Source organism: Taudactylus pleione, unplaced genomic scaffold, assembly GCF_031769625.1.
Source record: "Taudactylus pleione unplaced genomic scaffold, aTauple2 ptg000274l, whole genome shotgun sequence".
Taxonomy (NCBI): domain Eukaryota; kingdom Metazoa; phylum Chordata; class Amphibia; order Anura; family Myobatrachidae; genus Taudactylus; species Taudactylus pleione.
Window position 1 is genome coordinate 1,972,710 of NW_028284676.1, and position 144,179 is coordinate 2,116,888.

Consider the following 144,179-nt stretch of genomic DNA (forward strand, 5'->3'; position numbering starts at 1 on the left):
GACCAGGGTTGGCTACTCCTGCCTTAAATCATAGATCTTACGCTTGTCCACATATCTGTGCTGGCTAAGTGGCACTTTGAGGCCACTAACTAACTATGTTTTTTTTATGTCCCTGTACAGGTAATGCCTTTAGAAGGTTTGCAAAGGATTATTTAAGTCAATTGTTTATTTGTTTTTGGAAAGCACTCTTCCTGGTCCCCTTCTGGGATGAGAAAATCAACTCCCAGCAGCAGCAGCAGCCATGCTCAAGGATTCTTCTGTGGCAAGGCTGCTGCCCAAAAAATAAATAAATAAAAAAAAAACATTTTTTTGTGTGTGTGTTAGCCACACCTGTCACTGTCATCGGCACACCTGTCATGACATCTTGCCTCTGTAGATCTAGTTTGTGCAGGGACAGATTAATTGCTTGTTTTGTGGGGGCCCAAACGAACCAATCATTTCAGCCACAGTCGTGTGGCAGACCCTGGCGCTGAAATGATTGGTTTGTTAAAGTGTGCATGTCCTGTTTATACAACATAAGGGTGGGTGGGAGGGCCCAAGGACAATTCAATATTGCACCCCTTTTTTTTCTTTGCATTGTGTACTCTTTGGGGCCTAGTTTTTGAAACTGCCATCCTGTCTGCCACTGCAGTGCCACTCCTAGATGGGCCACGTGTTTGTGCCGCCCACTTGTGTCGCTTAGCATAGTCATCCAGCTACCTCGGTACAACCTTTTGGCCTAAAAACAATATTGTGAGGTGTTCAGAATAGAATGGAAATGAGTGGAAATGAATGTTATTGAGGTTAAGAATAGTGTAGGAACAAAACAAAAAAAATGTCTGTGATTTTAGCTGTTTTTATGCTTTTTTCCAAAAAAATACAGATCCGAAACTCAACACAAAACACAAAACCCGGAAGGGTGGTTTTGGCAAAACCAATCCAAATTCCAAAACACGAAGAAAGATCCAGATCCAAAACCAAAGCACGAAAAGTGGCCGATGCACACCCCTACTACATACTCTGTGACTTCATGCAAATGCCACTACATACTCTGTGACTTTATGTAAATGTGGCTACATACTCTGTGACTTCATGCAAATGCCGCTACATACTTTGTGACTTCATGCAAATGCCGCTACATACTCTGTGACTTTATGCAAATGTGGCTACATACTCTGTGACTTCATGCAAATGCCGCTACATACTCTGTGACTTTATGCAAATGTGGCTACATACTCTGTGACTTTATGCAAATGCCGCTACATACTCTGTAACTTTATGCAAATGTGGCTACATACTCTGTGACTTTATGCAAATCCCGCTACATACTCTTCTGATGTGCATCCATGCGGCTGAATGTGCCAGGACTGAGACGCCCACTTTCAGCCTCCGTTAACGCAGTAATACCGATTGATATTAGGGCGCACCTTTGAAGATATATATATATATTAGGGGTGAGCGGGTTCGGATTTCTGAAATCCGAACCCCCCCGAGCCCCCCGATCCGAGTCCGATCCGAGTCAGGCTCGACTTTTCCCGCCTGACTCGGATTCTGAAACCGAGGCAAAACGTCATCATCCCGCCTTCCGAGTCTCGCGGATTTTGGACCCTATATAAGGTACCCGCGTCGGCGCCATTTTCTCACTCGGCTGTGGACAGTAAAGAGGGAGGGTGGGAGTTAGGGCTGGCTGGGCTATGCTGTAACCCCCAAAGTACACTCCAAACCAAATAAAATTTTTTTTTCTGTGTTTGTGAATTGTGTGCGCAGTAGCCGCACGTGCATCAACAAAGTAGTGCCAAGCATGCGCCTGTGTCATAAGTAAAGGGCCGCCTGGCTTGACCGTTAAAGGGTGCTGTAACCCCCAAAGTACACTCCAGTCCAAACCAAATAAATAAATATTTTCTGTGTTTGTGAATTGTGTGCGCAGTAGCCGCACGTGCATCAGCAAAGTAGTGCCAAGCGTGCGCCTGTGTCATAAGTAAAGGGCCGGCTGGCTTGACCGTTAAAGGGTGCTGTAACCCCCAAAGTACACTCCAAACCAAATAAAAAATGTTTTTCTGTGTTTGTGAATTGTGTGCGCAGTAGCCACACGTGCATCATCAAAGTAGTGCCAAGCGTGCACCTGTGTCATAAGTAAAGGGCCGCCTGGCTTGACCGTTAAAGTGTGCTGTAACCCCCAAAGTACACTCCAAACCAAATAATTTTTTTTTCCTGTGTTTGTGAATTGTGTGCGCAGTAGCCGCACGTGCATCATCAAAGTAGTGCCAAGCGTGCGCCTGTGTCATAAGTAAAGGGCCGGCTGTCTTGACCGTTAAAGGGTGCTGTAACCCCCAAAGTACACTCCAAACCAAATAAAAAAATATTTTCTGTATTTGTGAATTGTGTGCGCAGTAGCCGCACGTGCATCAGCAAAGTAGTGCCAAGCGTGCGCCTGTGTCATAAGTAAAGGGCCGGCTGACTTGACCGTTAAAGGGTGCTGTAACCCCCAAAGTACACTCCAAACCAAATAAAAAATTTTTTCTGTGTTTGTGAATTGTGTGCGCAGTAGCCGCACGTGCATCAACAAAGTAGTGCCAAGCGTGCGCCTGTGTCATAAGTAAAGGGCCGGCTGGCTTGACCGTTAAAGGGTGCTGTAACCCCCAAAGTACACTCCAAACCAAATAAAAATTTTTTTCTGTGTTTGTGAATTGTGTGCGCAGTAGCCGCACGTGCATCAACAAAGTAGTGCCAAGCGTGCGCCTGTGTCATAAGTAAAGGGCCGCCTGGCTTGACCGTTAAAGGGTGCTGTAACCCCCAAAGTACACTCCAGTTCAAACCAAATAAAAAAATATTTTCTGTGTTTGTGAATTGTGTGCGCAGTAGCCGCACGTGCATCAACAAAGTAGTGCCAAGCGTGCGCCTGTGTCCCATAAGTAAAGGGCCGGCTGGCTCATTTCTTAAAGGGTGGTGTAACCCACAAAGTGCACTAGTCTCCAACAAAAATAAAAAATTATTTTCTGTGTTTGTGTGCGCCTTAGCCGCACGTATATATCAATATAACATAAATGGAGGACCAAACTTTCTCCGATAAAAATAAAATAGGGAAAGATCAAGAACCACTTCCTCCTAGTGCTGAAGCTGCTGCCACTAGTCATGACATAGACGATAACATGCCATCAACGTCGTCTGCCAAGGCCGATGCCCAATGTCATAGTAGAGGGCACATACAATCCCAAATGGCAAAGTTCAGGAAAATGACCTTGAAAAAAACATTTAAATCAGCTGAAGAGAAACGTAAACTTGCCAATAAGCCATTTACGACACGGAGTGGCAAGGAATGGCTAAGGTCTTTCCCTATGTTCATGACTAGTGGTTCAGCTTCACATAACGATGGAAGCCCTCCTCCCACTAAAAAAATCAAACGAGTTAAGCTGGTAAAAGCACAGCGAAGAACTGTGCGTTCTAAGAAGATATCACAAATCCCCAAGGAGAGTCCAAGTGTGGTGGTGGTTGCGATGCCTGACCTTCCCAGCACTGGACGGGAAGAGGTGGCTCTTTCCACCATTTGCACGCCCCCTGCAAGTGCTGAAAGGAGCACCCACTTGCTGTTGTGCAAATTGAAGATGTCACTGTTGAAGTACAACAGGATGAGGATACTGGTGTAGCTGGCACTGAGGAGGAAGTTGGCGAGGAGGATTCTGATGGTGATGTGGTTTGTTTAAATCAGGCTCCGGGGGAGACAGTTGTTGTCCGTGGGATGAAAAAGCCCATCACGGTCATGCCTGGGCAGAAGACCAAACATTCCACCTCTTTGGTCTGGCAATATTTATATCCAAATCCGGACAACAACTGTCTTGCCATATGTACCATATGTAAAGGTGAAATAAGTAGGGGTAGGGACGTTAACCACCTAGGAACATCCTCCCTTATACGGCACCTGCAGCGCGTTCATAAAAAGTTACTGTCAAGTTCAGAAACTTTGGCTCAGACCGTAAGCAGTCCAGGGTCACCTAAATCCCTTTTTCCTGTTTTATCCAAGGAATCGGTGGATGAGGAGGATGAGGACGACATCTTGCCTCCGTAGAACCAGTTTGTGCAGGGACACATTAATTGCCAGCTTGTTTTGTGGGGGCCCAAACGAACCAATCATTTCAGCCACAGTCATGTGGCAGACCCTGGCGCTGAAATGATTGGTTTGTTAAGTGTGCATGTCCTATTTATACAACATAAGGGTGGGTGGGAGGGCCCAAGGACAATTCCATCTTGCACCTCTTTTTTTTCTTTGCAGTATGTACTGTTTGGGGCCTAGTTTTTGAAACTGCCATCCTGTCTGCCACTGCAGTGTCACTCCTAGATGGGCCACGTGTTTGTGCCGCCCACTCGTGTCGCTTAGCATAGTCATCCAGCTACCTCGGTGCAACCTTTTGGCCTAAAAACAATATTGTGAGGTGTTCAGAATAGAATGGAAATTATGGTTATTGAGGTTAATAATAGCATAGGAGCAGAAAAACCCACAAATTCTGTGATTTTAGCTGTTTTTATGCTTTTTTAAAAAAAAATACAGATCCAAAACACAAAACCCAGAACCCAAAACACGGAAGGGTGGTTTTGGCAAAACCAATCCAGATCCAAAACACGAAGAAAGATCCAGATCCAAAACCAAAACACAAAACACGAAAAGTGGCCGGTGCACACCCCTAATATATATATATATATATATATATATACATATATATATATATATATATATATATATACAGGGCTATTTTTCTGGAAAATAGGTTCAAGAACTGTGGGATGAGCTACTGGGGTGCAGCTATAGAAAAACTATATATATATTATATATACTCATATATCTATTATATATACATATTTATAGTATTTAGAAAAGAAGGCACTCAAAAAAGTTATGATAAAATAAATTTTGGTCCTTCATAGTTAATGAGAGGTTCAAGTTCCTGCTGAATAATAGCACCATATATATATATACACATATATAAAAGGAAATAGTAGGTGGCACTGAAGGTCTTGAAATGCAAAAAAAAAAAGTTTATTCCGACGTTTCAGGGCATATACAGCCCTTGAAAAAAGGGCTGTATATGCCCTGAAACGTCAGAATAAACATTTTTTTTTTTGCATTTCAAGACCTTCAGTGCCACCTACTATTTCCTTTTGCATACCACATAAGGAAGGCACGGAGGCTGCATCAGCATTGGATATATGAGTGCCGGTCCTATTTGGAAACTATATACATATATACATATATATACAGTATATAGTTTATTTCCTATATATACACACTATATTTATACCTATGTTCCATTTTTGTCTCCACATTTATCCCCTTACAGTAGGTGTGATATTACATTAATGTTTTGCAGATCTCCAGCGATTCGCCTCTGACACCAGGAACCCTGCATCCGATTTAATTGAAGATCAGAAATGTTGGAGCCTTTCACTGTTATTCTGTCACCGTCAGTGATGACATTAGCGAGGCCTCCACTGCATTCAGGTGAGCAGGAGGAACCACTGCAATGGGCCCATTTATTTATAATGACCTGTCTGGGGCCCGTTCTCAGTCCTGCACAGCTCCCTTTAGTGCCGAGGAAAGCGGCGGAACCCTCTGCCCCCGTCTGTACCCAATGTCCATCTTTCCCATCACATTCCTCTGGCTCTTTGTCCCTCTACCACCGCCCCCATGTTTCTGGTACTCCACCTACATCCCTTCTCCACTTACTGCATCACTTACAGTGACACCTCCTGTGCCACCCCATGTAGGATACAGATGGGCCCCGGTGAGACACGGGTAAAGAAGGTGGAGATCCAGGTTCCTGATCACACTGAGAACAATATGATGATCGCGGTTCTGGTAAAGGCTGAAGACTGTGACAATAATGTTCCTCCATGTCCCAGCCACCTCTCACTAGTGGTTATTGGAAGCAGAGAGGTAAGTAATGGCTGCTCTATGTGATTAGTCATTTAAAAAAAAATAAAAAATTATTGACAGGTATATATAATAAAGCCATTATTCCACAACCGAAACACAGTGACCTAACAATCACTTTACAACAGCATATAAAACATATAAGAATATCAGACCAATACAAAATAAAATATACAAAGATCAATAGATTATATCACAAAGCACACAAATTGACAGTATAATCATTACAAAAAAGAAATAAAAATAAGGCAACCTGACAAACGCCTCAAAACAGAACTCCAGAACAAAGTGCTTCCATATTGTACCATGAAGTGAGATGAAAGCACTTTCTCAGGGCCTCCCTTACAGTGATTGATAAAGTGTGGACATACGGTAGCCATTTTTTGTAGTGTGGTGTTAGTCCAGGCCAGGGTTGGATTGGCCCACAGGGGAACAGGGGAAATCCCCGGTGGGCCCCACTGCCTGAGGGCCCACCTCCCTCCTTTAGGTGTCAGGTTCCAGACATCCAATCATACATTGTTACTCTAATAGATGGTCAGTAACCTGGTGGAGTAGTACCACCGATCAACATGGGTGCTTGGTTCCTTTCTATAGGAACTACACCAAGATTTGCCTATTGGTTAGCCAATCATCTGTGGTGGCTGGCCACACCTCTTAAGCATGGGCCCCTACCACTGCATTCCCCCAGTGGGCCCTTCATGCCCCAGTTCGACACTGGTCCAGTCCATTGAGAACAGGAATGAAAGTCTGGGATACAGTAGAGAAATAGGGACAGGATTTGGGGTTATCCACTGGGAAAGTATTGTTTTCTTGGTGGCCGCAGCTAGTTTAATAAGCAACATACGGTTACCCTTGGACAATTTGTATGAGTGTGTTTTGGGATAAATGCCTCAGAAAGCCCAAGTTTTATCAATAGTAAACTGAATCTTTAACTCAGTGTAAATGTAAGTTTAAAGTGACCCCCTTAGCACCTGTACTTTTGAGCAAGACCACAAGCAATGCACAATATCCGAAAATGGCATTTGGTATAAGGTGCGAAAAACATGTATAAATTCAGGGCCAAATTCCTGAAACTGGGGGATTCTAATCAAATGAGACTAAACAAACTGGAATATGCTGTCATGACCTCACGTGGGGCATGAGATAATCTGTGTTGCTTCTTTTTGAAGCCACGTAGAACAACAAATGTCCTCTTAAAACCAGCTTGGAGGCCTGCCAAACAGATTAATGTCATCACCATGAGCATTGTTATCTTGTACATAATTGTGAAAGGATTGGAGAAGATGATTTTTAAAATCTCCTGAGGAAGCCAGATAATCTGGAAATCTCCAATTATAAGAACAATAATGTGGTGAAACTAAGTGAATTGTGAGATGAACGATAACGATTGTAATAATCGTTTAATCGTTCATATCTTTGACATGTAGGGCATACATCGACAAACGATACGAGATAACGATCTCTGACATCGACTGTGTTTGCAGTCAGATTTAGACGATTTAATTAATTTTAATACTGTCAGAAATCGTTCATCATTCATGAAAACGTTCAAATCGTTCAATTGTTCATCAAATCTGACCTTGTGTATGCACCATAATGGGGGTGTGATCAGAGAGGATAATTTCAGCTATAGGCCCGTATTCAATTTGGAGCGAAAAGCCGTTTTCGCGTGTTTTGGGCGAAAACTTTTCGCCAATGACGTCATTTCGCCAGGCGGAAAAGTATCGCCGTGTTCAATTTGAAAGACTTTCCGCCTAGGCGGAAAGTCAATGAAATATAATAGGCGAAAAAGATTCGCCTATGATAGAAGGCGGAAAAAAGTGCAAAATTGGGGTTTTGGGGTGCAACGTTGCGGGAACCCCCGTGAAGCCTTCAGACAGTCCCCCAAAGGTAAACTGTGTAAACATTTTTTTTTAAAAAGGCTTAAGGACACCCCAAAAAAAATCACTTTGAATTTGGGGGCGAAAAAAAAAGTTGGGGGACAAAGATAAAAACTAGCGAACTTGACACTGGGGGGGTCCCCAAGTATGCCCCATGTGTTTTTATAATTGCAGGTGCTTGCGGCAGGTGGATTTTTCACGATTTTTCCAACTTTAGCAACTTTTAAATATGCTGACCCCATTTTCAAGTACCCCAAATTTGCTGGGATAAGTTATTTTCTTCAAAAAAATCTCCAAAATACTATTCTGCACCACGTATAGAAAAACGCTATTTAGCAGCTATTGAGCCCGTTTAAAAACACCAAATACCTCCAGCAAGCCAAATCGGGGGGTACCATAGCTAACCCCCATGTCAGAGCATCTTTTGGGGGGTCTCAGGCTGATTTTCACAAATCTGACAGTACTTTCCGCTTGTTTAAGTTTCGCCGAGTCCCGTTTTCGCCTACTTTCAAATCGAATATGGCGATACGCGGGGACGCGCGTGATACTTTTCCACCTGCAAAACAGGCGAAGTAGGTGAAAAGTCCGGGAGGCAAAAAAGTATCGCGGATCGGCTCAAATTGAATACGGGCCATAATCGAATCCTCAACCCTGTGTAGTAAAGAACCAGATATTGGCTGGTAATCTAGTCGGGAGAAAGACTTATGTGGGTGTGAGAAAAAGGAGTACTCCCTAGAAACTGGGAGTAAAAATCACCATGGGTCCAATAATTGTAATGAGTTGATCATTAAAGGTAACGTGTGTACAGCATTACGGGTAAGACCCATTTGTTTAGGGCCACCTGAGACATCTAAGGAAGAGTCAAGAACTGTATTTAGATCACCACCAATAATGAAAGAGCCCTCCATCCAACCCTGTAAATTAACAAATATATCCGAGAAAAAAGTGGCATTTGGGCCCGTAGGGGCATAAATACAGGCTAAAGTGAATGTTTCGTGTTCAATATCATCTTTCAGAAATATAAATCTCCCCTCAGGGTCTAACCACTCATCCCTAATCTCATTGTGCAAGGATTTACCGAACAGGATCAGCACGCCACAGGATTTTGTGACAGAGAACGCACATTTATAATCGCGGCTCCAGGTGTCTTTTAACGTGTTAGGGTCGTTTGCCCTCCAATGTGTCTTAATATGAAGGAAATAAGTATTAGTTTAGGAAAAAAAAAAGAAGGTAAGAAAAGAGGTGAGCAAATGCGCCCACTCCACCTCAGTTAGACGCTTAGGGCAGAATTTACCAAGCAGCGGATTCTATAAGACGCTGCTTCCCGGCGGGTTGCAGGTAAATATTTTAAACGGCACTCGGAGTCAGTGTATAACATGCCAGGCTTTACACTGACTCCGGGTGCCGTTTTAAATATGTACCTACAACCCGCTGGAAAGTAGCGGCTTACAGAGGCCGCTGCTTCATAAATTTTGCCCAAAGGGCCTGATTCAGAGATATACGCTAACCTGATGGTTAGCGCACATCTCCGATGTTTGGATGACTGCGCATGCGTAGCAGGTGTACTGCGCATGTGCAGCCCTCCGACTGCGAGACCACCCGCAGTGTGTCCCAGCCGCAGCCTGATTGACAGGCTGCGGCATTCGGGAGGTGGAGCCAAGCTTCCAGGACCTGATGGGTGTTTGTGATTTAATCATGTAATAACAGCAATGCTCTTAGGGCCTGATTCACTATGGATTGCAATACTGCGTACGCACGCAGTTCAACTGCGACAGCAAGTCATCCCTCTGTGATCGCAATGCAAACTTAGCACTACATAAGGACGCCCACTTTACCATATGCACATCCGTAATACTAGCAGAATAGCGAAATCATCTGTAATATCGGACCCATACGCACACTTGCACAAGCCCTGGCCTCACTCAGAGCATTCAAGGCTTAGTAAATAGACCTCTAAAAATCAATCTGATTGACTGTTTTCATGTATAGTTTAATGGGTAAAACCACATGTTCTGAACAGTCACCTGTAGGATTGTCTCCATGTATGGCCCCCAGTATATTCCTACATGAGAGTGACGGTTGTAACATTGACCCAAACACTTGAGAGTAAATAACCCCCCACCCCATGCTGCCTTATAATAAAATGAGTGAAAAGAATACATAATATAACTTGATCAGAAGACATACATTAGCACTAATAATACATTAAGCAGCACAGACTGAGCCTCTCGGCTCCTGACACAGAGGGCCTGATTCAGAGACATACGCTAACCTGATGGTTAGCGCACATCTCTGATGTTTGGATGACTGCGCATGTGTAGCAGGTGTACTGCGCATGTGCAGCCCTCCGACTGCGAGACCGCCCGCAGTGTGTCCCAGCTGCAGCCTGATTGACAGGCTGCGGCATTCGAGAGGTGGAGCCAAGCTTCCAGGACCTGGCCAGGCCGCGGGAAGCTTTAGCAGTGCAGACCACCCAGGGAGACAGAAGGGAGCAGTGTAACACGTGTTAGCGTCAGCAGCCTGAAAGTGGGGTAGATGGTAATAACCACAGGGCGGGGGGGACAGGATTTAAACAGGGGGAAAGGGAGGTATTATACCCTCTTACACCTGAGTAGGGCACCTCTGAACTGCGAGCAGCTGCCAGTGCAGTGTTTGCAGGGCTGTAGTGTCCGTCTGCCTTCCTTCAGTCTTTTCAACTGCAAGCAAAGGATCCGGTGGAGAGAGAGAGTCTGGGAGCCGGCGCTGATGGTCACACCTTGCCAGGACTTATCCCCAGGTAAATCACCGATTCTGGGGCAAGGTGGGTACCACAGTATAGAGTTATCGGTGGGGGAGCAGGGAGCAAGCTTAAAATGCGGCCACTTGACTTGGTCTGCCTACTGGAAGTCACAACAATACTTGTATAATTTAACCATCCCTCACTAATTGCCATTTAATCTAAGAACAAATACAGTTGACTTCAACTCTATTCTCCCAATTTTCAGTTTTTGGGCCTTATGGACTAGCCTACAAGATGCAGACATGGGTAGGGATGGCCATCGTGGGCTGCTCACCAATGGTCACCATGGATGGTTCCATCTGTGATTATCGTTGATGGCACACAACCATCTATGGTGAATCATCAATAGTTTGCACCACTTAGAAAAGGAGGCTAAACTCCATGTCATCGGAAAACTAAAATCAACTATTGGGTCCTAGTCTGCCATTGATGGTGCAGAACCATTAGATCTCTGTTATCAATGGTAAAACCATCGGTAACCATTGATGGATGCTAAGTAATTGATGGTCAATCGCTGTCCCTAGGCATGGGCACTATTTTGGTCGCTTTTGCCATTTAAATTATTGCCACTTTAAAAATATGAGCTTACTCACAGGAATTGCACCTGTGCCTTCATCTCACAGGCTATATGGCCTCCATCTTAATGACTTAGAAGAAAATGGAGGGGTCAGCTGTTACACAATGATGCAGTCCTGAGGCCCATTACAAATTGGGTCTGCATCAACTTTTCCATATCGGCCAGGAAAGTCAGTTCTTGGGGGGGGTTATGGTTGCTACATAACGCCTGCAAAGCTGTAGCAAACTGTTGGAAGGTTCCCACCTCCTGCTAACTCCTGGTACATAGCATACCATAGTGTAGCATCCAAAGATGATCTTTCTTTCCACTATGGGTAATAGGACAGCTTTCCTGGTACCCCCTTCCCAATGGCATGTATTGCCTGGGAAACATGATGGGTGTTTGTGATTTAATCATGTAATAACAGCAATGCTCTTAGGCCTGATTAACTATGGATTGCAATACTGCGTACGCACACAGTTCAACTGCGACAGCAAGTCATCCCTCTGTGATCGCAATGCAAACTTAGCACTACATAAGGACGCCCACTTTACCATATGCACATCCGTAATACTAGCAGAATAGCGAAATCATCGGTAATATCGGACCCATACGTACACTTGCACAAGCCCTGGCCTCACTCAGAGCATTCAAGACTTAGTAAATAGACCTCTAAAAACAAATCTGACTGACTGTTTTCATGTATAGTTTAATGGGCAAAACCACATATTCTGAACAGTCACCTGTAGGATTGTCTCCATGTATGTCCCCCAGTGTATTCTTGCATGAGAGTGACGGTTGGTTGTAACATTGACCCAAACACTTGAGAGTAAATAACCCCCCACCCCATGCTGCCTTATAATAAAATGAGTGAAAAGAATACATAATATAACTTGATCAGAAGACATACATTAGCACTAATAATACATTAATCAGCACAGACTGAGCCTCTCGGCTCCTGACACAGAGGGCCTGATTCAGAGCCGCTCGCTCTGAATCAGGGCCAGGCTATTTTTTTTTGGAGCGGCCTCCTGGACGCCCGCATAGCTGTGGGTGAACACCCATAGCTATAGCGAGTGGCCATGATGATGGTCAAGACCATCGCGACCATCGGGCTTGTGACGAGACCCTTGTGGTAGGGTCTCGTGGCCACAAGCCCCAGAGAGATTTCGGCTCTAACAGAGCCGGAAGCTCTCCACTGACATCACTTGTGATGTCAGTGGGGCCGCCCCCAAACGGCAGGCGTTCTCATGGGAACGCCTCAGTTTGGGCAGCCACCCCCCCTGGCCCGCCCACCAAAGGGGGCGAGCTGTCACTCAACATCGACAGCTTGCCCCCTTTGGTGCGAGAACCGGAGCAACGGAGTGCCCATCGCTAGCTGGGTCTCGCGCGGAGCCGGCTCCGTTGTGCACATGCGCTGTGGGCCACCATCGACCCGGTTGCGAGTGCTCAGCGCTTGTGACTGGGTCTGAATCAGGCCCAGAATGAGCTAAGGGCCTGGCTCAGAGACGGACGGTAATGCAAACGCAACTGCGCACTCTCACAGATCGCAGGTGCTAAAATATGCTAATGCCGTCCAAAGCATACAGAGCATAGGGACGCCCACTGCTGCCTTCTCATATCCATCTGATGACGTGCAACAGCGTAAACATCGGTAACATTAACACACATCGGGCAGTCACGCAGCGTGTAATTCAAGTCTGACCAGCCGCAAACACTGCAGCTTTCCTGACACGCAGAGATCTCTCATGGCTAATTCATGCACGGCCATAAAACAGCATTTATACAGTGAGACACGTCTGCGTTATTCTAACCAACCCCCAATTACCACCTGCAGACACTGACTACCTGTCACTCACTTTGCAAGTGGGTTCTCTGTGTGTGATCACAATACAATCAATTAATACACAGGGCGTGTGATTGGCTGGCCATGGATAACAGAGGCTAGCACTGGGAATGTCACCCATTCTGTGTCAGGGAGCCGAGTTTCTCAATAAGAAACTTTTGGCCTAGGGGTGCTCTGGATAAAATGCTGATACTGTAGGGCGCTGTTATTCAGGAAAGTTTGGGAATCACTGAACTACAGCTGATGGCTAAAAAAGTTTCTATGTAGCCTATTACATCAATTCTATAAATATTTTGACCCACACATATTAAATTTTTTTTTATTATTATATGTGAATAAAGAAAATACTTACACTATCAGCTTCATCTTCTAAAGGAAATTGTCAATTTAGCCGAGGAAGATTTGCAAGGACTGTAAATACAAAGACAGAATGTTACACCCCGTACCTGGGTCATTCACAGGCGGAAGTACATGTAATAATTAAGCCAAGAGTTAAAACGTAATTGAGGTTAGATTCCTTTAGGCGCAGTCCATCTGTTTGATGTGATAAGATTTCCAGTTATCACTGTCACCGGGAAGTGAAAGACTTGCTCACTTTTCCTGGATTCAGGATTGGGAGATTCCTCAGATCTGCAGGCTGCGCCCGGAGACCCAGCATCGGATCCCCTGCGTTAGGATTGGGCCAGCACCGGGCATCTGAGTAACCCTCAGGTTACCCAATAGCAAAAACATTTAGCAGTGGATAAAGAAGAAGAAATTCCTTTATTGGGGCAACTCATTTACATAAATACAATAAAAAATACTAAGAGAGAATATGGGATATAGTAACCGTATACTGGCTGATAATAAGCATAAAACATGAAAAATAGGAAATAATAAGATAATAGTTGTCTAGCGGTGAAAAATATTATTTTCCAATCATAAACTGAGAATAAAATGTGTCTCTGCAATATATGATAATTATGACCTAGGCCAATTATAAAGGCAATTCAATGTAATATTTGGATGGATTTTTAGGCAGAGAGAACATCAAAAAATAATATATATTTGGTACTAAGTGATTTAGAATCCCGCAATAAGTGCTTACAGATGCAGGGAGACATATTAATATTACTTCTAGTAATAAGCATGAAGTCTATTTGCATTTATCGCCCTTGTTTTCTGTCTCATTTGAGAGTTGATTGGAAAAGAATATTTTTTACCGCTAGGCAACTTTTATCTTGTTTTTTTCATATTTTTAATGTTTTAATTATACTTATAATAAGCCAGTATACTCCTAAATACTAATTGTAATTACTTTCTTAGGGGCAGACTCGCTATGTACATGTGTTACCCCATTATTTTAAGGAAAGAAATAAAAAGTATATTTTAATATAACCTATATTCTCTCACATTATATATATTTATGTAAATTAGTGTCCCCCAAATAAGGAATTTCTTCGTCTTTAGCCACTGCTAAATGTTTTTGCTATGTGAGTACTGTGTATTATACTGATCTTAGTCTGGTGCAGGATCACCGCACCCCCCTACCCATCCCGAAACACCTGCAGACTGTCACTCACCCGACGTCTGCAGCCGCACTGTGTATGTGCAGGTCTGGTCCTGTGATGTAAAAACTGTGGAGACCTGTGAAATTAAATGAAATCAAAATCACATTGAGACTGCGCATCACGCTAGAGAATAGTCACTTACATTGACTGCTATGCTCAAACCGCTATGTTGAAAAGACTTAATAATGTAAAGCATAAAAGTCTGTTAAACTCCAGATTACAAGATAAAGGACCTTAACATCAGCAGAATACAAACAGTGATTTCCTCAGGAGACTACGCTTCACATTTATCACAATGGTACAGTGTATCATTCAATGGAAAAACAACTAAATGTTACAATGTAAGGGGTTCTAATTGTCACCAGTGTAACAAAAACACAGATCATGAGTATTGTTCTAAAATTAATAGCATGAGCCTGAACTGAAGTTAAATATTTGTAAATAGACATTGAAGATGTAACAAAATAATGCTGCGTACACACGGAGCGATAATACTGGCCGATTTGAATGATAACGATATCGTTCATATAGTTATCGTTCAAATAGTTCAGTAATCGTTCAGGTTTTGGCACGTATGTACGTGAGCGATATGGAGCAGGTGGTTACTACAGGGAGCGGGTCGCTATAGTTGTTGGGCAGTTGGTGGTAGGTTGGATGATTTATATAGATCACCCAACACACCAAGCACAGTGCAGGACGATCAGCCAGCGATATCGCATTGCTGGCTGATCGCTCCGTGTGTACGGGGAATAAGATAAGAAGCCAAATAAAATAAAAAAGAAACAACTACCCACAGAAAAAATCCATTGTCAGGCAATCGTTCTATCACAACATTCACTAGAATGGTGAGAGAAACAGTACAGGAAGAGTTTAGAGACACATCACAGGGACACTTCAATTTGGATATAGAAGAACGTAAAGCGCTATATAATCTTATACGCTATGATGACATAGTGATATGTCCGTCGGACAAAGGCGGCTCAATCACCATACAGAACTTGTCTGACTATAAAGAGGAAATTTACCATCAATTAAGTGACACCTCTACTTACCAAAACTTACTAGGGGACCCTACAACATCCTTTAAGAAAGAATTGGATGGGGTAGTGCAACACACATTGGACTAAGGACTTATTTCTTCGGAAATCAAGAAAATGTTAACGATAGAGCATCCTATTACACCGTTACTCTACACAGTCCCGAAGGTCCATAAATCTCTGTCCAAGCCCCCTGGCTGACCAATAATTTCTGCCAGGGGATCATCATTCCAACCTGTGTCTGTTTATTTGGACAGTTTCCTGCAGCCCTGTGTACAAAATTCCTTTTCATATCTCAAGGACATCACTTCATTATTACAGAAATGAGAAGATTTGATTGAGATTCTGGAAAATCTTTTGTTATGCACAGTAGATGTTAGGAACTTATATACCTGTATTCCCCACCAGGCTGGTCTGTTAGCAGTACTCCAACTTATAACTGACAACTCTGCATACAAAGGCGGTAGCCCCATCACTAGCAAACAGCTTTACGATTGCCGTGGAACAGTGTTTGTTCCTGTCTAACAAGACAATTTCACAATACTTGTTTCTTTTTCTCAGGTATATAGACGACCTCCTAATCTTGTGGTCAGGCCCAGAATCAATCATTGAGAATATTTTGAATGTACAAGACAACTCTTCTCACCCAATGAAGTTTACTTTTGATATGAGCAAAACACAGATATATTATCTAGACCTCACAATAACCAAAACAAATTCCTGTTTAAAAACCACCATCTTTTTCTAAACCCACGGACCGTAACAATTTGTTACATTACAGGAGTTATCACCCTCCGAGTTTAAAGTCCAGCCTTCCATACTCACAATTCCTTCGGGTATGTAGGATCAATAACGACACTAACAACATTAAGGAACAGTTAGATGAAACGATTGTCAAATTTCAACAGAGAGGCTATAAGTATAGCACTTTAATCAAACAACGTCATAAGGCACTAGCTGTCCCAAGGGCATCGTTGTTAACTTCCATTGTGAAGAAACGCAAAACCAATAGGATCCCTTGGGTGAATCAGTTTAACTTGGGCAGTGACACCATAAAACATGCAGTAAAATACTGGCCACTCATTAAAAGTGATACAGACCTTTCTACACGATCAAACTAAAATGCATTGTTACACCAAGGGAAGGAATTTAAAGGACCTACTGATGAAACAGATGTTACATGTCAGGGAGAACACGCTAAGGGTCATTTTTTAAGACACAAAAAGGTAAGGTGCTTTAAATGCACCAATTGCACTACTTGCCGGCATATGTTCACTGGAGACAAATTCTCTCACCCCCTACTCAGGGAAACAATATAAGATGAAACACCATGTTACACGCACTATAAAATGTGTAGTTTATTTAATCTCTTGTCCCAGCAGCAAATTTTATGTGGGAAAAATAGACAGTATGTTTAAGGAACAGATGGCTTTACACAGAAGCGCCATCCGGGCAGCGCTAGAGACAGGCCATGGTGATCAGCCGGTGGCAAAACATTTTCTCATAGCAAAGCATAACTTATCCTCTCTACGATACAGAATTATAGATCATGTTCCCCCACTGGTGAGAGGAGACCAATCACAATGGTTGTTACAACTGGAATCTCACTGGATTCAGAAGCTCAACACTATTGCTCCTAAAGGTCTCAACGAGCACCTAGGTTTACAGAATTTTCTATAACATTAGCTAGAGTTATGAAACTCGATAGAGAGACCTTATTAACAAGTAAACAGAAAAGTAAGAAGGATAAGTCACTCCCTTGGGTCACACACTTTAATCCTGCTAGCCCTTATATCAACAAGATATCTAAAAAAAACTTTGGCCCAATCAGACCCTGATTTAAAACTACAAGAAACCGAACTTATGGCTAGTTACCAACGTGGCCGTAATCTTATAGACTATCTAGTGGAGACAGATGTTTCCAGTTATCTAAAACCCCTACCAGTCATTTTTTAACAAGTAAAAAAGGATGTGTTAGGTGTACATGTACTACGTGTAATTGTATGATCCCAGGTGATACATTTTATCACCACCCACACTCGGGGAAAAGATATACTATCAACTTTAAACTAACGTGTAATTCACAGTGTACCAAATTATTTGTCCATGTGGACTTTCCTATATAGGTGAAACCGAACGTGCCTTTAAAGAACGAATGGCGGTCCATAGACTGTCGACTAGAATAGCCCTGGCAAGTGGTCACAGTGACCAACCAGTGACACAGCACTTTTGTTCGGTTCCGCATCCTTTGTCCACATTGCGATATCGTATGATTGATCACGTTCCCCTGTCTGTCAGGGGTGGTGATCATGGGTTAAAATTAAAACAGCTGGAAAGTAGGTGGATTTTTCGTTTAGGAACCCTTGTGCCCAAGGATCTCAATAAATCACCTTGGTTTACACAATGTTTTGTAAGATTACCTAGCCACTTAGTAGTTAATTGTGTTGATAGATGTAAATATGACTGGGTATAATATTTCTTTTTATATATCCATCCTTGAGGATATCAATAGGATCCTCCAGTTATGTTCTATCCGTACAGTGGGGTATATGTTGCGCTTCAACGTTGTTGCATTTGTTATCGATTATAACTTTGGTGTGCTTTAGGGTCCTAGGGACCTCATTCAGAGCCGTACGCTCTGAGCAGAGCGCACGCTCTGCATGAGGGCCGGGCTCCTTTTTCATGGAGCGTCCTCCTGGACGCTCGTATAGCTGTGGGTCACCACCCACAGGCTATACGAGCGTGCATTTTGATGGCCGCGATGGTCGTGACCATCGCGACCATCGAAATTGCGAGCCGGAGCCTGCGGTTGAGGTTTTCAACCGCAAGCTCCGGAGTGATTTTGGCTCTATCAGAGCCAAAATCACTCCCACTGACATCACTAGTGATGTCAGTGGGCCGGCTTCTGACGGGAGGCGTTCCCGTGGGAACGCCCCCGTCAGGGAGGCACGCCCCCGGCACGCCCACCAAAGGGGGCGTGCTGTCAATCAACATTGACAGCACGCCCCCTTTGATCGGACACAACGAGCGAAGGAAAGTCCTTCGCTCGTCGTGTCTGGCGCATGCGCACGACGGAGCTCCCTCCGTCGTGCGCATGCTCAGTGCAGACCATCGACCCACTTGCGAGCGTACAGCCGCTCGCGAGTGGGTCTGAATCAGGCCCCTAGTTAGGTATATATTTAGTGCAGTATAGTATATAACTGATAGTACTTAGATGTACAATATTGTGAACATTATATATATATATATATATATATATATATATATGTCCTTTATGTATATACTTTATTGCTGGATTCTTTTTAGCTGTCATGTACTGCATAATGAATATATCTATTTCCTTAAGCAAATATTTTGAGTACTGTGCCTCGTAACGTTCAATGCAATTTGCATTTATCCTAGTGCAATATTAGTTTTAATTAGAGATGTGCACTGACCCCCATGTTTTGGTTTTGGTTTTGGATCTGGATCTCCCCTGGTTTTGGATCTGGATTGGTTTTGCCAAAACCTCACCTCCGTGTTTTGTTTTTCGGTTTTGGTTTTGGATCTGGATTTTTTCTTAAAATATCTTAAAAACAGCTAAAATCACATCAAATGTGTCTTTTTTTGTTCCTACAGTATTATTAACCTCAATAACATTTATTTCCAATCAATTTTGACCACCTCACAATATTGATTTTTGTCATCTAGCTAAGGGCCAAAAGGTTGCATCCAGCTAGCTGGCTTAAAACTGAGTGATAAATAGAGTTGAGGACTGTGCAAAGATGATGGTTGGGGTACCCCTTGAGCATTGAAGAATTGATAGTTGATAATTGATACAATCACTGGCTGAAGTAATAATAGTTGATACTTGATAATTGGTGCAGCCACTGGCTGAAGAATTGATAGTTGATAATTGATAATTGGTGCAGTCCCTGGCTGAATAATTGATAATTGGTGCAGCCCCTGGCTGAAGAATTGATAATTGGTGCAGCCCCTGGCTGAAGAATGGACAAATTAATTGGTGCAGCCCCTGGCTGAAGAATTGATAGTTGGTGCAGCCCCTGGCTGAAAAATGTATAATTGGTGCAGCCACTGGCTGATTAATTGATACTAGTTGATAGTTAATTGTTGATGCAGCCTCCGAGCTGAGTAGTAGTGGAATATAGAGCTATGATTAGTCCTGCAACAGCCTTGAGACCTGGAACTCTTGGCAAGTTGCGGCCATTACAGCCTTGAGGGCTGGTAAAGAGTGACAACAGGTGGCCTTTGGGCCATGTTGCAGCCTTAAAGGCTGAGAACCCTTGGCTGAATGTCACTGTTGTGCGACTTGTGCCTTCGGGTTGACACAACAAGCAGCAATTGGTTCAGAATTTTCTTTAAAAAGAAATGAAAGGGACATGCAGGAGATGCTGTCTGTGGCCATTACAATTTCTGGACATTTATAAACCATAACATTAAAAATGTCAGACAGCAATGCCCCAACCAGCACATAATGGAAAGGAAAAAGGTGCAAGATGGAATTGTTCTTGGGCCCTCAAACCCACCCTTATGTTGTATTTATGAAACAGGACATTCACAGTTTAACAAACCAATCACTTCAGCGACAGGGACTGCCACTTGTGGCTGAAATTATTAGTTTGTTTGGACCCCCCACAAAACAAGCTGCCAATGCGCAGTGGACATTGGTGGCAATGATCCCAAACACAAACTGGCTTTACAATACAATAGATGTCGTCATCGTCATCCCCATCAGTGTGTGCATTCTCCTCTTCTTCACACAATATGAATTCGTCCCCGCTGGAATCCTCCTTTACAGAGTCAGAGGCTTCTGTATGTTTTGGACTTAAGTGCTGGTAAAGGTCTTCCTCGTGGAATTTGTAATTCATTTTGATGAACATCCATCTTTCCACATTTTGGGGAAGTAACCTCCTACGACGATCACTGACAAGGTTCCTGGCTGCGCTGAAAACTCTTTCAGAGTACACACTGTAGGGTGGGCAACTTAAGTACAGCAAAGCCAGCTTGTGTAAGGGACTCCAAATTGCCTCTTTTTCCTGCCAGTAGTGAAACGGACTGTATGCCTATTTGGATGCTATCCCTAAAATAGTCATCCACCATTCTCTGAATGGTGACCATATCAGACAAAGTCACAGTAGGCATGTCACTCATTGTAGGCAGTTCTTTCAGACCCAACCAGATGTCATTAGATTTTGCTGACTGATCTGCATCACCACCAGCAGTGGGTCTCTTAGGAAAATTTAGCTTATTCCTGGCAGCTGTAGAAACTGAAGGAGGAGATGCTGCCATGTCACGTTCCGCTTGAGCTGACAATTTTTTCACGACCTGCTCTTTGCATCTTTTCAGATTTATGTCCGTCGGAAAGAAAGACACAAGGTATGACTTAAACCTAGGATCAAGTATGGTCATCAAAATATAGTGATCTGATTTCAAGAGATTGATGACCCTTGGATCCTATCAAAGCAAATGAAGGGCTTGATCTACAAGTCCCACATACTTAGCAGAATCACTCCATTTCAGCTCCTCCTTCAGTTTTTCCAGCTGCTTTTGCAAAAGTCTGATTAGGGGAATGACCTGACTCAAGCTGGCAGTGTCTGAACTAACTTCACGTGTGGCAAGTTCAAAGGGTTTGAGAACATTGCACAATACGGAAATTATTCTCCACTGTGCTTGACTAAGGTGCATTCCCCTTCTTCTCCCTATGTCATAGGCCGTAGTGTAACCTTGGATGGCCTTTTTCTGCTCCTCCATCTGCTGAAGCATTTAGAGGGTAGAATTCCACCTACAGTAGTTACTATCTCTTGCTTCAGCTGATGGCAGGGCAAATTCAACAGTTCTTGTTGGTGCTGCAATCTTCGACATGCAGTAGCTGAATGTGGAAAATGTCCAGAAATCTTTTGGGCAACCGAAAGCATCTCCTGCATGCCCCTGTCATTTTTTTTTTAAATGTTGCACCACCAGATTAATTGTGTGAGAAAAAAATGGGATGTGATCACATTCACCCACATGTAATGCTCGCATGATATTGCTGGCATTGTCAGAAATCACAAATCCTGAGGAGAGTCCAAGTGGGGTAAGCCATTTTGCAATGATTTCCCTGAGTTTCTCTAAGAGGTTCTCAGTGGTATGCCTCTTACTGAAACCAATGACACACAGAGTAGCCTGCCTCTGAATGAGCTGGCTTTTGTTAGCTGCTGCTGTTTGCACTGTTGGAGGCAACACACCTACTCAGTGGGCTGTCACAGTTATGTAATCTTTAGTTTGCCCTGTCCCACTTGTCCACATATCTGTGGTTAAGTGGACAGTGGGCACAACGGAAATTTGGAGAACATTAATACGTTTTTTTTTAATGCCCTTGTACAGTGTCACACTCTGCTCAAATTGTGTGACTTACATTACCTTTTGATGCAGGTCAGGATTTCTGCCTGACCTTGTTCAAGAACCATGCACTGACATCACCATCATGCACTATGTCAGCTAATAGCATTCTTCCAGTGAGAGTGCTCCTGCCTCAGCTGACCTCAGCAGCCTATCAGGGACTGGCAGTAAACTCTCATCCCCTGTGAGAACTCCCACTGGGGCCAGAGCAAAGAGTTGCTTCCTAGTGTTAAGTTCTATCCTGTGGCTCCTCTGTGCAGAATGCCATCACTGCCATCTGGCTCTATATCTACAGTTTTTGTGTCCTGATTTGTGTGCTGCTGTATTCCAGTTTAGGAATCACAAGCTGTTCCAGTGAACTTACTCAGCAAACATCAGTTGCAGTCTATTATCCAGCTCAGTGAAATCACCAGCTGCACTGATTAGAGGATTCCTGCAATCAGCCTCTGCAAGTCTGTTCCTGACCCTGGCTTTGTTTCTGACCTGCTTCTGTCTAATCCCTGGTACTGCATTTTGGTTATCTGGCTCTGACCTTGGCTAACCTCTGTGACCTGCATACATCTGCTCCCTGGTACCTTGTTGTCTGTTTGGTTCTGACCCAGCCTGTTCACTATGCTGAAAGTCTTCTCCGCTCCATCCAGAGGTCACCAGCACCTGTATAGGGGAACCTATTCTGAGGGCTGTGACCTATGTGTCAGACGCAGCCAAGCCCATACCCTCTTGCGAGGGTCCCTGGTGAACACTGCCGGCACAGACTCCACGGCTCAGAAATAGGTTACGTCAATCCACAAATACGGGTTGCGTCCATTTGCCATCTGAGAGTTGTGACATACAGATTGGGAATTGCTATTCTAGAGAAGTGTAATCTAGAAGGCACATTGTAGCGGGGACACAGGACCTCCATTAACTGGGTAAAACTCACTGCATTAATGGCGGACACTGGACGCACATCTAAAACCAGCATAGCTGTTATGGCGTCAGTAATCCGCTGTGCAGCTGAGTGTTTGCTGTCATACTTGTTTGCCAATGCAAAGGACTGTGTGACAGTCAATTGTTTGGTTGAACTTCCTGAACTACTAAAAGTAGACTTCTTCCTGGTCCCCTTCTGGGATGAAGATCCACTTATAGCAACAGCAGCAGCAGCAGGCATAATGCTCAAGGATCCTTCTGAGGAACAACGGATAGGAGTGGAGTCAGTCCTTATGATATTGGATGCAGGACTACTTCCGATTATGAATGAGGATGTTGATGATGATGCAGGTGTTGGTGGTTGATATTGCAGGCGCTTGGATCCAGATAGAAGGGAGCAGCTTGGTGACACTGGACTAATTGTTGTTTGCTTTTTTGTCCCCAAAGTTTCAATACCCTTGCCAATTTGATGAATGCTCTGCAAGTGACGTTACAAGGAGGAGGTTCCAAGATGGTTAAGGTCTTTACCTCTACTCACTGTCAATTGGCAACGGTCACAAATGGCTTGGCAAAGGTTGTCTGGATTTGGGTGGAAATGATACCACACGAGAAGTGGATTTGTTGGTCCTTTGCCCAGGCATGGCAACAATGGGATTTTTCCCACCATGATCAACAACTGTTGCCTGATTTACAGTTTTTACACAAACATCCTCGCCATCAACATCCTCATCATCATCAACATCCTCATCATCCTTGTTGTTAACACCAACTAGATAAATATTCTGGTCATACTCTCGTGCAATTCCACAGAAGAATCCTCGAATTCTACGTCAGACTCAGAAGGCACACAAATGGTGGAAGGAGGACCCTCTTCAAGTACATTATTAGAAAGGTCAGGCTCACACATGACAACTGTGGACACACTTGGACTCTGGGCCTGATTCAGACTCGGTTGCAAGCGCTGAGCACTCACAACCGGGTCGATGGTGGCCCACAGCGCATGCGCATGACAGAGCCGGCTCCGTCGTGAGCATGCGCGAGACCCGGCTAGCGACGGGCACTCCGTCACTCCAGGTCTCACACCAAAGGGGGCGAGCTGTCGATGTTGAGTGACAGCTCGCCCCTTTTGGTGGGCGGGCCGGTGGGGTGGCTGCCCAAATGGAGGCGTTCCCATGAGAACGCCTACCATTTGGGGGCGGCCCCACTGACATCACCAGTGATGTCAGTGGGAGAGCTTCCGGCTCAATTTGAGCTGGAAGCTCTCTGGGCCTTGCGGCCACAAGACCTTACCACAAGGGTCTCGTCGCAAGCCCGATGGTTGCGAGGCCGCTCCAAAAATAAAAAAAATGCCCTGATTCAGAACGAGCGCTCTTTCAGAGCGTCCGGCTCTGAATCAGGCCCTCTGCTCGGGGATTTGTGATTTTTCGGAGCACACAGTTGGTTCCGGTGTCTTAGTCGTCTTAACATTTTTAATTTTTTTTGTACCTCTTCTACAAGCAGAGGGGCTTAAATTATCATTAGAACCATCAGTCATAAATACAGGCCAATGCCTTATCCTTTCCTTGCCACTTCGTGTAGTGAATGGCATATTGCCAATTTTTTGTTTCTCTAAAGCTGACTTAGCTTTAATTATTTTTTGCTTTAACAGGTTAAAATTTGATTTTTTTTATCCTGACTTTTTGGTCTGACTTAAGCCCTGGTACATCGGCCTTCATAGATGACGTTGATGGCCTTGCATCATCATCATCAAGACTACTGCCAGCAGCTATAAGACTGGTATGTGGATACTGCTCTCCGGTCATGTGGCTGTCCTCCATACTCACTACACACACATCCACACACAAAAAAAATTGTTTATATTTTTTAGACAGCAGCCCCTTGACAGACAGCAGCACAGCACCCCTGCTCACCTACGCTGATGTCAGGTGTGGCTAAAACACACACAAAAAATATTGTTTATTTTTTTGGGCAGCAGCCCCTTGACAGACAGCAGCACAGCACCCCTGCGCACCTACGCTGATGACAGGTGTGGCTAACATGCACACAAAAGATATTGTTTATTTTTTTTGGCAGCAGCCCCTTGACAGACAGCAGCACAGCACCCCTGCACACCTACGCCGATGACAGGTGTGGCTAACACACACACAAAAAAAATTGTTGTTTTTGTTTTGGGAAGCAGCCCCATAACAGACAGCAGCACAGCGCCCCTGCGCACCTACGCTGATGACAAGTGTGGCTAACACGCACACACAAAATTTATTTTTTATTTTTTTCACACTGGGGGTGGGTGAAGATCACCCCTGAAGGACAGAGCACCCCCTGGACAACACAGCACTACAGCCAACCCGCCAGCCCCTATGGACAGGACAACAGCCAGCCCCTATGGACAGGACAACAGCCAGCCAGCCAGCCAGTCCCTATGGACAGGACAACAGCCAGCCCCTCTATAGACAACAGCTAACCCTTATGGACAGGACAACAGCCAGCCCCTATATGGACAACAGTAGCCAGCCCCTATGCACAGCATCAGCGTTAGCAACAGCACAGATCCCAGCTCCCTCCCTCTCCACAGCCGGAATGAAAAATGGCGGTGATCACGGGACCTTTATAGAATCCAAAACCCGTGAGAATCCCACAGCGGGATGATGACGTTTTGCCTCGTTTTCAGATCCGAGTCAGGCTGGAAAACCCGAGCCGGCTCGGATCTGACTCGTAGTTCAGGCGGGTTCCGATCTCTGAGGTCCATACTCACTCATCCCTAATAATAAGTTTGATACTGTATTGATTTTGAGAGCTGTTATTTTGGGGTAGTTGGGAGTTGAGGGTGAGTATGTGGGTTGTGGGGCTATAGGGTTCATTGGATTGTTAAGAGAAGGGACATTTATCCTCTTAGGCTCTCACATCTGCATTATGCTAACAACTTATAGCAAGAGGCAATATACTGTAACAGTGATGTGAGCTTATCTATGTTAGCAATTAAAAAGATATTGTAGGCGAGAGGGCCAGAGTAACATTGAGTGACAGTGTCATTGTGATTAATTAAAATGTAATCAGACTCCAGCCTCCCTACCCCCATTTAGGGATGCTTCATAAATTTCCCGGGCTGGTTCTGCATCCCAATCTGCCCCTGTATACAATGTACTTGGGCAACTTATTCACTCTTTAGAAAGCTTAATAAATCTCTCCCTAAGTTCAGAGATCTCTCCAGTGATAGCCATTATCTCCAGAATTTTGGCTGACCACTTTTTAATATTAAACTCTTATATCATCAAAAGGGTGAGACTAATATCGCGACAAGCAGTGACATAACAACGTCCCCCAAAGACCCCGCAGTGGCTCAGTGGGGGGGGGGGGGGTGGTGCTGGGGCAGCAGCATAAGTAAGACACTAATCCAGGCTTACCACTGGACAAGGGATGCTGGCACAGAAATCTTTCTACATGCTCGGCATGGTGGATCGGGGCACACAGCTCCCAGAGGTCAGCACTGCCTCCATCTCTCCCTGATCCAGAAACGAAGGGCTGCAGCCCCGCAGGGGATTGGATGGGGGACATGGAGGAGGGCTGAGGGATGTGAGGGCGAGCAATGCCAGGGTGCAGGCAATGCGAGTGCAGATCATCCCTCCAACAGCAGTGCACGGATGGGCACGGTGTTGGGGGCTAGCACTCCATGCCAGGTTGCTGCCGCTCAGCTACTACCCATCATTGCAAAGCCATGTGCGATTTCTACTATATGTGACCATTATCACTGTATAAGTGAGCCCTCATATAGCATTAGGTGCTGGCGTATCCTCGCATCAGCAGAAATGAGAGATGTTTAGTAGTCTCTTTTTTAACCATTGCATGTACTAACCCTTTCCGGCTGACATTCTTGGCATAAAAATGGTTCATATCTGGCAGGCGATAGGTTCCAATGTTATTGTGAGCGAGGTGTGACGTCTCACACTCCTCTCGACCTCGCCCCCCCCCCCCAATCATGTGTAGGGGAGGGGGTGCCAGAAATTTTTTGTCAGGGGGTAGCAAAATTTGCAGTTACGCCACTGACAACGCGCATAGAGAGATGTGTTGTATACTACACAGATGTACACTCAGTTACGTCTGCTAAAATGATCAAAAATGTAATAATTTGCAATAAAGTTTATTGAGTGCTCTTAACAGTCAAAACAATACAAGTAATACTGCACATTTTTGGGGCTGATTTTGAGTCGGGTCTGTAATTTTTGTCCCTACTGCACATGCGTCTTTTGCTTTTCACATGCATCAGATTAGCAGTCCGAAGCGCTCGGTAATCTGACTCCTTATCGGACGGATAATTTACACTAACGCGCACTAACACGATGGGTGGGATAGGCTCAGCGCATTCAGTCACCCAGGCTTCCGACACACCAAGGCGGATTGTCACATTTACATATCAGAGAAAGTACAAAGACGCAGCCGCACAGAAAATCAATGACAGATGCGCCCGACTCAGAACAAACCCCACTGTGCCCACAGTATGGCAGCGTGGAAGATTACAGGTTACAATAGAGGATGCTGTTGTATGTTCATCCAGAAGGGGCTAAGCTGTGTAATTGGAATGGAGATTGGTGCCCAGGATCCTATTACAAGTTGGAAACACACAGAGACAGCAGAACCAAGAGGCCAGCAGTGACGAGGGACATCGCCTTGGTGATGGCAGAGTTGCAGAGATTTGTCTTACAGCAGGTTGCATCGAGCATGGAAGTAAAGGCAGAACTCTTGTCACAGAAACCAAGGAGGGTGCAGCTTTTAATTGGAAATTTGGTGTTTCCTGCACAAGAGAAAAAAAAAAGACATTGTTATGTGACCCTCTGATTTGTTACACTGTAAGGGGTATATTTACTAAAGTGCGGGTTTTTAGAAGTGGAAATGTTGCCAATAGCAACCAATCAAATTCTACTTAACATTTATCTAGCACCTTCTAGAAGATAATAGCTATAATCTGTTTGGTTGCTATGGGCTACATCTCCACTTCTAAAAACCTGCACTTTAGTAAATATACCCCCAAGTCTCTAGAACAGTAGTTTTGAAACCTGTTATTAGGCCTCACCATCACCCAGGTGGCTATGGGTTGGGTACGAGATGCCAGCAGTCAGAATTCCAATGCCGGCATACCGACAGGTTTAGAATACCGACACCTGTCGGCAGGGAACTGGGGTTGGAGCTACTGGGGGTGGATCTATAAAAAAACATATATATATATATTTATATGTATTGTGATAGGAGCACTAGAGAAGTTAGGGATGGTGTGCTTATGTGTCCCAGATTCCTGTAATATGTATTTTAACCCCCAGGAAAAGTCTATTTTACAAACAGATCTGAGTGTTGGCTTTTGGTAAAAGCCGGATAATGGGTCCTGGGGGTGTGGATGTGAGAGAGAAGGGAGGGCTCCATCCACAGGGCCATTTCAGGTGTTATGCTTTTCAGCCTGAGAGCAGGCTAATTAAGGAATACACCTGGAAGTGGCTCAATATAGCCGGATAATGGGTCCTGGGGGTGTGGATGTGAGAGAGAAGGGAGGGCTCCATCCACAGGGCCATTTCAGGTGTTATGCTTTTCAGCCTGAGAGCAGGCTAATTAAGGAATACACCTGGAAGTGGCTCAATATAGCTGTGTAAGAGTTTTGATGCAGTGTCTCATACAACCTAGGGAGAACAGACACTGAGGTTTTGTTCTGAGACACTGTGACACTGGTATGTACTATGTTTGTGGTAAGGCAGTGGGCCCTGCCACATGTAGAGAGGGCATTACCTGTCTAGTGAGTGCCCAGATGGGCTAGGGTTTATTTTTATGTTTTGTTTGATTATATGTGTCACAATAAAAACTGGTGCCGACCAGCTTGCATGAAAACCCTCGACTAGTGCTGTTTCCTGGCAGCTGTGTGTAAGGAGGTGTCCACCTACCCCAGTAGAGGGACCTGTACCCCGATCATATTACATATGGTGAAGAATGCGGGCAATGCACACTGGAAATTACAGCAAGAGGAAAAGTTCTACAATTAAAATTTAAAGTGACAGACACCAATTTGTTGTGCTGGATATCAACTCAAATTCTGTGAAGTCCATGAAGGTGGCATCGACAGATGCTTAGAGAAGCCAGGTTTTGCTACAAACCTGCACCTAAAGACAACATGAAGAACATTGTTAAAGCCTTGCTCCAGTCTAACAACACTCTGCAAGAAGCTATCAAAGCTCAGCAGGAAACAAACAGGACTCAGCAAGTCGCCATAGAGGAAACCCGCCAAGCCGTAAAAGAGGTGGTACAACACCTAGTAGCCCAGCCTGGAGATGCTTCCACTGGACTTCCAAGCAACATTCGCTCCATATGGGCCAGTCACTTTCTGCAAAAGATGACCGAGAGTGATGATGTGGAAGCGTATCTTACGGCCTTTGAGAGAACCGCAGAAAGGGAGAGTTGGCCCAAGGAACAGTGGGCAAGTCTTGTGGCACCCTTCCTGTCTGGAGAACCACAAAAGGCCTACTATGATTTATGCCTGGCTGATGCCAAGGACTATGCAAAGTTAAAGCAGAAGATCCTAACTCGCTTGGGAATCATCTCATTTGTTCGGGCCCAATGAGTCCACCGCTGAAAGTTCCAAATGGAAAAGCCTCTACGCTCACAGATGCATGACCTCGTCCATCTAACTACAAAATGGCTACAGCCCGAGATGCTAACAGGACCGCAGATCGTGGAAAGAGTCATGATGGACCAGTTTCTGTGATCGCTACCTGCATCTCTGCGCAAGTGGGTGAGCCATGCAGACCCTAAGTCCGCAGACCAGTTAGTTGAACTGGTGGAGAGGTATGTGTCAGCTGAGGAACAGTTGACTGTCCCACCGAGCCCGATTCCGCAACAGCAATCTTCCGTGACTACTGGTAAGACGGTTCCAGGGGAGAAGGGTGCTGGGCGGTGGAATGAACTTAAGACTGTGGGTTTGGAACCTGGAGACAGACCAGCCAGGCCAGAAAGGTTCTTACTTCATAAGAAACTTGATAATAGTCTGATACAATGTTTTCGATGTAGTGATTTGGGCCATATTGCTGCTAATTGTCCACTCACCTCTGAACCTATGCAATGTGATACTGCTTATGTCCGTCGCAGAATGTCTTTGTTTGCACAGCCTACCTGTACTGCTGACCGACAGGCTGAGACAGATAACCAAATGTGTAAGGTTACTGTAGAAGGCAAACAAGTAGCAGCTCTGTTAGATTCTGGCAGCCTGGTTACACTTATGAGAGCTGAACTGGTGAACCCCTTAAAGTGCAAGGGGAAAGCTGCTGGTGTGACCTGCATACATGGGGATACCCAGTATTATATTGCTGCAGAAGTGAACATCGAAACATAGTGTGGTTCCGCTATAGTCTCTGTGGGTTTGGTGCCTGGCTTGAAGTATGATATAATGTTGGGGAGAGACTTTGCTCACTTCTGGAAGTTGTGGGAAAGCCGATTTGTTACCGAAGTAAATAATCCCGACCCATTTGAGAAGGTTGCTGATGCAGTAGCAGGGGAAGTTTCTTCCGAGTCTGAGAAGTTCCCTTTTTCTAGCGTGATTGGTGAACCAGAGAATACTGAGATGGGAAGTATTCTTAAGGACAGAGCAGCTCTGTCAGCTGTCCTGGCCACTCCAGTAAACTTTGGGCCTTTGGTTCCTGAAGTGACCATAGCTAAAACCCTGTCGACTGTTCAACAGCAGGAAGTTAAGGAGTTTCTTATCAGAAATAGGGTTTTGTTCTCAGATGTACCGAGCAAAACTACAGTCATTAAACATGACATAATCACTGACCCAGGGGTTAAGATTAACCTAAAGCCCTGTAGGTTACCAGAAGCCCAAAGAGAATCAGTGTCTAAAGAAATTAAAAAATGTTGGAACTGGGTGTAATTGAAAAATTGCATAGTGAGGGGTCAAGTCCCATTGTGCTTATTCCAAAGCCTGACGGGAGTGTAAGTTTCGGCAACGATTTTTGAAAATTGAACAGTGTGTCAAAGTTCGATGCTTACCCAATGCCAAGGGTGGATGAGCTAATTTAAAGACTAGGAACAGCCAGGTATTTAACCATGCTAGACTTATCCAAAGAGTATTGGCAAGTGCCGTTAACTGAGAATGCCAAAGAAAAGACAGCTATTCTGACACCAGAAGGGTTGTTCCAATATAAGATGTTGCCCTTTGGGTTACATGGGGCACCAGCTACCTTCCAAAGGATGATGGACAGAATTCTAAGACCCCATAGATGGTATGCTGCTGCTTGTCTAGGTGATATAGTCATTCATAGTGCTGATTGGCAGTCTCATTTGCCCAGAGCACAAGCAGTATTTGACTCCATTTATACAGCAGGATTGACAGCCAACACAAAGAAATGTTGCCTCGGGATGGAAGAAGTAAAGTATCTTGGTTACACCATTGGCAGAGGTTTGATAAAGCCACAGCTTAATAACAAGGTGGTTCTTTGCATTACAAAATTTCAAGTCACAGTATAATACAGGCCAGGAAGCCAGCTGGCCAATGCAGATGCTTTGTCAGGTGTCCATTGTGTGGTGGCTGCAGTTGTTCCGCCCACAGGTCGAAACAAAGGTGGATATGTGATAGGAGCACTAGAGAAGTTAGGGATGGCATGTACATGTGTCCCAGATTCCTGTAATATGTATTTTAATCCCCAGGAAAAGTCTGTTTTACAAACAGATCTGAGTGTCGGCTTTTGGTAGATGCCGGAGAATGGGTCCTGGGGGTGTGGATGTGAGAGAGAAGGGAGGGCTCCATCCACAGGTCCATTTCAGGTGTTAGGCTTTTCAGCCTGAGAGCAGGCTAATTAAGGAATACACCTGGAAGTGGCTCAATATAGCTGTGTAAAGCTGGCCACACACTAGACCAACTTTCATCCAACCAGCCAACTAGTTGATTGGTTGGAATGAAAATCTGGTAACGTATGGGAGTAAATGATGATCAGCAATTTGCTCCTAAATGCCAGAAAACAGATGAAAATGGTCGTCAGAAAAGTTTGTTAAATGTTTGATCAAAACAATTTGTTCAAAAAACATTTTTTAGTCCATTTTCCGGCATTTGGGAGCAAATTGCTGATTGTCATTTGCTTCCATCCCTTATCAGATTTTCATTCCAACCAATTAACTATTTGGATAGTTGGCTGTAAGTTGATCTAGTGTGTGGCCAGCTTTAGAGTTTTGATGCAGTGTCTCATACATCCTGGGGAGAACAGACACTGAGGTTTTGTTCTGAGACACTGTGACACTGGTATGTACTATGTTTGTGGTAAAGCAGTAGGCCCTGCCACATGTAGAGAGAGAGTTACCTGTCTAGTGAGTGCCCAGACAGGCTAGGGTTTATTTTTATTTTGATTGTTTGAATATTGGTGTCACAATAAAAACTGGTGCCGACCAGCTTGCATGAAAACCCACGACTAGTGCTGATTCCTGGCTGCTGTGTGTAAGGAGGTGTCCACCCGTGGCGGGCTGGGCCGGGGGGCAGGGTGCCATGTGCCCCCCGGGCCGCAGCGTCATGCGGGCCGAGGCCGGTGCAGTCTGTGTCACTGTGACACAGACTGCACCGCGTGTGTAGCGCTGACCGGACGGAGTTCGGTCAGTGCTACACTGACAAACACACAGCCGCCGGCTCCGACAGCTGTGTGTTTGTTGTAAGCAGCAGCCAATGAGAGTCTGTCAGACTCTCATTAGCTGCTGCTGCTGTGCCCACTGCGGGAGCCGCTCCATCTTCCAGCTCCCGCAATGGGTAATGGGAGAGACGTCATGATGTCATATGATGTCTCTCCCACAATGCAGAGCGGCCCGGCCCTGGAGGACAGACGGAGGAGCAGATGGCGGTGGCGGGAGCGGGGATTCAGGTAAGTGTTTTTTTTTTTTTTTTTAAATATTACGTGTGTCTACTGGGGGGGTGTCTGGCACTACTGGGGGCACTACAAAGGGGGGACTACTACTACTGGGGGCATTACAAGGGGGGGTGGGGGACTACAACTACTGGGGGCACTACAAGGGGGGGACTACTACTACTGGGGACTACTACTACTGGGGGCACTATAAGGGGACTACTACTACTACTACTACTGGGGACACTACAAGGGGGGTGGGGGACTACTACTACTGGGGCCTACTACTACTGGGGACACTACAAGGGGGGGGACTACTACTACTGGGGACACTACAAGGGGGGGACTACTACTACTGGGGACACTACAAGGGGGGGACTACTACTACTGGGGACACTACAAGGGGGGGACTACTACTCTGGGCACTACAGGGGGGGAGTACTACTACTGAGGGCACTACAAGGGGGGGACTACTACTGGCACTACAAAGGGGGGGACTACTACTACTGGGGGCACTGCAAATGTGGGGACTACTACTACTACTGGGGGCACTACAAAGGGGGGGGGACTACTACTACTGGGGGCACTACAAGGGGGGGACTACTACTACTGGGGGCACTACAAGGGGGGGACTACTACTAATGGGGGCACTACAAAGGGGGGGACTACTACTACTGGGGGCACTGCAAATGGGGGGACTACTACTACTACTGGGGGCACTACAAGGGGGGGACTACTACTACTGGGGGCACTACAAGGGGGGGACTACTACTACTGGGGGCACTGCAAATGGGGGGACTACTACTACTACTGGGGGCACTACAAAGGGGGGGGACTACTACGGGGGGCACTACTGGAGGCCTGCATAAGGGTGTTCTCTCCTGTGGCACACGGGGGCACTGCATATGGGCACTACGACAGGGGGCTGCCCTAATCTTTATTTTTACCTTACATTAATCCCATATGGACCCGCCTCCTCCCTGGAACACTGGAGGGGGGGGGGGCGCCATAGCACGCATATTCTTCGGACACACATGCTACTCCTCTGCCAGGGCCGCCTGCATGCATTTGCCCCCCAGGCTAAAAGTTGCCAGCCAGCCCCTGGTGTCCACCTACCCCAGGAGAGGGACTCCTACCCCGATCATATTACATTATATATATATATTATATATACATATATTATATATATATAGTATTTAGAAAAGAAGACATTCAGAAAGGACTTTAAAATCAAACTTATCTTATGGAAAATAAGTTTTGGCTCAGGACATTATGTCACAGTTAATGAGAGGTTCAGGAACTGAGTTCCTGCTGAAAAATAGCTCTGACTGTCAGTCAGTATCCTAACCCTCCCCCTCTCCCTTCCATTAACCTTAACCCTTCCTCCCTGGTGCCTAAACCTAACCTCACTCCCCCTAGTGCCTAAACCTAAACCTCCCTAACCTTCCCTTCCCCGCACCCTAAACCTAACCCCTTCCACCTTAGTGCCTAACCCCTAACCCTCTCCCAAGTGCCTAACCCTCCCCCTAAACCTGCAACTTACCTTCGGGATGCTGGCAATCGGGATGCCGGCCCCGGGATTCTGACAGGTGTCAGGATTCTAAAGTGGCGGCATCCCCTTTGTCGGGATATGGACTGTATCCCGGTAGCTATATTAGATTGTTATCGCACTACTTCACCTATTTCCGTGTCAGGAGCATATCTCCCAACTGTCCCGCATTCAGCGGGATAGTCCCGTTTTTCTGTGACTGTCTTGCCCATGGGCCACAGTGTTCCGTGGTTGGGGGAAGCATACACTGCTGCTCTGCTATGCAGAGCAGTGGGTATGTACAGCGAGAATAGATGCTGTGCGCATGCTCACAGCATCTATTCACAGCACCGGGGGGAAGCCGGGGGTGCTGGGCACGCCCCTTAGTGATGTAAACAGGGGTCTGTCACTAGGACATGCCCCCTTCACGATCAGGCCACACGCCCTTTTTGGGCGCGCGCGCCGGAGGCGCGCGCAAGTCCCAACTCTCCAGGGGAAAAAGTTGGGAGGTATGCAGGAGGTCCAGAAAACATTCACTGTATGTTAGGTCTGAATATGGGTTTAAGAACAGTCCTTAACAAGAGTTATGTGCTTTCTCATACATGACAGACTGTCTACTCCTCACGCTGTACTATCGGCCCATGTACCATCAGGGAATGGTAGAAACTGGTGTCAGAACACTCGTGGTGATTTAGCAGCGCACACTAGTTCACTGCTGATCGCAGATTCCTGATGTTTGGGAATGTGCACATGCGCAAGACCGTTCTGTGCGTTAGCTCTCACGAGCAGGGCCCTCTACCCTCTTGTGCTTCCCCTTGCTTATACCTTCATCTACTCCAGTCCTCACTCCCCACTTGAGCGCCTAACACTTGGTTGCTTACGTCCTGTTGCTTATTTGAGTGTTAAGATCGCTACTGCAGCAATGTACAGTATATACACCGTATCCTTGTCCTGCATTGTACTGTACGTCACTGGTTTCTTGTTCACTTATTTATTTTCTTTGTAAGGCGCTGCAGAACATTTGTTGCGCCATAATAATAAAGGATAATAATAATAAGAATGTGCAGAACGGGTCTGTGATCATGCACGCCGTCCGGCAGCAGACTGTCAGTGGGTGGAAAGACCAGGATATCCATTGGCTGGTGGGGATTTCCTGGCCTCTTACTCATCTGCGGAGACCGGCCTGCATGACCCCCCCCATGGTCACTGAGCTGGCCGATGGAAACACAGATGATCCGATGCTGCATCCTTGATGGCAGATTGGATCAGTAATGCATTAAAGTTGATAGCTTAAGCCCTAATTTAAAGTTAAAAATAAAATTGTGCCCATACACTTACATTTCTGGCTGTATTTTGAATTGCATGAATCCTAAAATAGAGGTAACTTTAAATCCAACGTTTAGACGTATAGATTAGATACGCCAGGTGCAAAAATACGGCCGATCTCATTAACGGCCTGGAAGCTTGCTACAAGTATATGGACACGAAAAGATATGCACAAAAGGAGGGTATGCCAGTGGCGTAACTACCGACCTGCAGCCCCCGCGGTGGCTTGGGGGCGCGGAGGCTTGTGGGGCGAAGTGGCTGCAGATTCCATGCGGGCTGGCCGTCCGCATGAAATCTGCAGAAAACAGCCCTCCCAAAATGGCCACCGCCTAGGAGGAGACATATGCTAGTGGTCCTACTGGACCTCTAGCATCTGTTAGTCACCCAGGCAGGGCGGTAGTGTGGATGGCACATAAGTGCCGTCCGCACTACACTACTAGCAACAAACACACAGCCGCCGGCCCGCCAGCTGTGTGTTTGTTTTAACAGCCGATGAGAGTCTGACTCTCATCGGCTGCTGCACCCACTGTGGGAGCCAGACTTCCGGCTCCTGCAGTGAGCGATGGGAGAGATGTCATGATGTCTCTCCCATCATGCAGAGCGGGCCGGCCCGGGAGGAAGCTGCACGGAGGAGCATGCTGGAGCGGGGATCAAGGTAAGCAGAGTTTTCATTGTGTGCGTGTGTGTGAGTCTGGCCGGGAATGGGGGGAGGGTGTTAAACACACACACACACACTATTGGAGGCTCTGCTGGGGGGGGGGGCTACTACTGGGGGCATTATGTAAGGGGCACTGCATAAGGAGACCACTGCTGGGGGCACTGTATAAGGGGCACTACTGGGGGCACTGTATAAGGGGCACTGTATAAGGGGCACTACTGGGGGCACTGTATAAGGGGCACTACTGGGGGCACTGTATAAGACCCCTGACAACGAGCAGATAATTTAAAAGTAATTACAAGCCTTACTGTGGGGCATAATATGGTGTCAGGGGGCAAATATGTAAGTGGTACTTTGGTAATAGGTATTACAGTGTGTGGCATAATGTTTAATGGGCATTATGGTGTGTGGAATAATGTGTAAGGGGCATTATGGTGTGTGGAATAATGTGTAAGGGGCATTATGGTGTGTGAAATAATGTGTAAGAGGCATTACGGTGTGCGGCATAATGTGTAATGGGCATTACTACAAGGAGGAAAAATACTGTAAACTGTCTAGGGGGGGTAGGGGCACATTTTTTACTTTTGCACTGGGAGCCAAAATGCGTATAATGTAATGATTTTAGCAAAATGCCATGAAGGGAGGGGGGCATCAGAAAAATTTTTGGCTGGGGGGAGCAAAATTTATAGTTACGCCACTGGGGTTTGCTTTCTTGTACCCCCGTGCCTTTATTGTACTGAGATTACATGTGAATGCAGCTGACCTACTCCTTCCAGCACAAGTGGGCGAAAATATAACTTTAAGTGAAAATGCCGGTGCATGCTGCGAATGTCCTGTGTGACAAATTTTATTACAATTGCATTTCTTTGGGGAGCAAAGTGACTTATGGCCACCTCTAAATCAGCCCTTTATGTTCCTTTACCATCCCGCTGACGAAATGGGTGTGAAGTCCCGGCGGCCATTCATATCCCAATGCAGGCAGCCCGAAGGGAGAAGATCCTCCTGACAGGGCAAGTAAATACCCTATCCCTAACCCTATCCCCCTCTAACCTTCCCTTAGTGGTGCCTAACCATAACCTCCGCCCCTAGTGCCTAACCTTAACCACCCTAAACCTAACCCACCCAAGGGGGTGCCTAACCATAACCCTAATCTCCCCCCCAAAAAAACCCTAACCCCGCTACGCTCCCTATACCTAACACTCCCCCCTGAGGCTAATGCTAAAGGCCCCCCGGACTTACCTCATTCGGGCTGGCATTCTTCGGCGTTCCTGCGTCGGGATTAAGATAGGCGTCAGTATTTCGATGCCTATCTTAAGTCCCTTGTCGGGATTTCCTTGTTGGTATTGAGACCAGCGGCATCGCGGCCGCCAGTCACATAACTACATCCCCTGCTAATAGTCAGTCTTCCTATGTGATACGGATACTATACCTGACTTTGGTCGGACAAACTCACCAATCATTGTGCTGGCAGACAGACACTCATTCTCTGGAAAGCATGTTACTGTGCTGAGAGTTTTACAGGTTCTGTCTTTACAAACATAGCAGTCCAGAGAATTACCTGCGAAAGACAAAAACAATATCAACTATACAGGCATGAAATTGCATAACCTTCCCCCCAGCTCTCATCTGCTAACATATGTAGGAGGAGAGCAGCTAAACAACACCATGTCACAATGGGGTGGACTTAATCTACCATCCTGACAGTTTTCTGTATGGGCATCTCTAGATGTTATGTTAGTAACTTGTCATCACTGACCAGCGCTTGGAAAAATCAGCTATTGCCCAACAACATGGCACCTCCTTGACTGGCACCTGGTGTATAGAGCTGCTCCATCACTTCACTTGTTGTTGGTCTAGCTAATGCTGCCTGACCTCTTATTTTGATACGGACTGTTTGATAATGGGTAGAGTGCTGAGGAAGAGTGCTAGGCTCAACACAGGACATCCAGTAAAGAAATTACAGTATAGGGTACATATAGGCAAATTATTTTTGTGGACAGCCCCTGAAAATAAAGATCTACGGCAATGGGGAATCTTTGGGCCTGATTCAGCAGGGGATACAGTTAAAAAGCCCAAGGCAGATTCCTAATTATCGGGAATCTGCACATGCACAGATGGCACGCAGCTGATTGACAGGCAGAGGCGTTTGTGGGGCGGTGTGGGGGTTGGGTCTGTGGCCTTGCAGGCCCACGGAGGCTGCGGTACGCTTTAGCTACTGCAGCCTGACCAAACGATCAACCATTGTGACCGCAGACAGCAGCAGTGTCAGTTTCTTCACACGCTACTACACCATGACATGTATATACAGCACAGGTACAGTACAGACAGCAGCAGTGCCAGTCTCCTCCTCACACACTACTACACCATGACATGTATACACAGCACAGGTACAGTACAGACAGCAGCAGTGCCAGTCTCCTCCTCACACACTACTACACCATGACATGTATACACAGCACAGGTACAGTACAGACAGCAGCAGTGCCAGTTTCCTCCTCACACACTACTGCACCATGACACGTATACACAGCACAGGTACAGTACAGACAGCAGCAGTGCCAGTCTCCTCCTCACACACTACTGCACCATGACACGTATACACAGCACAGGTACAGTACACACAGCAGCAGTGCCAGTCTCCTCCTCACACACTACTGCACCATGACACGTATACACAGCACAGGTACAGTACAGACAGCAGCAGTGCCAGTCTCCTCCTCACACACTACTACACCATGACACGTATACACAGCACAGGTACAGTACAGACAGCAGCAGTGCCAGTCTCCTCCTCACACACTACTACACCATGACATGTATACACAGCACAGGTACAGTACACACAGCAGCAGTGCCAGTCTCCTCCTCACACACTACTACACCATGACATGTATACACAGCACATGTACAGTACAGACAGCAGCAGTGCCAGTTTCCTCCTCACACACTACTACACCATGACATGTATACACAGCACATGTACAGTACAGACAGCAGCAGTGCCAGTCTCCTCCTCACACACTACTACACCATGACATGTATACACAGCACAACATGTATACACAGCACATGTACAGTACAGACAGCAGCAGTGCCAGTCTCCTCCTCACACACTACTACACCATGACATGTATACACAGCACAGGTACGGTACAGACAGCAGCAGTGCCAGTCTCCTCACACACTACTACACCATGACATGTATACACAGCACAGGTACGGTACAGACAGCAGCAGTGCCAGTCTCCTCACACACTACTACACCATAACATGTATACACAGCACAGGTACGGTACAGACAGCAGCAGTGCCAGTCTCCTCCTCACACACTACTACACCATGACATGTATACACGGCACAGGTACAGTACAGACAGCAGCAGTGCCAGTCTCCTCCTCACACACTACTACACCATGACATGTATACACCGCACAGGTACAGTACAGACAGCAGCAGTGCCAGTCTCCTCCTCACACACTACTACACCATGACATGTATACACCGCACAGGTACAGTACAGACAGCAGCAGTGCCAGTCTCCTCCTCACACACTACTACACCATGACATGTATACACCGCACAGGTACAGTACAGACAGCAGCAGTGCCAGTCTCATCCTCACACACTACTACACCATGACATGTATACACGGCACAGGTACAGTACAGACAGCAGCCGTGCCAGTCTCCTCCTCACACACTACTACACCATGACATGTATACACAGCACAGGTACAGTACAGACAGCAGCCGTGCCAGTCTCCTCCTCACACACTACTACACCATGACATGTATACACAGCACAGGTACAGTACAGACAGCAGCAGTGCCAGTCTCCTCCTCACACACTACTACACCATGCCATGTATACACGGCACAGGTACAGTACAGGCAGCAGCAGTGCCAGTCTCCTCACACACTACTACACCATGACATGTATACACGGCACAGGTACAGTACAGACAGCAGCAGTGCCAGTCTCCTCCTCACACACTACTACACCATGACATGTATACACGGCACAGGTACAGTACAGACAGCAGCAGTGCCAGTCTCCTCCTCACACACTACTACACCATGACATGTATACACGGCACAGGTACAGTACAGACAGCAGCAGTGCCAGTCTCCTCCTCACACACTACACCATGACATGTATACACGGCACAGGTACAGTACACACAGCAGCAGTGCCAGTCTCCTCCTCACACACTACACCATGACATGTATACACGGCACAGGTACAGTACACACAGCAGCAGTGCCAGTCTCCTCCTCACACACTACTACACCATGACATGTATACACGGCACAGGTACAGTACAGACAGTAGCAGTGCCAGTCTCCCCCTCACACACTACTACACCATGACATGTATACACGGCACAGGTACAGTACAGACAGCAGCAGTGCCAGTCTCCTCCTCACACACTACTACACCATGACATGTATACACGGCACAGGTACAGTACAGACAGCAGCCGTGCCAGTCTCCTCCTCACACACTACTACACCATGACATGTATACACAGCACAGGTACAGTACAGACAGCAGCAGTGCCAGTCTCCTCCTCACACACTACTACACCATGACATGTATACACGGCACAGGTACAGTACAGACAGCAGCCGTGCCAGTCTCCTCCTCACACACTACTACACCATGACATGTATACACAGCACAGGTACAGTACAGACAGCAGCCGTGCCAGTCTCCTCCTCACACACTACTACACCATGACATGTGTACACAGCACAGGTACAGTACAGACAGCAGCAGTGCCAGTTTCCTCCTCACACACTACTACACCATGACACGTATACACAGCACAGGTACAGTACAGACAGCAGCAGTGCCAGTCTCCTCCTCACACACTACTGCACCATGACACGTATACACAGCACAGGTACAGTACACACAGCAGCAGTGCCAGTCTCCTCCTCACACACTACTGCACCATGACACGTATACACAGCACAGGTACAGTACAGACAGCAGCAGTGCCAGTCTCCTCCTCACACACTACTACACCATGACATGTATACACAGCACAGGTACGGTACAGACAGCAGCAGTGCCAGTCTCCTCACACACTACTACACCATAACATGTATACACAGCACAGGTACGGTACAGACAGCAGCAGTGCCAGTCTCCTCCTCACACACTACTACACCATGACATGTATACACGGCACAGGTACAGTACAGACAGCAGCAGTGCCAGTCTCCTCCTCACACACTACTACACCATGACATGTATACACCGCACAGGTACAGTACAGACAGCAGCAGTGCCAGTCTCCTCCTCACACACTACTACACCATGACATGTATACACCGCACAGGTACAGTACAGACAGCAGCAGTGCCAGTCTCCTCCTCACACACTACTACACCATGACATGTATACACCGCACAGGTACAGTACAGACAGCAGCAGTGCCAGTCTCATCCTCACACACTACTACACCATGACATGTATACACGGCACAGGTACAGTACAGACAGCAGCCGTGCCAGTCTCCTCCTCACACACTACTACACCATGACATGTATACACAGCACAGGTACAGTACAGACAGCAGCCGTGCCAGTCTCCTCCTCACACACTACTACACCATGACATGTATACACAGCACAGGTACAGTACAGACAGCAGCAGTGCCAGTCTCCTCCTCACACACTACTACACCATGCCATGTATACACGGCACAGGTACAGTACAGGCAGCAGCAGTGCCAGTCTCCTCACACACTACTACACCATGACATGTATACACGGCACAGGTACAGTACAGACAGCAGCAGTGCCAGTCTCCTCCTCACACACTACTACACCATGACATGTATACACGGCACAGGTACAGTACAGACAGCAGCAGTGCCAGTCTCCTCCTCACACACTACACCATGACATGTATACACGGCACAGGTACAGTACACACAGCAGCAGTGCCAGTCTCCTCCTCACACACTACACCATGACATGTATACACGGCACAGGTACAGTACACACAGCAGCAGTGCCAGTCTCCTCCTCACACACTACTACACCATGACATGTATACACGGCACAGGTACAGTACAGACAGTAGCAGTGCCAGTCTCCCCCTCACACACTACTACACCATGACATGTATACACGGCACAGGTACAGTACAGACAGCAGCAGTGCCAGTCTCCTCCTCACACACTACTACACCATGACATGTATACACGGCACAGGTACAGTACAGACAGCAGCCGTGCCAGTCTCCTCCTCACACACTACTACACCATGACATGTATACACAGCACAGGTACAGTACAGACAGCAGCAGTGCCAGTCTCCTCCTCACACACTACTACACCATGACATGTATACACGGCACAGGTACAGTACAGACAGCAGCCGTGCCAGTCTCCTCCTCACACACTACTACACCATGACATGTATACACAGCACAGGTACAGTACAGACAGCAGCCGTGCCAGTCTCCTCCTCACACACTACTACACCATGACATGTGTACACAGCACAGGTACAGTACAGACAGCAGCAGTGCCAGTTTCCTCCTCACACACTACTACACCATGACACGTATACACAGCACAGGTACAGTACAGACAGCAGCAGTGCCAGTCTCCTCCTCACACACTACTGCACCATGACACGTATACACAGCACAGGTACAGTACACACAGCAGCAGTGCCAGTCTCCTCCTCACACACTACTGCACCATGACACGTATACACAGCACAGGTACAGTACAGACAGCAGCAGTGCCAGTCTCCTCCTCACACACTACTACACCATGACACGTATACACAGCACAGGTACAGTACAGACAGCAGCAGTGCCAGTCTCCTCCTCACACACTACTACACCATGACACGTATACACAGCACAGGTACAGTACAGACAGCAGCAGTGCCAGTCTCCTCCTCACACACTACTACACCATGACACGTATACACAGCACAGGTACAGTACAGGCAGCAGCAGTGCCAGTCTCCTCCTCACACACTACTACACCATGACACGTATACACAGCACAGGTACAGTACAGGCAGCAGCAGTGCCAGTCTCCTCCTCACACACTACTACACCATGACACGTATACACAGCACAGGTACAGTACACACAGCAGCAGTGCCAGTCTCCTCCTCACACACTACTACACCATGACACGTATACACAGCACATGTACAGTACAGACAGCAGCAGTGCCAGTCTCCTCCTCGCACACTACTACACCATGACATGTATACACAGCACAACATGTATACACAGCACATGTACAGTACAGACAGCAGCAGTGCCAGTCTCCTCCTCACACACTACTACACCATGACATGTATACACAGCACAGGTACGGTACAGACAGCAGCAGTGCCAGTCTCCTCACACACTACTACACCATGACATGTATACACAGCACAGGTACGGTACAGACAGCAGCAGTGCCAGTCTCCTCACACACTACTACACCATAACATGTATACACGGCACAGGTACGGTACAGACAGCAGCAGTGCCAGTCTCCTCCTCACACACTACTACACCTTGACATGTATACACGGCACAGGTACAGTACAGACAGCAGCAGTGCCAGTCTCCTCCTCACACACTACTACACCATGACATGTATACACGGCACAGGTACAGTACAGACAGCAGCAGTGCCAGTCTCCTCCTCACACACTACTACACCATGACATGTATACACCGCACAGGTACAGTACAGACAGCAGCAGTGCCAGTCTCCTCCTCACACACTACTACACCATGACATGTATACACCGCACAGGTACAGTACAGACAGCAGCAGTGCCAGTCTCATCCTCACACACTACTACACCATGACATGTATACACGGCACAGGTACAGTACAGACAGCAGCCGTGCCAGTCTCCTCCTCACACACTACTACACCATGACATGTATACACAGCACAGGTACAGTACAGACAGCAGCAGTGCCAGTCTCCTCCTCACACACTACTACACCATGACATGTATACACAGCACAGGTACAGTACAGACAGCAGCAGTGCCAGTCTCCTCCTCACACACTACTACACCATGCCATGTATACACAGCACAGGTACAGTACAGGCAGCAGCAGTGCCAGTCTCCTCACACACTACTATACCATGACATGTATACACAGCACAGGTACAGTACAGACAGCAGCAGTGCCAGTCTCCTCCTCACACACTACTACACCATGACATGTATACACGGCACAGGTACAGTACAGACAGCAGCAGTGCCAGTCTCCTCCTCACACACTACTACACCATGACATGTATACACGGCACAGGTACAGTACAGACAGCAGCAGTGCCAGTCTCCTCCTCACACACTACACCATGACATGTATACACAGCACAGGTACAGTACACACAGCAGCAGTGCCAGTCTCCTCCTCACACACTACTACACCATGACATGTATACACGGCACAGGTACAGTACAGACAGCAGCAGTGCCAGTCTCCCCCTCACACACTACTACACCATGACATGTATACACGGCACAGGTACAGTACAGACAGCAGCAGTGCCAGTCTCCTCCTCACACACTACTACACCATGACATGTATACACGGCACAGGTACAGTACAGACAGCAGCAGTGCCAGTCTCCTCCTCACACACTACTACACCATGACATGTATACACGGCACAGGTACAGTACAGACAGCAGCCGTGCCAGTCTCCTCCTCACACACTACTACACCATGACATGTATACACAGCACAGGTACAGTACAGACAGCAGCAGTGCCAGTCTCCTCCTCACACACTACTACACCATGACATGTATACACAGCACAGGTACAGTACAGGCAGCAGCAGTGCCAGTCTCATCCTCACACACTACTGCACCATGACATGTATACACAGCACAGGTACAGTACAGACAGCAGCAGTGCCAGTCTCCTCACACACTACTACACCATGACATGTATACACAGCACAGGTATAGTACAGACAGCAGCAGTGCCAGTCTCATCCTCACACACTACTGCACCATGACCTGTATAAACAGCACAGGTACAGTACACACAGCAGCAGTGCCGGAATTGGTATCATTTAACGCTGGACCCCTGCCCGGCGGTTGGAATCCCGACAGCGGCATCCCGGCAGAGGAGGAAATCCTGATCGTCCAAGGTAAGTATATACTAACCTAATTCTATCCCCTAACCTTCCCCCCAGTGCCTAACCCTAATCCCCCATCTAAGTGCCTAAACCTAACCCCCCCTTCCCCGCTGCTTAAACCTAAGTCCCCCGGGGGGTGCCTAACCCTAAGTACCCCCCAAGGGTGCCTAACCTTAACCCCCCCTTCCCCTAGCCTAACCCTAACCTCCAGGGGGGGTGCCTAACCCTGTCCCCCCCGGGAGCCCTAAACCTAACCCTCCCCCCCTGCGGCTGTCCGCTGTGGCGCCCGGCATTCTTTCGATCGGGATGCCAGGCGCCGGTCTACCGGCGTTGGTAAAATGACAGGCGTCTAGATATAGAAGCCTGTCATTTAACCCTCGCTGGGATTAAGCAGTCGGGAAACCGGCTGTCTGGATTAGGTCCGCCGGCTTCCTGACTGCATACCGCAGTGCCAGTCTCCTCACACACTACTATACCATGACATGTATACACAGCACAGGTACAGTACAGACAGCAGCAGTGCCAGTCTCCTCCTCACACACTAGTACACCATGACATGTATACACAGCACAGGTACAGTACAGACAGCAGCAGTGCCAGTCTCCTCCTCACACACTACTGCACCATGACATGTATACACAGCACAGGTACAGTACAGGCAGCAGCAGTGCCAGTCTCCTCCTCACAGACTACTACACCATGACATGTATACACAGCACAGGTACAGTACAGACAGCAGCAGTGCCAGTCTCCTCCTCACACACTACTACACCATGACATGTATACACAGCACAGGTACAGTACAGACAGCAGCAGTGCCAGTCTCCTCCTCACACACTACTACACCATGACATGTATACACAGCACAGGTACAGTACAGACAGCAGCAGTGCCAGTCTCCTCCTCACACACTACTACACCATGACATGTATACACAGCACAGGTACAGTACACACAGCAGCAGTGCCAGTCTCATAACACACTACTACACCATGACATGTATACACAACACAGGTACAGTACACACAGCAGCAGTGCCAGTCTCCTCCAAACACACTACTACACCATGACATGTATACACAGCACAGGTACAGTACACACAGCAGCATTGCCAGTCTCATCCTCACACACTACTACACCATGACATGTATACACAGCACCCGTACAGTAGAGACAGCAGCAGTGCCAGTCTCCTCCTCACACACTACTACACCATGACATATATACACAGGTACAGTACAGACAGCAGCAGTGCCAGTCTCCTCCACTCACACTACTACACCATGACATGTATACACAGCACAGGTACAGTACCGACAGCAGCAGTGCCAGTCTCCTCCACTCACACTACTACACCATGACATGTATACACGGCACAGGTACAGTACAGACAGCAGCAGTGCCAGTCTCCTCCTCACACACTACTACACCATGACATGTATACACGGCACAGGTACAGTACAGACAGCAGCAGTGCCAGTCTCCTCCTCACACACTACTACACCATGACATGTATACACGGCACAGGTACAGTACAGACAGCAGCAGTGCCAGTCTCCCCTTCACACACTACTACACCATGACATGTATACACGGCACAGGTACAGTACAGACAGCAGCAGTGCCAGTCTCCTCCTCACACACTACTACACCATGACATGTATACTAGGGGTGAGCGGGTTCGGATTTCTGAAATCCGAACCCCCCCGAGCCTCCCGATCCGAGTCCGATCCGAGTCAGGCTCGACTTTTCCCGCCTGACTCGGATCTGAAATCGAGGCAAAACGTCATCATCCCGCCTTCCGAGTCTCGCGGGTTTTGGATCCTATATAAGGTACCCGCGTCGGCGCCATTTTCTCACTCGGCTGTGGACAGTGAAGAGGGAGGGTGGGAGTTAGGGCTGTGTAGTGTAGTGTAGTGTAGTGTAGTGTAGTGCTGCTGTTGTCCACTACTTCAAAGTCCATAGGGGCTGGCTGTGTTGTGCTGTGCTGCTGTTGTTAATAGGGGCTGTGTCCACTACTTCAAAGTCCATAGGGGCTGGCTGGACTGTGTTGTGCAGTCAGTTCTCCATAGGGGCTGTGTCCACTCCAAAGTCCTGTGCAGTGTCCCAGTCCTAAAGGGGTGCTGTAGTGTTGTCCAGGGGGTGCTCTGTCCATCAGGGGTGCTCCCCCCAAGTGCTAAAAAAATAATATATTTTCTGTGTTTGTGAATTGTGTGCGCAGTAGCCGCACGTGCATCAACAAAGTAGTGCCAAGCGTGCGCCTGTGTCATAAGTAAAGGGCCGGCTGGCTTGACCGTTAAGGGTGCTGTAACCCCCGAAAGTACACTCCAGTCCAAACCAAAAAAAAAATTATTTTCTGTGTTTGTGAATTGTGTGCGCAGTAGCCGCACGTGCATCAACAAAGTAGTGCCAAGCGTGCACCTGTGTCATAAGTAAAGGGCCGGCTGGCTTGACCGTTAAGGGTGCTGTAACCCCCGAAAGTACACTCCAGTCCAAACCAAAAAAAAAATTATTTTCTGTGTTTGTGAATTGTGTGCGCAGTAGCCGCACGTGCATCAACAAAGTAGTGCCAAGCGTGCGCCTGTGTCATAAGTAAAGGGCCGGCTGGCTTGACCGTTAAAGGGTGCTGTAACCCCCAAAGTACACTCCAGTCCAAACCAAAAAAAAAATTATTTTCTGTGTTTGTGAATTGTGTGCGCAGTAGCCGCACGTGCATCAACAAAGTAGTGCCAAGCGTGCGCCTGTGTCATAAGTAAAGGGCCGGCTGGCTTGACCGTTAAAGGGTGCTGTAACCCCCGAAAGTACACTCCAGTCCAAACCAAAAAAAAATTATTTTCTGTGTTTGTGAATTGTGTGCGCAGTAGCCGCACGTGCATCAACAAAGTAGTGCCAAGCGTGCGCCTGTGTCATAAGTAAAGGGCCGGCTGGCTTGACCGTTAAGGGTGCTGTAACCCCCGAAAGTACACTCCAGTCCAAACCAAAAAAAAAATTATTTTCTGTGTTTGTGAATTGTGTGCGCAGTAGCCGCACGTGCATCAACAAAGTAGTGCCAAGCGTGCACCTGTGTCATAAGTAAAGGGCCGGCTGGCTTGACCGTTAAGGGTGCTGTAACCCCCGAAAGTACACTCCAGTCCAAACCAAAAAAAAAAATATTTTCTGTGTTTGTGAATTGTGTGCGCAGTAGCCGCACGTGCATCAACAAAGTAGTGCCAAGCGTGCGCCTGTGTCATAAGTAAAGGGCCGGCTGGCTTGACCGTTAAAGGGTGCTGTAACCCCCAAAGTACACTCCAGTCCAAACCAAAAAAAAAATTATTTTCTGTGTTTGTGAATTGTGTGCGCAGTAGCCGCACGTGCATCAACAAAGTAGTGCCAAGCGTGCGCCTGTGTCATAAGTAAAGGGCCGGCTGGCTTGACCGTTAAAGGGTGCTGTAACCCCCGAAAGTACACTCCAGTCCAAACCAAAAAAAAATTATTTTCTGTGTTTGTGAATTGTGTGCGCAGTAGCCGCACGTGCATCAACAAAGTAGTGCCAAGCGTGCGCCTGTGTCATAAGTAAAGGGCCGGCTGGCTTGACCGTTAAGGGTGCTGTAACCCCCGAGAGTACACTCCAGTCCAAACCAAAAAAAAAATTATTTTCTGTGTTTGTGAATTGTGTGCGCAGTAACCGCACGTGCATCAACAAAGTAGTGCCAAGCGTGCGCCTGTGTCATAAGTAAAGGGCCGGCTGGCTTGACCGTTAAGGGTGCTGTAACCCCCGAAAGTACACTCCAGTCCAAACCAAAAAAAAATAATTTTCTGTGTTTGTGAATTGTGTGCGCAGTAGCCGCACGTGCATCAACAAAGTAGTGCCAAGCGTGCGCCTGTGTCATAAGTAAAGGGCCGGCTGGCTTGACCGTTAAGGGTGCTGTAACCCCCGAGAGTACACTCCAGTCCAAACCAAAAAAAAAATTATTTTCTGTGTTTGTGAATTGTGTGCGCAGTAGCCGCACGTGCATCAACAAAGTAGTGCCAAGCGTGCGCCTGTGTCATAAGTAAAGGGCCGGCTGGCTTGACCGTTAAAGGGTGCTGTAACCCCCAAAGTACACTCCAGTCCAAACCAAAAAAAAAATTATTTTCTGTGTTTGTGAATTGTGTGCGCAGTAGCCGCACGTGCATCAACAAAGTAGTGCCAAGCGTGCGCCTGTGTCATAAGTAAAGGGCCGGCTGGCTTGACCGTTAAAGGGTGCTGTAACCCCCGAAAGTACACTCCAGTCCAAACCAAAAAAAAATTATTTTCTGTGTTTGTGAATTGTGTGCGCAGTAGCCGCACGTGCATCAACAAAGTAGTGCCAAGCGTGCGCCTGTGTCATAAGTAAAGGGCCGGCTGGCTTGACCGTTAAGGGTGCTGTAACCCCCGAGAGTACACTCCAGTCCAAACCAAAAAAAAATTATTTTCTGTGTTTGTGAATTGTGAGCGCAGTAGCCGCACGTGCATCAACAAAGTAGTGCCAAGCGTGCGCCTGTGTCATAAGTAAAGGGCCGGCTGGCTTGACCGTTAAGGGTGCTGTAACCCCCGAAAGTACACTCCAGTCCAAACCAAAAAAAAAAATATTTTCTGTGTTTGTGAATTGTGTGCGCAGTAGCCGCACGTGCATCAACAAAGTAGTGCCAAGCGTGCGCCTGTGTCATAAGTAAAGGGCCGGCTGGCTTGACCGTTAAAGGGTGCTGTAACCCCCAAAGTACACTCCAGTCCAAACCAAAAAAAAAATTATTTTCTGTGTTTGTGAATTGTGTGCGCAGTAGCCGCACGTGCATCAACAAAGTAGTGCCAAGCGTGCGCCTGTGTCATAAGTAAAGGGCCGGCTGGCTTGACCGTTAAAGGGTGCTGTAACCCCCGAAAGTACACTCCAGTCCAAACCAAAAAAAAATTATTTTCTGTGTTTGTGAATTGTGTGCGCAGTAGCCGCACGTGCATCAACAAAGTAGTGCCAAGCGTGCGCCTGTGTCATAAGTAAAGGGCCGGCTGGCTTGACCGTTAAGGGTGCTGTAACCCCCGAGAGTACACTCCAGTCCAAACCAAAAAAAAAATTATTTTCTGTGTTTGTGAATTGTGTGCGCAGTAGCCGCACGTGCATCAACAAAGTAGTGCCAAGCGTGCGCCTGTGTCATAAGTAAAGGGCCGGCTGGCTTGACCGTTAAGGGTGCTGTAACCCCCGAAAGTACACTCCAGTCCAAACCAAAAAAAAATTATTTTCTGTGTTTGTGAATTGTGTGCGCAGTAGCCGCACGTGCATCAACAAAGTAGTGCCAAGCGTGCGCCTGTGTCATAAGTAAAGGGCCGGCTGGCTTGACCGTTAAGGGTGCTGTAACCCCCGAGAGTACACTCCAGTCCAAACCAAAAAAAAAATTATTTTCTGTGTTTGTGAATTGTGTGCGCAGTAGCCGCACGTGCATCAACAAAGTAGTGCCAAGCGTGCGCCTGTGTCATAAGTAAAGGGCCGGCTGGCTTGACCGTTAAAGGGTGCTGTAACCCCCAAAGTACACTCCAGTCCAAACCAAAAAAAAAATTTTTTTCTGTGTTTGTGAATTGTGTGCGCAGTAGCCGCACGTGCATCAACAAAGTAGTGCCAAGCGTGCGCCTGTGTCATAAGTAAAGGGCCGGCTGGCTTGACCGTTAAAGGGTGCTGTAACCCCCGAAAGTACACTCCAGTCCAAACCAAAAAAAAAAATATTTTCTGTGTTTGTGAATTGTGTGCGCAGTAGCCGCACGTGCATCAACAAAGTAGTGCCAAGCGTGCGCCTGTGTCATAAGTAAAGGGCCGGCTGGCTTGACCGTTAAAGGGTGCTGTAACCCCCGAAAGTACACTCCAGTCCAAACCAAAATAAAATTATTTTCTGTGTTTGTGAATTGTGTGCGCAGTAGCCGCACGTGCATCAACAAAGTAGTGCCAAGCGTGCGCCTGTGTCATAAGTAAAGGGCCGGCTGGCTTGACCGTTAAGGGTGCTGTAACCCCCGAAAGTACACTCCAGTCCAAACCAAAAAAAAATTATTTTCTGTGTTTGTGAATTGTGTGCGCAGTAGCCGCACGTGCATCAACAAAGTAGTGCCAAGCGTGCGCCTGTGTCATAAGTAAAGGGCCGGCTGGCTTGACCGTTAAGGGTGCTGTAACCCCCGAGAGTACACTCCAGTCCAAACCAAAAAAAAAATTATTTTCTGTGTTTGTGAATTGTGTGCGCAGTAGCCGCACGTGCATCAACAAAGTAGTGCCAAGCGTGCGCCTGTGTCATAAGTAAAGGGCCGGCTGGCTTGACCGTTAAAGGGTGCTGTAACCCCCAAAGTACACTCCAGTCCAAACCAAAAAAAAAATTATTTTCTGTGTTTGTGAATTGTGTGCGCAGTAGCCGCACGTGCATCAACAAAGTAGTGCCAAGCGTGCGCCTGTGTCATAAGTAAAGGGCCGGCTGGCTTGACCGTTAAAGGGTGCTGTAACTAGAGATGAGCGGTTCGGATTCTGTGGAATCCGAACCGCTCCGAACATTGGGGATCCGAGTCCACCCGAACCCTGTTCGGGTGTTCACCGCCTGACTCGGATCCCCGTTCGGGGCCGAACGGCGGCCGCCTGATGTCGGATTCTCACTAGAGAATCCGACATCAGGTCTCCTCGCGTGTAGGGCAGAGCGCAGTGATAGCGCTCTGCCCTACACAGACACAGACACACAGCCGCCAGCGGCAGCTGTGTGTTTGTTACAGCAGCCAATGAGAGTCACACAGACTCTCATTGGCTGCTGCACGGAGGGAGCCGGCTGGAGCTCACACATGAGCTCCGTCTTCCGGCTCCCTCCTCAGCGTGTGACAGAGCGGACGGCGCGGGAGCGGGGATACAGGTAAGTTTTATTTTTTTTATTTTTTTACTTGTCAAAGGTCCGGGGGCGCTACTGGGGGGGGGGGGTCTGCACTACTGGGGGGGTCTGCTACTGGGGGGGGCTATACTACTGGGGGGGCCATACTACAGAGGGGCCTGCTACTGGGGGGGCTATACTACTGGGGGGGGGGTCTGCACTACTGGGGGGGGGTCTGCTACTGGGGGAGGCAATACTACTGGGGGGGCCATACTACAGAGGGGCCTGCTACTGGGGGGGGCTATACTACTGGGGGGGGGTCTGCTACTGGGGGGGCCGTACTACTGGGGGGGGCCTACTACAGGGGGGGCCATACTACAGGGGGGGCCCATACTACAGGGGGGGCTACTACTGGAGCAGCCTACTACTGGGGGGGGCCTGCTACTGGGGCAGCCTACTACTGGGGGAGCCATACTACTGGGGGGGCATACTACTGGGTGGCATGCTAATGGGGGGCATACTACTGGGGGGGCCTGCTAATGGGGGACATACTACTGGGGGGGCCTGCTAATGGGGGGCATACTACTGGGGAGCATTCAACTGGGGGCACTGCATAGTGGACCGTACTACTAAGGGGACTGCATAGGGGGCACCACTGCTGGGGGACATTGTGTAAGGGACACCGCTACTGTGGGCATTGTGTAAAAGGGTCACTACTGTGGGCATTGTGTAAAAGGGGCACTACTGTGTGTCGTAACATAAATAAGAGACACTACTTTATGGTGTAATGTGAATCAGGCCCTATGTGCGGTGTAATGCTAATAAGATTGTGCACTGTGACTCCTAGGGCCGTAGCCCACTTTGTAAACAAGTACTGTGACTCTGCTGGCCGTACCCCACTGGGTGGGTGCACTACTTTTCATTTCTGCCACTGCTGTGTGGCAATGTGTCATAGATGTGCTTTATACTGTGGTGTCTGTGTCGTTGTGCCGCTGCTTTGTCGCTTAGTAACCAGTCAGCTCACTGCAACCTTTGGCCAATAATGTTGAAAACAATATTATAAGCTGTGATATGGTCTAAATTGACTGGAAATTAATGTTATTGAGGTTAATAATACTCTAGGAAGAAAAAAAAGACCAATTTATGTGATTTTAGCTTTTTTTGTCAATTTTTGTAAAAAAATCCAAATCCAAATCCAAATCCAAATCCAAAGCCAGTCACCGCAGTTTGGCAAATCCAAATCCAAATCCAAAGCCGGACGACGAATTAGAACCAAATCCAAATCCAAATCCGGCAAAAATGGTCCGGCGCACATCCCTAGCTGTAACCCCCGAAAGTACACTCCAGTCCAAACCAAAAAAAAAATTATTTTCTGTGTTTGTGAATTGTGTGCGCAGTAGCCGCACGTGCATCAACAAAGTAGTGCCAAGCGTGCGCCTGTGTCATAAGTAAAGGGCCGGCTGGCTTGACCGTTAAAGGGTGCTCTAACCCCCGAAAGTACACTCCAGTCCAAACCAAAAAAAAATTATTTTCTGTGTTTGTGAATTGTGTGCGCAGTAGCCGCACGTGCATCAACAAAGTAGTGCCAAGCGTGCGCCTGTGTCATAAGTAAAGGGCCGGCTGGCTTGACCGTTAAGGGTGCTGTAACCCCCGAAAGTACACTCCAGTCCAAACCAAAAAAAAAATTATTTTCTGTGTTTGTGAATTGTGTGCGCAGTAGCCGCACGTGCATCAACAAAGTAGTGCCAAGCGTGCACCTGTGTCATAAGTAAAGGGCCGGCTGGCTTGACCGTTAAGGGTGCTGTAACCCCCGAAAGTACACTCCAGTCCAAACCAAAAAAAAAATTATTTTCTGTGTTTGTGAATTGTGTGCGCAGTAGCCGCACGTGCATCAACAAAGTAGTGCCAAGCGTGCGCCTGTGTCATAAGTAAAGGGCCGGCTGGCTTGACCGTTAAGGGTGCTGTAACCCCCGAAAGTACACTCCAGTCCAAACCAAAAAAAAAATTATTTTCTGTGTTTGTGAATTGTGTGCGCAGTAGCCGCACGTGCATCAACAAAGTAGTGCCAAGCGTGCGCCTGTGTCATAAGTAAAGGGCCGGCTGGCTTGACCGTTAAGTGTGCTGTAACCCCCGAAAGTACACTCCAGTCCAAACCCAAAAAAAAATTATTTTCTGTGTTTGTGAATTGTGTGCGCAGTAGCCGCACGTGCATCAACAAAGTAGTGCCAAGCGTGCGCCTGTGTCATAAGTAAAGGGCCGGCTGGCTTGACCGTTAAGGGTGCTGTAACCCCCGAAAGTACACTCCAGTCCAAACCAAAAAAAAAAATATTTTCTGTGTTTGTGAATTGTGTGCGCAGTAGCCGCACGTGCATCAACAAAGTATTGCCAAGCGTGCGCCTGTGTCATAAGTAAAGGGCCGGCTGGCTTGACCGTTAAAGGGTGCTGTAACCCCCAAAGTACACTCCAGTCCAAACCAAAAAAAAAATTATTTTCTGTGTTTGTGAATTGTGTGCGCAGTAGCCGCACGTGCATCAACAAAGTAGTGCCAAGCGTGCGCCTGTGTCATAAGTAAAGGGCCGGCTGGCTTGACCGTTAAAGGGTGCTGTAACCCCCGAAAGTACACTCCAGTCCAAACCAAAAAAAAATTATTTTCTGTGTTTGTGAATTGTGTGCGCAGTAGCCGCACGTGCATCAACAAAGTAGTGCCAAGAGTGCGCCTGTGTCATAAGGGCCAGCTGGCTTGACCGTTAAAGGGTGCTGTAACCCCCAAAGTACACTCCAGTCCAAACCAAAAAAATAATTATTTTCTGTGTTTAGCCGCACGTATATATCAAATCGATATAACATAAATGGAGGACCAAACTTTCTCCGATAAAAATAAAATAGAGAAAGATCAAGAACCACTTCCTCCTAGTGCTGAAGCTGCTGCCACTAGTCATGACATAGACGATAACATGCCATCAACGTCGTCTGCCAAGGCCGATGCCCAATGTCATAGTAGAGGGCACATACAATCCCAAATGGCAAAGTTCAGGAAAATGACCTTGAAAAAGACATTTAAATCAGCTGAAGAGAAACGTAAACTTGCCAATATGCCATTTACGACACGGAGTGGCAAGGAACGGCTAAGGTCGATCCCTAGTATGTTCATGACTAGTGGTTCAGCTTCACATGACGATGGAAGCCCTCCTCCCACTAAAAAAATCAAAAGAGTTAAGCTGGCAAAAGCACAGCGAAGAACTGTGCTTTCTAAGAAGATATCACAAATCCCCAAGGAGAGTCCAAGTGTGGTGGTGGTTGCGATGCCTGACCTTCCCAGCACTGGACGGGAAGAGGTGGCTCTTTCCACCATTTGCACGCCCCCTGCAAGTGCTGAAAGGAGCACCCACAGTCCACTTGCTGATATGCAAATTGAAGATGTCACTGTTGAAGTACAACAGGATGAGGATACTGGTGTAGCTGGCGCTGAGGAGGAAGTTGGCGAGGAGGATTCTGATGGTGATGTGGTTTGTTTAAATCAGGCTTCGGGGGAGACAGTTGTTGTCCGTGGGATGAAAAAGCCCATCACGGTCATGCCTGGGCAGAAGACCAAACATTCCACCTCTTTGGTCTGGCAATATTTCTATCCAAATCCGGACAACAACTGTCTTGCCATATGTACCATATGTAAAGGTGAAATAAGTAGGGGTAGGGACGTCAACCACCTAGGAACATCCTCCCTTATACGGCACCTGCAGCGCGTTCATAAAAAGTTACTGTCAAGTTCAGAAACTTTGGCTAAGACCGTAAGCAGTCCAGGGACACCTAAATCCCGTTGTCCTGTTGTATCCAAGCGCCTGCAAACCACACCGTCAACTCCCTCCTCGTCAATTTCCTCCTTAGTCAGGATCGGAAGTAGTCCTGCAGGCCATGTCACTGGCATGACTGACTCTCCTATCCGGGATTCCTCTGGAGGATCCTGCATTGCTACGCCTACTGCTGCCGCTGCTGCTGTTGCTGCTGCTGGGAGTCGTTCATTATCCCAGAGAGGAAGTAGGAACACCACTACTTTTACTAAACAATTGACCCTCCAACAGTCCTTAGCGAGGAGGATGAAGTACGACAGCAGTCATCCTGAAGCAAAACGTATAACTGAGGCCTTGACTGCTATGTTGGTGTTAGACGTGCGTCCGGTATCCGCCATTAGTGCAGTGGGATTTAGACAATTGATGGAGGTAGTGTGTCCCCGGTTCCAAATCCCGTCTAGATTCCACTTCACTAGGCAGGCGATACCGAGACTGTACAGAAACGTCAGAAAAAGTGTCCTGTGTCCTGAAAAATGCCGTTGTACACAATGTCCACTTAACCACGGACATGTGGACAAGTGGAACAGGGCAGACTAAGGACTATATGACTGTGACAGCCCACTGGGTAGATGTATCACCTTACGCAGCAACAGCAGCAGCGTCACCAGTAGCAGCATCTCAGAAACGCCAGCTCGTTACAAGGCAGGCTACGCTGTGTATCACCGGTTTCAGTAAGAGGCACACCGCCGACAACCTCTTAGAGAAACTGAGGGAAATCATCGCCCAGTGGCTTACCCCACTTAGACTCTCCTGGGGATTTGTGATATCTGACAACGCCACCAATATTGTGCGGGCATTACATCTGGGCAAATTCCAGCACGTCCCATGTTTTGCTCACACAATAAACTTGGTGGTGCAGAATTTTCTGAAAAGCGACAGGGGCGTGCAGGAGACGCTTTGGGTGGCCCGAAAAATTTCTGGCCACTTTCGCCATTCAGCGACTGCGTGCCGAAGACTGGAGCGCCAGCAAACACTCTTGAACCTGCCCCGCCATCACCTGAAGCAAGAGGTTGTGACGCGGTGGAACTCAACCCTCTATATGCTTCAGAGGATGGAGGAGCAGCAAAAGGCCATACAAGCCTATACATCCACCTATGACATAGGCAAAGGAGGGGGTATGCACCTGACTCAAGCGCAGTGGAGAATGATTTCCGTGTTGTGCAAGGTTCTCCAGCCCTTCGAACTTGCCACACGTGAAGTCAGTTCAGACACAGCCAGCTTGAGTCAGGCCATTCCCCTCATCAGGCTTTTGCAGAAGCAGCTGGAGAAAGTGAAGGAGGAGCTAAGACGGAGCGATTCCGCTCGGCATGTGGGACTTGTGGATGAAGCCCTTCATTCGCTTTGCCAGGATTCCAGGGTGGTCAATCTGTTGAAATCAGACCACTACATTTTGGCCACCGTGCTTGATCCTAGGTTTAAAGCCTATGTGGTGTCTCTCTTTCCGGCCGACACAAGCCTGCAGAGGTGCAAAGACCTGCTGGTGAACACACTGTCAGCTGAAGCGGAACGTGACACGTCAACGGCTCCTTCTTCATTTTCTCCTGCAACTGGGGCTGCCAGGAAAAAACTTAGGTATCCTAAGCAACCCGCTGGCGGTGATGCAGGGCAGGCAGGACCAAGTTTGGACATCTGGTCCGGACTAAAGGACCTGGCAACAATTTCTGACATGTCTACTGTCACTGCATATGATACTGTCACCATTGACAGAATGGTGGAGGATTACATCGGTGACAGCATCCAAGTAGGCATGTCAGACAGTCCATACCTGTACTGGCAGGAAAAAGAGGCAATTTGGAGGCCCCTGTACAAGCTGGCTCTATTTTACCTGAGTTGCCCCCCCTCCAGTGTGTACTCCGAAAGAGTGTTTAGTGCAGCCGGGAACCTTGTCAGCGAAAGGCGTAGGAGGTTGCTTCCACAGAATGTGGAGAAGATGATGTTCATCAAAATGAATTATCAGCTCTTCCAGGGAGACCAGCCTCCAGAAGGTACAGAGGGACCTGTGGTGGTGGATTCAAGTGGGGACGAGTTAATACTTTGTGAGGATGAGGATGTACACACTGAAGAGGGTGAGGAATCGGTGGATGAGGAGGATGAGGATGACATCTTGCCTCCGTAGAGCCAGTTTGTGCAGGGACACATTAATTGCCAGCTTGTTTTGTGGGGGCCCAAACGAACCAATCATTTCAGCCACAGTTGTGTGGCAGACCCTGGCGCTGAAATGATTGATTTGTTAAATTGTGCATGTCCTGTTTATACAACATAAGGGTGGGTGGGAGGGCCCAAGGACAATTCCATCTTGCACTTCTTTTTTTTCTTTGCATTATGTACAGTTTGGGGCCTAGTTTTTCTAACTGCCATCCTGTCTGCCACTGCAGTGTCACTCCTAGATGGGTCACGTGTTTGTGCCGCCCACTCGTGTCGCTTAGCATAGTCATCCAGCTACCTCGGTGCAACCTTTTGGACATGAAAACACTATTGTGAGGTGTGAGGTGTTCAGAATAGACTGGAAATGAGTGGAAATTAAGGTTATTGAGGTTAATAATAGCATAGGAGCAGAGAAACCAACAAATTCTGTGATTTTAGCTGTTTTTATGCTTTTTAAAAAAAAAATACAGATCCAAAACACAAAACCCAGAACCCAAAACACGGAAGGGTGGTTTTGGCAAAACCAATCCAGATCCAAAACACGAAGAAAGATCCAGATCCAAAACCAAAACACAAAACACGAAAAGTGGCCGGTGCACACCCCTAATGTATACACAGCACAGGGACAGTACAGACAGCAGCCGTGCCAGTCTCCTCCTCACACACTACTACACCATGACATGTATACACAGCACAGGTACAGTACAGACAGCAGCCGTGCCAGTCTCCTCCTCACACACTACTGCTCCATGACATGTATACACAGCACAGGTACAGTACAGGCAGCAGTAGTGCCAGTCTCCTCCTCACACACTACTATACCATGACATGTATACACAGCACAGGTACAGTACAGACAGCAGCAGTGCCAGTCTCCTCCTCACACACTACTACACCATGACATGTATACACAGCACAGGTACAGTACACACAGCAGCAGCAGTGCCGGTCTCCTCCTCACACACTACTACACCATGACATGTATACACTGCACAGGTACAGTACAGACAGCAGCAGTGCCAGTCTCCTCCTCACACACTACTACACCATGACATGTATACATAGCACAGGTACAGTACAGACAACAGCAGTGCCAGTCTCCTCCTCACACACTACTACACCATGACATGTTAACACAGCACAGGTACAGTACAGACAGCAGCAGTGCCAGTCTCCCCCTCACACACTACTACACCATGACATGTATATACAACACAGGTACAGTACACACAGCAGCAGTGCCAGTCTCCTCCTCACACACTACTACACCATGACATGTATACACAGCACAGGTACAGTACAGACAGCAGCAGTGCCAGTCTCATCCTCACACACTACTACACCATGACATGTATACACAACACAGGTACAGTACAGACAGCAGCAGTGCCAGTCTCATCCTCACACACTACTACACCATGACATGTATAAACAGCACAGGTACAGTACACACAGCAGCAGTGCCGGAATTGGTATCATTTAACGCTGGACCCCTGCCCGGCGGTTGGAATCCCGACAGCGGCATCCCGGCAGAGGAGGAAATCCTGATCGTCCAAGGTAAGTATATACTAACCTAATTCTATCCCCTAACCTTCCCCCCAGTGCCTAACCCTAATCCCCCATCTAAGTGCCTAAACCTAACCCCCCCTTCCCCGCTGCTTAAACCTAAGTCCCCCGGGGGGTGCCTAACCCTAAGTACCCCCCAAGGGTGCCTAACCTTAACCCCCCCTTCCCCTAGCCTAACCCTAACCTCCAGGGGGGGTGCCTAACCCTGTCCCCCCCAGGAGCCCTAAACCTAACCCTCCCCCCCCTGCGGCTGTCCACTGCGGCGCCCGGCATTCTTTCGATCGGGATGCCAGGCGCCGGTCTACCGGCGTTGGTAAAATGACAGGCGTCTAGATATAGAAGCCTGTCATTTAACCCTCGCTGGGATTAAGCAGTCGGGAAACCGGCTGTCTGGATTAGGTCCGCCGGCTTCCTGACTGCATACCGCAGTGCCAGTCTCCTCACACACTACTATACCATGACATGTATACACAGCACAGGTACAGTACAGGCAGCAGTAGTGCCAGTCTCCTCACACACTACTATACCATGACATGTATACACAGCACAGGTACAGTACAGACAGCAGCAGTGCCAGTCTCCTCCTCACACACTACTACACCATGACATGTATACACAGCACAGGTACAGTACACACAGCAGCAGCAGTGCCGGTCTCCTCCTCACACACTACTACACCATGACATGTATACACAGCACAGGTACAGTACAGACAGCAGCAGTGCCAGTCTCCTCCTCACACATTACTACACCATGACATGTATACATAGCACAGGTACAGTACAGACAACAGCAGTGCCAGTCTCCTCCTCACACACTACTACACCATGACATGTTAACACAGCACAGGTACAGTACAGACAGCAGCAGTGCCAGTCTCCCCCTCACACACTACTACACCATGACATGTATATACAACACAGGTACAGTACACACAGCAGCAGTGCCAGTCTCCTCCTCACACACTACTACACCATGACATGTATACACAGCACAGGTACAGTACAGACAGCAGCAGTGCCAGTCTCATCCTCACACACTACTACACCATGACATGTATACACAACACAGGTACAGTACAGACAGCAGCAGTGCCAGTCTCATCCTCACACACTACTACACCATGACATGTATAAACAGCACAGGTACAGTACACACAGCAGCAGTGCCGGAATTGGTATCATATAACGATGGACCCCTGCCCGGCGGTTGGAATATCGACAGCGGCATCCCGGCAGAGGAGGAAATCCTGATCGTCCAAGGTAAGTATATACTAACCTAATTCTATCCCCTAACCCTCCCTTAGGGGTGCCTAACCCTAACCTTCCCCCCAGTGCCTAACCCTAATCCCCCGTCTAAGTGCCTAAACCTAACCCCCCCTTCCCTGCTGCTTAAACCTAAGTCCCCCGGGGGGTGCCTAACCCTAAGTACCCCCCAAGGGTGCCTAACCTTAACCCCCCCTTCCCCTAGCCTAACCCTAACCTCCAGAGGGGGTGCCTAACCCTGTCCCCCCCGGGAGCCCTAAACCTAACCCTCCCCCCCTGCGGCTGTCCGCTGAGGTGCCCAGCATTCTTTCGATCGGGATGCCAGGCGCCGGTCTACCGGCGTTGGTAAAATGACAGGCGTCTAGATATAGAAGCCTGTCCTTTAACTCTCGCTGGGATTAAGCAGTCGGGAAGCCGGCTGTCTGGATTAGGTCCGCCGTCTTCCCGACTGCATAACGCAGTGCCAGTCTCCTCACACACTACTATACCATGACATGTATACACAGCACAGGTACAGTACAGACAGCAGCAGTGCCAGTCTCCTCCTCACACACTAGTACACCATGACATGTATACACAGCACAGATACAGTACAGACAACAGCAGTGCCAGTCTACTCCTCACACACTACTGCACCATGACATGTATACACAGCACAGGTACAGTACAGACAGCAGCAGTGCCAGTCTCCTCCTCACACACTAGTACACCATGACATGTATACACAGCACAGATACAGTACAGATAACAGCAGTGCCAGTCTCCCCCTCACACACTACTGCACCATGACATGTATACACAGCACATGTACAGTACAGACAGCAGCAGTGCCAGTCTCCTCCTAACACACTACTACACCATGACATGTATACACAGCACAGGTACAGTACACACAGCAGCAGTGCCAGTCTCCTCCTAACACACTACTACACCATGACATGTATACACAACACAGCTACAGTACACACAGCAGCAGTGCCAGTCTCCTCCTAACACACTACTACACCATGACATGTATACACAGCACAGGTACAGTACAGACAGCAGCAGTGCCAGTCTCATCCTCACACACTACTACACCATGACATGTATACACAGCACAGGTACAGTACAGACAGCAGCAGTGCCAGTCTCCTCCTCACACACTACTACACCATGACATATATACACAGGTACAGTACAGACAGCAGCAGTGCCAGTCTCCTCCACTCACACTACTACACCATGACATGTATACACAGCACAGGTACAGTACAGACAGCAGCAGTGCCAGTCTCCTCCACTCACACTACTACACCATGACATGTATACCATACTTGCTGACTATCTGGCTTCCCCTTCCGGGAGGGAGCAGCCAGATCGGCTTTACCTGGGGGGGTGTGTGGCCAGCAAACGGGGACAGGGGCGGGGCCACATGATCGCATCATTTTGGCCCCGCCCCTGCCACACACTGCCGATATTACAGGCAGTGTGAAGCAGGGGGCAGGGCCAAAATGACGAGATTCGGCGTGAATCACGTTACAGGCCCCCCGCTGCCGAGGATTTTCTTGTAATTGCGGTCGGGGGCAGGAGGGGTCGACTGCTGCTGGGAGACTTGCCTGCTTTCCCGGGAGGTCGGGAGCGGCACCCAATTATCGGGAGGCTCCCGACCAAATCGGGAGAAGTCAAGTATGATGTATACACAGCCCAGGTACAGTAAACACAGCAGCAGTGCCAGTCTCCTCCTCACACACTACTACACCATGACATGTATACACAACACAGGTACAGTACAGACAGCAGCAGTGCCAGTCTCCTCCTCACACACTACTACACCATAACATGTATACACAACACAGGTACAGTACAGACAGCAGCAGTGCCAGTCTCCTCCTCACACACTACTACACCATGACATGTATACATAGCACAGGTACAGTACAGACAACAGCAGTGCCAGTCTCCTCCTCACACACTACTACACCATGACATGTATTCACAGCACAGGTACAGTACAGACAGCAGCAGTGCCATTCTCCCCCTCACACACTACTACACCATGACATGTATATACAACACAGGTACAGTACACACAGCAGCAGTGCCAGTCTCCTCCTCACACACTACTACACCATGACATGTATACATAGCACAGGTACAGTACAGACAACAGCAGTGCCAGTCTCCTCCTCACACACTACTACACCATGACATGTATACACAGCACAGGTACAGTACAGACAGCAGCAGTGCCAGTCTCCCCCTCACACACTACTACACCATGACATGTATATACAACACAGGTACAGTACACACAGCAGCAGTGCCAGTCTCCTCCTCACACACTACTACACCATGACATGTATACACAGCACAGGTACAGTACAGACAGCAGCAGTGCCAGTCTCCTCCTCACACACTACTACACCATGACATGTATACACAGCACAGGTACAGTACAGACAGCAGCAGTGCCAGTCTCATCCTCACACACTACTACACCATGACATGTATACACAACACAGGTACAGTACAGACAGCAGCAGTGCCAGTCTCATCCTCACACACTACTACACCATGACATGTATACACAGCACAGGTACAGTACACACAGCAGCAGTGCCGGAATTGGTATCATTTAACGCTGGACCCCTGCCCGGCGGTTGGAATCCCGACAGCGGCATCCCGGCAGAGGAGGAAATCCTGATCGTCCAAGGTAAGTATATACTAACCTAATTCTATCCCCTAACCTTCCCCCCAGTGCCTAACCCTAATCCCCCGTCTAAGTGCCTAAACCTAACCCCCCCTTCCCCGCTGCTTAAACCTAAGTCCCCCGGGGGGTGCCTAACCCTAAGTACCCCCCAAGGGTGCCTAACCTTAACCCCCCCTTCCCCTAGCCTAACCCTAACCTCCAGGGGGGGTGCCTAACCCTGTCCCCCCCGGGAGCCCTAAACCTAACCCTCCCCCCCCTGCGGCTGTCCGCTGCGGCGCCCGGCATTCTTTCGATCGGGATGCCAGGCGCCAGTCTACCGGCGTCGGTAAAATGACAGGCGTCTAGATATAGAAGCCTGTCATTTAACCCTCGCTGGGATTAAGCAGTCGGGAAACCGGCTGTCTGGATTAGGTCCGCCGGCTTCCTGACTGCATACCGCAGTGCCAGTCTCCTCACACACTACTATACCATGACATGTATACACAGCACAGGTACAGTACAGACAGCAGCAGTGCCAGTCTCCTCCTCACACACTACTACACCATGACATGTATACACAGCACAGGTACAGTACACACAGCAGCAGTGCCAGTCTCCTCCTCACACACTAGTACACCATGACATGTATACACAGCACAGGTACAGTACAGACAGCAGCAGTGCCAGTCTCCCCCTCACACACTACTACACCATGACATGTATACACAACACAGGTACAGTACAGACAGCAGCAGTGCCAGTCTCCTCCTAACACACTACTACACCATGACATGTATACACAGCACAGGTACAGTACAGACAGCAGCAGTGCCAGTCTCCTCACACACTACTACACCATGACATGTATACACAGCACAGGTACAGTACAGACAGCAGCAGTGCCAGTCTCATCCTCACACACTACTACACGATGACATGTATACACAACACAGGTACAGTACAGACAGCAGCAGTGCCAGTCTCTTCCTCACACACTACTACACGATGACATGTATACACAACACAGGTACAGTACAGACAGCAGCAGTGCCAGTCTCCCCCTCACACACTACTACAACATGACATATATACACAGCACAGGTACAGTACAGACAGCAGCAGTGCCAGTCTCCTCCACTCACACTACTACACCATGACATGTATACACAGCACAGGTACAGTACAGACAGCAGCAGTGCCAGTCTCCTCCTAACACACTACTACACCATGACATGTATACACAGCACAGGTACAGTACAGACAGCAGCAGTGCCAGTCTCCCCCTCACACACTACTACACCATGACATATATACACAGCACAGGTACAGTACAGACAGCAGCAGTACCAGTCTCCTCCTCACACACTACTACACCATGACATGTATACACAGCACAGGTACAGTACAGACAGCAGCAGTGCCAGTCTCCTCCACTCACACTACTACACCATGACATGTATACCATACTTGCCGACTATCTGGCTTCCCCTTCCGGGAGGGAGCAGCCAGATCGGCTTTACCTGGGGGGGGTGTGGCCAGCAAATGGGGACAGGGGCGGAGCCACATGATCGCATCATTTTGGCCCCGCCCCTGCCACACACTGCCGATATTACAGGCAGTGTGAAGCAGGGGGCGGGGCCAAAATGACAAGATTCGGCGTGAATTACGTTACAGGCCCCCCGCTGCCGAGGATTTTCTTGTAATTGCGGTCGGGGGCAGGAGGGGTCGACTGCTGCTGGGAGACTTGCCTGCTTTCCCGGGAGGTCGGGAGCGGCACCCAATTATCGGGAGGCTCCCGACCAAATCGGGAGTAGTCAAGTATGATGTATACACAGCCCAGGTACAGTAAACACAGCAGTAGTGCCAGTCTCCTCCTCACACACTACTACACCATAACATGTATACACAACACAGGTACAGTACACACAGCAGCAGTGCCAGTCTCCTCACACACTACTACACCATGACATGTATATACAGCACACATACAGTACACACAGCAGCAGTGCCAGTCTCCTCCTCACACACTACTACACCATGACATGTATAAACAGCACAGGTACAGTACAGACAACAGCAGTGCCAGTCTCCTCACACACTACTTCACCATGACATGTATACACAGCACAGGTACAGTACAAACAGCAGCAGTGCCAGTCTCCTCCTCACACACTACTATACCATGACATGTATACACAACACAGGTACAGTACACACAGCAGCAGTGCCAGTCTCCTCCTCACACACTACTACACCATGACATGTATACACAGCACAGGTACAGTACAGACAGCAGCAGTGCCAGTCTCCTCCTCACACACTACTATACCATGACATGTATACACAACACAGGTACAGTACACACAGCAGCAGTGCCAGTCTCCTCCTCACACTACTACACCATGACATGTATACACAGCACAGGTACAGTACACACAGCAGCAGTGCCAGTCTCCCCCTCACACACTACTACACCATGACATGTATACACAGCACAGGTACAGTACAGACAGCAGCAGTGCCAGTCTCATCCTCACACACTACTTCACCATGACATGTATACACAGCACAGGTACAGTACACACAGCAGCAGTGCCAGTCTCATCCTCACACACTACTACACCATGACATGTATACACAGCACAGGTACAGTACACACAGCAGCAGTGCCAGTCTCATCCTCACACACTACTACACCATGACATGTATACACAGCACAGGTACAGTACAGACAGCAGCAGTGCCAGTCTCCTCCTCACACACTACTACACCATGACATGTATACACAGCGCAGTTACAGTACATACAGCAGCAGTGCCAGTCTCCTCCTCACACACTACTACACCATGACATGTATACACAGCGCAGGTACAGTACATACAGCAGCAGTGCCAGTCTCATCCTCACACACTACTACACCATGACATGTATACACAGCACAGGTACAGTACAGACAGCAGCAGTGCCAGTCTCCTCCTCACACACTACTACACCATGACATGTATACACAGCGCAGGTACAGTACATACAGCAGCAGTGCCAGTCTCCTCCTCACACACTACTACACCATGACATGTATACACAGCGCAGGTACAGTACATACAGCAGCAGTGCCAGTCTCCTCCTCACACACTACTACACCATGACATGCATACACAGCGCAGGTACAGTACATACAGCAGCAGTGCCAGTCTCCTCCTCACACACTACTACACCATGACATGTATACACAGCGCAGGTACAGTACAGACAGCAGCAGTGCCAGTCTCATCCTCACACACTACTACACCATGACATGTATACACAGCGCAGGTACAGTACAGACAGCAGCAGTGCCAGTCTCCTCCTCACACACTACTACACCATGACATGTATACACAGCGCAGGTACAGTACATACAGCAGCAGTGCCAGTCTCCTCCTCACACACTACTACACCATGACATGCATACACAGCGCAGGTACAGTACATACAGCAGCAGTGCCAGTCTCATCCTCACACACTACTACACCATGACATGCATACACAGCGCAGGTACAGTACATACAGCAGCAGTGCCAGTCTCATCCTCACACACTACTACACCATGACATGTATACACAGCACAGGTACAGTACAGACAGCAGCAGTGCCAGTCTCCTCCTCACACACTACTACACCATGACATGTATACACAGCGCAGGTACAGTACATACAGCAGCAGTGCCAGTCTCATCCTCACACACTACTACACCATGACATGTATACACAGCACAGGTACAGTACAGACAGCAGCAGTGCCAGTCTCCCCCTCACACACTACTACACCATGACATGTATACACAGCACAGGTACAGTACAGACAGCAGCAGTGCCAGTCTCCTCACACACTACTACACCATGACATGTATACACAGCACAGGTACAGTACAGACAGCAGCAGTGCCAGTCTCCCCCTCACACACTACTACACCATGACATGTATACACAGCACAGGTACAGTACAGACAGCAGCAGTGCCAGTCTCCTCCTCACACTACTACACCATGACATGTATAAACAGCACAGGTACAGTACAGACAACAGCAGTGCCAGTCTCCTCACACACTACTTCACCATGACATGTATACACAGCACAGGTACAGTACAAACAGCAGCAGTGCCAGTCTCCTCCTCACACACTACTATACCATGACATGTATACACAACACAGGTACAGTACACACAGCAGCAGTGCCAGTCTCCTCCTCACACACTACTACACCATGACATGTATACACAGCACAGGTACAGTACAGACAGCAGCAGTGCCAGTCTCCTCCTCACACACTACTATACCATGACATGTATACACAACACAGGTACAGTACACACAGCAGCAGTGCCAGTCTCCTCCTCACACTACTACACCATGACATGTATACACAGCACAGGTACAGTACACACAGCAGCAGTGCCAGTCTCCCCCTCACACACTACTACACCATGACATGTATACACAGCACAGGTACAGTACAGACAGCAGCAGTGCCAGTCTCATACTCACACACTACTTCACCATGACATGTATACACAGCACAGGTACAGTACACACAGCAGCAGTGCCAGTCTCATCCTCACACACTACTACACCATGACATGTATACACAGCACAGGTACAGTACACACAGCAGCAGTGCCAGTCTCATCCTCACACACTACTACACCATGACATGTATACACAGCGCAGGTACAGTACAGACAGCAGCAGTGCCAGTCTCCTCCTCACACACTACTACACCATGACATGTATACACAGCGCAGGTACAGTACATACAGCAGCAGTGCCAGTCTCCTCCTCACACACTACTACACCATGACATGTATACACAGCGCAGGTACAGTACATACAGCAGCAGTGCCAGTCTCCTCCTCACACACTACTACACCATGACATGTATACACAGCACAGGTACAGTACAGACAGCAGCAGTGCCAGTCTCCTCCTCACACACTACTACACCATGACATGTATACACAGCACAGGTACAGTACATACAGCAGCAGTGCCAGTCTCCTCCTCACACACTACTACACCATGACATGTATACACAGCGCAGGTACAGTACATACAGCAGCAGTGCCAGTCTCCTCCTCACACACTACTACACCATGACATGCATACACAGCGCAGGTACAGTACATACAGCAGCAGTGCCAGTCTCATCCTCACACACTACTACACCATGACATGCATACACAGCGCAGGTACAGTACAGACAGCAGCAGTGCCAGTCTCATCCTCACACACTACTACACCATGACATGTATACACAGCGCAGGTACAGTACAGACAGCAGCAGTGCCAGTCTCCTCCTCACACACTACTACACCATGACATGTATACACAGCGCAGGTACAGTACATACAGCAGCAGTGCCAGTCTCCTCCTCACACACTACTACACCATGACATGCATACACAGCGCAGGTACAGTACATACAGCAGCAGTGCCAGTCTCATCCTCACACACTACTACACCATGACATGCATACACAGCGCAGGTACAGTACATACAGCAGCAGTGCCAGTCTCATCCTCACACACTACTACACCATGACATGTATACACAGCGCAGGTACAGTACAGACAGCAGCAGTGCCAGTCTCCTCCTCACACACTACTACACCATGACATGTATACACAGCGCAGGTACAGTACATACAGCAGCAGTGCCAGTCTCCTCCTCACACACTACTACACCATGACATGTATACACAGCGCAGGTACAGTACAGACAGCAGCAGTGCCAGTCTCCTCCTCACACACTACTACACCATGACATGTATACACAGCGCAGGTACAGTACATACAGCAGCAGTGCCAGTCTCATCCTCACACACTACTACACCATGACATGTATACACAGCACAGGTACAGTACAGACAGCAGCAGTGCCAGTCTCCTCCTCACACACTACTACACCATGACATGTATACACAGCGCAGGTACAGTACATACAGCAGCAGTGCCAGTCTCATCCTCACACACTACTACACCATGACATGTATACACAGCACAGGTACAGTACACACAGCAGCAGTGCCAGTCTCATCCTCACACACTACTACACCATGACATGTATACACAGCACAGGTACAGTACACACAGCAGCAGTGCCAGTCTCCCCCTCACACACTACTACACCATGACATGTATACACAGCACAGGTACAGTACAGACAGCAGCAGTGCCAGTCTCCTCCTCACACTACTACACCATGACATGCAGGGCCAGACTGGGACTAAAAATAGACCCTGGCATTTAAAGCATACAAGCCCACCTTGCGTCAGCATCTGACTCCTGGCATAGACTCCTCCCCTTACTATTCCTGACTCCTCCCACTTCTTAGTCTATGCTTTTACAAATATAATTAATATTAAAAAAACATACAAGTGTACATCATTCTCTGTATTAAAATACACACAACATAGCTCACTCTGCAGAAGGATTCAATAGTCAAACAATTTGTTATTGGTTGGTTCTGTTAGGTAAAGCTTGCACTTAGGGGCATATTTATTGTGGGTGTAAGGTATGCAGTGCACATGGGTCCAGGGGGGGTTGGGTATGAAATAACGATGGCTTATAAGCCGCCGGTTCAAATCCCGACCCTGGAAGCACGACAGATCAAAATCTTGACGCCGGCTGGTAAGTATATTTAAACCCAACCGTAACCCTCCCTTGGGGTGGCTAACCCTAAGACTCCGGGGGTGGTGGCTTACCCTAAGTCCCCCCCTGTGGTGCCTAACTCTAATCTCACCTACCCGCACCCTAATCCTAACCCTCCCGGGGGTTGCCTAACCCTAACCTCCCCCCGGTGGTGCCTCACCCTAACTCCCCCTTCCCTTAGACTAAACCTAAAAATCCCAGGGGGGTGCCTAACCCTAAGCTCCCCCCGGGGATGCCTAAACCTAACCCTCCCCCCTTCGGCTAACAGTTTGCGATGCCTGGCTTACCTACATTCTGGAGGCGTCAGGATTTCGGCATGGGGCTAATGATAGGCATCAGTATTTAGATGCCAATCTTTATTCCCATGCTGGGCTTTCAGTGACGGGATTCTGGTGGACGGCATTTTGACCACCGGCATCCTGACACATCCCCCAGGGGGGGCCCACACCACACACCCTGCACCCATATTATCTAAAACTTTCCTCACTGAGGACGGTCCCATGTCGGGTTTCTCAGTGCTGATCAAAACGTCTGAAAATGCCCGCCAAGGCCATTTTTCCGGCATTTTGCACATGCACTGTGAGGAAATTGCCAGAAAAAAATGGCGGCCACACCATCTCCTCGGCAATCTGCACATGCGCAGTAGACACTGGACACACTCTACTGCCCAGAGTCGACTGATTCTGCGGTGACCGGCCAGCCACGCCGGGGTGAGAGGAGGGGACCCATGACGGGGGATGCACATAGACCCCCTTCTCTCTAAAGACGCCCCAGGCTTAACTACACATTTTGGTGCCCTGTGTAGTGTTTAATCTAGATTTTGTTAGGGCATCAGTGATCACCGAGGGTGGCATACCAGAACAGGGTACTGTGGGGAGCATGGTCTCATGGCAAGCCCCCACTTTCCATCACTCATACAACAGAAAAAGAACCATAAACACCCAAACCACAGAATAATGTGTGCCCAGTGTGACCTCACATAGTAAATATACACAAGAGAACACAGGAATCAAACATTTGGTTGGAAAATAATAATATACAGAATTAATCTCACATTTACTACTACACTAATGTATTATCTGCTCAGCCACACATAGGAAGTAGCCGCACACTCCTCCTACTCACCCGGGCAGCGGATTTGACAGTCACACCTGCACTCGTGTGAGGGGGGCTGCAGAGTGCAACACTGAGCCCGGATTCACACAGTGACAGCAGGCCTAATGCTGGAGCCTGCAATGATATCACTGCCCACCTATACTACACAGCAGGTCTCCCAATTCAAAGCATGGTGCACAGCAGGGTCCCCAATTCATAGTAGGACAAACAGTAGGGTCTCCAATTCATAGTATGCCACACAGTAGTAGTGCCCTCATTCACGTTATGCCACACAGTAGTAGTGCCCCTTATAAGACATTATGCCACGCACGGTAATACCCCTTATAATACACTATGCCACACATAATAATGCCCTTTATAAGACATTATGCCACACCCAGTAATGCCCCTTACAATTCAATATTCCATACACAGTAATGCCCCTTATAACACATGCCACACAGTAATACCCCTTATAAAGTACCAAAACTTAGTTCCGTCCAACCAGTGACTGTGCTGTGCAATGTAGAATACAGAGATGGATAGGTCTCTGCAAATAAAATCGCACTTTCTCCTATCAAGCAGAGATTTGATTTTTTTTTAATCTTAAAGGACCAGCAAGTTGGACTGATCTACAACTGAAATAATAAAAGTGAAGTGACAATATAACATGTATACACAGCACAGGTACAGTACAGACAGCAGCAGCAGCACCAGTCTCTCCCTCACACACTACTACACCATGACATGTATACACATCACAGGTACAGTACACACAGCAGCAGTGCCAGTCTCCTCCTCACACACTACTACACCATGACATGTATACACAGCACAGGTACAGTACACACAGCAGCAGTGCCAGTCTCCTCCTCACACACTACTACACCATGACATGTATACACAGCACAGGTACAGTACACACAGCAGCAGTGCCAGTCTCCTCACACACTACTACACCATGACATGTATACACAGCAGAGGTACAGTACAGACAGCAGCAGTGCCAGTCTCCTCCTCACACACTACTACACCATGACATGTATACACAGCACAGGTACAGTACAGACAGCAGCAGTGCCAGTCTCCTCCTCACACTACTACTACACCATGCCATGTATACACAGCACAGGTACAGTACACACAGCAGCAGTGCCAGTCTCCTCCTCACACACTACTACACCATGACATGTATACACAGCACAGGTACAGTACAGACAGCAGCAGTGCCAGTCTCCTCACACACTACTACACCATGACATGTATACACAGCACAGGTACAGTCAGTGGCGGGCTGGGCCGGGGGGCAGGGTGCCATGTGCCCCCCGGGCCGCAGCGTCATGCGGTCCGCGGGCCGGTGCAGTCTGTGTCACTGTGACACAGACTGCACCCCGTGTGTAGCGCTGACCAGACGGAGTTCGGTCAGCGCTACATTGACAAACACACAGCCGCTGGCTCCGGCAGCTGTGTGTTTGTTGTAAGCAGCCGACAATGAGAGTCTGTCAGACTCTCATTAGCTGCTGCTGCGCCCACTGTGGGAGCCGCTCCATCTTCCGGCTCCCGCAGTGGGCAATGGGAGAGACGTCATGATGTCATATGATGTCTCTCCCATAATGCAGAGCGTCCCTGCCCGGGAGGACAGATGGAGGAGCAGATGGCGGTGGCGGGAGTGGGGATTCAGGTAAGTGTTTTTTTTATTTTGTTTTTTATATTATGTGTGTCTACTGGGGGGGGGGTCTGGCACTACTGGGGGCACTACAAAGGGGGGGACTACTACTACTGGGGGCATTACAAGGGGGGTGGGGGACTACTACTACTGGGGGCACTACAAGGGGGAGGGAACTACTACTACTGGGGACTACAACTACTGGGGGCACTATAAGGGGACTACTACTACTACTACTGGGGGCATTACAAGGGGGGTGGGGGACTACTACTACTGGGGGCACTACAAGGGGGAGGGAACTACTACTACTGGGGACTACAACTACTGGGGGCACTATAAGGGGACTACTACTACTACTACTGGGGGCATTACAAGGGGGGTGGGGGACTACTGCTACTGGGGGCACTACAAGGGGGAGGGGACTACTACTACTGGGGACTACTACTACTGGGGACACTACAAGGGGGTGGGGGACTAATACTACTGGGGGCACTACAAGGGGAGGGGACTACTACTACTGGGGACTACTACTACTGGGGGCACTATAAGGGGACTACTACTACTACTACTGGGGGCACTACAAGGGGGGTGGGGGACTACTACTACTGGGGGCACTACAAAGGGGGGGTCCTACTACTGGGGCACTACAAGGGGGGGGACTACTACTGGGGGCACTACTGGAGGCCTGCATAAGGGTGTTCTCTCCTGTGGCACACGGGGGCACTGCATATGGGCACTACGACAGGGAGCTGCCCTAATCTTTATTTTTACCTTACATTAATCCCATATGGACCCGCCTCCTCCCTGGAACACTTGAGGGGGGGTGGGTGCCGTAGCACGCATATTCTTCGGACACCCTGGCTACACGCTACTCCTCTGCCAGCGCCGCCTGCATGCATTTGCCCCCCAGGCTAAAAGTTGCCAGCCAGCCAGCCCCTGGGTATAGTACAGAGAGCAGCAGTGCCAGTCTCCTCCTCACACACTGCTACACCATGACATGTATACACAGCATAGGTACAGTACAGACAGCCGCAGTGCCAGTCTCATCCTCACACAATACTACACCATAACATGTTGTATACACAGCACAGGTACAGTACAGACAGACAGCAGCAGTGCCAGTCTCCTCCTCACACACTACTACACCATGACATGTATACACAGCACAGGTACAGTACAGACAGCAGCAGTGCCAGTCTCTTCCTCACACGCTACTACACCATGACATGTATACACAGCACAGGTACAGTACACACAGCAGCAGTGCCAGTCTCCTCACACACTACTACACCATGACATGTATACACAGCAGAGGTACAGTACAGACAGCAGCAGTGCCAGTCTCCTCCTCACACACTACTACACCATGACATGTATACACAGCAGAGGTACAGTACAGACAGCAGCAGTGCCAGTCTCCTCACACACTACTACACCATGACATGTATACACAGCAGAGGTACAGTACAGACAGCAGCAGTGCCAGTCTCCTCACACACTACTACACCATGACATGTATACACAGCAGAGGTACAGTACAGACAGCAGCAGTGCCAGTCTCCTCCTCACACACTACTACACCATGACATGTATACACAGCAGAGGTACAGTACAGACAGCAGCAGTGCCAGTCTCCTCACACACTACTACACCATGACATGTATACACAGCAGAGGTACAGTACAGACAGCAGCAGTGCCAGTCTCCTCACACACTACTACACCATGACATGTATACACAGCACAGGTACAGTACACACAGCAGCAGTGCCAGTCTCCTCACACACTACTACACCATGACATGTATACACAGCACAGGTACAGTACACACAGCAGCAGTGCCAGTCTCCTCACACACTACTACACCATGACATGTATACACAGCAGAGGTACAGTACAGACAGCAGCAGTGCCAGTCTCCTCCTCACACACTACTACACCATGACATGTATACACAGCAGAGGTACAGTACATACAGCAGCAGTGCCAGTCTCCTCACACACTACTACACCATGACATGTATACACAGCACAGGTACAGTACAGACAGCAGCAGTGCCAGTCTCCTCACACACTACTACACCATGACATGTATACACAGCACAGGTACAGTACACACAGCAGCAGTGCCAGTCTCCTCACACACTACTACACCATGACATGTATACACAGCAGAGGTACAGTACAGACAGCAGCAGTGCCAGTCTCCTCACACACTACTACACCATGACATGTATACACAGCACTGGTACAGTACAGACAGCAGCAGTGCCAGTCTCCTCCTCACACACTACTACACCATGACATGTATACACAGCACAGGTACAGTACACACAGCAGCAGTGCCAGTCTCCTCACACACTACTACACCATGACATGTATACACAGCAGAGGTACAGTACAGACAGCAGCAGTGCCAGTCTCCTCACACACTACTACACCATGACATGTATACACAGCACAGGTACAGTACAGACAGCAGCAGTGCCAGTCTCCTCCTCACACACTACTACACCATGACATGTATACACAGGTACAGTACAGACAGCAGCAGTGCCAGTCTCCTCCTCACACACTACTACACCATGACATGTATACACAGCACAGGTACAGTACAGACAGCAGCAGTGCCAGTCTCCTCCTCACACACTACTACACCATGACATGTATACACAGGTACAGTACAGACAGCAGCAGTGCCAGTCTCCTCCTCACACACTACTATACCATGACATGTATACACAGCACAGGTACAGTACAGACAGCAGCAGTGCCAGTCTCCTCACACACTACTACACCATGACATGTACATACATTACTGGCAGAGAATAGACGGCAGCAATTTTAGTCTCATCTCTGCACTCTACCAGTTACTTACCTACTTGACAGTTGAGTAGGAAAACAAATGCAGCTGATAAGAGATATTTTAGCTTCATGGCACTCTGTGGGTTGTAATGTTGCTCAGTATTTTATGCTTGCACTGTTACTCTGTCTTTCCTTCTTCCCGTTTATCTAGCATTTATACTTGTCTTCTTGTGCAATACAAATGCCAAGCGTTCTGTTTCCTCTTCTTAAGTAATATGATTTTCTACTCTCTGGCACTGTCCAGGAAACTCCTGCATTATGTTGAATATGTGTACTATTTTGCGATTGTATAAGCAGAATAATAGTATACAGCAGCGGATTCTCAAAGTTAACAAACATCCCAGGTGCTTGACCAGTAGTGTGGTTTATTGAGTGCTAGTAAGTTTATACAGCGGTACTCACTGTTACATACACTCAGTATCTGATAGAGTGGAGCTTGTGCAGAGACATACAGAGCACAAGCTGGTGATGTATTTGGGTAGCGGTGCATATACAAGCAGCGGTAGCAGGTATTTAGTGGATATATTGCAGGGTCTCAGTGACGCTAAGTGGGATACGTCCGTGTCCCGCTGTGGCATTCTAAAGCTGGGTACACACCTAACAGATATATCTGCTGATGATGGTTGTTCATACACACTGAAAAACCATCATCTATCATCTGACCGCAGGTCCCACTGGCCAGGGGTCGCGCTCCCCTCCCTGTGGCCTCTGCTGCAAGTGTATGGGCAGTTGGCAGACCACCCATACACACAGTATGATGGACAGATATCTGCCTTCGGCTGTGCTGCACACATGTCGTTCACAGACATATTGCTGGTACACACTAGCTGACAAGCAGTGGCATATCTAGGGTGTTAGAGCAGGGCACATGCCCTGGGCACCATCGGTGTGGGGGCACCACCAGCTGCGGTCCAGGACACCAGTTTCAAGTAACAAACACATTGCCGCCGGAACCGGGTAGTACACTCTTACTACCCGGCGGTGGTGTGTTTGTTATGGCAGCCAATAAGAGTCAGACATACTCTCATTTGCTGCTGCGCTCACTGCCAGAGCCAGGCTGGAGCTCTCTCATGAGCTCCGCCTTCTGGCTCCCACAGTGTGTGATGGGAGAGACATCATGACATCTCTCCCATAGTGCAGAGTAGGCCGGGAGGATGGAGGAGTGGACTGCGGCGGGCATGGCAGGAGCTGGGATTCAAGTAAGTGTTTTTTTTTGTGTGTCTTTGTTTTATATATGTAAGGGGCACTGGCACTGCATAGGGGGTGCACTACTGGGGGCACTGAATAGGTGGGGCACTACTGGGGGCACTGCAAAGGGGGACTACTAATGGGGGCACTGGTTAGGGGCATTGTATAAGGGGCATTACTGGGGGACTGTATAAGTAACACTACTGGGGGCACTGCATAAGGGGTATTATTTGGGGCACTCTATAAGGGTGCATTACTGGAGGCACTGTATAAGGGTGCACTACTGAGGGCACTTTACAAGGGGCACTACTAGGGCCAATGTATAAGGGGCACTACTACAGGGAGAACTGCAAAAGGGGCACTGCTACTGGGGACATTGCATAAGGAGCACTACTACAGTGGGCATTGCAAGAGGGGCACTACTACTGGGGGCATTAAGGTGCATATGGAATGGAAATAAACCCAGGGTGGCGAGAAATGGTGCTGTATCATGTTCATAAGCCTCCATTTCCCAGTCGCCATGCCCCTTGTGGCATGTGACCATGCCCACTTTTTTGGCAGGTGCCTTCGGTGGGCGCACATACTTAGGAGCTCTATTTTTTTCTTGCCCTGGGCTCCAAATATACAACAATATGTTGTATATCTGAAAAAAATCTTTGGTAGCACCCCTCCCCGTCGGACTCTGGGACTAATATAATATATTTTTAGATGCGCCCGGGGGGAGGCGTGGTAATAATCACACTAGTTATATTTAGGCTCCGGTGCAGTGGATACACCTATGGTTTCTGCCTGGGCTCCAAATACCCTAGTTACGCCACTGCTGATGAGCACCCAATATATTGGCTGATCAATTGATTGGGAGCCCGTTATACCTGCTTCTCACTGCGTCTGACCTGCTGCAAAGGATGCTGGGAAAAGGGGACGGAGCCAGCGCCGGGTGCCGGACAGAGAGCAAAGAAGTATGCAACTTGGCTTGCGGTACAGATTACGCTATCCTCAGATGGCGAATCAGTACTGCAGGAGAGTAACGGAAAGTTGAGCTTTCTGTTCCTTTACGAATCGCACTACCCATACAATAGTTTGATGATGCGATGCAGGCATGGAGCAGGGGTGCCGCTGGAGAAGGAATAACCTTCTCCACAGTAACTTGCTCCATGTATTGCACGAAGCAGAGAAAAGCTCTGATTTCAGCTTAACAGGGCTTTTCTCTGCTTCATGAAAAGACCACTATATGTTCAGAATGTCAATATTATATTTTCTCCAAATCTAACTGATGCCTGTAGTAAAATGTTTTATAAGTTAACTAAAATAGAAAGACAATACCAGACTGGTATTTGGTATTCCTAAATTCTTCAGTTAGTATAGTAAGACCTGGGTGAAACTATCCTGGAAAGTGCACCAACATATACATTGGCCAGTTGCAAGTTGCAAGACTATTGTGGACGGGAAGCCTGATTCAAAAAATGGAGGCTTCTCAGCAAGTGTTATATAAGTAACAAATTATTCAATATATATCTTCTTAGTATTTTTGTTCTAACCAGTGGTACCAGTGGGTAATTCATGTTAGTGATATTTATTTATTTGTTCTTATTTTTGCATTTCCATTTGCACTTGTAATACATGTATTGATAGTTGTCAATCTTTTAGCACTTTCTCTTTCTTTGTTTTTTTCTTAATATGGCTGCTGTCTGCACATATGCAGTATCACATCAGGTCGGAGGTCTCACCACCCTGCAGTCTCTATTGCCTAGCATTATGCAGCTTAAGGCAATTGCCTAGAATACTTGGATCTGTGTGCTGCCACTGAGAACTCCTACTAAGGGGCGTATTCATCATAACTAAACGTTCTCAGGAGGTAATTAGGTTTAGAACTTGCATGGAGTTCTACCTAATTACCAGAGGAATTCATCATTCCTCCTCCCTGTAACTATCTATTCCGAAAAGCTGTCATTTTTGCGATGACAGCTTTTCGGGAAATAGATAGTTATCCCTATCTACACTAACTTGGAAGCAGTGCTGCGCATGCACCGTTACATCTGTAAAACCAGCGCATGCGCAGCACTGCCAACAGATGTGGTAAGTTTGTGACCCCCCGCCGCTCACCTGCAAGCTCACCTCCCCCCCGTCCAGCACTTACCTGCCCGCGCAGCAACCTCCGGCTCCATCTGCTATGCTGTCATGTGGTCTCCCAGCAGCACACTGTTTGGAAAAAATAAATAAAAATGTTTTTCTTTTTTTCAAAACTTTATTGTGTTCTGCTGGGGAGAGCACATGACAGCATAGCAGACGGAGCCAGAGGAGAGACCAGAGCACCGGAGGAAGACGTCGGGGGACCTGTCCAGCTGTAAGCAGGTAAGTATTACCTGCTATTCGCCACCTTACAGTGGCGACTAGTAACTCCATCAAATTCCGAAAATCCATAATTTTCCGAATTTGATGAATACCATAATTTCCATATCCCCATACTAATGTACTAATGTATGGGGAGTGTGGAAATTAACGCAGGGGGACTTAGCAAGGAGATATCAGTGATATCTCCTGTGCTAAGTATCTTCATGAATACTAAAATAACGGTATTTAAGGAGAATGTCCTTAAAAATTTTAATTTAGTGTTGATGATAAGGCCCCTGATTTCCTTATTTTCCCCACCAGGTTTTCACTGACATGCCCATCAGCTTTTCTCTCTCATTTAGGGGTCTCAACTCTGCATATTGTGCAAACTGTAAATTTTTCATGGATGCAATTTACATCTGTAAATCTCAGCCAGCTCTTCAAGAGCCACTAAATGTGATGTGAGCCAACAGCTTTGACTGTCCATTATGACTGATACATATGTTGGTACACTGTTAGATGTATATGTATAGATGAGCAAATCTGATCGGGTATGCCAATTGGTGGCAGGATGGATCTGTATATTGCCCCCTTCTATGTGTCTACAAATATGCAAAATGATTCCGCCATGTTTGGAATTCCCAGTAATTTTGCTTTGTATGGGGTGAGTAGAAAATGTTTTTTTTTTATAAATTCTAATTTGTAATTTCAGCAATTAGAAATGACAAGGAGCGATGGTGTTCCATCAAATTTATTTTTCCTGCCATTAGTGTTACAAATCTTAAAAATAAACTTTCTATTTGTGGGTCTCTCCATTGTAATGTTATATCAAGGTATCAGTCTGACATTGCCACCAAAGTAGCACTAAATCAGGAATTAGCCAAGCAATGGCGGTACAGTTAATGTGGCCAAAATAAGATTAATAAATCCAATGTAGGCAGCAGAACATTGGGAACAGATGACATGAGAATGGATGGTGTCACAGTGATGCTGAGATGAGTAGTAGGAAGGTGTAGAATAAAAGAGCAATAAATAAATAAAACAAAACACATACAAAAAATACAATATGAGTAAATTAATAAATCGTCAGACTGTCAGCTGATGCTCAATGTACTGTACATGATGGCCTCTAAGTGTGTTGGTCTGAGAGGGGATGGAGCGATGCCTAAAGTTACTACAGACCTTTCTAAGGTTCTGGCTGCTTTGATGTCCCTCCCTGGATGGTGCTGGATAAAGACATACTGTAGTAGTATCATGCAAGTAACCCAACCTTATATTGCCATTCACAGTGTGTTCTCCACATGTGTTCTGAGGGTTGGGTATAGGATCCCGGTGGTCAGAGTACAGAGAGCAGCATCCTGACAGTCACAATCCTGATGCCTAAATGTAAGTAGCGTAACCCTAACCCTTCCCCTAACCCACAGCCTAATCCTTACCCTCTTTCCCGCAGCCTAACCATCTACCTTGTGCCTAACCCTAACCCTCCCTCTAGTGCCTAACCTGCCGCCTAACCCACAGCCTAACCCTTACCCTCCTCCCCGCAGCCTAACCATTTCCCTTGTGCCTAACCCTCCCTCTAGTGCCTAACCCGCCCCCTAACCCACAGCCTAACCCTTACCTTCCTTCCTTCAGCCTAAGCCTCTCCCTTGTGCCTAACCCTAATCCTCCCTCTAGTGCCTAACCTGCCCCCTAACCCACAGCCTGACCCTTACCCTCCTCCCCGCTGCCTAACCATTTCCCTTGTGCCTAACCTTCCCTCTAGTGCCTAACCCGCCCCCTAACCCACAGCCTAACCCTCTCCCTTGTGCCTAACCCAAATCCTCCCTCTAGTTCCTAACCCGCCCCCTATCCCACACCCTAACCCTTACCCTCCTCCCCGCAGCCTAACCATCTCCCTTGTGCCTAACCCTAAGCCTCCACCCTAACTCACAGCCTAACCCTTACCCTCCTCCCAGCAGCCTAACCCTCTCCCTTCTGCCTAACCCTCCCCCTAGTGCTTAACCCCCCCCCCTAACCTCAATACTTAACATCAGGATGCACATGGTCAGGATTCTGGAACCGGGATTCAGACTGCTGTCGGGATTCCGGCGTTGGTATTCTGAGCTCCGGTATCCCGACTGCCAGGATGGTGACTACGGATTCAGCCTTAACATTAATTTGCCTTATGTATATGAAATTATTTCCTAATGTTTTATATTACCTTATATAATGAGCATCTTTGAGTGCTAGTTTTTGCAGCAACATTTCCCCTTGTTCTTCTGTTAATTTACAATAAATATATTAAAATAGTACTTCTAATTTGTTATATATTAGTAAGTCAATATGGCGACAATCATGGGTCATCAAATGAAAGAATAACACGACAGTCAGTGTCTGCTCGTCCAATGTTTCACTCAAACGAATGTAATCAATATATGTTTGTATACACCAACATCGGAGCCAACTTTTAAAAATATAATTGGAGGTGCTGACAACATTGTTTGTTGCAAAACTAATATTAGGGGTGATCAAGCACCCACGGAGGGTCAGGATAATTTTAGATCTGGCCACTAACCATGTTTGAATAGCATCATTCTGCATTTTTTTTATACATGCATTAGAATCGGATGCATTTTGATGTGGAAGTAATATTGAATACCGTTCATTTCAATGGAAGACAATTCCTTGGCTGGCCACAAGAGGTCATGTAAGAGACACTTTCATCAAATGAGCTGATAGAGGAGTAAATATGTATGCCAGAAATACACCTAAATCACCCCACCTAAAATAGTAAACACCTCAAGATACTAATATACAGATAGAACATTTGGAACGGCTACTTTTTAAAAAAAAATAACTATACCAGTGAAATAAACAACTAAAAATTCAAAGTTATGGGAACATTCCTGTATGACACTACTTGTCCAAAGTGTCCCAAATAACCTGAAAAGCAAAATCAACAGGATGGGCCCAAATAGTGCAGTATTGTCTGATCCCATCTCTATGTACTAAATCCTAGGTGACATGAGCCCTCGTACCAGAGATAAAAATAAACGAGCTTATCTGAAAATGATTGAAGTTTTTTTACCAAGTATGGATCACGTAATTTCACAGCAGATGACCTCAAAGGAAATGTATATATATATATATATATATATATATATCTCATAGCATAACATTTTGTAGAGTTATTAAAAGTAAGTAACAAACTCATAATAAAAAAATGACAAAATTGAATAACTGACACAAAAGTTACTGGAAACCAGGTAAGTTGGTGTAACGATCGGATCAATTCCTCCTCCTGCCATGACGAGGCGTACCAAAAGCAGCAGTAGCTGGAACTCCCATATCCACAGTGGATGCAGCTCACTGATGCGTTTCGCCCATGACAGGACTCTTTCAAAGGGTAATAGGATGTATGGGTCTATCCAGCCAGTGTCTCTTAAATAGGGCTTTCAATTAACAAGGAGATCACATGATGCACAAATTACATAAGGTTTCTCACCATAGAAGGTCCTTTTTATGTTACAACATATTACAATCAAATACAAACAGCAATAAATAACAAAACAATAATGTTTTATAAAAATATCCACAATGTTTTAGTATGTTTTAATATGCAGCTCTCTCTGCAAGTATCAGTATATATCTACAGGATTATAATATGATCTTTACCCTTAGTAATAAGGAATTACTATATCAAATATAGGAGAATAACTCACCCAAAATTGCGCATATATCATACTAGCTGATGTATCCTGTTTCACCCAGGTAGACCTTAGATATTTACTGTTTCCATTTGCATCTTACCACTCCAATAACACATTAATCCTTCACCTCTATAATAAAGCATCACTGCTATAGTAAGACATTCCACTCCCTCACCCCTGAAGTAACATATTATCCTTGCTCACCTCTGTAGTAACACATTTCCCTCCTTCGCCCCTGTTGTAACACATTCGACATTCCCCTCCCTCCCTTGTGGAGTAACACATTCCCCTCCCTCACCTGTTTAGTAACACTGTGTAGAAATACACTCCCTCCCTCACACCTGTAGTAACAGATTGCCCTCACTCACACCTGTAGTAACTTATTCCCCTCCATCACCTCTGGAAAAACACATTCCACTCACTCTACCCTTGGTATCTCTTGGCATCACTCCACTCCTCTCCTCTATGAACACCTGGCACTGCACTCTCGGCCTGATTCAGACCCGGACGCTATTTACGGACGCTCGTTCTTAAAAAGGGGCCGGATATTTAAATTGGGCGATCGCTCTTTGTGGTGTGTTGATGCCTCTATGTCTGAGCGAGCATTCGAAAAATGCGCTCACTATTTTGTAAAGACGCCCCTTTGCCATTCGCATCATACGTCATCTCCTGTATTTATTAGATTAATTGGGAACATCGAAAGGCATCAGAACTGCTCGCAGTGCTTGTGGTAGGATTTACTTCCCGCAATCACTGCGAGCAGTTCAGGCTAAAAGACAACCAAGTGACGTGGTCGATGACGCTCCTTTACTAATTATGCACTCCCATTAAACGCCATTTTGACCGTTAGGCACGCCTGCGTTCGGATCTCCACTCCCCCATTTTCAAGCACCTTCCCCTGTTACCACCCACAAACGGTACATTCTGTCACTCAAATTAGCAGCCCTTCGCTGTTTTACGAGCACACGATTTCCGACCGCAATGACTGGTTGGCGCATGCGCATTACGAAAAGAATTCTATTTTTGGGGCACTTAAACCTACTAAATTATAAAACTTAACATTTATTGGTAATAATTAAAAGTTGCAAAATTTAAAATACTGTGTGTGTCCAAAAGAGACATAATACAGTAAATCACACAAACAAACAGCAAAATGACCACACCTTAAAAATTGTATCGGGTGATGGTGAGCATTTGTGTTAGAAAGTGCTTGTGAAAATGGTAATTGGTCACACATAGACACACCAGGAAATATTTACAAATCTGAGGTGAAGTAATACATAAATCATCTACAGTATGTTATGGTGACACCAATTAGTGGTAATTATCTAGAGATTAGGATTCACAGGTAATATACCTAGGGTGAAAATCTGTTATAATCCAGATATCAATCATTAAACATGGGACACTACAGTTTATCCATTTCTGGGATTTTAACACATTTTCCCCTTTAGTACAACCCCGCCTGTGAATATATGGTAATATCAAAAAATTTTCTTGATGTAGCCGACAGAAAGCATATATACAGTATGTGTGCCAATTTTATAGTATCACCACTCAACTCATCTGAAAAAATATATATCTATAGTGGAAACAAAAACTTGGATTTGTCTGAGAAATTTTCTATAAACAATATTGTCATTTGTATCATGACTTTTTAGTTGAAAACAGTGATGTGGCTAGAACACAACACAATCTACCACTTTCAAAAACTCTGTAACATTGTTAATACATTGTATTCATTAGCTGTGTCCACATTACAACATTGTAAATGATAAGTGCTTTCATATATCTTCACAGTGTAGCTGGTATTATAACCATTACTGGGTAACTTACATAAATCATAAGGGGCGTACACACTGGGCGGTTAGGAAAGACAGTACGATTATGACATCGTAATCGTACCGTCGTTCCTCTTCCCATGTAGTGCCTACACTGAATGATAAGTCGTTCAGTGCAGGCATTGTCCATCATTCCTGAACACGGCTAATCTGTCGTTATTGACAGATTGGGCTGCATGTTCAGGCGATGGACAATGTCGGGAACAACCAGCGGGAACGCGCAGCGCTGGTTGTTTCCGACATTGTAGTGCACGATTACGATGTCGTAATCAGGCAATCGCTCAATAAAATCACCCAGTGTGTACGCACCATTAGTAAAAGAGAAGGATAGTGAAATTCTCCAGTGGGCAGTGAAGGGAATGGCTGCTGGACACTATGTACCCCTGGTATTTAGTAGTGTGTGGGCAGATCACGTAAACACATCTGGTAGAATTAAAATATTGATGACAGGCATCTGCTTTTAGCGTGAATTCAGTGGCGAATCTGATACCATAGACAGAGCAGATGCACTTTTAACTAAGACTAAAGACAAGGATTTCTACTGTGTTGGCGCAAATAAGCCACCTGAGTTAGTGTCACACCCTAAAAATGTCACCACATTTCCAAATGCATATTAAAAATAGAAGTAGGATAGTCTCAATCTCAAGGCACTGTATGTAACAAGAAGTAAATGAATAAAAGAGGTAAATTAATATAATACGTTCCCTTGTCTGCAAGTTACTAGTGTTCATAAGTTTGTTCCTTTATTCTCTTCCCCTTTCCGCCCTATTACATGCTTGATTCCATATTCCAGGTCATATAAAGCATGAAGACACAAAAGAACAACAAAGAATGTGTAGGACAGTCTATTGATATAGGGCCTGATTTAGCAACAATCGCAACTGCGATTACGCACGTAATCGCCAATTGTTTCATTCTGCGCATGCATCACAGTGTGTGTGCTAGATCACTCTACTGCGATCAGGACTGTGATCGCAGTGACTGCGCAGACCCATCGCAGAGTGACTGACAGGAAGCACCATTTGGGGGTGGTGACGGGTGGGTGGTTGGTGCATTTGAACGCCATTGCAAGGGCGTGCATAAATTATCCACTGTGCCAGCATACACAGCTTGTGTACTCACAGCGTGCAACGAGGTTAGCAATTCCTGAGTAAGGTCAGAGCTTGTGCAAGTGTGTGAGGCTACGATTGTGCTTGATGTTACCTATGGTTTCACAGTCTTGCTATGTATTACGGCTGTGTGTAAGGTAAAGTGGGCATCCTTATGCTGTTGCGATGGCATAGCGATCACAGAGAATTAGTGTAGCCACATTAATATGTGGCTAAAGGAATAATAGATATATAGGTATACATATTTAGTGACACCCCTTACCATTGGGATTAGCTATCAGGCAAACCCAGTGGTCATATTGTGTCACATCTTTTTATTTATGTGTATATTTTGCATGCCATTTCCTGAGACATTTCACAGTCACACCTCCATAATTCTGATACATCACACTTGCTGGACTTCCGTGCGGAATCTCAAGCATAAGAGATTTATCCACCAATGATTTTCCTTGTCCAATCCCAAAGGCTTATCTTTTGTTTAAAGTCCAGCCGCAGTGTCCAATACAATGGTAACAGGGTCGCTCCCCTATTTAAGGAAAATTACTCCATTTATAGGAAACCTTGTAATCTCGTCAGATTAAACGGCTCTGTACAAACACATGTGTTGCACACACTAGTAAACTGGGCTTTATAGTGTATAAGGTGTTTTTCACAATAGGGAATGTTCCTAGCTAATCCAATGTGTGGGAGTTTAACCGTGGTTTCTCCCTTCACGCTGGCCCCTTTCCAGACTCTGCCGGCCAGACACGCTCACAATCTCACAGCAATTCACTTCATTATTTAGCAGGATATGGCAGACACAATACAATCATGTACTTTTAAAACAAAATAACTTTTCTTACAGCACTAATCACAACTAAAAATTGCATAAAACTGGTTCCATACTTACAATCTACAAGAAGACTTCAACAAAAAAACAAGCCAACAATGACACACAAAGGCAGCTGACCAGAGACTGAGAACCTGGAGCAGAAAAGGTAAGAAAACAAGTTCTCACCTGTGATCACGTTGTTCCAAATCTCCTAGTCCCGTGCCTGCCTACCTTCTTCGTGTGTCAATGTCGGGTTGATCTCGGTGGGACCTCCTTGTGATATGGAAATTATCAGAAAAATTATGAAGTCTCCCTGAAGATTTTATTTATGTATGTCTGTACAGAGCTGGCAGATATATCATTGCAAGCTGCCCATACATTGATAGTACAGAAATTATAACAAAATGATTTTACAAATAAACCAATCAAATGATTCAAACAATAGTCATTATCCCACTCCCCTAAAACCTAAGGCCTATTAAATAATTATTTTACCGACTATTGCTGAGTGATAATATACATATAGTTAATATGCCCTTAATTAGGCAGGCCATCACTATCTGGAGACTGGTTTCACGTCTATTACAAGCAGAGGGCATAGATCCAGATACTCCTCTTCCTCATGCTAATTTTCTCAGGGAGCTCTGTCCCTAACCATTTCTTCTTTAGATACCTCCAGCTTAGACATGCTATCAATGCCCAGGTCTCTGAAGTTCCTCTATCTCTACAGGAGTCTCCCATTAAAACTTTATTGCAATCTGTTGGTTCTGGCCGCTTAATATCTAGGATTTACTCTAACTTGTTGAACAAGCATCATAAGTCTGAGAAATTATCTTTAAAACTGCAATGGGAAAATTATATTGGAGTAATGGAGGAGGATGACTGGAGAGCAGCTCTTGCTAACCCTCGTTTTGCTACCACGTCCGTTAGATACCAGCAGATACAATACTTTATAATACACAGAGTATATATGACACCCGTCCGATTAATGAGAATAGGGGGCAGGATGGACTCAAAATGTCCTAAATGTAACTCATCTGAGGGGAACTTTTGGCATTTAATATGGTCATGTCCTCTGGTGAATTCCTTTTGGCAGGGGGTACTCCGTGTTATAATTTCTACGGGGATACCTCAAGATATTCTTACCCCCTACAACATGCATTTTGGCTGTGATTGATGCAGACACAAATGATAAACATGCCATATGATACACTAATAACCTCTGTACGCTTGCCAAAGTATGTATAGCAAGGGAGTGGATGACGACTTCTGGGCCAAACCTGGGAACATTTTTATCCTTGGTTGGGGCGGTTGCTGCACATGAAAAGTATGTTTATACCGCCAGAAACGAGGTGCAGAAATACTATGCTACCTGGGAAGATGGCTCGATTCTCCACATAGTTGTTCAAGGATGACTGTGCCTAACCTGTTCAATGCTTAATTCCAAGGAGTTACGTTACCATAATACGCGAATATTGTTGTGTGAAAAGGCATCGCCGTATATGTATATGTCAAATTATATATTTGCTATTTGCATTAAGAATACAATGTTTGCACATATAAACAAATTCATTAAAGACATAATTATATAAAAACAATTAGCAATGGTTTCATTCAGCTGCCATATTGTCTTCACGCAGCCATATCAATGTGTATGTATAGATGTATTTATAGACATGTTTGTAACTTGTATTCTTTTATACAGGGAGGTAGAAGTCATGGCCAGGGCATGAGCACACAGTGTAGGGGCTCGTGCTATAGGAGAGGCGGGAAGGACAGGGTCCCGAGGAAGAGAAGGAAGGTACTGGAAGGAGCTCGAGGAGATCTAAGGGCTCATGACAGGCGGGAGAGCAGGAGGTCGCGCCGCTGTCCAGGCGGTATATAAGGGAGAGGCAGCAGCGTAAGAGCCAGTCTGCTGTTCCCCCTTCCAGAGCCAAGTCCTTTAACTCACCCGTAGCGTTGCCTCAGAGCTGTAATAAACGGCGGCCGGGAGTCAGGTGGTGCGGTCTTCCAGCGGTATGTTGCGGAGGCTCCTGCCAGTGGCTGTGGCTGAGTAGCAGGTCCGGCAGCCCAAGGTGAAGGTTGCTGCAGCGGCAGTGATCAGGTGTCGGTGAATATAGTGTGGAGCTGTCAGCGGCAGTAGAGGAAGCCAGAGGCTTCGGGGGCGTAGCTTCCAGGTCAGACAGCCATCTCCCACTACGGATATGGATAGTCACCCCCTAGTGTGTGTACACCCAAAATTATAAATGAGAGCACCTCACTCACTATGAAGGTGCCTACACACTTGGCGATTTTTTACACGATTTGCCTGATTCTGACGAATCGTGAAAACAAATCCTGTAAAATATGCCCAAATTGTGAGTTTCCACTCACGATCACGATGCCAATGTGCGAACCTGTGGTCATACATCGCATCTTCAGATCTGCCAAGCTGTAGGGCAGATCTGACAATCTCAGTCACGATGCACTGGAATAGTTAGGAGGCACGATAGATCATTTATCACATTGGACAGTTTTTTAACACCAAATCGTGCTCACGACTGCCGGGGAGCTGCTGGGGAGAGTTCAAGGGGATATCGGACACATCGTTGGATCGTGAGCACATTGCCAAGTGTGTAGGCACCTTTAGTGTGAAGAAGTCAAGCAATAGAGTTAGAGTCTGGGTACGCTTTCAATCACAACACTTTTCCCCTCATTTACCAACATTGGGGTGAAATGTCTCTCAGTGGTCTATGGGCCTGATTCAGTAAGGAATGCAGTTGCTTATACGCACGCAATGTCGATTGTTGCGTACTGCGTATGCGTATGTATCACAATGCGTGTGCACAAACTAGCCACTGCAATCGGTACAGCGATTGCAGAGGATACGCAGACCATAGCAGAGGGAATGACAGGAAGTGCCGTTTGTGGGTGGTGACGGGGGTGGTCTGGCGAACGTAGGCGTGCCAGTGCATTTCAACTCCGTTGCATGGGGGTGCATAAATTAGCCACTGCGATACCTGATGCCGCCTGAGGCCTCATAGCGTGCTCTGAACTAAGCAATTCCTGAGTAAGGTCTGGGCTTCAGTAACTGTCTGATGTTACTCGATATTACTGATTGTTTTTCTATATTGGCCAAGTATGCGAGTAAAAGAAAGTAGGCGTCCTTATGTCAGGCTGCGATCGCAATGCGAATGCACACAGTTACATGTCACCGCTGATTTTAGAATAGTGATCCGTAGTGAATCAGGCCCTATATGAATAGACTGTCCTACACATTCTTTTTTTGTTCTTTTATGTATTTATGGTTTATATGACCTGGAATATGGAATCAAGCATGTAGTAGGGCAGAGAGAGGAAGAGAAAAAAGGAACAAATTTATGAACACTAGCAACTGACAAGGACCATATTGGGCCAAATGTAATAGGGTGAGAGTTTAGAAAAGTGAAAGTTTCTGACACTTTTTAAACTTTGCCAATGTAATAGAGTCCAAAAACAAAGTAACAGAGTGAACTTGCATGTTTTTTTAGACTTGAAAAACTCTCACGATTTAAAATCTCATTCAGATGTTTTCCCATTTTGAAGATAAAACTCAACCAATGTGAGAGTTTACTGCTAAACTCTCACATTTTCTAAACTCTCACCCTATTACATTTGGCCCATTGTATTCATTGACCTCTTTTATTAATTTATCTCTTGTTACATAAAGCACTTTTTACTAAGCCCACTGCTTATGAAAGTGCCTTATTAAAGAATGACAGTGCATTACATATGGGAGAAACACTCACTGGGTGCTGCTTCCTGCTGTGTCCGGTATTACAAAGTAACCAGCAAGTGAGCATGCCCCTGCTGTGTGTGGTGATACAAAGTGACCAGCAGGTGAGTGTGCCCCTGCTGTGTGTGGTGATACAAAGTGACCAGCAGGTGAGTGTGCCCCTGCTGTGCGTGGTGATACAAGGTGACCAGCTGGTGAGCATTGCTCCTGCCATGTGTGGTGATACACAGTGACCAGCAGGTGAGCGCACCCCTGCTGTGTGTGGTGATAGACAGTGACCAGCAGGTGAGCGTGCCCCTGCTGTGCGTGGTGATACAAAGTGATCAGCAGGTGAGCGTGCCCTGCTGTCTGTGGTGATACACAGTGACTAGCAGACAGGGGCAGTTTGGGCCGCCAGGACACCGGGCCGGTTCCTGCTGGGCCGGCAATTGTGTTCCCTTTAGTGGCCGTCGCCTTTCCTTCACTCACCCCTGCTTAACTGCTAGTGGCCGGGGTGGCACGATCGGAACTTGGCTTCGATGGGCAGCGTGCTGAAGGGAAGTAAACAAAATGGCCGCCGGAGGAGCTGCTGCGCATGCTCAGCCACAGCAGCTCCTCCCATAAGCCTTTGCGGAGCCCATCAGTCACCACTGAGGGCTCCGCTTACATGCCGTCTGCGGCCCGTCCCCTCTTCAGAGTCTGGCATCTCTGCAGCAATCAGTGACCCGGACCTCCCCCTGAGTCACCTCCTTTCTCGTCTCCTTCCCACCTGACCTGGCTCTCTTCCCCTGCCCACCTGGCACTTTTCTCTTCCTCACCTGACCTGGCTCTCCCTCCCACCTGACCTGGCTCTTTTCCCCACCTGACCTGGCTCTCCTCCCCTCCCCATCTGACCTGGCTCTCCTCCGCTCTCCACTTGACCTGGCTCTCCCCCCCACCTGACCTGGCTCTCTCCCCCACCTGACCTGGCTCTCTTTACCACCTGACCTGGCTTTCCTCTCCTCCTCACCTGACCTAGCTCTCCCCTCCACCTGACCTGGCTCTCCCCCACCACCTGACCTGGCTCTCACCCCACCTGACCTGGCTCTACTCCCCACCTGACCTGGCTCTCTGCCCTTCCCCACCTGACCTGGCTCTCCTCCCCTCCACACCTGACCTGGCTTTCCACTCCTCCCCACCTGACCTGGCTCTCTTCCCCACCTGACCTGGCTCTCCTCCCCTCCCCACCTCACCTGGCTTTCCTCTTCTTCCCACCTGACCTGGCTCTCCTTTCCTTCCCACCTGACCTGGCTCTCCTTTCCTTCCCACCTGACCTGGCTCTCCTCCCCACCTGACCTGGCTCTCCTTTCCTTCCCACCTGACCTGGCTCTCCTTTCCTTCCCACCTGACCTGGCTCTCCTCCCCACCTGACCTGGCTATCTGAATAAAAGCAGTCTCCAGTGCTGATGGCATCCAGCTGAAGAGGAGAAATTGATAAGGAGTGGAGAAAACAGAAGAAGCAAATAGTTGCAGAAAAAAGGTTAGTGTTTTATTTTAAATGTTTATAATATATCTATTTAATAAGGTAATATGTATATGTGTATTCATTTAATAAATAATATATTTAATATATTAAATGAAATATATACAGTGTATATTTTTTTTTTTGGAAATACTTTTTTATTGTATTATTATTGTTGAAAGCATTACAACAAAAAGTTATGCATTGTATCGTACACATCGAGATATACATTGTTACAGATAATAATATCTTTCTTTTACAATTCCTCGATTTCAGTAAAGCTTATAATATTAACTTTCAATACAGAATATATGAAAATTAGATCTTTACAGGAAGATATATCAAAATATCTTGAGCAATTAATACATTTCTATATAAATCTTATTATATATAAAAATAAAAATAAAAGAGGGAAACACTACAATACACGACAAGAAACATGACGGGAAGAGGGACATAGGAGAGAAAATTAACAATATTATTGCTTTAGGTTTGCTTGCAAATAGAGCCTTTCTAAAACTACCTTTGACATAACAAATGAGCATTAAAATAACATTCAGTTATCAGGGAAATAAAGATAATCGAAAGTGGTTCTATGTCATAATATACGACTACGTTTCTAGTAGGATTTTCCTATGAATGAACCAATCAGTTGAGTGAAATATATTGAATATATGATCTTGTGTCTTTTGAGGTAATGAGTCTATATATAAGCTCCATTTTTTATAGAACTTTTTTACTCCATTTTCAATATCCGGTATAGCTGACCGTCTATCAAAATACAAGATTTGAATAATTTTTTGTTGGACCTCAGTAAGCGAAGGGGAAGAAGACGATATCCAGTGTTTCAGAATTACTTTTTTAGCTATGGTGAGGAAGATTGTGAGAAGTGGAATCAATCTCCCCCCCCCCCAACCCCAGCTCCCAATTTCTAAAGTTTAGACATAAACAGGCTAATTGATCTAGCTTTAGGTTTAATTTGAAACATGAATTGATATAAGAAATCACCTTTATCCAAAACTTTCTAATCTTATAGCAGGCCCAAAAACAGTGTAAGAAACCAGCATTACACATATGACATTTCATACATTGGCCAGAATCAGTAATGATCATATGTTTTCTCTGTGCAGGAGCCACATAAGCTCTATGTATTACTTTAATATGAACCTCTTGTAAATAAGAGGATTGGAGAATACGCAGAGATCTGTCATAATAAAGAAAAAGATCCTCTGAAGTAGGAGCAAATGTGGTTTCCCTACACCAAAGGGCGCTTGTTTTGTTTCCTATGGGTTCTGAATAGAGGTTTGTCAGAGTAGAATATAGCATTTTTATCTTATACGAAGAGCCAGATATACGTTTCAGTGTCGATAATAAATGGTCAGTTAATCCTTGAGAAGGAAGAGCCTGAGGGAGGGTTTGAACATAATGTCTCAATTGTAAGTACATAAAAAAGTCCTGGTTGGGAATATCGTATGTGGTTTTTAAACTGGAAAAGGGCATCACTGTTCCACCCGGATCAAAAACTTTGGAGATATTGCTGAGTCCCTTTTTGGACCAAATTTTAAACTTGTTGTCAGACATAGAGGGGAGGAAGGCAGGATTTCCCCAAAGTGGAACTAGAGGGAAATTTAAATGATTTCTGCCTAGTTTCTTATTTATTGATATCCATGCGTAGTATGTGTCTCTAAATATTATATTGTTTAGGATCGGAGCCGGAATATTACCAGGTCGATTATGAAGAAGTGCACCTGGGGAATATGGGTTAAATAGAGCAAGATCTAGTGATAAATCGATAAATGTGTTACGTTCTAGTAGCCAATCACTGATATAACGGAAAAAAATTGATAAAGAATATGCTGAGAAATCGGGAATTCCCATTCCACCATATTGTCTAGATAGATTTAATTTAGATATTGCAATTCTGGGTCGTTTACCCTGCCATAAGAATTTAGAAATCATTCTTTGTATATGAGATATGTCTGATTTGGAAAGGGCGATAGGGAGCATCTGCATTAGGTAGAATATTTTAGGAAAAATTATATTTTTAATTATTGCAGCTCTGCCTAGTAAAGATAAAGGGAGGAGTTTCCAGCTGTCTAGTAAAAGTGATACCTTGGAAATGACTTCTGTATAATTTAATTTATATAATTGAGATAATCCCGAGGGGATCTGGATTCCCAAGTATTTAACTTTTGAAGTACTGAATTTAAATTGATGTAGTATTGGTAATTGTTTTAAAGTTTCAATGGAACCTGTAAGAGGTAAAATCTCTGATTTATCTATATTTATTTTGAATCCAGAAACAATACCAAATGAGTTTAGTAGGTGCATAATTGCAGGTATAGTTGTTAATGGTTTTGACACGAACAGCAGCATGTCGTCTGCAAATAGAGCAACTTCCCCAATTCTATTCCCACTATTAAAGGGTCAGATCGAATGGCGATTGCAAGGGGTTCTATTGCTATAGCGAATAAGAGGGGTAATAATGGACACCCTTGCCTGGTGCCTTTCTGGATAGAAAAAGGGGTGGATTTGTATCTGTTACATACTATATGTGATTGAGCTCCATGATATAATGTTTGGAGTATGTCTATAAAGAGTTGTGGAAAACCGAAGTTATTTAATGTATGATGTAAATGTGGCCATAGAACTAAATCAAATGCCTTTTCGGCGTCTAGTGATAAAATGAGGTTAGTATCAGAATTTTTAGATTGTTGAATGTATTGCATTATTCCCAAAACCTTTCTAACATTTGTTACTGAGTGGCGACCGCTTATAAAGCCTGATTGATCTACATGAATTATGGAGGGTAACAGGATTTTAAGCCTTTCAGAAAGAATTTTTGTTAAAATTTTATAATCTAAATTCAATAGTGAAATGGGTCTATACGACCCTGGTAAGGCCAAATCACGACCCAGTTTGGGTAAGACTTTTATGGTTGCCATATTGAAGTACAATGGAAGAGATTTAGACAAAATGATATGGTTATACACTGAGACCAGGGTGTCACTTATTTTGGCTGAGAGAATTTTATAAAACTCTCCTCCTAATCCGTCAGGGCCAGGGGCCTTGGCAATTTTTAGGTTATTTATTGTTTTGATAACTTCAGCTAAAGAAACTGGGGTTAACAATGAATTGGCGGCCTCAGGGGAGAGTTGCGGATATGAAATATTTTGCCAGAATTGGCTTTCATGAGTCTGTGTCATGGAAATATTCTCTACATTAGGAAAGTTGGGCTTACCTGAGTATAAATTTTCATAGTAGTCACGCATCATAGAAGTAATTTGGGCATTTGAAGTAGTGAGTGTGCCATCTATTTTTTTGTGGGGTTTAACTAACATTGGGGCCCGCGTCCCTTTTAGAAGGTTCGTCAGGAGACGACCTGATTTGTTCCCAAATTTATGGAATTTATGATTAACAAAAAAGAGATAACGATCTCCCATACCCTGTAAAAATTCATCAATGGATGTTTTTTCCAACAGATAATTTCTTTTATTTGCAGATGATGGGTGAGATTTAAAAGTTTGAAACGCTTCCGATAAGGCATTCTGTCTGATAATGTAGGAGGAAGCATATTTCTTGTGAATCGATGCTACATAAGATATTATAGCTCCACGTATCACCGTCATGACATCTCTCCCATATTGCCAAGCCCAAGGACGCAGTAGTTGGACAGTGGAGGACACAGGAGGTTGTGTGTGTCTGTGACTTTATGTGTAAGGGGCACTACTACTGGGGGTACTGAGTAAGGGGCACTACTACTGGGGGCACTGTGTAAGGGGCACTACTACTGGGGGTACTGAGTAAGGGGCACTACTACTGGGGGCACTGTGTAAGGGGCACTACTACTGGGGGTACAGAGTAAGGGGCACTACTACTGGGGGCACTGTGTAAGGGGCACTACTACTGGGGGCACTGCGTAAGGGGCACTACTAGGGGCACTGCATAAGAGGCACTACTGGGGGCACTGCGTAAGGGACACTACTGCTGGGGATACTGCATAAGGGGCACTAATACTGGGGGCACTGAGTAAGATGCACATATACGGGGGTACTATGTAAGGAGCAGTAAGGGGTACTAATACTGGGGGCACTGCATAAGGGGTACTACTACAGCGGGCATTGCATAGGGGGCACTATTACTATAGGGAGCATAGCAAAAGGGGCACCACTATTACTGTGGGCATTGCAAAAAGGGCACCACTACTACTGTGGGCATTGCAAAAGGGGCACCACTACTACTGTGGGCATTGCAAAAGGGGTACTACTAATGTGGACATTGCATAAGGGGCACTACTATGGTCATTGTGTATAAGGGGCACTACTGTCGTAATGAGAATAGGGGACACTACTATGTCACGAACCTCCGGCCGATCTCTGCAGATATGCCAATCTGAGAATCGCTGCCCGTGACTTATACCAGTTATCTCAGCGCTTGTGGTTATTAACTCCGGTAACTGCCACCAGCAGAAGATCAATTTAACGCTAAGCGTAAGGCAAGCTTCTGCTCTCACCTGTACACACAACTTATCAATAGTTAAATATAGGTAACATGCCAAACATGGGCGTTTGGGGTCATAAAACACAGTTCCAGAACTAGAATTAGTTTAGTTTAATTCAAGAAATATCTTCAAAGCGTATGTACAAAAATTACAAAGGATATAAGGATGTTACAAAAGTCACAAACACAGTTAATCGCAATTTCAAGTAAACCAAAGAAAATAATAAAATGGGAGAAAACAGACCATTCAGATCACGACGGATAGAACAATCTTTGGGAATGAGGCCTTTCCCTATGACGACGTCCGGTGCCCTGTGTCTTGTTGACAACTTTAAGCAGAGAATCACACACTCCTACCAGTGAGCCTGTATTTTATCCATGTGTGCCCAGCTCCTTCCCCCCTCACCCCCCCCGGGGGGTGTTAACCCTTCTCAGCCCAGAGTGTATTGTCCCTCTAGCTGGACTAAGGGGTTTCTCTATAATTTGGGCAGGGGTTCTTAATTACCTTTCAGACCTTCCTAAAGCTTGAGAAGTGGGCTTAGGTCAATAAACGTGCACACAGATTGAGTGGTTAAACATACACCTCTGTAGCCTGACTGTCTGTGAGAATAACCAACAAGTCTTTGATCTCTGACCATACACAGAACACAGATCTCTTACAGACTGGCTATCAAGGATCTGGCCAGCTGTCAGGTAATTTCCCTGGACATCCTTCTTATGGGCTATATACAATTTGACATATTATGGCTGGCAGGGAAACAATCTTCCTATAACCTCTGGATAAACCTCTCTGGCCATCTTCAAAGGTTTGTCATTTCCTTTACACAAAACAGTACATATACATTTACAAGGGAAAATTATGGATTCTGCTGATGCAATCATGTGCAATTATGCCCATGCGGACACATCTGCTTTTTTTCTACATACTATGTGGTGTAATGTGAATCATGGGCACTATGGCCCTGATTCAGACCCACTCGAGAGCGGCTGTCCGCTCGCAAGTGGGTCGATGTTCTGCACTGAGCATGCGCACGACGGAGGGAGCTCCGTCGTGCGCATGCGCCAGACGCGACGAGCGAAGGACTTTCCTTCGCTCGTTGTGTCTGATCAAAGGGGGCGTGCTGTCGATGTTGATTGACAGCACGCCCCCTTAGGTGGGCGTGCCGGGGGCGTGCCTCCCTGCCGGGGGCGTTCCTAAGGGAACGCCCCCCGTCAGAAGCCGGCCCACTGACATCACTAGTGATGTCAGTGGGAGTGATTTTGGCTCTGATAGAGCCGAAATCACTCCGGGGCTTGCGGTTGAAAACCTCAACCGCAGGCTCCGGCTCGCAGTTTCGGTGGTCGCGATGGTCACGACCATCGCGGCCATCAAACTGCACGCTCGTATAGGCTGTGGGTGGTGACCCACAGCTATACGAGCGTCCAGGAGGACGCTCCATTTTTATGGAGGGCGGCCCTCATTCAGAGCGTGCGCTCTGCTCAGAGCGTACGGCTCTGAATGAGGGCCTATGTGCGGTGTAATGTGAATAAGATTGTGCTACTGTGTGGTTTAATTTGAATTGGGGATACTATTGTGTGACCACGCCCCCTTTTGTGAGACCACGCCCATTTGCTTACCATGTGCCTACGGCACGCACTGTCCCTTTGTAGAAAACTGGAAGGAAGGGCGCAAATGTAATAATTTGCAGGAGGGCGCCAAACACCCTAACACCGCCCCTGGATGGAATTCTCCTCCATTCACAGACCCCACCCCCTCAACAGACCCGCCCCTATTAGGGCTGCTACCGCAGATTTCCCAGGCTGGTTTTCCATCCCAATCCGCCCCTGCCAGCAGGTGAGCATGCCCCTGCTGTCTGTGGTGATACAAAGTGACCAGCAGGTGACCAGCAGGTGAGCGTGCCCTTGCTGTCTGTGGTGATACACAGTGACCAGCAGATGAGCGTGCCCCTGCTGTGTGTGGTGATGCACAGTGACCAGCAGATGAGCGTGCCCCTACTGTGTGTGGTGATACACAGTGACCAGCAGGTGAGCGTGCCCCTACTGTGTGTGGTGATACACAGTGACCAACAGGTGAGCATGCCCCTGCTGTGTGTGGTGATACACAGTGACCAGCAGATGAGCGTGCCCCTGCTGTGTGTGGTGATGCACAGTGACCAGCAGATGAGCATGCCCTGCTGTGTGTGGTGATACACAGTGACCAGCAGGTGAGCATACCCCTGCTGTGTGTGGTGATACACAGTGACCAGCAGGTGAGAGTGCCCCTGCTGTGCATGGTGATACACAGTGACCAGCAGGTGAGCGTGCCCCTGCTGTGCGTGGTGGTACAAAGTGACCAGTAGATGAGCGTGCCCATTCTGTGCGTGGTGATACACAGTGACCAGCAGGTGAGCATGCCCCTGCTGTGTGTGGTGATACACAGAGACCAGCAGGTGAGCGTGCCCATTCTGTGCATGGTGATACACAGTGACCAGCAGGTGAGAGTGCCCCTTCTGTGTGTGGTGATACACAGTGACCAGCAGGTGAGCGTGCCCCTGCTGTGTGTGGTGATATACAGTGACCAGCAGGTGAGCGTGCCCCTGCTGTGTGTGGTGATACATAGTGACCAGCAGGTGAGCGTGTCCCTGCTGTGTGTGGTGATACACAGTGACCAGCAGGTGAGCATGCCCCTGCTGTCTGTGGTGATACACAGTGACCAGCAGGTGAGCGTGCCCATTCTGTGCGTGGTGATACACAGTGACCAGCAGGTGAGCGTGCCCCTGCTGTGTGTGGTGATACACAGTGACCAGCAGGTGAGCGTGCCCCTGCTGTGTGTGGTGATACACAGTGACCAGCAGGTGAGCGTGCCCCTGCTGTGTGTGGTGATATACAGTGACCAGCAGGTGAGCGTGCCCCTGCTGTGTGTGGTGATACATAGTGACCAGCAGGTGAGCGTGCCCCTGCTGTGTGTGGTGATACACAGTGACCAGCAGGTGAGCGTGCCCCTGCTGTTTGTGGTGATACACAGTGACCAGCAGGTCCTGCATATAGATAAGCGGTCAGTCCTTTCGCTGTGTATAACCCTGGCAGTCCTGATGTCTGTAAGACAGCGCAGGGATTTCTCAGGGAAATGAGGCAGGGGACCAATACCTTAGGTGAAGTGTACCAGTATGATTGTGCTTAGTCAGGTCCGCCATATCCTAATAGCTGGGGGAGCGCACCATGTGCACAATGGTGGTTTACTAGTCCAAGATGTGCGTTTCACCAGCAGAGGCACTTTCTCAATTGGAAGTTTGTCTCATCAGAAGCCTGTCCTAGATAATTATCGCAGGTGGCCAATCAGCAATGAGAATGGGATGTGGGGGAGGAAATTCCAATCATTCACATTGTGATGTGGGAGTAACTTCTCCCATGGGGGAAATCAACATGTTAGCTGCCTTTTTTAAATATGTATTTGGAAATGTGGTGACAATTTTATGGTGTGACAACACAGTAGAAATTCTTACTTGTCTTTATTCTTACTTGTCTTTATTCTTACTTATCTTTATTATCAGATGAAGAGTTGCGCAGCTTCGGGAAACATGTTAGGACTTGTGAGCTGTTTGGATTACTGACCTCCAGAAAATATCTCCTCAAAGCACCTTGACTGGCTACAGTTATTGGACCATTCAGTGGAGATACCGCTCAGAGACCTGCTGACACTAAGGGGTCTATTTACTAAGCAGTGTTAGGAGACAGAGTGAAAAGTGATAAGAAAGTGATAAGGTGCCAGCCAATCAGCTCCCAACTGTCATTTTTCAAACACAGCCTGTGAGATGACAGTTGGGAGCTGATTGGCTGGCACCTTATCACTTTCTAATCACTTTTCACTCTGTCTCCTAACACATCAAGGTAAATAGACCCCTCAGTTTGGCTGACAGCAAAAGTGAGCTACGGCCAGATAACAGAGACTCCGCAATCAGAAACTCAACATACAGTGTGTGCTCCTGCTGGATGTACCTTATATTGGATGCGTTGACTGAGATAATTGGCCATGAGACTGTAGTATATGTCTGCACTCAGTACTGTAAGTGGGAGCTGTATAATACCTCTGACAGCAGATTTGGCTATAAATGAGTGCAAGTCCACTGACTGATTTACAAACTGCCAGTCTGGTGATTTTTTTGTGCCTGCTAGACCCTGTTCAGATATACGGGACTTGGGGATTGTAAAAGAGGCAGTAACTTAATCCTTTCATGTAAGGGGATATTTAAGTCTGGATAACATTATAAACCAGAATCCGCGGAAATACTGCTATCTGACCAGCGGGACTGTACAAATATATCCTATTATCTCAAAGGAGGAATAACAATTTTTACTGATTCAGAAGATGTAGTATAAAAAGTACTGATGGTGATTCTGTATTATTATGCAAGCTTGCTAGATATATTAATGTTGTAGAAGTCTGTATGTAAACAATAAATGTTTTCTGACTCCATCAATCTTATAGTGGTTGGTTTGCGCTACCTGATCTTTTGTCTTTTCGTGTTATTGGTTCATTTGGTGGTGACACAGACACCTCCTAGTCGGGAGTGCTGCAAACCAACCTCTGTACATACATACAGCTGATCATTTTGAATATTTGTATGGGATTAGTGATTATTGATCAATATTTTTACTGTTAATTAAAAGTGTATCTGCTGCCTATAGTATCAGATTCACCACTGAATTCACTCTGTAAGTAGATGCCTGTTATCTATATTTTCATTCTACCAGATGTGTTTAGGGCAGGAAATCATTTGGTCTGGCCCTGCCAAGGCAACTGCAGATGGAACTCGAAATTCAATATATCTAGGAGCTTTTTTCTACTAGCCTTATCTGTCTAGCAGGGTGCCTAGAATGTCGCATTGCAACCAGAATCTATGCAGCAGTGCCACCTGGAGCGTCCTTAGGACACTTCAGACGGTCACACCGCTGCCCTTATAGCTCCCTGGAGCATCCTCAGGATGCTACAGGCATTGCTGTAATCACTAGCAATTGTGGCCCCGCCCCTCCACGTGATGCCACACGGAGGGGGCGTGGCCTGCACCTGGTCCGCGAATGCTGGTCAGCTAATGAATACAATGTATTAACAATGTTATAGAGTTTTTGAAAGTGGTAGATTGTGCGCTGTTTCTATCCACATCACTGTGTTTTCTACTAAAAGCTCATGAGACAAATTACAATATTGTTTATTTAATGAAAATGTCTGCGACAAATCAGTGAATCAGTGTTTTTTTCCATTATAGATATTCTACAGATACAGAGTTCTATGAGAGACATATGATGCTATAAAATTGCCACACATGCTGTGTATATATGCTTTCTGGGCCTGATTCAGAGCTGCTCGCTGCTGGCGAGCGCTCATTCTGAATCAGGGTGTTTTTTGTTTTTTTTCTCCTGCCCACTCGCAAAGCTGTGGGTGACCACCCACAGCTTATGCGAGTGACCTGGAGTCCGTCGCAATTATCGCGACCATCGGGCTTGCGACGAGACCCTGTGATGAGACACGCAAGCCGGAGGGGACTTCCTGCTCTAATAGAGTAGGTAGTCCACTACTGACATCACTAGTGATGTCAGTAGGGCCGCCCACAAACGCAAGGCGTTTGTGCAGCCACCCCCCCTCCCCGCCTACAAAACGGGGTGAGCTGTCACTCACCATCGACAGCCTTGTAGCGAGACCCATAGCGAATGAGCTGCAGTTGCAGGACGGGTCTCGTTCATGCGCACAACGGAGGCGGTGCATGCACAGTGGGGGACCATCAACCCGTTTGCGAGCACTGTGCGCTTGCAAGCGGGTCTGAATCAGGCCCTCTGTCAGCTCCGTCCACAATATTGTTGATATTACCATACTGTATATTCTAAAAGAGGTTATATAAAATAGCTGGGTGTAATATACAGGACACGGTAGTGTCCCATGTTTAATTATTGATATCTGGATTATAACAGATTTTCACCCTAGGGGTCTATGTACTAAGCAGTGTGAAGAGACAGAGTGAAAAGTGATAAGAAAGTGATAAGTGCCAGCCAATCAACTCCCAACTGTCATTTTTCAAACACAGCCTGTGAGATGACAGTTGGAAGCTGATTGGCTGGTACTTATCACAGACTTATCACTTTTCACTCTGTCACTTATCACTGCTTAGTACATAGACCCCTGTGTATCTTATCTTTGAATCCTAATCTCTGGATAATTACCACTAACTGGTGTCACCATAACATATATGATTTGGTTGTTATTTCACCACAGATGTGTAAATATTTCCTGGTGTGTCTATGTGTGACCAATTATCATTTTCACGAGCAGTTTCTAGCACAAATGCTCACCATCACCCGACACAATTTTTGAGGTGTGGTCATTTTGCTGTTTGTTTTTTGTGTGATTTACTGTGTTAGGTCTCCTTTGGACACACGCAGTATTTTAAATTTTGTAACTTTTAATTATTACCAATAAATGTTAAGTTTTATAATTTAGTAGGTTAAAATATAGAGTTCTTTTCTATTTGTTTCCTAATTTGACTAGTTCCCCACTCTCCTGACAACAGTACCAGCACCAGTGCTCACGCAGGGGTGGGGAACCTTTTTTCTGCCAAGGGCCATTTTGATATATATAACATTATTCGCGGGCCTTGTACAGACCACTCCCCCTCCGTATGATGTCATGGGAGGCGAGGCTACAATCGCCGGTGACTACAGCAATGCCTGGAGCATCCTGAGGATGCTCCGGGGAGCTGTCATGGAAGCAGTGTGACCATCTGAAGCATCCTAAGGACGCTCCAGGTGGCACTGCTGCATAGATACTGCCTGCAGGGTGCCATTCTGGGCACCCTGCTAGCCAGATGAAGCTAGCTGAAAATAGCACAGAGGGCCAGACCAAATGATTCCGAGGGCCTGATACGGCCCCCGGACCTTAGACTCCCCATCCCTGGCTTAGGGCAGGTATTTATTATGTTTAATTGATGTAAGTAATATTATTCATTTACTGGACTTATCTGTTCATTTGCTAGCATTGTGCGTTCATTCACTGGTAATTTCTACACCTCTCCTGTTATTTTTGGTTGTAATATTCTAACTATTCCTTCAATCTCTAAACCAAAAATGTATTTTAAAAGCATACATAGTAATAATGATGGCACATGTCACAAAATAGTTTTTATGTTGTATCTTCTACATATACCATCCCCGTAAATATGAGAATTCCCTTAATCATTCATTTACTGGATGATTAACCCTATAAATATTCATTTATCATATATAATGACTCATTTAGAGATATCTGCATTAACATTAAGCAGTTTGCAAGTTATGTCCTAAATGGAAGTTGCCACAGAAAATGCTTCATTTAAACGAAATGGTACAATCGTATGAAAGGTGAATACCCAGTACTGTACATTCCTCTTGTTGCTAATTTAATTATTTTCTAACTTGCATCCACATTAATCTAGGATGACCTTCTCTATTGTTTTATATTTTAATAAAGAACTGTTAGAAATATGTTTCATCACAAAGTTTCTAAAGACACAGCATGTCATGATTTCATTTTTTATATTGCATCTGTGTTCTAATATCCTGAATTGCAACTGTCTTATTGTTCTTTTAATGTAAATTAACCCACAAGAGTATTCAAGCATATATACAGTATAACGTTACCTGTCAGAAAGTTATGCTTTTAATCTTAAATTGTTTAGTTTCATCTGATTTCATAAACATTTTTCTCTTAGGGTGACCTAATATACACTAGTTACAGGCACAAAAAACAGAATTGAATGTTGTATACTGTTATATAATACATAAATAGTATTATTGCTGCTTTGTACGGGTGGCGTCCAATCCCGCAATGACACCCAGTGCGGGGAGGGATACCATGCATGCGGCAGAAAAAAAGAGATATAATCTTTCCATCTACATTGGTGGCAATTTTCATAATGAAGGTAACTATTAAAATCTACCTTTTTAACAAAATTAATCGTCGCTATTTTCTGACTGGGGACTTCTTTTAGCAACAAGTCCAGAAATCCAATCTGTGTCCTGAATATTATATGTGAACTTAAATCTATTCTTATTAAGTTCTTCTATAAACACTTCTATATCTTCTTTATTCCCTTTCCAAATTATTATTATATCATCTATGTAGCATTTATAGAGCTTGATAGCTTCCATATGCTACAATACATGTTTATATACACATTGCTGTTCCCAATCCCTCATAACTAAATTCGCAAAACTTGGTGTGCAGGCCGTTCCCATAGCTGTCCCACAGGTCTGCAACACAAACTGGTCCAAAAAATTTAAAATAATTGTTTTGTAAAATAAACTAGATTAACTCACAATTAGATCATAATGTTTTTTACTTAAAGATGTATCTTGTTCCAAGAAATATTGACAAGATTTAACGTCTTGATTAAACTTGATAGTTGTATAGAGTGACTGGATGTCCATTAACAAACATAAGTCATCATTCAGCCACTCCATGTAATCTGATGTATGAGATGATAAAGAATCTATACCAGTTGGTATAGATTCTTCATCTTCTCATGCATCAGATTATGTTGATGTATTTTTAAAAAAAATATATGTTGGTGATCTTGAACCTTATTTGAAAGATACCACTTTAGTATTACAATGTCTTATTGAGGTGGAGTGGCAGGTTTACTTAACAAAATAATTACTCTTAATTTTTGGACAATTTTGTGTTGCAGACCTGCAGTGCAGTGATAGTAATGGTCATTCCCTAAAATAGCTACCTTTATTATGAAAGTTGCCACCAATGGAGATGGAAAGATAACATATATTTTTCCCAGTTTTCTTGTATAAAATGTAACTGTACAGAAGTATCAGAGTCTAATAAACATATTGATAGGAAATATCCTGAGTTTTAGAAGCTATAGAAATATTGAGAAAAATAGATAGAGAACAATTTAGTTTATAAAGAAAAAAAACAAAACAACGTTATAATTTTGTACCATTTACTAAATACAGTGCAGATAATAAGAGTATTAAGACGTCCATTAACAGACACTGGGACACTTTTTGTGGATCCAATTTTATAAAAAAAAAACACTTCTGAAGAAACCTAATAGAATTAAAAAAAAAACACGTAATGAAATTGTAGCCCATGGCCTCCTTACAGTACAAAGCAGCAATAATACTAATTATACATTATATAACAGTATAAAACATTCTACTGTTTTTGTTTTTGTTGCCTGTAACCAGTGTTAACTGTGTAAATTAGTTCACACTGAGAAAAAAATGTTTATGAAATTAGACAGAACTAAACAATTTAATATTAAAACCATCATGAACTGTCTGACAAGTAATGATATATATATATATATATATATATATATATATATATATCCTTGAATGCCCTCATGGGGTAATTTGCATTGGAGGAACTAGAAGACAGTTGAATCTCAGGATATTAGAACACACATGCAATATAAAATAAAATTATGACACATGGTGTCTCTAAAAAACTTTATTATGAAACGTAATTCTAACAGTTCTTTATTAAAATTTAAAGCAATAGAGAAAGTTAATCTAGATGAATGTGGAGGCAACTTAGAAAATAAATTAGCAAAATGAGGAATGTACAGTACTGGGTATTCACCCTTCATACAATTGTACCATTTGTTTTAAACTAAGCATTTGAAGTGGCAGCTTTTATTTAAGACATGTCTTTAATTATTTTGTAAACTGCTTAATTTTAATGCAGATATCTCTACATATAACATTATATATAACATATGAACTATTTTTATATGTCCCCTTTGAAGTATGATACAAAAAATAGTTTGTATACAAATATTAGATTGGTTGCTGCCATGTCATTTTTCCTGTTGAAAAATAGCCATTTTTCTGAGTTGCCATGTCATTTTTTTTCTGTTGAATATAGTAAATTTTGAAGACAAAAGTATATTTATGTCTCCTTTTCCTTGTTTTATATAGCAATTTTTGGGATTTTCCATGTCATTTTTCCTGATGAATATAGCAATTTCTGATGACAAATCAAGTATATTTATGTCTCCTTTGAAGTTTGACAAAAAAAACAGAGCTATATAAATGATAGATTGGGAGCTGCCATGCCATTTTTCCTGTTGAACATAGCAATTTAAAGGAGTTGCTTTTGAATATAGCGTTTTCTGATTAAGTAAATTAAGTATATTTATATGTCTCCTTTGAAGTTGTAGTTTTAGGTCATGTTGGCCATCTTGTATCAGACTAAACATGCCTTCTACAGTATCCAGAGTTTATTTAATATGGTATATGCGCCATTTTGGGTGTTCTATTCTCCTATATTTGGTATAGTAATTGCTTGGGGTAAAGATCATGTAATATTCCTATCCTTATATACTGGTACTTGTAGAGAGAGCTGCATATTAAAACATTGTGGATATTTTATAAAACATTATTGTTATGTTATTTATTGCTGTTTGTATTTGATTGTAATATGTTGTAACATAAAAAAGAACCTTGTATGGTTAGAAACCTTATGCAATTTGTGTATCATGTGATCTCCTTGGATTAATTGAAAGCCCTATTTAAGGGGCATTAGGTAAATAGACCCATACATCCCGTTTACCTTTGAAAAAGTCCTGTCCAGGACAAAACGCGACAGTTAGCTGCATTTGTGGTGGATCTGGGAGTTTTAGCTGTTACAATACTACTTTCAGTACACCTGGTGATGGCAGAAAGAGGAGCCAATCATTACACCAACTTACCTGGTCTCCAGTAATTTTTGTGTGAGATATGCGATTTTGTCAAGTTTTTTTTTTTTTTGATGGTGAATTTTGATACTTACTTTTAATAAATCTTCAAAATTGTAAAATAGTATTATGCTATGAGATGTACATGTTTCCTTTTGAAGTCATTTGCTGAATAATTACATGATCCATGCAATCATTTAATTTTTAGACAGACAGAAAGAGACAGAGAAAGTCCAGCAAGTTTTCACACTCATACCAGTTAAAAAGTTCAATGTGCTTGGTCATAAATACATGTACAACAATTGCCAACCAGAATAAACTGGAAGACCAGCACAGCATATAAATGCAAAAAGGTTATTTATAACATCATTAACTTTAGAGCATATTCACAAAAATAACATGCCTCCAAAAAATTTCATCAATTCGCGTTTTAAAGTGCAAAAGTACAAAAAATAATGATGCTCATCAATAGTTGTAGAGTGTGAACCAATCCTGCGGCATCAGTTTGGTGAATTTGGCGAAACAATGTAAAGATGGTAACTTTCATCCTGTTGCTTTAGTGTAGAGGTTTAATTCAGCGCACAGTACTGGGGATAGGGGGAAAACATCCAAACTGTATAAAGCTGTAGACAATCATGAGCGGTTGCCTGTCCGCGAGCTGTGATTGGCTCGCTGCTGGTGGCTTATTTGAAATTCTGTGGCTGTCTCTTCAATCTTGATGATTGTCATTGCTGGATGGCTGCCGGTCCGGCCGCCCGGCGCCAATCACTTACTGAGAGGCTGCAAATGCCACTCAAATCCCAATGCAGGCAGGTTCAGGAACGCCATTCCTGATGATGTCACTTTGCTACATAGCTTCAGGAACAGCGTTCCTGACTGTTCTTGCTAAAAAATAGCCCTGGTTATGCTAATAATGTAAAGCTGGATGGAGCACTCAGAAATAGACTTTTCTGTATTAATCAAATCAATCTGGCAAACGAGTCCAATCAAACATTATTTATTAATATGATCCATTTTAAACATCATGCTATACATTTTCAAATTCCCACTTTGATCTCATTGATTATGGCAATTACATATTAGATCTCAGTTTATATTATTGACAGTATTGTCTATTGCACATCCATTCTGCAATGCACCATGTATCAGGGGTGGAGCCACACTTTGCAGGAGAAGTGGGCAGGAAGTAGGAGGGTTGCCTATTCTCCCCCAGATTTGTGTGTTTGATATCCATGAAATTCTGGCAGTGTAGGCAATTATGGGTAAATCTGCTGTCCACTAGAGGCTATGGGAAACCAGAGGACCAAACTGAACATTCATGCCATTATGAATTCAAACTGCTTAGTTGTAGCCACAACCTCTCTCTCATAAAGTTGATATAATTTGACTCCATAACTGACTGTATTGCTCTATTGTTTGGTATATATTGCTTTGAACCAGGTATACACCAACAGTAACAGACTGAAGATATGTCTTACCCCAAATTTGGCAGAAACCTGTGAGAGAAGTGGCCTCAACACAAACAAGGGATTATGTCTTGGCTCATCATTGCTGTTGTAATATTAAATATTTGACATGCGAAAACCAAATTAAGAGATCATAATGTGACCTGAACATCTTCAAAACATAGATGGGTATGTTGCGATTGGTGGACCAGTAGGAACAGAGTTATAACTGTTGGTGGTGATTAGAAGGGGAACAACCTGATTACAACAGGTAAGCAACACATCCCTTAAGTGCCATGCCCACCCCCCATACTCACCAGAGCGGGTCTGAGGCAGGATGGTACTATCCAGGGGGCTGTGTGACGGAAACACAGTGGCTTGTGCTAGCCGGGCGGCAACATGCGGGGAGCATGGCCGGTGGTGCAGGCCGGGCAGCTCCGTGCAAGGGGCATGGCGCCCTCTACTGGCTGGCACACTACTTGCCTGCATTATTGCAGTCTAGGTCAGGCAGTGATGGTTTTTTGATGGTGTTGGCCATATTAAAGATGATCCTGAGATGTTTTTTTTCAGTTTCTGGGTCTGTAATATGTTCCCAGTGTTGCTCCTCCGCATACTGTATCATGGTGAGTTTTATGCCACAATTACAATTTCTTCCAAATGCTGGTTATGAAAATCAGTAGTGGGGATACACTTGTAAGAAAACGTCTGTTTGCACAGTTACACCTGGCTGTGTTGTGAATATGTGGGGTCTCTATTTTATGCAGTGACTGAACAGCATTATCTATATTCTCTGAAATTTGGACATTCTACACTGCACCACAGAAAGATTTAGATTCGGGAGGGTCATGTGCAAACCTCATCTATTTTTCCCATTACTAGGAAACGAAAAAATACAAGGGGGGAGGGGAGGGGTATCAAAACCTTGGAGAGCGGTAAAGAGGAGAGACATAAAGTGCCAACCTATTAGCTCCTAATTACCATGTTATAGGTTGGGTTTGAACAATGACAGTTAGGAGCTGATTGGTTGGTACTTTATCTTCCTCCACTTTATCTCTCTCAAAGGTCTGATACATCTCCCACCAAGTGATAAAAAAGCAAAACAAAAATGAACCAACACTTTGCTGCAATTGATTTAGCTATAACTTCTGTAATTTAAGTTATTAGTGAAAATGTAATACCTTTAGAAGGCAAGAGATAAATTTAAAGACATTAAGTTCAGTAGGATCACTGAGGCTTGGGTGCAGAGAATTCCCTTCCTAAATAATTAATAAATCCCACATGTACAGTATCTGCCATAGTGAACCTTGGGCCTCATTCAGACCCGCTCGCAAGCGGTATGCGCTCGCAAGCAGGTCGATGGTGAGGGCCTGCACATGCGCAGTGCTTGCAGTGTGCGTGCGCAAGCCCTGGAATGAGTGACAAAGTCGCTCACTCCGGGGCTCACTACAAAAGGGGCGGCTTTCGATGTTGATCAGCAGCTCGCCCCGTTTTGTAGGTAGGGAGGGGGGATGGCCGGACAAACGGAGGCGTTCCTGAAGGAATGCCTGCCACTTGTAGGCGGTCCTACTGACATCACCAGTGATGTCAGTAGGGTGCTTCCTGCTCTGTTAGAGCAGAAAGCTACCTGGGGCTTGCGGTAGATGAGACCCTACCGCAAGGGTCTCAATTGCAAGACCCGATGGTCGAGATGGTCTTGACCATCGCGACCATCACCTGGTCACTCGCTAAAGCTGTGGGTGGTAACCCACAGCTTAGCGAGCGGCCTGGAGGCCGCCTTTAAAAACAATAGTGTCTGCTCTCATTCAGAGCGAGTGCTCGCTTTTTGCGAGCGGCTCTGAATGAGGGCCCAGGTTTGACCCGGAGGGCTCTTCCAGATGTATTGTTTTGGTCATAGATGGCCATATAGTGGTTGGCAAAACTTGGAGCAATTCTGGTTCCCATGGCAGTAAACATTTTTTGAAAATAATAAATATAGAATTAAATTAAGAAGTGGTCTATATTTCTATATACAATAATTGTCTGTATTTTTGTAATGAATACAAAGCATTAGAGTTGTTTTGATTTGATAACCTAGCATGTAGTGCTGGTTAGCAGTAAGGCTTCCTCAGTCTCTCTAGTTGGATTCCATGATATTCAAAAGAGAGTGGACATAAACTAGGTTCTCCGATCCACAAAAATATCCTATTGTGGACATAATAATCTGCCTATAATATATCTGGCTTGTGAGATCATTAATAAAGAGAACTATGTATGGACACATGGCACACAAACAGCAAATGTAAAGATTCATATACCTACAGCTGGAGTTTAAAACTTTAGGGACAGGATATCCCATATTATATACAGTATGGTTAAGTTTGACACTTTTTATACTCTGCTGTAAAATACTATGAATTAATTATAATCAGCACAACCTCATGTGAACAAAATTAGCAATATAGCATTAATATGGAAGGAGGTGAACAGGATCATATAATTAAGACAGCAGCCGTTATAGTTTAATAATTATTTTAATACACTGTTTTCTGATCTTTACACATCTATATATTTTAATATTGCACCAATATTTTGAAAGTATATAAGATTTTAAATAGATAAGAATAAAAGTATAAGTTTTAATAGGTGTGTAATAAAGTTTTACTTTAGACGGTGTGTGTACTGTGTTTTTTTTAACTATTTATTCTACAGTGGAGGTATGGGTGCTGGCCGTCTGCTGGCACTTGTAGTTGTAACAAGTGCAAAAGGGCAGGCATGCTGGCACCTGTAGTTCCACTGTAAAATGCAATAGTTTATAATAATTTAACACATTATTACCCCTGTACCCACAGCCCAGGGGTGCGGGGAAGAGCCCCGGGCTTCAGATAGAGCCTGGGATTTCGGGAGAAGGACTTCTTACTGTTCCCCATGATTTTAGGAACCAGGACTGGTTGAGCAGTCTGGGGCTGGTTATGCTTTTGGGGGGGACCCTACATAAATTTTTAAAAGATTTAACCCTTCTTTAATAGGTAGACGACACAAGCAGCCCTCACATATCTCACTGATATGTGCAGGCTGCTGGCTCTTTTGCAGAGAGAACACACTGCAATCTAGGCTGAGTAATCTCATCTAAACTTGCTACTCGGGGGAGAAATCTCGATCTGCTTCACCATCAGAAAACTCACTTTCAGCTAAACTCACTTCTTAGTAAATTTGCGAGTTTATAAACATGAACGAGTTTGGGCGATGCAAATCAAGTTTTAAAAAAAAAACCAAACTCGATCAGACTCGAATCTTAGTAAATTTACCCCTTAGTGTTAGGCCGCATTTAAGGTTAAGGGTTGGTGTCTGGCTCAGTGTTAGATTTGCATGAGAAATCTCATTGCCGACATTCTAACTGTCTACATTCACAATGTAGACATTCTGGAAATGCAGACATGTCCGTGCTGACATTGCGAATGCTGAAATGTTACATGATGACGTTCTGAACATGTCGCCATTATGCTGTCGGCATTCTGCATGTTGACATAATATACCATACCCGAAAGAAAAGACAAAACCTACAATCTATAGGGGAACTCATCCATAAAGCCACAAAGGCCATGATCAAAGTCCTTTATCTCAGCTGGAGCAATACACAGCAGCTCAGTGATAGTACCTGGAGCAGCACTGGCACCAATGTGCAATCCCGGTGCAAAGAGGATAAAAGGGACCTAAACAAGCCGCATCTATTGTAGCCGCATATTCTACCTGGCCCCATCGGATCCACCCCTCAGATCAGCATTTCCAAAACATCCACATGGGAGTATTCCTACAATGTGCATCTCCCTCGGGGTCCTTTCATATCTTGCCTCACCTGTTTCCATATTAATCATAGATACAGCTAACATCTCACACACACCTCCCCTCCTGTAAGCACAGCTTGTGCAATAAGACAATGCTGCAAATTACTAATTATATTGAAAAATAATAACTTTATGCAGAAGATCTACTGGATGTACGAGTAGAACCTGAAATTATGTGACATCGTTCCCCTAGGGGTACTTGGCTCAGCTAAGCAGGGAAACAGCACAGGCCAATACATGTCCTGGCACCATTTCCACTCTCTCCGTTTTTTTAAGTGTTTCCCAAATTCATTAGAATTGTTAATACAAGACTTATTTTATTTGGATAACTAAGACACCCAGGGGAGACCAGGTTTGCTCTCATGTCCTAAAACAATTTAATTTTATCGTATCGAATGCAATAAATTTGTTACTACATTTAAAAGAATACAAAGTGCAAAAGAGTGGTTATCATAACTTATCAAGTGCAGCAGGGTGGTTCAATGGTTGGCATAGTGGCCTAGCAACGCTGGGGTTCAATTACGGCAACAGTTGCTATGTGCCCAATGCATTTTGTTACTTGTTTTATTTTTTTTGTATATGTATTGATTGAAGGAATTTGAAACTAAACTCAATTAGTTTTTACAAAATGTATTTGTTTATCGTCTTTACTCAGTGCGGTCATAAAGCCTTTTATTCCAGAAGTCTAATGTCATTACTTCTATGCTGCTATCCAAATGATTTACTTTACTTCATGGAACAGTTTAGGTTTTACTCTCAATGTACAATCTCTTTTTAGATGACTGATCTCTGTTTATGAGTTGCAACAATTGAAATTACGTTTCCTCCATGCTGGTGTTTGACATTTTAAAATATTTAGGTTTAATTCATATTTAAATCAATTATTTACATATTAATTTTTATTAAACTTTCAATATGAAGTTCATTCATTGACAAAAGTGAGTAATATATAATATTATTGCGTGTTTAGGGGCTGGTACAGCAACGCTGACATTTGTTATTGCCGCAGGAGTCGTCTTGTGTAAGTATATGCTTCCTGCTGGCTTCTGTGATCCTCTGCTGCTTCCGAGGGCACAGCCATCGGATCACCATTGGCACGTGAGTAAACATAAGCTTACTCAGAATGGCCACCGGAACTTCTCTGCCGGAGCCAGGGGATCTGCATCGTAAGACACAGACCCTGTCCTCAGCATACCCAGAAAATGGGGCTAACACGCCCCCGTTTTCTGGGATGCAGGCCATCTCTGTCCCATCTCCACCCCCCAATGGCCACAGCCTGTCGATCAGGCTGCGGCTTCTCTGACACTGCGACCTGGAGTTGCAGCTGCATCGCAGCACACGCGTGCTGCGGCTCTGGTGCATGCCCAGTCAACTCACCATCGGAGTTGTACGCGAACCATTGGGTTTGTGTACAGCTTTGAATCAGGTTCTATTTTCTGAATTACTATTCCCAGCGCTACAGCTAGACCTCAGGTAAGGGCCAGGGAAGAGATAGGGGAGGCCAGGAGATGCTGGGGATAAAAGAAGAGGAAGCTACAAGTGAAAATTATATAAACAGGAAAATTGACAGGCCCAAACAGCTCCCCCTGCTCTGCGGTGCCCTGTGCCATGGCACTGGTCGCACTACCCTAGTTATAGCCCTGACTATTCCAATGAATTATTAGAATATATAGAGGACATTTATTTTAGACACTTGCATTTCACATTCCACTTAGTCCAGGCATGATCCTAATTCTTTGTATATGTTGTCCTTTTATGATTAAAGTCCTATTTAGAGACCAAGGGGTCTATTTATTAAGGCTTAGTAGGAGATAAAGTGAATGGAGATAAACTGCTAGTCAATCAGCTCCTAACTGCCATGTCATAAGCTGTGTTTGAAAAATGACAGTTAGGAGCTGAGTGGCTGGTACTTTATCACGGTTCACTTTATCTCCACCCAAGGCTTAGTAAATAGACCCATGAGTAATATAATAACCTTGATAATGAGGTCTGGTTCTATAGAACTAGACCTGTAGGCAATAACTGGTTTATTTAATGAACCATTTGTCATTTATTGTGCCACATAAAACATTACACTTTTCTTTATATATCGATGACACAGGCAATATGTTGCTTATGCACTGATACAGTCAATAGGGCTGATTCTGCGTTGGGCGGATCACAGTCTGTTTCTGATGGGTCCCTTGCATCTAGCATGGGGCTGCTTCAAGTGCCGATTCTAATGATGAGGGTCGCAGCGGCGGGCGTAAAAGCCATGGCACAGGTTAAGAACCAACCAATCAGCTCCTAGCTGTCACTTTTCAAACACAGGGGTCTATTCACTAAGCCTTGGATGGAGATAAAGTTGACGGAGATAAAGTACCATCCAAACAGCTCCTAACTGTCATTTTCAAAAACAGCCTGTGACATGGCAGTTAGGAGCTGACTGGCTGGTACTTTATCTCTGTTCAATTTATCTCCATCCGCTTAGGAAATAGATGCCACAGGCTGTAACATGACAGTTAGGAGCTGATTGGTTGGTAATCTATCTCTCTTCACTTTATCTCTCTCCAAGGGGCCTATTCATCATTGGGGGCAGCGGGGGGATACTTATCACTAGAGCAATTCCTCATTGCTCCAGTGCGGGGACCGCTGATGCGAAAAGAAGCTGTCCCGGCGATTAGTAATGCTACTATAGAAGTAGCAGCGTTACTTACCTGTCCCTGTCACTGGCTTCTGCGCATATGTGACCTGATGTCACTCATGTGCAAAGCCACTGAGGAGGCGGCGGAGGGATCTGCTGGCAATGCCTCTTCGCATCCTCGGAACTCCTTCCCATAGGAAAGAGCAGGGCTACGAGAACAAGCACCATCTGAAGAGGTCGCTGAATATCAGGTGGTCCTACTGGACCCCTGATGATGAATTGCCCGTTAACTAAAATATGTGTAAATTAGCATTTCCGCGTGTGTAACGGGCCATTTTATTTATGATGAATAGGCCCCTAAAACTTAGAACATCTAGCCCTATTTGTCTTTATTATATACAGAGGATGTTTATAAGTTAAATATGCCAAATAATTTTTAGCTTGCTTAGTGTTTACAATATTTGTATATGAAGAGAACATATCAAATGACATGTAATTTGTTCATTAATTAGTGTTTATATAAAAGAACCAAAACCAAACATTGCCTAACAGCAATTATTTAGTTTGCTTAATGTATCACGGCAGTCAAATAACCTTATTCTACAGCAGATCACTATTCTTGTATACTGGATTTGTTATGTTTTGCACTATTGAAATAAGAGATTATGATTATTTTATTATTCTGAGATGGGTAAATATAATATCTTTACCGTGAGTTAATGCTTCTTAGATGTTCCCCACGTTATTTTTTCACAATTAGATTTTAGTCAATTTGGGCAGATCGCATTTCCCGTTACAAGGGGTAAATGTACTAATACTGCTTTTATACCAAAATTTCGGGTCTGACCCAGAAGTTGGTAGAGGGTTCCAATCCGGTGCTGACCTAGCATTTTTTTGTTCACACCGAAGCTTTTCCGGCGTTGAAGTGGACGCTTGGAGATGACGTCATCTCCAAGCACCACCGAAGCCGTCCAATCGGCAGCCATGTGGCATGATCCAGGTCACCGTGACCCGGATTGCGCCGTTTACACTGCAGGGTTTTACGGGTTATTCCCGTGTTAAACCCTGCAAGTTACCTGGGTTGGATTGCCGGGTCACTCGAACCGGCAATCCAACCCTTTCCCTTTTTACACCTAGGAACTACCTGGGTTAACCCTGCAATAACCTGGGTTTTAGCTTTGGTGTAAAGGGGTATAAGAAACGTGTATGGGCGAGAATGCATTCCCCATGAGAGTTTCCCCTGATTTACATGATTCTCCCAGCAAAACACAGGTGAAAACACAAATAGAAATAAACACACCACCGGCCAAACAGGCAAATACTTTCCATAGATAAGAATACAAAACAGGCATTTATCAAGAATCGTGATTGCAAACACAAGTGTAAATTAAGCAGATTCAGGGCCTTATTCATCAATGCACGTAAGTACACTGCTGAACGCAGATTCCCGATGGTCGGGAATCTGCACAGGTGCCTGACCCACCCTGCGCATGTGCCGATGTGTCCTGCGTGATCACACGCAGATCGGCAGCAGACTGTCAGTGATTGACAGTCTGCTGCCATTTGTGGCCGTGGAGGGGGCGACGACGGCCTCTGTTTCCCAAAATGGAGGCGTGTCACCTCTAAACATATGGGAAAAAAATTGCGTGGAGGTCCCCTGTATTTTAAGAACCAGCACCAGGTTCATTGAGCCAGTCCTGGTTCAGGAAATATGGGGAAAAAATTGCATAGGGGTCTCCCATATTTCCATGAACCAGCACCGGGATCAACTGGGTGGTGTAATGCCCTGCCAAGTGTGTCCCCTGGCCAAAGTATTAACCCATTAACAAGGCCTCAACTAATCAGCCCAGGATGGGTATTCCTTGGGAAGTGGAGACCTCCCCAATAAAGGGGTTCCCCCTCCCAAGTATTCCCCACACCTGGGCTGAAGCCCTGGTCTATCCCCTGTGCCTATGGCCAGTGGGTGCGGAGTTGATGTGTGCAAAAATTCGATTTACACTAATATTGTCCTTTACAGTAAGACTACTGGTTCCAGCAAGCCTGCCCGCTTTCTGACACTTGGAGAACCACACTCACACTACATACTTACCTACTCCCAGGCACTGGTCAGTCCCCTTGTCCAGTAGGCATCCCAGGCGGAGATCTGTCCTCTTCTCCAGTAGACATCCTTTGGGTAAGAAAATAACAAACTGCAACCCGAACCAGCTGGACATAGCAGCGCTATATGGGTCTCATTCAGACCCGCTCGCGAGCGCTGAGTGCTCGCAAGCGGGTCGATGTTTCCCAAATACGCATGCGCACGACAGAGGTGCCTCCGTCGTGCGCATGCGCGAGACCCGAATGACGACGGGGTAGCCGTCATTATGGGTCTCGCACCAAAGGGAGCGTGCTGTCGATGGTGATTGACAGCACGCCCCTTTGGTGGGCGTGCCAGGGGCGTGGCTGCCCAGACGGAGGCGTTCCCATGGGAACGCCTACCGTCTGGGTCCGGCCCCACTGACATCACAAGTGATGTCAGTGGGAGTGATTTTGGGAGTGATTTCACTCCAGGGCTTGCGGCAGACGAGACCCTACCGCAAGGGTCTCATCGCAAGCCCGATGGTCGCGATGGTCTTGACCATCGCGACCATCATCATGGACGCTCGCATAAGTTGTGGGTGGTAACCCACAGCTATGCGAGCGTCCACAAGGCCGCCTCGCAAAAATAAAAAACACGCCCTGATTCAGAGCGGGTGCTCGTTCAGAGCGTCCGGCTCTGAATCAGGCCCTATGTACATACTGCACATATAGTGCTGCTCGCGAAAGTGACAGTATCCACATGTGTTCCTGCACTTGGAATCGGTGGCCGCTACCATGGGAACAGGCCGCTGATTGGCTAATAGAGCACTCACAGCCAATCAACAGCCAGTCAGTGCTGGTTCTTAAAATACGTGGACCCCTATGTATTTTTTTTCCCCATTTTTTTAAACTCAGGACTGACTCAAAGAGTCAGCTGCTGGTTATGCTTTTTTTTTTGGGGGGGGGGGCATGAATTTAAAATTGTAACACTTTAAAGCCTGATTTACTGTACACTGAGACACATTCACACTGATCAGTGCAGAGTTTCTTTTAAACATGCTGCTGCCAGGCAGGTCTATTGTGTTCAGTCCAAATACGACTGAACACACACCCTTGCAAACACAATTGCATACACCTTCGGAAAGTACGATTCAGTCAACCATGATACTTAGTAAATTTGTGAGTTTGTTTTTCAAAAAAACTCACTCGTGTCCATGTGATGTCAAGCGCGTTTAATACTTGGCAAGACAGGGTTCTTAGTAAATTTAAATTTGACAGTGCTTATTACATAAAAATGGGATTGGAGGAGAAATTTACGATTTCGCCTCCAGTTGACCATTGATACATTTACACTAGTGGAATTATTCTGGACACCTTTAGGAAATTTGGAAAATTTTGCGTTTAGTCATTATTTTTACATTATAATCACTTATAATTTATATTCCGATCGAAGTATATGTGAATATAATCCTTACTATTTATTTTTAAGTTGTCATTTGTTAAATTTCAAGTGAAAAATTCAGTAAAACCAGTTTTACAGGAATGCTTTTATAATGGAAAAAAAATATGCAATTTCAGCAATACACAAAATTAATATTTAATTGGATATCCTCTGTTTTTAAGAACAGCTTTGATTAGTTGAGGCATCGAGTGAACCAGACGTCGTAGATCTTCAGGTGAAATCATGTGGTACCAGGCCTGGATTATGGCTTCGACCAGCTCTTTCTTGTAACTTGGATTTTTTCGTGATCATCACTTTAAGCCTTGACCAAACATTTTCTATCGGATTTAAATCCGGACTATTTCCTGGCCAAGGCAAGACAGTGATTTGGTGATCACCGAACCACTTCATGGAACTGTTGGCGGTGTGGCATGGCGCTCCATCCTGCTGAAAGATACACATCGTCGATTGTGGGCAACAGTTTCGCCTCCAGCACTGCTTCTTGATTCTTTTTGGCATTGATATTGCCATCAATGACAGCAAAACGTCCCACACAATGGCTGGCCATGCTGCCCAAACCATCACACTCACTGGGTGCTTCATAGTTGCCATGGTGCACTCGGACAAAAGATCTTCCCCAGGCTGACGCCGAACAAATGTCACTGCATCACTCCCGAAGATGCTGATTTTGGTCTTGTCACTCCAAATAATCTTGTCCCAGTCTTCTTCTGTCCACTCATTGTGTGCCAGAGCCCAATCTATACGGTACGTTTCTGCCACTGTTTCTGGTTTAGATATGGCTTTTTTTCTCGGGGCCCTAGCTTGCAAACCATTGTCACAAAGTTTTTTCGTATGGTTCAGTCACAAACTTGTTGATGTTTTCATTATGTTGTTGATGGCTTTTGCAGACCTTCGACGGTCCTGCAGGGCCAGGTGACAGATTCTGCGCTCATCTTGTTTTGTAAGCATGGGCTTTCTTCCAGTTCTTGCGGCCGATTTCGTCGATCCACTGCTCGTAGGTATACCCTTCCTCACGAAGCGTCGTGGCTTTGCCTCTCTTCCCAGGCGACCAGTCAATATGTTTCGAGGTATTCAAAGTCATTTTAGTCGTTATTCACACTTTGACCTGAGTTGCAACTAGCTTTGAGGATTGATTGTAAAGGCTGCCAGTCTGGATGAATTGAGTGCTGAACAAAGCACATGAGCCTGCATGGATGTTGTATGGGACCTGCTCCCGGATCTTGTCAGCATGCTGCCTGGTGTGACTGGTGACAGCCTGCAACTTCACCACTGACAGTGGCTGGTAAGTGTATTTCAAAACCTTCTCTCTCTCTCGCTTTTCTTTCTCCCACTCTACGGACTTCATTCAGACCCGGTCGCAAACGATGAGCGCTCGCAACCGGGTTGATGGTTAGGTCCCGCGCATGCGCAGCGGCCACACAGCGCGTGCGCAAGCCCTGGAGTGAGAGAGAAACTCTCTCGCTCCGGAGCTCACTACAAGAGGGCGATTGACAGCTCGGACCATTTTGTAGGTGGGGCAGGGGAGTGGCTACACAAATGGAGGCGTTTCCAAGCGAACGCCTGCCGTTTTGTGGGCGGCCGCACTGACATCAGCAGTGATGTCAGTGGGGAGCTTCCTGCTCGATCAGAGCAGGAAGCTCCCTGAAGCTTGCGGTTGCTGAGACCCAACCTTAGGGTCTCGTCGCAATCCCCGATGGTCTTGACCATCGTGACCATCACCCTGGTCGGTCGCTAAACTGTGGGTGGTAACTCACAGCTTAGCTAGTGACCAGGAGGCCGCACTAAAAAAAAGAAGCGGCTGCCCTCATTCAGAGAGAGCGATCGCTTCTTGCGACCGCCTCTGAATGAGGGCCTATCTCTCCATCCCCTTCTGTTTCCTCTCTCTCTCTTACAAATCATGTTAAAATATTAAGTAGAAACATCATAGATTAAAATAAAAACATTAAAGTATTGATTTGGTATAGCAGAATATGAATTTTCTGCATAAATATCAAATAAAACATTTTTTTAATTAAGTCTCCAGAATTAATTCCTCTACTGCAGGTTATAAAAACATGTGAAATGAGTGTGAAGACAGGGACGGTTTTAGGGGCGGGCTAACAGGGCCGTCGCCCGGAGTGCCGGCCCCTAGAGGGCGCCACTGAGTCCCCTTCCCATCAGTTAGCTGGAGGAACCTCCACAGAGGAGAGGCAGGCAACAAACCAGGACACGGAGAGCAGCAGCAGCTTGGCGGCGGTGACGGCGAGTGTCATCATGTCAGGTACATTTGATGTAGGGGCATGGCGGCAGCGGCGCGCATAGTACTGCAGCATACTCATACCACCTCCACTCACTCATCAGCTCCCTCCAGTCCCTGCTTGTTCAACAGCCTGGGTTGTGTTTGCTGCTGCAGTCCCTGCCTGTGCCTGACGCTGATCTCTGGCTCCTGCTGACCGATTGTGTATGGGGCATTACTCTGGCACAGGCTTGCCTACCCTCCCGATTTGGCCGGGAGCCTCTCGATTTTCGGGGGCCGCTCCCGGCCCACCGGGAAGGCAGGCCAGCCTCCCGCAAGCCGCCATCCCTCACCTCCCCCCTGCAGAGTTACTAGGGAAACCCCCGCAGCGGGGAGGCCTGGTGACGCGATTTGCGCTGAATCGCGTCATCGTAGCCCCACCCCCCGCTTTACAATGCCGGGGGGTGGGGCTACGATGACGCGATTCAGCGCAAATCGCGTCACCAGGCCTCCCCGCTGCGGGGGTTTCCCTAGTAACTCTCCGGCATTGTTATGAGGGGGCGGAGCCGTGATGACGCAATCTCACGGCCACACCCCCGGCCCGCACTGGCCATGCCCCCGCAACGGCGTTATCGTGTGGCCACGCCCCACTCTGTAAGCTGACATTCAGCCCCCTCCCGGAAGGAGGGAGCTGAATGTTGGCAAGTATACTCTGGCATAATGTGTAAGGGGCATTACTCTGTGTGGCATAATGTGTAAAGGGCATTACCCTGTGCGGCATAATGTGCAAGGGGCATTATCCTGTGCGGCATAATGTGTAAGGGGCATTACCCTGTGCGGCATAATGTGTAAGGGGCATTACCCTGTTTCGTCAGCTGGGATGCCATATGTATGATAACTACATCCCACTCTACAGTGTGCCATAACGTGTATAAGGAGTACTACTGTGTGGAATAACGTGAATGGGCTCTGTGTGGCATGACATACAAATGCTGGTGGTGCCATATTCAGAAACTGTGCTACTGTTCCCAATCACTCCCAGTCTCCCAGAATGCCGGTGGTGCCGGGCGCGACGTCATTGCGCATGGCAGTGCATCCACCTTCTGCTGGGCTTGTTTCCTAAAGTGATGAATAGGGGGCGTGTCACAAAGCCACACCCCCTATTCGGGAGCGTGCTCTGAAAAAACACCCTCTTTTGTTTCTGCCTGTTGTTTTTTTTTTTTGGGGGGGAAAGTGGCGCCAATAGGAACTCTCGCCCTGAGCTCCACAAGATCTAGAACCGGCCCTGTGTGAAGATAAATGGTTTCACATATATTTTTTTGTAGCGTAAATGTTGATCAATACGACCCTTAATACTGCATATTACATAATCCCAACCCATCATGAATTTGTAAACAGCAGCTGTATCCATCTTTATTTCATGTCAAGAATACATAAAACGCTGCCAATCACATAAACAGAAACAAGGCTGCCAATCACATAAACAGAAACAAGGCTGCCAATCACATAAACAGAAACAAGGCTGCCAATCAACATACTATGTGGCTCTTTTTTCCAGTCCGTTGATATTTGTTTCTTGAAAACTAGGAGCCGCATTCAATTAGAGCGGATCCGCGATACTTTTCCGCCTCCCAGACTTTTCGCCTACATCGCGTCTTTTATAGGCGGAAAAGTATCGCGGCCGTCCCCGATAAACCCCGTATTCAATATGGAAGTATGCAAAAACTGGACCCAGCGAAACTTGAACAGACGGTAAGTACTGTCAGAATTGGGGAAATCAGCCTGACACCCCCAAAAAGATGCTCTGACATGGGGGTTCACTATGGTACCCCCCGATTTGGCTTCCTGGGGGTATTTGGTGTTTTTAAACGGGCTCAATAGCTGCTAAATAGCGCTTTTCTATACGTGGTGCAGAATAGTATTCAGGAGTATTTTTTCCAGAAAATAACTTATCCCAGCAAATTTGGGGTATTTGAAAATGGGGGTCAGCATATTTAAAATTTGCTAAAGTTAAGTTGAAAAAATTGTGAAAAACCCACCTGCCGCAAGCACCTGCAATAAAAAAAATCACTTGGGGCATACTTGGGGACCCCCCCAGAGTCAAGTTCGCTCCTTTTTAACTTTTTTATTTTACGCCCCCAAATCCAGTCATTTTTTCGGGTGTTAAGTGTTTTTTTTTTACATTTTTTTTGACACAGTTTACCTTTGGGGGACTGTGTGAAGGCTGCACAGGGGTTCCCGCAACGTTGCACCCCAAAACCCCAATTCTGCACTTTTTTCCGCCTCCCATTCATAGGCGAAACTTTTTCGCCTATTACATTGCATTGACTTTCCGCCTAGGCGGAACGTCTTTCAAATTGTATATGGAGTAAAACCAAAACAGGTGAAAATGACATCATCGGCGAAAAGTTTTCACCAAAAACATGCGAAAACGGCTTTTCGCTTCAAATTGATTACGGCCCTATATTTGAAAGATTACTCTGTTTTGTTAATAAAGGAGATTGCTGTGAGCTGTTATACATTAGTACTCACATAATAAAAACATTGAAGCTGATTAAGTATACAAAACAAACACAGCCCAGTTTGCGTGGGGACATTACACAGAACACATGATGATCTGGAGCTAATCCAATCCTGCCCGATGAAAAACCAAAATATTGAATTAAGTCTCCTACTGTAATTAGTGATAATTGAAAATCAACAGAGAGAAAATAAACAGAACAGGAAACAAAACACTTAGAAAACAAAGTAGCATGTCATTTTTGATTCGCAGCATTATATTTTTATTTAAAAGACTCATTTAAATTTGCGCAAAATGTACTTCTCTCCCCCTCCTCCAAGGTGGTGGAAGCTTTTATACCCTGGTTCAGAAGGATCCTAGCAAAAAAATCTAATGATATAATGTACAAATAAGAGTGGTGTAATGTGTAAGGCTGGTGACATACTTTGCAGATCTGATAGATGCTCCGATTCTCGAAGCGATTATCCGATCAATGTGAACCCCTATTTTTAGCTCAGTCTGTGCTTTCTTCAAGAGGATCGGGGGGACAGGCATCAGAAGTTTTAAGCAGGACTAAATATCCCTAAATTAGCTGATCAGCCCGATAGTTGCATAGGTGTGTACCTCGCTTTGCAGTTACTACAGGGTGAGGCTGTGGGACGGGAGGGTTAGGGTTAGGCTGCGGGTGCGGGATAGGAGGGTTAGGGGGAGGCTTAGGGTTAACCAATGGGGGGAGGGTTAGGGTTAGGCTGCGGGACAGGATGGTTAGGGTTAGGTTGTGGGACGGGAGGGTTAAGGTTAGGCTGCAGGAGGGGTGGGTTAGGGGGAGGGTTAGGGGGAGGATTAGGGTTAAACAATGGGGGGAGGGTTAGGGTTAAACTGCGGGACAGGATGATTAGGGTTAGGCTGTGGGACGGGAGGGTTAAGGTTAGGCTGCAGGAGGGGTGAGTTAGGGGGAGGGTTAGGGGGAGGATTAGGGTTAACCAATGGGGGGAGGGTTAGGGTTAGGCTGCAGGACAGGATGATTAGGGTCAGGCTGCGGGACGGGAGGGTTAAGGTTAGGCTGCAGGAGGGGTGGATTAGGGGGAGGGTTAGGGTAAAGGTTACAACACTTACCTAAATCTGTCAGGATCCCGTATCCAACCCTTTATCAATGGCCACTGTCTCTGGCACGATGTCTTTTTATCACCTTTTAATGTGGTAACAGAATTTGGGGTCTATTTACTAAGCAGTATTAGGGTACAAAGTGAAATGTGATAAGGTGCCAGCCAATCAGCTCCTAACTGTCATTTTTCAAACACAGCCTGTGACATGGCAGTTAGGAGCTGATTGGCTGGTACCTTATCTCATTTCACTTTGTCTCCAAACACTGCTTAGTAAATAGACCCCTTAGTCTCTTAATGAAACTTACCGCAAATATATTGCTGTGGCAGACATACTCCGTAAAGGGGAAATTGCCACATCCTGGGTCCTGGGAGACAGTTTGGGCTTTCAGTTCAAATGGTAAACTTTTTTTAAATAATGTAAAAATAATGAAAATATTAATAACTAATAAAGAATCTTCATTTTGATCTGTTAACTCTCTGTAAACATAAAACAGGGTTAAAAAAAGAACACGAGATGCAGCTCATAATATGACTCAAGTTAGATAAATAACACAAGTACTGTAACATAACACAAATTGCATAACAGTACAAAAAGAAAAATATGATGGAAACATGTCAGCATGATGCAGCAAAAGATAGGGATTATAAAGTGTGATAGAGAATTAGGGAATAGGTGAATTAGATAACATGCGAGAGAAAGAAGTGCTTGGGTGGATGAGATGGGAGGGCATAGGCAAACGTAGGGGGGGGGTTCCGTCTGCCTGGAAACCCCCCTCCCCAGCACACACCATGACCACAATAGAAATAGTAATATAATAGAAGGTTACTAGTGCTGCATGTTCTTCTCAGTATCACAAATGAAATGATTAGCACCAACTGTGGATCTTTTAACATGCGTTAATATACCTGTGCACCAACTAGGAGATGTGGAAAACATGCACTGTTAGGGGTACACTGCTATAGACCATTAATAGGGTTAATAATTAATACTGTATAATAATACACTATCCAGTACATAAGAAGACCGATATGTACATATATGTCCAGGGCAGTACTAAGTTCTTCTGCTGCTCCCTCAGACTCCCGGACTTGCTCCAATGCTCAGGAATGGAGCCCACATCTGAAAAAAAACATTCTGCTCAGACAGGATAGACCTACTGCCGCATCTAATGGCTTACTGTGATCGCTGGTCCTGTATATGCTGGAAATATGCAACACAATATACTTTGTATGTAACATATTAAAGCTGGATAAGTGCTAGTTATGCCCTCTTCATGGACTGGCCACACTCACTCTAAAATCAAGAATTTGGAAACCCCCCTCTAGAAATCCTGCGTTTGCCACTGGAGGGGGCTAGAATATGGATTAAAACGCAAACAAATGCAGACTGTACATATTGAAAAGCAGATTGTACAGTCAGTAACAAGCATGCATTGAGAAATAAAATAACAGACGTACAGTTCATTGGCACCTGTACAGTTACTGAGCAGTCAGCAGGAGTTGGATGGTGCTGTAATAGGTAATGGATGGTTGGTAGTTTATTTATTATTTATTACCAGTTATTTTTATAGCGCACACACATATTCCGCAGCGCTTTACAGAGAATATCTTACCATTCACATCTGTCCCTGTCCCAGTGGAGCTTACACTCTATATTCCCCACCACATGCTCACACATATACACACTAGGGTAAATTTGTGTTGGGAGCCAATTAACCTACCAGTATATTTTTGAAGCTGGTTGAAGCTGGGGACTGAACTGGATAGACCACTTCCACACGATGAGGTGTCAGGGGTAGGTTTAGGGTGAACGTGGATGATATATGTACATAGCAGGGAGAGAGGGTGACGTTCCCAGCTGTAGGGCGTTGGCATGTTACAGAGGTATAATAACAGCAATATTTGCAAGTTGCTGGCAGCTGAAAAGCTTGCTTGGGTCTCGTGTGATGATTACACTTGTTAAATAGGCTTCACATGCAAAGGCTTCTTGTGCATCCATCCCTCAGTTCACAGATGCTTCTCAAATAAATAAGGAACGAAAACAGTGTGTTATCTGAAATGAATAAGTATAACACACTGAAGGGATATACTCACCTAGACGATAAAAATTTCAGGCACAATTGACATCCCCTTGTATTTAAAAATATTTTTTATTCTGAAATCAGTACATACAAATCATGGTGCAAATGTGTGCGATGACCTGATTTGTCAGGGTCCAATATTATAATAATATAAGATGATAATATGTATACATATAACAATAGATACAATTTTATTAGAAAATAAAAAACGTTTACTTTAGGTGGAGTTTAACTACTTTGTGTTTCCAATTCTCTATACAACCCTTATTGTATTTGTTTGGTGTCCTACACTATCACCTATATACAGAAGGACTTAAGCCGCACATCCTCTTGCTGACCCGGGGAAGACAATACGATTACGACATTGTATTCGTACAGTCGTTCCCCATCCCCTGCAGTCCCTACACTGAATGATTAGTCGCTCAGTGTAGGCACCCTACCTCATCCCTGAACATGGTCAATCTGTCGTTATCGGCAGATTGACCGGCATGTTCGTGCGATGATTGTTGTCGGAAACGACCAGCGGCAGCGCGCATCGCTGGTCATTTCCGGCATTTTAGTGCCCGATTCATGCACAATTAATGAGTGATTGAAAGATAACAATATAGTTTCACAGTTTAATTCAAAGGAGGCAATGAAAAGCTATAACGCATAGTGCAATTTTAGCATATAAGGGGGAAATGTATGAAGGGGCTATAGGGGTGAAACTGTACACGTTAAGTTTCAACAGACAGAGATTGTGCATTCAAAAATCAATACATATATATTTTTTCAATTAGCTGCGGGTACCGTTATCACGGCCTGCTTCACCACTATCCAGAGGTAAAGCGGGTCCTCGCAAATAATGTCCATTAGCCGCCGAATAATAGATCCCCCCCTTAGTTCTAAACAGAGATAAAGAAAATAATAAAAAAATAATATACTGTAAGTAAATTTTCTTTATTATCCTAAGCCGAGCGATATCCATTCAGTTAATTAGATACAGTAAAACTGTGAATGCAAGTACAATATAATCCACTATAATGCTAGAGAATGAGATAGATATACTACCTAGGCAGGATTAGGTGATAAAACAAAATATAAATGGGGCTAGATTAGTTCAAGGTTCCCATACAGTAGACAGCCTCTCATTCGCTTAGTAATACAGTATATGTAACAAAGGGGTATTTATAATGGGTGCCCATGGGCCCCCTCATCCAGTATACTTACCTTGTACCAGCAAGCGGGTCCCTCCTCCTCAGTGGCGCCATCTTCCCAGTGACGTCTTCAGGAAGATGGCACCGCACAGTGAAAGCAAATACTGTGGTACTGTGTGCATACTCCTTCTTAATGAATATCACTGGAAAGATGGCGCAGCTTGCCAACACAGGGTGAGACGTGGGGTTGGGAGGGGGGAGGGCTGTGCAAAGCAAGCGAATAGCCCATGTGTTGTTACTAATAGATAGAATAGGATAGAAATGTAGAAGGATAAAATGTAGGAGTCACAAGTAATTATTCAATTTGATGCTGTCACTGAGGCCTTTCCAGGGACAGGGATGGTGCAGCGTGCCAGTATCTTATAGCTTTCTCCCCTACAGAGGTTCTTAAATCTGTCACCTCCTCCTACAGTCTAAAGTATGCTACGTGTTCTATACACCTAATATTGATCAAGGAGTGATATGAATTATGTACAGCTGTGTATTTAAATAAATATATGTGGGAACAAAGTTATTTTATTGTGGTATAGTATTACCCGAAAATTCATATATGAGCCATATTGCACATTATACTGACTGCAATACTGACTTAGGGACAGGACAGGACTATAATAGGAAACCCAGAAAGGATATTGGGATATTATTTCCTGCTTATTATGGATCTTGCCTAGCCATGACGGCCGGGAGCGTTATACACTGGCAAGTCAGGTATCATTGCAGATAGATTATTTCTAAGACATCAGAGCAGACTGTATGATACAGGCAGATTGTTCACAGCAAACTTCTTAGATGGTTCCAAGGGTAATGTAGTCATTATATCGACAGTCTTTATGCCGACATGGTTGAAATGTGGACAGTGAACATGGTGACATTCAATGTGTTAACAATGTGAATATCGACAGTCAATATGTCAACATTACAGATTTTACGGTCGTATTAGGTTCACGGTTAAGGTCCGGGTTAAGGTTAGGGTAGGGTTAGGATAGGGTCAGGGTTAAGGTTTGGTTAGGGTAGGTTTCAAGGTCAGGATTGACGTTAGGGTAGGGTTAGGCTTAGGTTAGGATAGGGTTAGGGTAGGGTTAGGTTAATGCTGTAACTGTAGAAAACCATTATGTCGTTGACCATGTTGTCATTCTGAATGTAGACATAATCTACCACACCTGTTCCAAGTATGATCTGACATAACTTAGGGCCTGATTCACCATGGAATGCTATTGCGATCGCAGTGGCGATTACACTCGGAGGTCTGCTGCAAAAATATGCTAATGAATGCAATGGCACAGCCGTCTCACAGCCAGCATAGAGACGCAGGGGCATTTCAAGAGAGGAGGGGGCCCGTGTGCAGTCTCCGACACGGGCCCCCTCCTCTCCGCCCGGCGGCCTGCAGCGCACTGAGCTGTGCGCGGGCAGCACCGGAGTTATAGACTCTGGGCACTAGTGCCCAGAGTCTATAGTGTCTGCACAGGTCACCGGGAAAATGGCAGCGATGGGCATTTTCCCTGTACTGTGCATACGATGGGAAAATGGCCGCTGCCGCCATTTTCCAGTCATTTTACAGTGCCGGACCCCCGCACTGATGTGGGACTCCAGAGAGGTAAGTAATATTATGGGTGCAGGGTGTGCGGTTCGTGGCCCCCCTGGACTCAGGGGCCCGTGTTCCCCGCACACCCTGCACCCATTATAGATACGCCCCTGTAGAGACGCCCACTACTACTGTGACCGGACGCCTTTCGCCTAGGCCGTCCCTGGTCACGGGTTAGCGCTTTTGGACTCCCACTCACCGTCAGTGACCGCCTGTCACTGACTCCGCCCACTGCGCCGTGGGCGTGTAACGATGCTGCCACCACCAAACTCTACCATTGGCGTTTGGAACCACTTTTTACGTACACTCAGGCTCCTGCCTCGGAACCTGGAACCGCTTCTGCTGCGTATGCGTTTGATTAACTGCAGACACACCTCCTGTTTGGTGTCGGCTGTTCCCACCTGATCCCTCGCAATGGACCAGGTCTGCACGGTAGCTTGGCAGAGGGCTTGAACTTGGAGACACAGAGCTCTTACCCAGAACAGCAGGAGAACGGAATAGCGTTTTACGCAATTCTGTTGGTCGCAAGATACAGATGTAGTAGAATTTAAAGGCAAAGGTGTTTATTGCTCTCAGTCTTAAAGAAGACCTTCCCTTCCGTCTGAAGGGGAATATCACACAGAAATCAAACAGCAATTCTCCACAAAGGATTTTCAAAGATGTACCACATACAGGAATCTCATCAGCAGGTCTCCTCCACACAGAAGTTACAGGGTTGTACACATACAGGGCTCACAGTCCCTCTTTTTATGTCATTCTAACACACATTACCACAGGGTGTAAGCCCACCTTGTGGTTTCCAACCAATCACCTTAAGTGCATGACCTGTGCATGTGCTAGCCACATGCACATTTAACATTGTCCCCTATGGACAGTGGGGAGTGGTCACTCCCCTGAGCCTGAGACTACCTGGTGTTTTGGTCACCACCCAGGAGTCAGCTCGTCTAGGGCCGGGGGAGGTTTTCCTAAAAAAACCATACTTCCAGGAATCTGCTAAGGGATCAGCCCAGCCACCTAAACTTTAAACACAACTGATTTATCATACATTATACTGTCTCCTAAAATGTTGATATAACATTTCACAGGAAATGGTAAATGACATTCATCCTTCCAAATGGAATTATCAATCAGTTTGGCATTTCCAACCTTAACACATTCAGTGACATCCAAAAGGTTCTTAACAACAAATTGTCTTTTCAAAAAGAAGTTCTGTATGTGAAGTGTTTGGCTATATGACACCATTCACACCTTCACACAGAGAACTTCCAGCCAGAGGTCACTTGGAAGCTTAGTTACACAATGGCTCTGGCCACTATCATAGGTCAGGATGATTAACATATCACTTCCTATGTCAGGAGGTGAGAAGGTCTCATAACTATTTCACTTATAGCTACAGCCTTCTAAAACAACTTATACATTCCTTATAAGTGCATTTTCTCTACAAAATATACATGTAAACCATATAGTGCATAGCCTATTAGATATACGTTGCTTCATGCACTTATGCATTGCAGCAATACATATATACTTTAATACAGTTTATTATAAACCATGTGCAGTGTGCTTTTACACTGTCCTTTTAAAAATGACGGCACAGAACGGGGTTAACCCTTTCAGTGCTGTGGCAGCCATTAACCCCGTGTGGCCTGCCTCCGGCCACAACCACCCACTGCCGTTATCTCACATCCGTAATACCTTGCAGTGCTGCGTATACATCGGTAACATCAAGTAACACAGGTCCCTCGCGCACAATTACAGCAGGTCTGACCTTACTCTGAAATTGGTAACCTCGTCGCACGCAGTGAGTACACAAGCTGCGTATGCCGTTGCAGTGGCTAATTTATGCACGTCCATGCAACGGCGTTCAAACGGACAGGCACGCCTGCGTTTCTCCGAGCACTCCCCTGTCACAACCCCCACATGCTCACAGCCTGTCACTCACTCTGCGATGGCTTTCTTTCTGTGTGAGTGATTGCAGAGCGATCGCAATGCTAACTCACGCACGACAACTGCGGAGCATATGCATGCTCAGTACGCACCATCAACCGATCTGCGTATGCTGTTGCGGTTGCGATCCATGATGAATCAGCGCCTTACCCATACTTGCCTACTTTGAAAAAGCATTTCAGGGAGATTGTGAAAGCAGCACCTATGAGCGCAGCCTTAAAGTGGGCGTGTACTGCTACATCTGAGAGGCGTGTCATAAAGCTGACTTATATCCAACTGTAAATGAGCCCCAAAGCAGTTAGTAAGATCTATGTGTTCATAAAAACACACGGATACTTTTCAGAAAATACATGTAGCCATAGGGATCATTGGCCCTGATTCAGAGCCGGACGCTCTGACCAGAGCACTCGCTCTGAATCAAGGCCCACCTCCATTAATATGGAGCGTCCTCCTGGACGCTCGTATAGCTGTGGGTCACCACCCACAGCATATATGAGCGTGCAGGATGATGGTCGCGATGGTCTTGACCATCGCGACCATCGAAACTGCGAGCAAAAGCCTGCGGTTGAGTTTTTCAACCGCAAGGCCAGGAGTGATTTTGGCTCTATCAGAGCCAAAATCACTCCCACTGACATCACTAGTGATGTCAGTGGGGCCGGCTTCAGACGGTAGGCGTTCCCTTGGGAACGCCTCCGTCTGGCAGGCACGCCCCCGGCACGCCCACCAAAGGGGGCGTGCTGTCAGTCAACATCGACAGCACACCCCCTTTGATCAGACACCCCGAGCGAAGGAAAGTCCTTCGCTCGTCGCATCTCGCGCATGCGCACGACGGAGCTCCCTCCATCGTGCGCATGCGCAGTGCAGACCATCGACCCACTTGCGAGCGGACAGCCGCTCGCGAGTGGGTCTGAATGAGGGCCATTGTGCCTTATAGCCAATGCAATGTATATAACTGTTTTTTAAAATATATATAACAGCTACATAATGGGGGTAAGGTGCAATCAGGGAGATTGCTAGACTCTTCAGGGAGTCAGGGAGATTGCAGTTATATCAGGGAGATTGCTAGACTCTTCAGGGAGTCAGGGAGATTGCCTGATTCCTATTGATACTATTTCAGGGAGTCTCCCTGACAATCAGGGAAAGTTGGCGAGTATGACCTTCACAAATAAAGTATGATACAATTTAAACTTAAAACAAATCTATATATATATTGCATGGTCATCTGAACCCCACTCCCCAAAAGTTTCACATCACCCCTAAGCCCCTGCCACAATCGACATGTTATCGTCCATAGCTCGATGTTTCTTCTCACATTATAAAGTTGCGACTCACATCCATAAACTACAGGTTGTGTATTTTCCAGGCGGTCCTGCAAGTCTGGGCACACGGTACATCATTAGCATTTTCCCAAAAGTAATAAACAAGTTTGCAGAGTTAGAGATATGCATATCTACATATAACACGGCTGAACACTCACACTATGGGGACTAATCAGATCAGTGACTTCCCACATGTGATATAGAAATGATCTCATACTGTAGATAAAATAGTAAATTAAACTACATAATCTCTAGGTAAACTAAAGGTGGGTACACACTATACAGATATATCTGCAGATGATGGTTGTTCGTACACACTGAACAACCGCCATCTGTGTTTGCCCGCAGGTCCCGGCGACCAGGGTGCGTGTCCCGGTTTTGTCCCGCCCCCCTCCTCGCGGATGCCGCTGTGTGTGTACGGGCGGTCTGCCGACATATCTGTCCATCGGCTGTGCAGCACAGCCAATGCGATATGGCTGTGACGCCAGCGTTCACCGACATATCATGGGTGTACAGCTGACTGGCAGCAGATATATTGGCCGATGAATTGATCGGCCAATGTATCTGTCAGTGTGTACCCAGCTTTAGGGAAGTAAGGGGCACTACATACACAATAGAATGACTCTAGGTTTCCTATTAGCCAGTAAAGAGAGAGCATATGCAGAGAAATGCTGTAGCTTCCGATTTTGTATAAACAGCGATTTTCTAGCAATTTGTCAGCACTGTATATAAATATAATGGATGTCTTCAAACACAGGCCGCCATAAGACACAGGACCTCAATCAGAGTCGGTCGTTGCGGCCGCACGGTCGTAGGGGAAAGGGGCCGGATATGCAAATGAAGCGATCACAAGCTGCGTTGCTAAGATGAGATCGTTAGCTGAACGACTGAGGGTAAGAAGCGGTCGTAAGACTAAATCACGCCCCCTTCTCGATCACAACACACGTCATCTCCTGGGATATAAGGATTAATCGCGACCATCGGGAACTATCGGAGCTGGTCGTAGAGCTTAAGGTTGACCATACCCTCTATTAAGCACTACGATCAAGTCAGTGTAAAAACCTCCCATGTCACATGTGCCATGACTCTACTTTGTTAATTATGCACTCCCATTAAACGCCGTTCGCATAATTAGGCACGCCTGCGTTCAGATCTCCACTCCCCCATTTTCAAGCACCTTCTCCTGTTACCACCCACAAACGGTTCATTCTGTCACTCAAACTAACGACCTGGCTGTGTTCAAGGAGAGAGAAATTTCTGATCGTAACAGCTAGTTTGCGCACACGCATTGCGAACTTTACGCATGCACAGTTCAGCGACCATCGGCTGCGTACGACTGTGCGGCCGCAACGACCGACTCTGAATGAGGTCCACAGTCCTGATTTTTAGTTTTCGTTTTCTGAATACAAATTATGAAATGTAATAAGCGCTGAATTCACAACATGCTACAAACACAGATACTGGGGGCGTGGTGCTCTCTCAGGGGATTCTTCCCCCCCAAGGGGCCAGAGAGGAGCAGCTGCTGGGTAAATGTAAATTAACCACCACTCGGCCCCCCAGTGTATACCTGGTGACTGCTCATAGGAGCAGCCTCTGGGGAAATCAAAGTTGCATTGGTCGCTATGTTCCGAACATCAATAGGCTGATACATATCGATATGATAAAAATTGATGTTAATGTGTTTTAAAAATAAAATCGTGTTGGATGAATTTTAAATAGATGTTCTTGACCTAAACATGACCATTTTTGAAAAAAAAAAAAACATTAGCCAGTTAATAGAGACTGGAGACTACTATGGGTGAAGCCAACATCATCAGTACCCAGCTGTAAATCCTCACTAATCTCTAGGAGACATTTTTCTCCTGCTTAACTTCAAAGATTCCCAATAGGTTAAACTCACCTTATGGATGAGATAAATAGACAAATAACCGTTTATTTTCTTCCACTGAGACAGGAATCTCCAATTACACTAAAAGTGTACTACCATAAAAACATGAATGCACCCCATAAAAAATAAATCAAAACATAATATCCCAAAAAATGTGGTGAGACCAATATCTATTATCGGAAGATAACTTGATAGAAAGCATCTACAATACACTCTCTCCTCTGCCCGGGAAGTAGAAGATGTGTATAGAGTTTTTTGTTGTTGGCCATGACCAGGTGTATAGTAGAAGGTCCCAGCTCACTATACCAATGTGTTTCAAATTAAAAACCTTTGTCAAGGAATTTTCCTGCAAAAATTTGTGTCTATAACATGTTGCCGGAACTCTCTACTCTGTGATAAATCTGATGTTCCAGCCACAACCTCCTCATTCTCTTGCTCAACAGATGCTTCACCCCTAGGCACCTTGCTCCTTATGGTGATTTTGTGAAACACCACCCACAGAGCATTTATTTTACATGCTACATTTGGTGCATACATGAGGGCTCTCCCAGACCGATCAAGGCATCCAAAGTTGGGCTTTAAGACCCCAAAAACCCATTCACTGGTCTGATAGCCGTATTTGTACAGTGTTGTCGGCAGCACCTGTGCCAGTTCGCAATACGGAAGTCAGGAGCTGTGGGCGTCAAGAATATCCACTATCTCTTGTAAAGGCAATATGACCTATTTAGAGGATACAATTTTAAGTATATAACAAATACCATTAAAAATAAATGTAAAGGTTTACCCAACAACCACGCATCTCCTCCTTGCCACAACTGTGTCTAAATTGTAAACTAATTTGGCAAAAATGTTTCTTTTTTATTTTTTTAATTGACATTTTTTGTACACTACTGTCCAACATTGTTTTTCCATTTTCCAAAAGCTGTCAATGCAGTTGGCAGGACTTCAAGCACAGGTCGAAGGAAAAGGTGAATGACCGACAGCACCACGCCGGGGGGGACAGGTGGGGAGCCAACCCCTCAATCTTTGGAATACATCCCACAACTTGAGCAGGAGGTGATAGGCATCAGCTTTATTGATTCTGATTCGTCTATCATAATCCCTCCGGGTGCAGTATTTGGGCAATTAGTAGCAATGTTATGTTTTTGTTTTCCATTAACTTCAGATACTGATGCTCTCCCGGGAAGCAGTCGGGAAGCCCACGGACGAAATCCCGAACGCCGGCTTCCCGACTGTCTAATCCCGGCAAGGCACTAATGAAATCCCGATGCCTGTCATTAGACCTACGCTGGGAGCCCGACACCCGGCATCCCGATCAAAGGTAAGCCGGGTGCCGGGCGTGGACAGCCTTGAGGAGGAGGGTTAGGTTAGGGGCTCCCGGGGGGACAACTAAGGGTTAGGCATCCCCCCGGGAGGGCTAGGGTTAGGCTAGGGGAAGGGGGAGTTAGGCACCCCCGGGGGGAGGTTAGGGTTAGGCACCCCCCCGGGAGACTTAGGGTTAGGCTGCGGTCAAGGGGGCTTAGGTTTAGGCACTTAGAGGGGGTTTAGGGTTAGGCACTTGGGGGGGAGGTTAGGGTTAGGCACCCCTAAAGGAGGGTTAGGGTTAGGGGGGGGAATGCGGCCGGCGGTAAATCCTACTGATTCCACTGTCCCTCCCCAGTGATCATTCAGAGTAGGTTGTGGCTCGTTCTCCACCACCAACAGTGTTGCACCTCTACGCCAACGACCCAATTCTCCAGGAGATGAAGGAAGATGCCCAGCACAATTTTCAGAAGCTCCTGTAGTTCATGTAGCAAAATGTTATTATTTCATTAAATGTAGTATAACGGTCTTGTTTTGTAGGTGTTAAGTGGAGCACGATGCTTAACAACTATTCATATAATTAAAGGTGTGTATGTGGCGTAAAAGGTTAAAAGCCTTTTTGTTAATTGAGATGTGTACTTTTTTGTGGTGCATATTATTTTCTTTTAATGTGCATAAAAGAGTATTTATTGGTTGCAATGTAAACAGACCATTACATACCTTTTACAAAAAATACAACAAAAGCCATAATAAATGAAAAAAAGAAAAAAAAAACATTTATTTGAAAGCATGAAGCAGCTGTCCATAATAAGGTTGGTTTCTGGTTCTAGACCAAGTGGAGCCCAGGACGAAATTTCCTGGCACAGTGCAGAACTGTCGGTGCAGCATGCCAGCTCTCAGCGGCTGACGGCTCTGCAGATCGATAATAATGATCCCATCAGGGGCAGGCGGTGGGAGGCCCTCTCAGAGACTTCCTTATGTATTTGAGCAAAATATAATTCACTACAAGCACTATATTTTCTTTATCACATTGATTCAAATATAATCTGTTTCTGGTTCAGACTGATAACAAAATTCGCATTAACAATATTCCATTATTACGTGTAGTGGTCATTCAGAGGGCTAGAGCTGAGTTTAAGCACTGAGGCTAAACATACTATTACATGCACACTAAAAAGTGTCCATCATATTGTCACTGATTTCTACTATGTACTGAATATCTAAAATAAATATATATATAAATATATTTATATATAAATAATGTAATGTGATTGATAGGCGACCAGTGTGCTAAAAAGTGCTAATGCATAAATAAATAATTGATAAAGCCTAATAGGCATAGAAGTATATAAAGGTGCAACAGTGAAACAAGTTAACAATATATGTAATTTATTCTAAGAATGGATAAAACACAAATACACAAAGATAAAAAATGGAAGAGATACTAATACATAAGGGACACAATGGAATATATAAATATGAATAAAAAAGAATAGATAGCAATCAAATGGATAAAAAAGGAGGGTATCAGTTTATCTGAATAAAAGAGGAATCAGAGTTCATAGGGTAAGATAGAAAAGACTTGAATAAGTCTTTTGGACGAAACGCATTGGGAGTGGCAGGGGTTAGGCACTAGGGGGAAGGTCAAGGTTAGGCACTATGAGTAGAATTAGGATTATGCACTAGGGGAGGATTAGGGTTAGTCACTAGGGGGAGGATTTGGGTTATGCACTAGGGGGAGGATTAGGGTCAGGGTTAGGCACTAGGGTGAGGGTTAGGGTTAGGGCTTAGGCCAGGGGTGGCCAACCAGTCAGGGTCAAAGAGCCTAAAAATATCTGTTGGTATGTCAAAGAGCCAAGATTAGGCGTGCACCTAAGGCGCACATGCAAAAAGGGGTGTGGCCTTGTGCCAGCTAGGCCACACCCCTGGTATGATTTTTGTAGGATCATGTAAAAACACATGCACACAATCACCATAGAGGAAACTATTAAAGGGAGAGATAAAGCCAGAACAATATAAAAAACATTGGAAAAAAAATCCACATAAAATCCACTGAAACAAGATCCACATAAAATACATTGAAAAAGTCATATCCACAAATAATAAAATAAAAAAACAGATTTGCATACTACAATGCAGCCCCCCATGTGTCACTCCAACAGCCCCTCATGTTTCACAACAGCAGCCTTTCATGTGTCACTCCAGCAGTCAGTGTCAGTCAGGGAAGCCGCATCAGGACAATGGAAGAGCCACAGGTTGGCCACCGCTGGTTTAGGCACTAGGGAGAGGTTTAGTGTCAGGGTTAGGCACTAGGGGGAGAATTAGGATTATGCACTAGGGGGAGGATTAGGGTTAAGCACTAGGGGGAGGATTAGGGTTAAGCACTAGGGGGAGGATTAGGATTATGCACTAGGGGGAGGATTAGGGTTAAGCACTAGGGGGAGGATTAGGGTTAAGCACTAGGGGGAGGATTAGGGTTATGCACTAAGGGGAGGATTAGGGTTAAGCACTAGGGGGAGGATTAGGGTTAAGCACTAGGGGGAGGATTAGGATTAGGCACTAGGGGGAGGATTAGGGTTATGCACTAGGGGAGGATTAGGGTTAAGCACTAGGGGGAGGATTAGGCACTAGGGGGAGGATAAGGGTTAGGGGTTAGGCACTAGGGGGAGGATTAGGATTAGGCGCTAGGGGGAGGATTAGGATTAGGGGTTAGGCACTAGGGGGAGGATTAGGGATAGGCACTAGGGGGAGGACTGGGGTTAGGCACTAGGGGGAGGATTAGGGTTAGGCACTAGGGGGAGGACTGGGGTTAGGGTTAGGCACTAGGGGGAGGATTAGGGCTAGGCACTGTGGAGGAGAGTTAGGTTTAGGCACTAGGGGGAGATTAGGTTTAGGGTGCGGGGAGGGAGGCTCAGGTGTAGTGGTAGGGTTAGGATTCTTAATGATAGGTGTCAGTATCCTAACCCTGTCGGGATGCCGGCATTGGGATTCTGACCGCCGGCATCCCGTACCCAACCCTACTATATAAAATGGACATAAATCAGATGTAATACAGAGAAACTATGAGATTGTCATAGCACGGAGTAGAAGTTACATTACAATAAATGATGTTGTCTTATACAGAGACAGATCTATACACTCTACCCTAGCCATGACGGCAGCTCTGTGTCTCATCCATCACCAATGAGTAGCTGCTGGTAGTAGGTACACTGGGACAACTACCCATTGGGACTGGCAGATCCCATAGACACACAGCTGGGAGGCACAGTCTCAGCAGGTCAGGGGAGGGCCAGACACTGCCTGACTCCTGAGCCACAGCCCAAACTATTCCCACACCTCTCCCAGACACTGAGACTGTGCTTCCCAACTGTGTAGGGAGAAGAAAATCAGGTGGCGCTGCCATAAGCACAACAAACACATCTGATTCACAATAATATGAGTACTGTAGCTTAATTAAAACAATAAACAAATAATTAATTCTCCCAGGAGTAAAACATTAAATATATAAATCTACTATATAGTGAGCACAATGCAGACACGGGACATAAGGATAGATATAGATATATTTTCTGTCTCACTGAACAGACAGATGGCTATGAAGACTGTCTAGAAACTTTGTTGCCACAAACTGGTATCATAGTTATGAAAGTTCAAATGGATACATAAGTAACCGTTACTCTCCAGTAAAGTCAAAGGCCCTCATTCAGAGCCGTACGCTCTGAGCAGAGCGCACGCTCTGAATGAGGGCCGCCCTCCATAATTATGGAGTGTCCTCCTGGACGCTCGTATAGCTGTGGGTCACCACCCACAGCCTATACGAGCGTGCAGTTTGATGGCCGCGATGGTCGTGACCATCGAAACTGCGAGCCGGAGCCTGCGGTTGAGTTTTTCAACCGCAAGGCCTGGAGTGATTTTGGCTCTATCAGAGCCAAAATCACTCCCACTGACATCACTAGTGATGTCAGTGGGCCGGCTTCTGACGGTAGGCGTTCTCTTGGGAACGCCCCCGTCAGGGAGGCACGCCCCCGGCACGCTCACCAAAGGGGGCGTGCTGTCAATCAACATCGACAGCACGCCCCCTTTGATCAGACACAACGAGCGAAGGAAAGTCCTTCGCTCGTCGCGTCTGGCGCATGCGCACGACGGAGCTCCCACCGTCGTGCACATGCGCAGTGCACAACATCGACCCACTTGCGAGCGGACAGCCGCTTGCGAGTGGGTCTGAATCAGGCCCAAAGTCAGTTCAACAGCGGCAATAGGATATAATTGCCATGGAGGCTCTAAGGGGTAAATTTACTAAAGTGAGAGTTTTTAGATGTGAGTTTTAAAAGTGATGTTGCCCATAGCAACCAATCAGATTCTAGCTATTATCTTCTAGAAGGTGCTAGTTAAATGTTAAGTAGAATCTGATTGGTTGCTATGGGCAACATCTCTTCTAAAACTCACTTATAAAACCTCTCACTTTAGTAAATGTACCCCTAGGTATAATCCTCATCAGTCTCTGCACGGTTATGTGTCAGTTCCAGTTAGTAAATGCCGTGCGGTGGGGGGTTCGGGCGAATGCAGGCGTGCCAGTGCATTTCAACGGCGTTGCAGGGGCGTGCATAAATTATCCACTGATATACGATACACAGCCTGAGACCTTATAGCATGTGCTGATGTTAGCAGTTCCTGAGTGGGGTCTGACCTGCCTTACCTGTGCGTATGGGTCCGATGTTACTCGATGTTACCGATTATTTCGCTATGTTACCAAAGTGTACGGATGTGAGTAAGGGGAAGTGGGCGTCCTCATGTTAGGCTGCGATCACAATGCAAATGCACACATTTACATGTCACCGCTGATATTAGCAACTGCGTTGCATGCGTATAAGCAGAATAGCGATCCAAGCTGAATCAGGCCCGGTGTACAGTGGAATTTACTTATTTGTTGTGTATGATCTTCATATACTTTTATTAAAGCTATACTACACTGTATGGAACATTTTCTTCTCTGTATTGTTATGTGATCCTATGATGGAATGAGTAGATGGATATCACCCTAAAAAAGAGAAGACTCTCTGGAGATCTGAGAGGAATTGCTACTAATTAATATTTTGAGGTGTTAGATGCTAGATGGACATTTACATTAATTATCACCTGTGACTGTGTGATGCTCTAAGCCTTGGAGAGTGATAAAGTACCAACCAATCAGCTCCTACCTGTCAGTTTACTGGCTGTGTTTGAAAAGTGACAGCTAGGAGCTGATTGGTTGGCTGTTTGCGAGCGCTCGCTCTGAATCAGGGTGGTTTTTTTTTTTTTGGCCTCCAGGCCGCTCGCTAAGCTGTGGGTGACACCCACTGCTTTTGCAGGTGGCCTGGCGATGGTCACGATTATAACGACCATCGGGCTTGCGAGGAGACCCTGTGGTAGCGTCTTAGTACTTGCAAGCCCGAGTGGACTTCCTGCACTAATAGAGCAGGAAGTCCACTACTGACATCACAAGTGATGTCAGTAGGGCCGCCCACAAACGGCAGGCATTCCTAAAGGAACGCCTGCGTTTGTGCAGCCACCCCCCCTCCCCGCCTACAAAACGGGGTGAGCTGTCAATCAACATCGACAGCCGCCCCATCTTGTAGCGAGACCTGTTGCGACGGAGCTGCCATCACAGTACAGGTCTCGCGCATGCGCACGCTGGAGGTGGCGCATGCGCAGCCGGGGACCATTGACCCGCTTGCATGAGCGGGTCTGAATCAGGTCCTATATTGATTAGAGACACAACGCTCAGTACTGTGGATGAAACAATCCAGGTAAATGTACGGTGGCGGGGGACGAGTGGGAGGGTCCTGGAAGCGTTGAGGGAAGAAACACAAGTTATGCTGCCAACTGCAGAGGTGAAAAAACTCCCTGAGGAAGGCCAAAGTGGCCGGTACACGTAGGATAACTCACTGCATCCGCACTTACAACTTGCAGCATCACTGACATCTAAGGGCCGTATTCAATTAGTGGTGATAATATCGGTCGATTATCGGCGATTTTTGCACAATATTATCGCACCCACGATAATCGGATAGTGTGAAATAGTCGAAAAGTTTTCACCATCTCAGACCAGGTGAAAAAAACATGCTAAATTCCAATTTTTGCCTATAAATCTGGGGATTTCTTTCAGAACCCTTTGGACAACCCCCTAATGATAAATTACCCCAAAGTTGGAAGGAATTTGTGTATTTTGGCCAAAAATGACCTGTCACGCTTTGGGTGAAAAATAAAATAGTTGAATATGGGTTTAACATAGTGGGTCTTGTAATTTGGGGGGGGGGTTGTATGGATGCAACAGGTGTTTTAAACATTGTACGTGGCTGCAGTAGAAGTTTTAACTGTTTTTAAAAGTAAATGACGTACCTCCAATTTACATGCTGCAGAATTTCCTGGAAAAAAATAGATTTCTTTCATTTTTCAACATAATTTCGTATACACAAATTACAGCCAACCGATGCAATTTAAATACCCTAAATAATTTTATTGCGGCCAATAATACACTTCTAAATTGATTTCCTATGGACACTAGCCTTTTTTGGGGGGTACAGAACTCTTTTCATAAATGTCCTGATATTTTCACCTGTTTTCAGTGGATAAATTATCACACATACCCGTTTTCGCCTGTTTTTGGGTGAAAAACGGGAACGTGCATACCAGAATCTTCGATAATATCTCGCAAAAATCGGCCAACATTATCGCCGCTAATTGAATAAGGTCCTAATTCTCCGAGCCCACTGGCTGAGTCGAGCGCGCAGAGTCCCCGGGGCTTTAAGTCTCCGGGATCGCAGTACCAGAAGTCTCAGCTACTCGGAAGACTCTGCGGAGACCACGCCGGTGTGCTTGTACCCTCAGCACACCGGAATATGGTCTTTCATGGAAGCCTGAAGAGAGAAGCTCAAGAAGACATTCATCAACATTAGGTGAGGTCTCAGCAGGACATTACTTCATCTGAGACTTTTACGCTGCGTTCCCAGCAGGAGGTAAGGAACGCCCTACTCATGCCATCATATCAGTTTATTTTATTAATAATCCCAGCCACATACGTAGCATCTCTGTGACACCCAGTAAGTGAGGACACATCTGTATGTTGTTTTCTTTGGGTAAATAAAGATACAGTACATGAAACTTTCAATCCTCTATATACCCCCATTTCCAAATCAGCTGTGGCATATTATTTAGAACCGGTTTTGGCTCCTTTTTCTGTAAAAGATGTATTCAAAACTATAATTTGTAATATCCGGATACACCCAGCTAGTACCAGCTAGTGCCATCCATTAATTAGGGGTGAGGTTGGGTGGGACAAAACACATCTTCTGAACTTGTTGAAACATAAATGGGAAATATATTCAAGTGTGCGAAGTACAGAGAGAGAGAAACACACAGAGCACGATGCAGAAGAAAGGTTTAATCTCAATTCTCATCATCTTTATGAGATGCTACATTGGTAAGACATGATGCAATGGATGAGATTGGCACTGCTGCTGTATGTACTGTACTGTGCTGTGTATACATGTCATGGTGTAGTAGTGTGTGAGGAGGAGACTGGCACTGCTGTCTGTACTGTACCTGTGCTGTGTATACATGTCATGGTGTAGTAGTGTGTGAGGAGACTGGCACTGCTGCTGTCTGTACCGTACCTGTGCTGTGTATACACGTCATGTTGTAGTAGTGTGTGAGGATGAGACTGGCACTGCTGCTGTGTGTACTGTACCTGTGCTGTGTATACATGTCATGGTGTAGTAGTGTGTGAGGAAGAGACTGGCACTGCTGCTGACTGTACTGTACCTGTGCTGTGTATACATGTCATGGTGTAGTATTGTGTGTGGTACTGTTGCTATCTGTACTGTACCTGTGCTGTGTATACATGTCATGGTGTAGTAGTGTGTGAGGTGGAGACTGGCACTGCTGCTGTCTGTACTGTACCTGTGTTGTGAATACATGTCATTGTGCAGTAAAATGTGAGAAGACTGGCACTGCCACTGTCTGTACTGTACCTGTGCTGAGTATACATGTCATGGTGTAGTAGTGTGTGAGGAAGAGACTGGCACTGCACCTGTACTGTACCTGTATACAGGTCATTAGGTAGTGGTGTGCATACTTGCCAACTCTCCCTGAATGTCAGGGAGTCTCCCTGAAATAGTGGTAATCTCCCTGACTCCCAGGAGAGTCTAGAAATCTCCCTGAGGGCAGCTTGGGTGAGCAAAACACAGCATACTTACGACATTTTACTCCCTCCTTCCGGGAGGGAGCT

At 46.0% G+C, this 144,179-nt stretch overlaps 2 protein-coding genes across 2 annotated transcripts in view; one reads left to right on the forward strand and one right to left on the reverse strand.

Annotated features, from left to right (window-relative positions):
* Positions 1-26,956: 26,956 nt before the first annotated feature.
* LOC148513675 (uncharacterized) lies at positions 26,957-76,080 on the reverse strand. Its single transcript, XM_088481553.1, has 3 exons — positions 75,979-76,080; positions 37,651-37,755; positions 26,957-27,623 (listed from the first exon to the last, which is right to left on the reverse strand). Exons 1-3 carry the CDS (start codon positions 76,034-76,036, stop codon positions 27,436-27,438), a joined length of 351 nt encoding a protein of 116 aa, XP_088337679.1. The 5' UTR covers positions 76,037-76,080; the 3' UTR covers positions 26,957-27,435.
* A 67,237-nt stretch (positions 76,081-143,317) lies between these two features.
* The window catches only part of LY6G6C (lymphocyte antigen 6 family member G6C), a 23,906-nt gene continuing 23,044 nt past the window's right edge, over positions 143,318-144,179 (forward strand). Inside the window, exon 1 of the mRNA XM_088481554.1 lies at positions 143,318-143,372. Within this exon, the coding sequence (XP_088337680.1) occupies positions 143,318-143,372 (55 nt within the window). The remainder of the gene's footprint in view (positions 143,373-144,179) is intronic.

Coding starts and splice junctions, on each gene's coding strand:
- LOC148513675 (XM_088481553.1), bottom strand. CDS start 76,036: ATGAAGCTAAAATATCTCTTATCAGCTGCATTTGTTTTCCTACTCAAC. Junction 37,756..75,978: donor CCTACTCAACTGTCAAGTAG/GTAAGTAACTGG, acceptor TGTCTTTCGCAG/GTAATTCTCTGGACTGCTAT. Junction 27,624..37,650: donor GTCTGCCAGCACAATGATTG/GTGAGTTTGTCC, acceptor TCTCTTGTGCAG/GAAACACCAAATTTCCAATT.